Source organism: Xiphophorus maculatus, chromosome 9 (genome assembly GCF_002775205.1).
Source record: "Xiphophorus maculatus strain JP 163 A chromosome 9, X_maculatus-5.0-male, whole genome shotgun sequence".
Lineage (NCBI taxonomy): Eukaryota > Metazoa > Chordata > Actinopteri > Cyprinodontiformes > Poeciliidae > Xiphophorus > Xiphophorus maculatus.
Window position 1 is genome coordinate 7,927,443 of NC_036451.1, and position 144,179 is coordinate 8,071,621.

The following is a 144,179-nucleotide window of genomic DNA, read 5'->3' on the forward strand; positions in this document are numbered from 1 at the left end:
CTCAAAGACTTTCCATGGACTTGAGAAATTACTTGGGAAAATTTCTTATCACTCTACAGAAACATTGCTGACTGATCACTTTGGCTGAATACTCTCTTTCTTGAGAAGGCTAGCAGGACTTCATCAAACAGTCTTTTTTTCCCAGATAGATATACAGCTCTCACACCTAGATTTTAGCTCTTATATGCAAATACCTGTCAAACTCCTGAAATCACAAGGCATTCTATTGTACAACACTGCAAGCAACTCTCACTGCTAAAACTTTTCACTTCCCTTTCACACTATGTCAGAAAGATGTAAACCCATGTTAGACATTCCTAGTCTTACACCCAGCTCCCACATGGTATCTTGTACTGACAGTATACTATATCTATCTATCTACTCTCCAACTCATAAATGAACTCTTTCTGTTCACCAGTCAAACGTGTCAAAATTGGATGTTCTGGCTCTTATCCCCGGAAGTATATGGACACTTCCTTTCCTTCTCCAACAACATCTTTGTATTCAGTCCCCTGCCTTCCTTATACATATGGCTAAAGGTTTTTTGATAAGCTAGTCTGATTCTGGAATTTGTTTTGTGATTTTGGATATTTTTGCCCTCGTGCTTATCGTATTCCTACAGTTTTTGGTTGACATGGTCTAAACTGACTGGTACTATATTAAATATTTTATTTAAAAACTGCTTTTTGAGAGCTTAAAAAGATTCAGAATCAGTGTTTACTTCCTGATCCTGATCCAATCTTTTTAGAAGACTATTCCACACACTGGCAATATGTAATACGTATGCAAATATTTCTAGTTTATCTTGCTTTGTAAGACTGCAATGGGTTATTCTACCTGACACAAAAAGTAGTTAAGTGTTGCATCACTTGGCAGTGAAGACTTTAGTTCTTAGATTATTTATTAATTTCTATAAAAGCCAACTAGATGACAGTTGCAACTACTTGCTTCAACTTGTACCAGATGTGGCTTGGGAGCTCAGCAATCGTTCTAGAACTTTTGTCTAACTGACAAATTTCAACTTGCTGTGTTAAAAAGTAAATACCATGCAGTCTTAAAGTCAGATACAGCATATTGATGTTTTTCAGTTTTTACTGCATGTAGAATTACAAACAGTATGCAGCAGCATTGCTCTCCAGGTTATTCGAGCATAACAAATAATTCACAGCTATGTGCACTTTGATTTTTGCGCTCTAACAAGTAGGATGACAGCTAATACATTTCAAAAGAAATGTAATTTTGATTGGATGCAGCGGACACACAGATATTAATTTCTCAGAGGGCAGGGTCTGCTGTGGGGCATCAGATAAAAAGTAATTATGCCCACATTTAATCTGAGATCTTCTGTTCTGCAAATATAGGCATATATTGGGTTCATGTAACCGGGCTGTATTAATATCTTGTTATAATTGCAAAAAATATGTTGTCACCACAATAGTTCACAAATTTAACTGTAAATACTCTTAAAAAGTCACTGTGTCTATTTAAAACATGTGTCTTTAGAAATTAAAAGCTCATTTTAAGTTTGTCGTCTGTCTTACTGTTTTGTTACATATAAAGTATATACTGTATATATATATATAAATATATATATTTGATCTCCTAGCCTCCTCTTTTGAATTATTCTCCTGAGGGAGAGGTCAACCCAGTTAATTCATTTTTTTTTAAAACAGATTTTCTCTTCATCATCTATGTGATCCATGGATTAAATGGATGACATGCCTTTCCAAAAGATGTCAATAGTTGGACAGCTAAGTATTAATATAGTATCTATACTGAAATTGGCAAACTCCACAACAGACAAATAAATATTTTTAACCCTCTTTTCTTTTTGTAAATTCACCTTCAAATTATTTGTTATTAAACTTTTGTTACTTGTATTAAAGAGTTTCATGAAATATTTAAACCAGTGCAAAAGTAATATTGTAGAGCTGATTTCTTGATTATTTTAAATGATCAATACTTGCCACTTGTCATTTTAACAATTCTCATGGATGTATGATTCTTTGGAAACATATAATACATCCATGCAAGCAGTTGGAGAGAACATCTGCAGTAAAGACAAAATAACTTATTTTGCTGTGAATATATTAAAACAGGATTTTTCAAGTTATATCAGTTTGGAAACTCTGACTCTTAAGTGTTCATATTTTATCTCCACCTTTTCTAACCCAGACCTGTAAAAGTCCTAGGTGCAGGGAAGGTCATCAGCTCTGATGATCCTCTCTGCTAACTTAATTGTTTGATATATTTTGGACCTTTTTTTGTAGATGAGCCAAATGGCAGCAGGTAGGCCGGTGATGACTAGACAACCAGACAATATGTTGGTGGACTAAGCAGAAAAGAGTTACAGACTTGGCAGTTCGTGAAAGCAGCAGCATCAAGAAGAAGGAACATGGGAAGTTTGAAAAACGCCAAGGTGTCAAAGAGAAAATAGAGAAATTTTGGAAAGTCATGACCTCAGAGGAGCTGGTAGTTAGTGTTGCTCTTGGAGTGCTAACCCTCATAAAAACATATTGGCTAATAGATTCCAGGAGTAACCTTTTAGATTTCTGTCTTGGAGAGTTCAGACCTAGGATCAGCCAAGATACTGAAAAGAACATTCAAGAATCTGACATGACATTTTTGATAAGTCAACCCATTCTCACTCCCAACTCGTCATATATTGACGCATGGGACGGTCCGTCCTCGTCACATGTTGACGGCAGGGTACCCTTTCGCGTCAATATGTGACGCGAGGGGTTTTACACTATGCCTTACCGTAATTTTTGCCCTAAACCTAACCAAATCGTTGGGTTTTGAAGGTTCGGCAGCAGTTACGAGAACCCTTCGCGTCAAAAGTCCATGTAAAACATGTGACATTCCCAAATCGTCAACATGTGACGCTGAAGGACCCTGCCCAAGTCGTCAACTTTTGACGTGAAGGGGGTACCCTTCGTGTCAATATGTGACGCATGGTCAGAAATCGTCCCAACTCGTCAATATATGACGAGTCGGGAGTGAGAATGTGTTGGATAAGTAGTGGAATTTACTCTGAACAGTCCATATGCCTTCACATATAATTTGTTTTATGTGAAGGAAAGAAAGCATAGCAGCCATCTGTCAGCCTGAATAGTCTTGGGGAAAAAAAAACAACTTTTTTTGACAGCATCATATAAATCTGAAGAAAACAATATGTTATCACAAGGGTGTTTTCAGTGCTGTGTTAAAACAGAATAGTAATTGCAAAAGAAGACCTTTACTGTCGAGACATGCCTGTTTGAAAGGTTAAAGACCATGTCAGTGACTTGGCTGATCCAAGTTGGGCTGTACGGTTGAGCAATGGTTAACCATGAACTCTTTCTGCCTGGTATTTGCACATTTTCCCGGTGAATATGTGGGTTCTCGCTAGGTACTTTGGCTTCTTCCCACAGTCCAAAACATGACTTTTAGGTTAATCTCTTGCCCTGAAGTGTGAATTTGCTTGCATATCCTTATGTGTCGTGTATTTCTCTGAGGTAACCTTGTGATGGACTGTCTTCTTGTCCAGGATGTGTCAGCCTGTTGGCTATTGACGGCTGGTGATAAGACACCAGGAAGAATTAAAACCAGCTATGCTTCAGATGTTTTCAAATTAACCCCCAAAGAAATGTTTAATGTCATATTCTAAACATACTTCATGGACTCAATTGCTTTATAAATTTAACTTAATCAAATATATATATGTCCAATTTTTATTAAAGTGTTCATCTGGTAACCAATATTATCAAAGTTATCAAACTACATCTACTGATAGATGTAGTGGAGTCTTGGTTTGAAATGTTTAAATAAAATGAAAGTTTGAGGCACAGATACTAATCAGGAAGTACAACCATGATTCCACACTGTTAATTAGATATACTTTGTCTCATATGAGTCAAAATGTGTGTCTTTAAGATATAAAAATATATTCTACCTGAGATTTAGACTTAAGTTGTTACTGAAGCTCTGCATTTGGCCATATCCAAGAGTGCAACATCTGATCTGTGACTCTACTTCAGTCTTCAAACTTCACAGGCCAAGAATCAATTTTCATGTCTCAGACATGCTCATATAATCCATTTCTTCCCCTAAAACTGCAGAGTGTTAACTCAAACCTGGTATTCTGTATTACATTATGCTGACAAGGTCAACTGCTGCTGGGCTACTTACCATTTTTGAATTTCTTAGAAACAAAATATTCTGGGTTTGAGTTCAGTTCTGGGTGGATTTTTGTTTTAAACAATTAGAATTGCTTGTGAAACAGAAAAATGTGGCCAAGCATTGAAGACAAGATTATCTTATATTACGTAGTTAACTGTCAAAGTATTAAACATCAGAGTCACAGATGAAACCCAATACATCTCTCAAATAGAACTTTGTTCAGCTGCACTGATCATTAAAATGATAAATCTATTAATGTGTTATTTTATAAATATTTTATTTGTAAAGGAAATAACATAAAATGAATAAACTATTATCAGATGACAGATACATTTTATAGAATTTTGATTAAAAAAAAACTTTTATTTATCTACATTTTATTTACATTTATGAAATACCAGTAACCTAATTTGTACCTTAAATGCATTGGTGAAATTTGTTTTCCTTATCACCTTTAAATGGAAAATTCTTCCAAATGGACTCTCTGATCCTTCAGGGTTATCCTCCTCCTACTTTCTTCCACCAGTGTAGAGAGTAATGACATAAATCATAACCAATGCCCTCCGCGTGCCACATATCAACGAGTGTCAAAGAGCTCATCTCTGCACTCCCTGAAAATCATATGCTCAGTAAAAAATGTTTCCCTTCTGACAGAACAGGGAAATCGCTGCTTAATTACATACTGTAATATACTGTACCTAACTATTTTTTAAATATTTTTTTTAACATACATTGCACTTGCAAATTCAAAGACATTTTGCAAAGCGGGCAGATGCATTAATCTAAATGAGACAGCCAACCACCCCCATTTCCTCTCTGCACACAAAACAATCTACAATCTGTTTTCCCCCCGGTGACTCCTCCTGACTTATGCAGAAATGAAATCTTGCAAGAATAATTTATTACTTTCATTCGCACTGGTGAATCTACATTTTGCCTCATATGCTCACGCGTCATTACACTTACAGAGATAGTGTAACCTGGCTGACATGTCTTAAGTGTTCGCTCTCAGCATAGAGAGTAATCTGTGCAGTTATAAACTGATTCAAGAAGAATGCCACCAACAGTGAGAATATCAGGGCTCTGACCCCTGAAAGGGTCACTGAATTCCTATGGCCAGTCATGTAGAGTCCAGTTCACAGTATGTGTTCGGTTCATCTGGAGGACTGCAATGTCATGCCTTACAAGGACACAGTGAATCATGATTTGGTGTGTGAGTCATATAGCTACTGGTTATTTATTTGTGTTAGGGTGAAAGATACATAGCACATGAATAGGATATGTACTGTACTAGCCAAATGATTTGCTGAATGCATTAGAGGACTTTCAATCTCTCATTTTAACAGCTCAAAAACTATTTGTATTATCTGCTCGTCTATATGGAGAGTGCAAACTGCCGAATTACAATAGGTAAATAAATTATGAAATAATTATTGAAATGTGTCATTCATTTATTAAAACTGGAAACAAATAGTTATTTGATATAGAGTTAGTTTTATATGCCTCAATAGAATTTACCTATTTCATTTTAAAACTAGATATAATTATTTCATGATTTAATAAATAATTTAATGTTCCTGTGCTGAAGCACATCATGAATTAATTTAAACTGTCAACTTCACCCATCAACTCAGTGGGCAAGATTAGGACTGTTTCTATTCTTATTTTCACTGGAAGTCTGACAACAGCTTCAATAAATTGTTGCAAGTTATGAGTCAGCAACCCCAGCCCCTACTTTGGTCTAAAATATCTCCACTAAGTGTGAAGGACACTTGCATAGACTTCAGGATAATTAACCCTGACTACTGACTAACACCAGGTAACTTCTTGTGAACTCATTAGAGATATTTCAGATCAAATATTGAGGCTGTTCACCCAGAGTTTGTGGAAAACAAATTGTAATGATTTCATTATGTGATCAAAGTTATTTCTGCACTTTCCAGAGAAGATATTGACCTCAGTCATATCAAATTTGGAAGAAGTTTCCTTGACTTGCTATTTGAAGCAGCCAATCAGATTTCAGGGTGTCTGTAGAAGCTATCGTATTTACGCCCACTGAGTTTTATTTAGAATCATGAATCATGAACATAATGAATTGAATCTGAATTAATTAGATCATGAAAAAAAAAGTGTAACTTTAAAAAAAAAAGAAAAAAGGAACATCTTATTGAGGCACACATTATTATTTACATTTATAATACGTTCTGCATTTATTTCCCTTGTAAATAAATTAATGACACATTTCAATGATTATTTCATAAGTTATTTATTTATTGTAATTTGTCACTCTTCCCTCTCAATAAGTCTACACCCATTTGAAAAAAAAACATTTGTTCTGATGTGGATATTTGACCGAATGTGACAGGGCTTAGTTGATTGGTTGGTTTTACTATCTACCTTTTCCAGATTTGTCTGCAGGAAAAAGAAAAAAACATTGTTAAAATGTATTATTATTTTTTTACATTCTGGACACTTCCCTCTTGGTGACAACAGGGAACCAGTACTGACTAAGTCAACATCAGACAACTCATACATGTCTTGTCATAACAAGCCATCTACTTTAGTATATCTAATCCTTCCAGACTGAATTAGTTCAGTGATCATGAACCAGTGCAAGAAGGTGACCACTTTCCTGTGAAGTCTGTTGCCTTCCTGGGGTTCATGTCCCTTCACACATCAGAAGCTGTTAATTTCTAATGGCCATAACTATAATTCTCATGCCTTATTCAAATTGTGACTAGAATGTGAGCAGATGGAGAGTGAACTTACAATTTGCCAATTGTTACCAACTGTGGCAAATACTTCATGTCCTCAAACAATAGGAAAATGCATTTTTAAAATCTCAAACTTTGGTCTTGTAAAATATTGTAAAATAAATTACTTTACAAAAGGACTCATACTTCTTGAACTTGTTTAATTTTGTCATGATGCAACAGCAAACTAATTTATTGCATCTGCATTTCATGTGATAGTCTGACACTCATAGCATCATGCTGCGAGGGACATTTTTTTCAGCAGGGAGACTAGTCGAAGTTGATTCAAAGGTGGAGCAAAATATAGGCTAAAACTGGAATAAAACCTCTATAAATAGACTAGGTTAGAGGTTTAGCTTTCAGTAAGAACTAGAGTGACATGACCAATCCCCAGGTAACATCATAGCTCCACAATAAATACACAACCATGAACCACTAGTTAAGTATAACTTTGCCTAAAAAATTAAAGAGGTATGAATATTTTGTGAGACACAAAATAAACATTTCTCATGAAAATGAAAACATAGAAGATTTATTTTTAGCAAGTCATAATATTACATGTAAAATATGTCTCAAGCCTCAAGAAATACGTCATACTGCATTTTATAAACAGAAACCAAAGCTTTCACGATATTGCTTATTTTTCTAATTTGCAATGAGTTCAGTTTATTGCAAGAACTATGAATGAAAACACTACATTTTAAAATAAATGTTAATTTCATACTTAGCTATTTTATAGTGCCAAAAATAAAAACTCTTGTTTCCCCTCAACCTCATTACAAAAAGAATTCAGACTGAAATGCAATATATATATATATATATATATATATATATATATATATATATATATATATATATATATATATATATATATATATATATATATATATATATATATATATATATATATATATATATATATATGTATTTTTTTTTTTTTTCATGAATTTAAGTTGGTACTGTCAACACAGTGTTGTCTTTTACAGAAATATTGTTCTGCCAAATGGTTACTCTGGGTTTTCTGTTGGATCAGTGGAATGAGATTTGTTGCTGCAAGCAAGTGTCACAACACACATGGAGTTGTGGACTGAAAGGTCACTCTGTCCCACACCAATACTACAAGTCATTGCCTTGAGACAACTGAGACCTGTATGTACTGTATGTCTGAAAGGTATTCTGGTAGAGTCAGGGTCAGCAATATGAGACAACAGTCTATTTTTTGCTGTGATTATAGCTATTACATTTTTGAAACGGGCGTAATAAACTGCTGGAAATCCACAATGTGAACCAGTGTAGCAATTACACTTAAAGAGAAAAAACAATGTGAATTATTGTTGGTTATATCAGGCAATGGAGATAATGAGGAGCAATGATAACAATATCTGTGGTGAAAGAAGGGGGAGAAATGCCTTCTATGCATTCTTTAAAATTAAGTTTATTCATGGTATGTTTCTTCTTGTACTATAAGCAATTTTTGTCCAATCAATAAAAGCGACAGCTAAAGTGCTTATTTCCCTTGCAGGTAAATCATTTCAAAATTGGCTTGATATTAAGGCGAATCCCTAAGAGGATCTACGCTCTTCTGATAGTGGGTGATTACAAAGCAAGCTGTTGCAACCCTCCTTGACTTCATAAGACCAATGTTCCCTTTCTAATTAGGTCGTTATCCCCCCAGGACACAAGATAATGACTAGGTGTGAATTTAATTTGGAAAAGGATTTTACTTTTTGTCCTGGGAATGTGTTGCATGCTTTGTGCTCTAGGTGACCTAAACCAGTTCATAAAGCTTCAGAGTCAAATAGGAATTAGCAACATTATTAAAGTGTAATCTTGTCCATATCCCAGTCCTACTGGTGCCCCAGGGCTGAAAGATATAGGTATACTACAATTGAGTAGAGATTGTGAGTCAATATAGTAAACAAATGTGGCATTCAGAAGAGAAAAAGCAACATAAAGTAGTAGCCTATATGACACAGAAATTAATACATCTGTGCTGTTGCTGACTGCTTGGTATGTATTCATATACTGTATATATATATACACTGCTCAAAAAAATAAAGGGAACACTTAAACAGGTGTTTAACACTTAAAGTGTTCCCTTTATTTTTTTGAGCAGTATATATATATATATATATATATATATATATATATATATATATATATATATATATATATATATATATATATATATATATATATATATATATATATATATATATATACTGTATATATACAGTATATATGAATAGCTGAATTCCTTTTGATCTTTGATTTTTTTACAAGACAAAATGACAAAGATAGAGAACACAGTGACTTGGAAAAGTAACTCTAATTTGATTACTGGTTTGGAAACAGTAATACCTTTGATTACTTGCTACTGAAAAAAGTGGTCATACTGGAGTAACATGTTACTGGCATTACACGACAGGCTACTTTGCCCACCAGAACATTTTTAGAATTACCTACATTAGAAACACTGTCTCACAGTCTGTTGCAGAATCATAGAATTTGGTCTTGTTTTCTGTTACACTTAATGTTTTCAAGGCAAACCTCCAAAGTTTTGCCCCTTTTCTCATTTTTTTGGATTGAAGCTCCTAGATCCTAACCCAAGGCGAGAGTTTTGCCATGGAAGATCTCTTCTTGTCCTTGGCCCTCCCTTCAGAGGTTTGAGTGGAGAAGAAAGAGAAAGTCAATAGAAGCCAGAAGTGAATGTAAAAGTCATTTCTAATTGCCTCTGAGCATTTCTTTCAACCCAATGTCAATTAAATATGATATGTTAGACAGTCACATCATTCTGCTACACCCTATTTGCTTTATTTTGGCAATCCTGGCAGGTGAGCATTAGAAGCATATTTGACAGCCTATCTCTTTATTTAAATGTATTTTACGACACAAGGATTAACACGTCATTTGGCCTTTTGACATCACAGATGCCTAAAATGGAAAAGAGGGCCAGTGGCTACTGGTGGTACCAATTATTGCCCCAGATAATAAAAGATCACCTTGCCCTACCTTTGACACTAATGCAAGAGATAAACAAGTGCATCCTCACAAGCTCTTCATGCAAGCCTATTCCCTCTCCTCTCTGGTCCTTTCTCCTTCAGGCATTTTAGAAAGCAACACATTCTTCAGCATATTTTGCTGAGGTGGGTCACACAAATGAGGATAGAGGATAGTGGGTACACAATAAAGAAGCCAACTAAGCTTCTGATGCTCTGTAAATCATAGCTGTTGCTTTATGACTGGATTCTGTTGCAAAATGGGCAGTTATGCCCAAAATTTCAGTTTGCTTCTGTCACAAATCTTTGTACACGGTACAAAGATTTGTACCGAATATTGTTTCTGACTTGACCTACTTCTTTGCGATAATATGTGGTTGAAGAATTTCGGTTAGATCAATAACCATTGAAGGTTTTCACTGGAAGGTCTGTTAAGGTTTTGTCTGCTTTACAATTTAAGATTGATCCTTTTGGCTTCCAACTTCAAAAAAAGTACAGGAACCCACAGAGATGTTCTAAATACGAAAGAATGTGTGCTGGAATATTTGCCCTTGAGATGTCTGTTGTGGAATAAGAACAAAGATAAAAAAAAAAGTATGAGAGAAAATAACAGGTCATGTACTGCCTTTTGAAACAGACATCTGGCGCAACTTGGGTGGAATGAGTTTTTATAAAGATATATTTGACAATCCCAAAAAGTTGCTGACAAACTTGTAGCAGACAAAAAGATCCAGTATTTTATTTTCCCTTCACATGTGCCTTCAACTATGTTTTTCATCATAAGCGGTTATTCTTGCTGAGGAAGGGGTTTCGATAAACTTTGATTTTCTTATTTAGGCATATGGAGTTACCATAGTCAGACACAGCTTACAGTTTAAAGAATACATACTTTCTCCTGTCAGAAAATTACCACTTGATTTTCAGCAAGAGAACAATTGCGAGGAAGGAGCTCTATGAAGGTGTGGGTTTTAACTCAAACTGTGCATTTTTCTTAAATGTTCATTAATAACACATGCACAGGTGCTTTGTGATTTGTCAGTAAAAATCTGTTCTTTTTAATTTGCTGTCATTCCAAAGTCTAGTAAAGTATCAGTCCTCCTCAATGACCCATAACTCTAGACTAAATAAACCAAGCGTGGAGAAAGCTACAGGCACATGGATGGACTATCACAGGAGCTGCATTTACTCTCTCTCAGGACATACAGACAGCAAGTTTATACCAACACAATACATTAATTTTGGGATATTAATTTTGAAGAACACACATGCATTCATACATATGAAAAACTCCAATATCTGTTCTGGTCCTTCAGTGCTCTGATTTATAAAGCGGCGACTATGCCAGGATTATTGCTTCTCTGCTCTGTACTGCAGGGACCTCTAAAAATAAATGAGCAAACAGACTGTAGGAAGTATCATCGGGTTGTTATTTAATCAGGGTTCATCTGCTATGAAATTATAGATTTCAGACTGCTATCTGTTATTGTTATATATTTGCAATTGACTTTTTAATGTAATTTAAGGAAATAATACACTATGTAACAACTGCCATTTATTACATCTAATTGTTGGCACAGGGATCAAAAGATGGAAAATGAAGTATTGTATTTGCTTGCCAGTGGATAAAAAGGATGTGGCACTGCTGTTCAGTGTATATGGCAGAAAAAAGTCTATAAAAAACACGCAGACTCATCACAAATAATTACAAATTCTTGGGGAAAAGAGTTGATATAATAAAATAAATACGGAGAACAAACTTAAAAGGAAGAAGTTGGCAAAACCGGTGGCAAAAAAGACAATAAGGCAAATATAAACAAGAAATGAGAAAAAGTCAATTGGAGATAAACATTGAAAAAATAAAAGGGACGAAAACAAGCAGGCTAATTTTGAAAAAAAAGAACAAAGGAAATCTGGTGAAAGTAAAGAAAATGTGAAGGTAAAATATCTACAGAATTATTCAAACTGAAAAAAAATATATATTTCAAGAGACAAAGAAGAAAATGTAGAGTCAAGGAAATAGACTGAGGTATTAAAAGTTATGTAGATGCTGCTAGAAAAGTAGCAGTAAGATGACTACTTGGTAGTAGCCAAGTAAAAAAAAGAAAATATGCATCCAGGTAAAGATATCAAACACCTATGGTAACGGTCAAAACGGTCCAAACTCCTGTTAAAATTTTAAATTATGTTGGATCTAAAATATCACACCAATATGTTCCTAATGTAACATGTTTTCTGCACAATTCAGTTGGAAATCTAGCAGATTCATGAGAAGGAGAAACATAAAAGCTAAAAAGAAATGTCCTGGATGCCTAAGAGTGCACACCCTCAAAGTATAACTTTGTTGAAGCAACTTTTAATGAAATTTTGTTTTCCCACATCTTGACTTAGTAACAGGGTTACAAAAAGTTGAACATTTCCAATAATTCTAAACTCTGGTTAAACTGTTTCAAAACTTTTCACATGTTGTTCCATGGAATAATATTTTTTGTTGATTTAGTTGTATGATGGTTCAAAATTAAATTCTGCTTCCTCTTTAACATTCTAGCAAACACCTGAAGTTTTTGGTTAAAAACAGACTGTTCATTATTTCAGACACTTTGACAAAATTCAGGATTTCTCTGAGAAAAGTATCCCCATATGTTAACACTGCCAGCACCATGTTTTACTGTGGGCAGGCTGTTGTTTTTGTAAAAAAAAAAAAAAGAAAATAGTAACTGTTAGTAACTGTGGCCCAAAAGCTTCACTTTTCTTTTATTTTTATTATTATTAACCTTTATTTCACCAGGAAAATCTATTTTCTTTTATAATGTACTCAGGTCTTACAACCAAAGACCTTACAACCTTACCTTATTTTTATCTGCATGGAGATATAGATTCTTGGTAATCCAACTGCCATGCATGTGGCTTAGAAGGAGGGAATGTTTATCTCATTTTGTCAATACTAGACAGACAGTGTTATTACATATGCTGCTTCTATTGCTGCCAGCACCTTACCAATACAGCCAAAAACTCCTAGTTTCCATGGAGGTAATCTGCAGTGGCAGAGGAAAGTAACATTATGAAGAGAAGACTTTGAGCTAGCTACAGGCATCCCCCCAAGCTTTTGTCTGTCACACTGTTGCAGTGAGGCACAGGGTACCTCTTTTAGGGATGAAAAGCTCTATCTGTCCGTAACTGAACTTGCAGAGAGGATGAAGTGGATTTTGCTGGGAAAAGGCTGGGTGGGGTTGATGAAACATTAAAACATTGCTGGCAAACTTGAGTCCGAAAGCAAAATATATGGAGCATGATTACTTGACTTGTTGCAAGTGTCCAAAGCAATACTGTAAGTTTCAAAATGCCAAGCAATAGCTTTTATAAACAGTTATAATTCAGACATATACCATCAAAAATGTTTTTACTGATACAAAAACATTATGTACTTCTGTTGTCTGAGAGCCTATTTTCAGTGTCAAGGTTACGTGACCCAGTTTATGGTTCCAGCAGACACTGCATGGCATACAATGCTTTATTCATATTCAGTATTAAATAAATGTTCACTTCAAAATCTTACTAGTCAGTTTAATTTAATTTCCATGTATTTCTACAAGATCAAGAAACTCAGTTCAGTCAACTGGAAGCTGAAAGGAGTTTGTGTGTGTGTGTGCATTTCCACCAAGGCACAAAAGCATAGCATGTATAAATGCAGCTGAAAGACACTTGTATTATATTAGAAGAGCCAAAAGTTTACAAAGTAATGACTGCAGCAAAAGATATAATGTCTTGATTTAATTTCACATGAAGAGAGATGACAGAAAAAAGAAAGCACTTGAGGTAGCAAAATGTGTTTTTGATGGCAAAGAACAATGCAATAAAAATGAAGGGAAGGATACCCTGCTCCATCTGCAACAGTATCTAATTTAATTCAATGTTCTGTAAAGAAATTACAGTTTTATCAAGCTGAACTTTATGAGGAGGATATAATAGAAAAGACTATCTATATTTCATAAAACAAAGACATAGTGTTGGCACTTGAAGACAATGTTTACCAAGACAGAGGACAAAGTTTGCCGACCTATCTATTTCTGCAGTTTTATGTAGGTCTTATGTGGAAGATGTCATATCTCAAGAGGATATGAGTCAGAGGCCGTGTGTGCTGCAGGATTTTAGGGTGGAAGCATACAAGGTCAGCAAAAACATTTGTCATGGCCCCTTTGTTTGTCCACAAAGAATTTACTTGTTCTAGATTCATCTGACTTGCAACTAATGTGTAGATAAATGTCTTCAGGACATTAGCAGACCAACGGTAGGTGTCCTGTACAAAAGATATTGAGACACAGGATCGAACAGCAGGTTAGGTGTGCCATGGAGTCTAATATGAAAACAGTGTAAACACAACCAAAGTGAACAAAATTTTTGTTTTGAATTCATGCAATTGAAAGAGGAAATTTTAGACACAGAGCTTTTGAAAATATCCAGTAATCGCTCTTATTTTTTGGAAATCACAAGCTATTTTTGTACTTGTAAGATTTCTTTCCTATTGTAATATACATCTTAATGTTTGCTTTCATCAGATCCCCTTTTGGTAGCACGTGTACTGTATGAAATAGTTTTTAATTGAATTGCATAAAACCTGTGATTGATCTATGTCTTAGACGCAATTCCTGTGAATACATTATACATACATTCTACTGCTTGCTCAATTTCTGACAGCCCGTTGAAAACGTCTAGGATTTTTCTAAAAACAAATCAAAGCTAATCAGTAACGTTTATGATAAAATCAAGTAATTCAATAAACTCTTAAGAGTTTTTGAATAGTCAAGGTATATGCAATATACTTTAACACCATATTTACTATTTGAGAAGTCTTACACACCCACTTTGAACTTAAGGACTTGTCAGCAATCTGAGATGTTATGTTTATGTAGTTGTTTATTTCCCTCAGCTTTTCCCTTAAATCTCCACAGGGTGAGACACAGAAAACAGGCAGCAGGAACAGCGGAGGGCTGATTTCTGCAGGTGTGCTTGCGTGTACATAGGTATGTTGAAGACAATGTAATAAAGCTGAAATACTCTGTTTTTCCTAGAGTTCCCTTTGCATTTATCTTTTCACTAATTCCTCCCTAAATGTTATCCTCAGTTTTGGATCTCCCTCAGTTAGACCAAACCTACAACAAACGTCTGGCTCACTTCTCACTACTTCTAAGGCTCCTCTTCTTAAGCTTCTTTATCTGACTTACTACCTGTCCAGCCTCATCCACTCCTGCAGCTCCAACAATCTCAGCTCCCACAGCAGATGTACTGCCCTTCTGTCATCCAAGTCACCACCATTTTTTCTAACTCCTTGTCTCCCTGTTACATCACAGACCAACACCTCTGGATTCCTCTCACTCCTCCGTGTCGTTCATCCTTTCTGCCTTCACTAAGAGTTCATTCTCTCACCTCTGGTAGAATATGTTCTCATTTCCAATGCTCTCAGTACCCCGACAATAACATAGTCCTTCATTGCTGTCCCAAGTATATAGTGCAGCATACTTAATGTGCTATGCCAGGCTGCAAGGGACTTTTGGTATTTTCAGTGACATTAGTATTGATATTCAGAGATATTGCAGGTATTGCACATGTGGAATACCTGCAAACTCCAATAAAATTTACATAGATACTAAGCAAATACTGTAGGAATGACCGAGTAATAACACTACTTGATATTTTATATTCACACTATGCAGGTGTTCTGTCTGTATGATTGAAGATTTTCTCTCCTTATGGACCGCTTGCAGTGTGACATCACACGCAGAAGATCGCGCCTTCATCTCCCTGCTGGAGGGCAAAAAGCTGCTCCCCAACAATCACTACCATTATTTTTAGCTGTTAAGTTGTCAATATAACATATTAGATCTTAAATGCACGTCTGATATATATATAAGAAAAAGGGGTCCAGTGCTTTGCTACACTATGACAACTAGATAACAAGGTCAGTAAAAACTTTGAATTAAGACAAACAAAAGGGAGAGAAAGAGAAGTTCATGTATTCTTGCTTGACTTTGACAACCTTAACATGTAGATGTGATGTGGAATCTGGTGTGTTTCGGTTCAGTTACAAAATAAGAAAGCAGCCCGCACACCAGCTCTGATAGATCATGAGTAGAGCAGGTGTTTAAATTAGCTAATCAGCCACCGCAGTGTTAGATTAGCTAACAGCAGCAGCAGCTAATCTACCACAGTGATCTTATTAATAATAGTTACTCATTAATAATTGCAAAATAAACATCAAGCCTATAACATAATACTGCAACAGACTGAATGTTCTGTTCTTTGTGTGGAAAATGTTTGAGTGTTTTCTGGTGTTGAATCCTGAAACAACATGGTGGCACTGTTGTCTGTTGCTATGGCAACAAGTTTGCGTGTAACATAGCCGACACAGAGAGCAAAGAAAAATTGGTTAAACGCATACATATCCATATCAAATGTTTGAAATGGTTGCAAATCTATATTCTATATTTTCCAATGGATTATTTTAAGTTTATTTCACTATTTGAAGGCACTCTGGCAGTGTATTGAAAACTGAACTTTTGCCCCACATGGTGTGCTAGTTTCAGTTAAAATCAATAGTTTACATACACAGGATTAAAAGACATGTACACCTTTTTTTGGCTTTCTGAAGTTAAAGTAGCTAAATCTGGTACTTCGTGCTGTCTGAAGTGATTATATGATTTGTCTCTTCTCAAACAATATAAACTACAATAGATATTGCCATATTGAGTTTATTGCATGTAATTTTGCCTGATTTCAGGGCATAACGTTTTAGACTGGATATATGTAATTTATTAACTCATTTTAATGGAAACGATATGAAGATGCTTGTGTGTGAAGTCACTTTTCACTACAACATCAAACTTTAAAAATATTAACAAAGGTAGCCAGTGGTGACAGGAAGGAAATCAGTATTTCATGAATAAATCATGAAGTACATCTTCCTGTTGTAAACACGCAAGCATGAACGGCTCTACCAGTGTTGTGATGCAAAAGTGAACGGTGCTGGAGTTATCACAACAGGCAGATGTAATTTTATGTGACATGCTGCGGCAACAACTCTAACATTATGCATGGCTTTAACTTCGCCTATCATTATGAGAGTCACACAGTTTTCTATCTTTGTTTGCTCTCTTTCATCAAACCTTTGATGCCAACCTATGTATTACCACGATTCTTAACCAGGTGGGGAGGCACCATTTGATGGGACTGATGGAGCCTTCTGATGGTCTTGGTTGTTGGCCTGTTGTGCTCTGCTGGATGGTCATTTTCTCACCAATTTAAGATGCATGGCATTTTATCTGACAAAGACATCCAGCTCGGGCAGAGAAGATTATTCATCAAATGTCAAGTGGGAATACTGGCTCCACTCCTTTCTTAAAGGAGCCTGAAAACTCTAAGACAATAAATTATGCTGACTTGGACTTTGTAAAACCCACGTAAGCCACTATATAGTGAATAAGAAATGTCTTGATGCATCAGAGCTGGATTAAAAAGAAAATGGGGCAGATGAGGTGATAGGATAGATTTGACGAAAACATAAATTTTTAAATTGTACAAAGAGGTGTATAACACAATCCAATCAAAGAAAAAGCATTTTCAATTATTCATGTTCCATCTATTTTGCTTTTCATTTGTTTCTGGATGTGATTAAATCAAACAACTTTAATTAAGGAAAGCTATCATTTGCTCCTTCTATCTTGGAATGAATAAATACCACTTCTGGATTCCAAATTGATTTCTAGCGATCTCCAAAATACATTTTTTAACGAGGTTGGAAGAGCATGTGCTTTCGCATTGAAGGTTTTTGCCACAGGTCTTTTGAGTTTATATGTACTGTTTTAAACAGTATTGAAGTGTTATTTTATGAAGAACATTTCTGTGTAAACCTCTGCAGTCTGCTGTGCACCTTTTCTCACATTGGCACCAAAAAGAACAGAGAAAATCCATAGCCTTTACCACCCTGTCTCCAAATCTTCTGTTTGGGAATACTTTACACTTCAATTGTAGTGGCAATTGAGAAAGAAAAGAGAACTGAAATAAAATCTTTGTCTCAGCAATTTTAAAACAGCAATAAGGCAAGTAGTTAGCGCCACATCAAATTTCATTTCTCACTTGAAACGCCAATACTGTTATATAAATATAACCTGTGCAAAGAAAATAAAAAAGCTTTAGTACCAATCCAACAGCCAGTACCCTTTAAACAGCCCCATGTTAGCATTTCAGCCCAGGCCAAAGCCATAACAAATGCCACATAAGTCTTAAAACAGCAGATGTGACTACACTTGTTTTTAAAGGCATGCTGAATGATGAAACCCCGTTGTGAAATTCAGCCTGCGAACTATCCCTGGTTTACAAGAGCAACTCCATGCTACAGCTGTCTAGAACTCATCCAAAACTTTTGGGATCAGTGTTACGAACTTAGCCACATTGTCAATATTATTAGCAAGTATTTAGATGAAGCAAACTAGAAACAAACCTAATGTCTTCTGGTGTAGAAATCTTGTAGACGCCATCCATCCATCCATTTTCTGTACACTCTTTCTCAATGAGAAAAGGAAGCATCCAAAAGACACAAACTCCCCAAGCAGCAGTCCTGGTTGACAAAATATTTTCACTTTACAGATTTTTTTTTTTTGCCTGGTAAGCAAATTGGGCAACCATGTCATTTAACGGCTAGTAGGAAAGCCAATATCTCAGTCACTTACCAGAGAGTAGGCAGCACTGCAACTTTCCTCTCTACTAATGGATGACTGAGAGAAAGAAGAACATTATGGATCATCAAAATTCCACGTTCAAAATGTAGACTTTCTATATAATATAATATGGGCTAAAACGATTCCTCGAATGATTCAAGTACCTCGATTATTAAAATTCCTTGAGGAAAATTTATCTGCCTGGAAGATTTTATTATGTAGCGCACTGTATTTGTGGAGGGCAGCGCTCTTACTTCCGCCTATAAGTTATTGTGAAGTGCTAGCAGCATGGTGCTGAATTGTATGCCATTTTGCCAGGGTTTGGGGGACAAATAAGGATTGTTGAACTTTGCGATGGTTGGATGGACTGCGACAGTTTTTCTGGTGTTGGAAAGGTATCATCACTATTTTGGAGCGAACCGTAGGAATGGTAGAGAGAGAGAGAGAAATATATATATATATATATATATATACATATATATATATATATATATATATATATATATATATATATATATATATGTATATATATATATATATATATATATATATATATATATATATATATATATATATATATATATATATATATATATATATATATATATATATATATAAAAATTCCCTTCTCACCCACCGTGGGTGGTTCTTATCCTCTGAGCTCGGGTCCTCTACCAGAGGCCTGGGAGCTTGAGGGTTCTGCGCAGTATCTTGGCTGTGCCAAGGACTGCACATTTTTGGACTGAGATGTCTGATGTTGTTCCTGGGATCTGTTGTAGCCATTGGTCCAGTTTGGGGGTGACTGCCCCGAGGGCCCCGATGACCACAGGCACCACTGTGGTCTTCACCTTCCAGGCTGTTCCAGGAGCTAAAGAGGAGCAGGTTTGAGTTGAATGGTCTGCTCTGCTGAAACCTGGAACTAAGTAATGAGACACTGCAAGCCTAATGTATATCAGCCTGTAACTGTTCAGTGTAAGTTTCAACTTTTATTGGCTATATGACAGCTGTTGGAGGCTGGCTGTGAACCAGGCAGAATGGGGTTGGGTTTTTTAACAGGAAACTGGCAGGTGGTATATTTTATTCTTCCTGGGCTGCAACTTACCGTTCAAAATTATTGTTCCAACTACAGTGAGGCAACCTTTCTTTAGGTCCAGTTCAAGCTAGCTGTCCTTTAATGTCCTCTCTGCTGCCACTCCCAAGGAAATACAATAATAAAAGAAAACACCTGTCATCTCACACTATCCCTTTCTGGTTTCTCACTGTCACATGTTCTGTCCTCTGCCACCATCTCTCAAGCGATCTTTCTGTCATTCCCTTGGGCTTTTCTTTCATATGGGGATGCTATTTTACTGTCTTTCCCGTTCTGAACCTGCTTTCCCATTCTTTTCTAGTGCTCTTCACCTGTTTCCCATTTTGTAATTATAGCCTGGAGATTTATATTTACCTGCACTTCTAACCCCCTCAACATTTAATACTTCTACTTTTGGTATGAAGGATCTCATGGTCTGCATGGAGGTACAGTATTTCATATCAACCCTGCATCATTTCCTACCTTCTGCAAGGATGTGCTTTCCCACTTTGACAAAGTGTTTTGTAAAGAAATATCTTCATGTGACCCAAATCAACCCCATCCACCAGCATAAGGTTGTATAAAGTTATATTAAGCAGAAGGTAGAATCACTTGTATCTGATGCTTGAAAGTGAAAAACTAATACATTATGGTTCATTACATTTTACATAATTGTTCGCTTATGAGGTTGGGATGAAATGGCAACATTTGGATCTGAACGGGCAGAGGAGTTAGATAACAGAGCAGTCTTATCTTATCTGAGCATACCAGGTACACTGATGGGAAAACCTACTATTAAAGGAAAACTCAGCTGAACTTTTCATTAAATACTTAAATACTTGATAAATGAAAAAAAAAGTTTAAATAAAAGATAACTTTTGACTGTATAAATACACCAAATCAATGCATAAGTAAAGTACCCTTTTCCCCAAATGCGGAATATTTAATTTATACTTGGGTTTTTTCTTCAATTCATGCCTCAAACAACATGGTCTTAAGTTTGATGGACCCATGATAGTGCTCCTAAAATAAGCAGAACACACTAAAGAGTTTTTTTTTACTTTCATAAAATTCCTATTACCATCCATGATAAGAAAATCAATCGGGTAAAGTTTTTTTAAATACTTTGATTGATTTGCTGTTTTTGAAAAACCCTTTTGAATTCCTGTGTAAAAAGACAAAACAAAGGATGATACTAGGTGAGGTGGTATAATTTCCTGTACTGTAACATAATGTGGTATGAAAATCTGTCCATTGCTGAAAAATCTAGATTGGTATAAAATTGTGGTCAACAATTGTAGGACATCCTCCGATATGGTGAGTTGAACTAGCAACATTGCCTCTAATCCTGACTATGCTCTGAATCATAAATATAGATTGCCACCATCTGGTTGACGACACAGGGCTCCAAAGGTTAAACTGAAAAATGTTTTTGTACACAAGTTGATCCTGATAGGGAACATGGAAGATTGACCAGTTTGGAATGTCATCATCTGCTTGCGTAGTTTAGATTTTATTTTTCTGTGCATTGTATATGTATGCATTTGTACCAAAAATAAGAAAAACATCTCATAAAAAAGCAATTTTGTATCATGCAAGGTAAAATCTGTACTGTACAATAGGTGATTTTCAAATATGTGTAATTTTTTTGTTTTATTTTCTCCTCACAGATTGCCATCACCAAATCTAGTTTACAAAATAACACCGTTTTTAATTGTCATTGTGCACGGTTTTGTGAGCTTGGGGTTTGATAATTGCTATCAACATGTTCAGCCTGGTAATTTGGTTTTAGGCATAAAATCCCTAATTTTCTTATTTTCGGCAGTATCACCTGCTCCTGTCTATAACATTCCTGAGGTTCCTGAGAGAAAACATTTCTGTAAGGTACCGTAGAGACTGTTCCCTTTTCATCCACTGGGAAACTTTCTGTCACAGGACCTGGCAAGTAAGACCTAAGCCGTCTTACTGATATCTCAGCCCCACTGGGATCCAAATACCATCCCAATGTTAAAGTTTGCTGGACAGAAACCTGGTGTCTCCAGACCAAGACTCCCCTGACAGAGAGGCCAGGAGACAGGACTGTTATCCTGTCTGCTAGCTGATGGCCTGAGCTCTAGAGAGCTGGAGAATTGTTGAGTTTTCCAATCAGACATAAGGTAGTAAAATTTTGTGCTGCTCTACTGATCTGGAACTTGATAAGAATGGATATGGAAGAGAGAACTTCAAACCCTATTTTCTGTCAAATCAAGCAGCATCAGATTAAGCAGAGGTCTTTCATACAAGGCTTCTATTTTATTTTTTTACAAAGTTTGGATAGTGACACAGTCTAATCAATTGAATATAATATTGCTTCGTTTATTACCTACGACACTGTTTTATTCCTGTCAAGTAGGTTGCTTGTTGTGTTTTTTGTGCTTATCTTTATCTTTGCTGTTAATTTATTATATTACTTTTGATTAGTAAAAAGCAGAAATAATAAAGTCACAAAAGGTAAAAATAAAGCATGTAGGTGCCTTTCACAGGCAAAGTTATCACAAAACTATTTAAATCCCACCCCAAAAAATGATAAAATAGGTAAACTCATGAAAACACATAAAGAAAATACACATTTAACAGAAAGTAGGTTTAAACAACATTATTAGTGCTTTTTCAAACAGCACAGAAAACTCTTGTAATGCTTTTGTTGACTTTCACAGCCTTGGTGCTGCAGACTGAAAGGTTGTGTCCCCCTTGGTATTAAATCTGGTGTCTGGAACAACTTGAAAATTTTGAGCCACTGAAGAAAGAGAGCGAACAGCAGTAAATTTCTTGAGAAGATACATATGTAATTTGGGGCCTGGATGTTTAATCCTCTGCATCTTAGTGTGACAATTTTGAAACATAGCCTAAAATTTATATGTAGCCAAGTTAAAGAATATAAAATTGAGATAATGTGGGCTCTCTTGCTGGAACATGTAAGTAGTGCAGCCACAGCAAAAAGGTGAACTATTGGTTACTTTGGGAAGACCTGAAAAGCAGGACTCCCACTGGGCTGCTAAACTTCAAGCTGGGGACCTTTTGACTTTTTATGTTTGCCAAGGCAACTTTGGAAAACATCCAGAGAAATAGAACCGTTACATGCACTCAGCTTTTGGGCCTTTATAAATGATCTTCTATTGGCAAAAGTCACAGAGCAGCCATTCAGGACAGAAAGCAATGACATTTCAGAGACCTTCTCAAAAAAGTCCCACAGATTGAGCCTGAATGTAAAACAGATTTTCTTTTTTCCTCCAAAGATTGTAACCATGCAGTGCATATAATACAGTCAGGCTAAGGATGTTTGATCACAAAGATAATTAGTTGTAAATACTGTGAAATTCTGAAGGAAGTCACAATATAAAAGCCATTGAAAGAGGCAAATAATGAATTGAATCTGTGTATGATGGACTTTTCAAATGGCTACATTCATATTAAAAATAAAACAAAAACTTTTGGAGTACTTCAGCAAATTTGTTAAACACCCAAGCAAACGCCCACTGACTCAAGAACAACTCATTGTGCAAACAAAGTGTGTCTACTGAGTAACTTTTCATTAACATTAGGATCATGTTGATCTGGTCATAATCTATCTGATTCTTAGTCTGATAGATATTGATTTGATAAACCACAAGCTACTGTACAAATTCAAATTTATTTATCACTTGAGATCTGAACAATCTCTGATTCAAATGACTACATTGTTTGATAAGTAGGATCATTATTAATGTATGCATAATTGGATAGAATTAACTTTTGTTGTAAATTGGTGCCATATAAATTAACTGAACTGAATTGAAACGCATTCCTAATTTTTTACAACAGCACTAAAATTTTATATGGTGCTAAATTCTGAACTGCAAATCAGATTTCAAACAATATTGGGGATCATTTTGCATTGGACTGTTGTGTGTGTATGTGTGTAAGAAAGTGAAGATGTTTGTGTCGAATCCAAAAGATTTCTGTCTCCTGGCAAGCCATCTAGCAGGCTAACTTTGCAGTCTTCTCACACTCGCACAGCCCTTTCCTTTGGACAAACACAGCAGTCTCCTTTGTGATGGATGTGGAGTCTAAGTGCCACCACTGTTTTTAGCCTTCTAAATATTTCTGCACTCGCACAAATGCTTCCATGTGCTTGACACTGGCTTCTCTGTTTTGCCTCTTCATGGGCAATATTTGCACCTGCTCCATCCATCTCGCTTCCTAACATGGCTCTGTTGTTTTTTTTTTTTCTTTTTCCTGTTTTTGGGTTGAGGGAGTTTTGCTTGCTTTTTTTTCCTGCACATCTATCTCAGAAAAATCCACCAGAAATTTAAACTAGGAGTTATGCAAATTTTTCTGACGATAGGATGTGAAAAGAAAAAAATTCTCCTCCTTACAGAAATAAATTGTGTTACCTCTATACATATGCCATTTTGTGTTTTTACATGCACATGTTGTAAATATGTTCAGTTTCTTGCTATTTTATTTGCAAATTAGTTCAGTTTGCTGCACCAGAAAAATTTACATTTACAAATGATATAGCATTATTAGAGGTGACTGAAACTTGCAGTGGATGGGAAGGAGTCTGAGCAGTTCAGTTATTTTCTCTAAAGTTTCCTGAAAAGTAATTGGATTACAATCATAGTAATGCATTTGCTTTCTGCTGGTCATAAAAAACAAGTGACCAGCAGGCGAACTTTACAGTCTGCTCACACTCACACAGCCCTCTCCTGAATATCTTTAAGAGATAACAAAAAGTATAAAAAATATTCAAAACAAAGCAAAAATTAATTGTGGTTCAGATTTCTCTCATTATGCAGTTTCTGTTGTTTATTTGTACGGGGACAAACATAAGCTGCAAACTTCTCTAAAATCTACAGCCTTAGCTGAATTGTAGTGTATAATAGCTCATGTTGGGATATCAGGCCCCTTATAGGAAAAACAATCTGTGTTTATAAGCTGTAAAAGCTGCACAAGCCACTAGAATGACTCAAAGGTATAGCTTGTGGCAATGAAAGGTTTTGCAGTGTTGTGGTGAATCACTAAGCAATAACTCAGCATACAACTTTTGCTTACACAATTTCGATCCAATCCAAAACAAATGCACCAAAATGGACAGATCCTTGTAGCAAGCCCTCAGTTAAAACAGAAGTTTAGTGCAACAGCTGCAACCCCACATTGAAGGGAAGACATGAGTGCTGAGCTGTCACTTGCCACTTAGGAGGTGGGAGAGAGCAATGCCAAGAGATTGGCTAAGAGTCAGGGATGCACTGAAGGGTGTCAATAGAGTACAAAATTGAATTAAAGTGTAATTAGGGAAATCATTACCTGACACTTCTGCAGTTGAGGGATTTGGTTAATTTACTGAACAATCCTTCGGTGAATGGACTGTGTCTTTTAGAAGATTTTGATGTCAAGGGTGACTGAGTGCCGGTAAGTGGTGTAGTAGCATGAATTCATAATGCTCTCCTCCATCATTAACCGGAGTTTCAATGACACCTGCTTTAAAAGTAAATATGTATGCTGCCTAAAAAATTTCAAGGTTAACTGTGTTTGCATCAAATCATGGACAATTACTTTTAGATGTGTAAACAACTTCTGGATGTGTACTCTACATATACAATATTTCCAAGAACGTTTGAAACATTAATTTAAAAGCAAAATACATTTTTGGTGCAACGAATGTCTCATCTTTTTATTTCTCAAACCCAAGTGTTGATGAAAACACATCTTTTAATGAGATGTGTTTAAAGAGAGGCTTACAGTATAATGACAAATTGGCTTTTTGAGCCTTATGTCATGTTATAATGTTCCTGGAAAAATACATAACACCACCTCTTTAAGATATAACCAAACATAAAAAATATTCAAAGCAAAAGTGAGTAAAATGGGAAAACACAGCATGAAAAGCTATAGTTGAGTATTGACTTTTTTTTTTATTTAATCTCCTATAATAGGCATAACAACTTCAAAAGCAGATTTAAAAAATAAACATATTGACTGAAAGTCAGATAAATATGTTTTGTCAATATTAAATTTGGTTTCCTTACATTTATTCACACTTGCACATTTCTGTTGCCTGAAGCATAAACTTATCTTAAATGCTATGGTCAAGTAAAAGTAGACCTAGATAAAAAGTTGTTAGAAAACCCACTCTTTTACATGCATAACCGAGAAGAAAAATTGAGATGACAGTTTTATTAAAAGGTGTAAAAGAAGCAAAGATAATTTACCAGGGACACAGAGAGTGTTAAAAAGATGCAGTGGTTGCACAAGCTACAAGCTTCAATTACATTGGACTTAGCATACTTTCCTCTCAAAACACACAGCTTGGCTCACCTACAAATATATTTGAGGAGTTCACATGACAGCTTCCTTGTGTGCTTGATTATTTGTGTTTCATTTTTGGAAAATATATGGGCTAGACAAGGGGTCTTCAAATCAAGGCTTCAAGGACTTTTAGATGTGTCCCTGGTCCAACACACCTAAATCAAATGGCTGAATTACCTCCACTGAATGCAGTGAAATTCTCCAGAGCCCTGACAATGACCTTATTATTTGAATCAGGTGTGTTGAACCAAAAACACATCTAAAAGTTGCAGGACACTGGCCCTCGAGGTCTGGATTTGAAGACCCCTGGGCCAGACACTTTTGTATCCAACAGTGCATCAGTTTATCTTCGGAACATAGTGAGAGAAGTTACTTTGCTTTTAAAAGGGATAATTCTTCACTTGCCATGAACAAAAACTTTACTTAAGAGTCCCAAATTGAAAGAATGCCTAGTGCAAAGATTTTAAAATCTGAACAAAAAAATTATATAACTTATGTACACAAGCAATCAATCCACACAGCAATAACATAGTAGAAAGAAAGACAAAAATCTTACTCTAAAAGCATATAAATGAAAAGGTCAATAAAACTTGCTCAATGTATTTTGATATTTTGTTTTCAGTTAGAAGTAAGTAAACAGAATTTCACATTAACATTTAAGAAAAGCAAACAGTACAATTGAGGAATATTTTTCTATATAAAAGGCATTAGCCCTTAGACCAAACTTGCACATTTTACAGTCTTTGCATAAACATCTACTTTTGGACATAAATCAAGCAGCACCGTCTCTGACATTGTTGCAAGTTATGTACTAATCTTTTTCAGGCTAAACAACACAGCTATACACAAGTTTCATGACCGCAATTAGAAACAGTGAGTCCCTTGGGGGTGAGAGATTTATGAGCAGGCACGAGTGTGTTGGTGTGTATGTGATCCTGAAAGTATTGCACTGGGGTAAAGTAGTACAGTGTGCGTAACTGCATTATTTTCACAGAAAGCTTAGTTTATTGGTCCTTCTCAAGTGATTAATTTATTCATGACGGTTAAAAATAAAACCAGGGGAGGACCCTTGTGAAAATATGAAGGCAGCAGAAGGAGCTGGATGGGTGTCAAAACATCTGTTGATCCTACTGCAGAGAAGCATCCAGTAGTGATCCAAAAGAACTAAAATGTACTCGCTCCTTGTGGCAGAAAGAATGCAAGTACATCTTGTTTTGCTTGTGGTTTTTATCACTTTATTTGGCAGAACACACTTTTCCTTGTGAAAAATAGATGAGAGCTGAATTCTTTATCGCCAGGAGTCCTTTTTCTAGATTCTTTCATTGTGGATGAAAAGCAGGAGTCTTGAATAATACAACAGAAAAGACATTTCTAAGTATAATTATATGATAGCCTGCAAATAAGATTAAACAGAAAGTATTTTTTAAAAGCTGAACAGAGTTGTTGTTTTTTTGTTTTTTTTCTGTCAATATAATTATTGTCCTGATTAAATAAATATTATCACCATGCTTTTGGATTTGAGTTCGGGTTTTGTTTTGGATTTGTAATATTTTTGCCTTTAATTTTTGATAGGTGTGTTTTTCTGTTATAGTCATTATGTATTTTTGTTTGAATGTGTTTACATTTACTTCTTATGTTAGTTGTCTGTGAATTTGAAGTTTTTGTTTTGTTTTGTTTTCATCCCCAGTGTGGTTCCCAGTTCTTCCTTTATCTTGATGATCTGTTTACTTCCTACTCATCCTGTTTTTCAGGTTCTTTGTCACCTTTTGGTTTGGTACTTTCTATTTGTCATTTTCTCCTCTTGTTTGTGTCTTCTTTCAGGGAAGCTTCCTGTTCTCCTCAGCTGTTCTCAGCCTGATAATTAACTCGAGCTGCTTTCCAGCCCAGCCCTAAGTTTAGTCAGCCCTTTGTCACATCCAGGAGTTTCATCTTTGCCATCTATCACTTTTTGTGGATGTGAGTCTTTTCTGGTGCAATTCTTTTTTGGATTATTTTTGCTGTTCTTAAGAAAAGTTGTTTACAAAACTATTCATGAATGGGAAAAGGTTTTTGCTTGCAGAAGAACCGCTGTCAATAAGTTTAATCAACCTTGAGTGTCTGGATATTGAGCTAGGCTTCTTCACAGGTACAATTAAAACCATGAGCAACAGAGAACAGATAAATTGATTCACCATAGCAACCACTAAAAAAACACGAAAAAAGTTATGATAGCTCTTCTGCTAAAAGGCCTCCTTGTAGTTTGAGTTTACTTGGAATGAAAGACTAGCCCAACTGAATGTGAAACTTCAAATACTCTCCTGTATTCATGTAGCATTGATCCATATTTATGTTTAGAGCATAGGACTTGGATTAAAGAGTGGTGGACTGAATAAAATGTTTTGTGTATTGTGTAATACATCAGACAAAAAACAAATGAAATAGCAGTATAAAATAAAATTCAAAAGGTTGAAAATTACTTTCTGAGTTAGGAGGGTGCTCTGTGCTCCATCAGGGTCCAGTGAACTCCTGCAAAGGATACATTGGAGTTTTTTGAACAGGAAAAACATTGAATAATTGTGCAAATATGTAGGTCCTCATCACATTCTCATGAGTTACGCTTGTGGTCTGCTTTCCATACAGTCCTGAAATTGCATGCAAACGTCCTGTGAATTGAAGCTTCTTCTGATGTGAATTTAATGTTGTTAACAAGTGAACAGGGATGTTGTAATCACATTCCTATTCACATAGTCTCCTTTATATTCTACAGAAGCAGCTCTATATTCTTTTTATGCACCCTATGACATATGAAAGCTCTGCAGTATAAATTAAATATTGTCTAATCCCTGTCTGAGACTTCAGTGGGATGTTATTTAATGAAATATAAAAATCTAACTTTGAATTTTGATTTACCATCCACTAACTTGATGGTGAATCCTGTGGAATTTATGTATGGTATTATAGGTTTCTATGTAAATGTTGCACTTAGGATACTTTTCTCATAGTTTATCAAACCGTTGTCTTCAAAAGTTTTTGGTATCAATATAAATATCAAGAGTTCATTTGCATATAAAGGCCAGCATGACTCATACAATATGCTTTGATGTGAGGTGATGTTAGTGCTGTGGGGTTTTGTGTGATCAGTGAATATGATTTATTTAATGTTTGAAATTTGAAAAAGGAATACTCTTGCAAAAATAAAGAGTATTTTGGGGGATAGAGAATCTCTTACAACTCCTGTCATACATCTGCTTCAGTCAGGCATGGACAAGGGGAAACCTGAGGTTTCTCAAAGAAAACCTGCTGGTTTGTTTATCTTCAAAAAGTCTATTACTTCAGTGAGATATAAAAGACGTGTTCATTCTACTCACATAAATAGGATATGCTTGTTTCTAATGTTAAACATCCCTGACACCATGCTTTCAAAGTGCTTACGTTTGTGTAGCTTTAGGTTATATACACACTACAGGAGAAATTAGCTTAAAATTTCAGAGGAGAGTTTCAGGAAAATCTCAACTTTCTCAGAATATGAACTTTCTCAGAAAAGTCAATAAAACAAGGAACCCCAAGAGAAAGAGGTACTCTGTGTAACAGCCCACAACTCCAATGTAAAAACAAGTAGACTGCTACATAGAGCGCAAACCTGGTAAAATCCATCCCCTTATTCTATCCTATTTGCTTCATACACAGGGTCTGAGCTCTAGGCCATTGACAAGTTATTGCTTCTAGGAGGTGTGGACTCTGTTGAACTTATAAATGTTACCCAATCACTTAACATTTGCCAGTGATAAATGTAAGGCACCAGCTCAATGCTAATAAGCTTACACGAAAATTTCGGCACTGTAAACAACCACTCGAAGAGAGAAGAGCTGAACCAGGTGGCTGTTAATGTTACTTTACTATTTGGAAGCGTGTCCAACGCGGACTGAACGGCTTCCTTCACTTCTTCCGCTGGTATTGCTAAGACACAGGCAGACTACATTTCTAACAGCGCAGAAAAATGACATCATCGTTCACAACTTCTCCTTCTGTTCGCTGATTGGCCCTGTAGAAAATTTACTGGAGTGAATCCAAGTGAAGAGGAAAAAGTCCAGAGTGGAATTGCACAGGAAGGTAATGGCCAGGTTAGTAGAGCATAAGAAGCATAGCAAAATAGGTAATCGGCACTCTGTATTCATTTTTCTTATTGTAGGCCAGGCGGACAAATTTCAGCTAAATTTTCTTGATATTTTCAAGGGCTGGAAAGGTATCTCATCCTTAAATAAGGAGTGACAGAGACAGACTCTTGTTGGAAAGGGAAGCATTCTGGATTCAAATTTTACAAACATTAAACTCCAAAGATTTAAATGAGGAATTAGTCCTCATCTGTTTTCTGTGAATTGATTGCTTTCTCCAATTCTGACTTTTCTATAGATGCTGGGGTTTTTTTATGTTGCTGATTGGATTTTGGAAGGCACTGCTCCACACAGATATTTATTTTTTTCTGTTGAAAATGTATTCTGTGAGGCTATTAAATACATGACGGCATGTGGATAGGAGACTTTAGCTATTTCTATTATCACCTTCATCATGTTTGTTCTTTGGCTGATGGTATATGTGCTATCCTGCAGCACACTGCTACATTTTAACAGACAAAAATACATTTCCATATACTGATATACTGTATATACTTAATATACTACATTATTCTGTTAAAAATCTGGGTTTTCGTGACACCAACCAGAATACTAAGAAATACTCAAAGTGTCAAATCTGTTTTCAATAAAATCTTTATTCCTCCACCTGAAAATACATTTTAAAATGTTAAAAAATTTTAAAGCTGATGTCCCAATGAATTTTGGATTTGTCATTGAGTGGGTTATATTGGAGAAAGGGTTGTTATTGCCAGAATGGCAGCAAGGGTTCCTGGAACAGATTGTTTTCTGAAACCAGACGTTGACCTTGCCTGCAACAAGGACATCCACATATCCACGCAAGACTGAAAAAAAGAAAAAGTTTATTCAAGAAGACACTTGTTTATATTAGAATTTGTAATGGAAAATAATTTCATTGCTATCCAAATGACATTGATAAATTGTATAAATAGTGATTTCACTTAATATTTAAATATCTCTGGGAGGAAGTCTTTTCAGAGTTATTTTAATATTATAAAATTTGAAAAGAATATTTGGTAATTGTTAAATCTAATACATTTTACATTTTTTTATTAAAACACCATAAAGTGAAACTCACACCCAAATGAAAGATTTTTGTTGATACACTGTCTAAACAAGTTATTCTCGGAAGATTCTATCTTCACGTTTCTGTGCAAATTTTGACATTTTAGTTGACATTATTTTGCCTTAAACACATCTCACTGCTGGCCTCTTTGGTAAAACGGCTCTTAAGCAGTTGGATTTTCCTTTGGTCACAGCGGTACAACTTTGTCACTTTGGGTATAAAAGCACAGCACAGCATTCCTACCTCTTTTTGCCCCTGCTTGCCCAAAAGTGAATATAGAATAGAGTCGGTGTAGCAAGTGTTGCCGTACATGGTGACCAGAGAGCAGTGATCCCAGTTTTACAAATGTGTGATTTATTTGCAGTGTGGACACAGAGTGGGATGGGTCTTCTCTCCTCTGACAATTAGAAAAGGTATGGTGTTGTGTGGATTATTATGTGAGACTGATGGCAGTGCTGAGAAGGTGGGAGAAGGTAATGGCAGCTAATGGCCGCTCTCGCTGCTCTCAGAACAGACAGGCTGCCTGCAGTCACGCTGTAGTATAGCATTGTTACCGTAAAAGTCGCCAACAACACAGAAAAAGAGTCGTTAGATTTACCACTAGTTTTTTTGGAAAAAAATCACTAGAAGAGTCTGAAAATTTGATAAATATAGCAACAAAGTGGATATGTTGACAAAAGTACTTCTTTGGTCCTGATTGCAGCCCCACCACCCTCTCTTCTCACCCCGCACTCGGCCGTATCTCTTGGCTCCGACCACTTTGCTGGAATTTTTCAAAATTTGCTAGCTGCAGGGTCATGTTGTCAGAGGAGCTTTAGTTACACTTTAAGTGGAATGAAATACTTACACTCGTCCATCAGCAGTGTTAAAAGGAGTCTCCCAGGAAGATTATATTGAACACTTTATTTACTCTGAATGTTTAGTACTGTGTGAAGAGAAGAACTGTCCTGTCAAGTAAAGAACCCAATTAATAGATATTTAATTCAGATTACATTTATTTTTGAATATAAATATCTACTCTAAATCCTGCTCATATTATAAATTAGATTTGCTGATAGTATTGAGACTTTTTTATTATTATTGAATTGATTTGTCTGAGTTGTGACTTTTGTCAATCACTTAACAACCAAAATAACAGAATGGGCTTTTTTTCTATAAAATTTGGAAAGGAATATCGACAGCTGTTGCTTGATCTCAGGACTGTGAGTTTGATGAACTTCCTGAAGTTTTGTTGCAGTCATCTTATCTAGCAAGCTGATATATGCTGTACCACTGTAGCCAATCTGAGTGTAGGATGGCACATCTTTAATTGCAATGTTTGTGTCAAAAGACATCATTTGTCCTGCACCCAGACATCTGAATATCATTTCTGAGCTAATGCTGCATTGCCCTGTAAAAAAAACTGAATTTACTCTATGGATTCAACAACTACATTAATTAAGCCACAAATATTAAAAAGTCACAAAGTAAATAAGTCATTCTCGACAAAAGGAAAGGAAATGTTAGAAGTACAAATCTGTTTTTGCAAAACTAGCATTTTTTCATGCTTATGATACTAGACAATATTTTGGGTTTAGAATAATGTGACAAGAAAAAGTCAGTCCAAGTTTGACCAGTTCATATATTGTGGCTTTTTTATATTTGTCTAATTCTAAGTTAGACGTAATGCTGAAGCAAAATAAAAAATGTTCTTTTGTAATTTGGCAAAATTGTGAAATAGACTTCAGTGCCAATATGAAGCAAACAGACTTTTGTATTTTTACCAGCTAGATTTAGCAAGTTAAGGTGTTGTACACTCCCCCCCCTACACACACACACACTTGTAATTTGCTGTTTTATTTTCTCTACCTCTCTCTGGTCCTAGTTGTGACAGTTTAGGTCTCTGCAGTCTCCCCTGCGTCAGTTATTCTCCAGCTACACCTTCAGATCACAACATTCCATTTCTTTGGTAAGTGTTTGTGATCTCTTGTAATTTGTTTTTTTTTTCTTCACTGTCCCATTGTTGATGGCAGCTGATGAGGTCTTACAGCGCCAAGGCTTTTATTCCCTTGAGATCAGGTCCCAAAACAGCATCTGGCCATGCCTCAAAGCTAGACTCACACAAAGTCTGCCATACAAGCAGTAACACACACAAAGCGAACTACGCTTCCCCAGTTCAGTCCATCTTACAGCTGAATTAGTTCTAACCACTTGTCCATCTGCCATCCCTTGTCCCTTTACCCTACTGCCATTCATTGCCTGGTGTTGAAAAGTCCTGGTGTTGTGTAATGTTTTTATATTTTATAGTCTATACTTGGAGAGGGGAGAACATGTGCCAATAGTGTGACAGAAATTGAATTTAAAGATGAGAAACACTGGAGCAACACACATGATATGATGATCATTTTAATTGCAGTTTCAAAGTTTAGTTCTGCTTGTGTGTTGTTCGAACTTTCTATTCCATTCCTTATTTAAGCCATCACATCTTAAACATAGCTTGCAGCAATAAAGAAAGAAAGGCCTGCACCGTATGGAACATAGAGCAAGCTTCTAAGTAACTAGAGAAGAGAAGAGAAGAGAAGAGAAGAGAAGAGAAGAGAAGAGAAGAGAAGAGAAGAGAAGAGAAGAGAAGAGAAGAGAAGAGAAGAAAAGAGAAGAGAAGAGAAGAGAAGAGAAGAGAAGACTCAAAGCCCTCGACTCAGGTGGAGTTTGCATGTCATTATAGCATAATGAGTTAGCCAATGCAGCTTCTGGCCCAAAACAATGGTGACCTTAACAAGGTTATTCATAATGTGGGCAAACAATGACCATAAAATTACTGCAAACATCTTGTGCAGCACAGTCCAACAACTGAAAATTCCAATATTTATCTCATTATAGCTAAGATTTTTTTTTCCACTGCACTTCTTCTGAGGCTCTCGCACCACTTCTCAATGGCTCCCAGGTTTTCTTGCTATTTCAAAATGTCAAGAATAAAGGTCTAAAGCTTAAAGCCATTGTGAGAGAGAGGACCATAATGGTCTATACATTCATAGCAAATCATCAACATATAGGCGTTACTTATTGGTACATGCAATCAGAAGGATGCTATAATTAAAGGTGATCACTGCTCTCTTTCAGAAAACGTACAGATATGTAGCTCTGTTTTAAGAATGGCAACAAGAAAAATATATTTCTATATAAAGCAATGTAACCAAACTAATGCAAGAATGGTTAAATTGTTTATACTATAATAACAAGACTTAAGACAAACATGCTTCATTTTAACCAGTGGCACACAATGGGGAGATATGAATATGGCAAACCTAGTATTCACATAATAGTTCACTTATTGCATGAAATTTTCTGCACATTTTCTATAAACTATGTCTTAATTAATAAAAAAAGACAGAATAACAAAAACAATTAATAGGCCATCATGCACCACTTTTCTGAAAAAATGTCAAACATTTTTGAAATTATGTCACACTTGGTTATTTTGTTTTTATATGGGAAGATATTCATGACTTTCTTTTCAATTGGTAAAGGAAGAAATATTTGAAAGAGGTACTATTTCCATAAAATTTATTTTTGTCAGTTTTGGATTCTCTTCTATTCCTTCCTTTTCGATCCCTGCTCAGTCCTTCAAATGTTATCAATTTTGTAAGAATTTCAAATAGACTTAGGTTGGATTCATACATGAATAGTAAATACTATTCATTTTATTTATTTTCCTAATTACTGCACCATTTTGCCCAAACAGATATCGTTTCATATATTCCCTGGAACAATATATTTCATATACAATGTCACTTACAAGAGTGGCATGCTTGCTAATACTTTTGGTGTCTCCTTATGAATGAACACATGGGATAAGTTCTAACTAAAATGCTTCATGCACTTTTCATTTCAGAGTCAATACTTTGTTAGTAACTAAATAATACAAAATATTGTTGTGTTTATTTGCTGAAATTTGTTGCTTTTATGGAGACACCAGTCAGGGTGGAAACATATTTTAAGCATTCTTTACCTTTCAACAGCATTATGCAAAATCTCTGGGGATAAATTCAATAAAACCTGATTTAGAGATGGCACATGAGTGTTTGAAATATGTATTATATTTAACAGCAGCTTAGTTTTTTAATTGAACAAAAAAGCCTCTAGCCTTGGCTAAGATTGTGTTCCCAGCTTGCCCCTCTGGTTATGACATACAATTGAAAGTTACAGTAAATGTGTTTGTGCGCTTGGTTATTGGTTAAAATATGCATGTAAAAGAAAATCACTTAAGAGTTCCCACTGCCAAAGCATAGTTATATACTAAACCGTGGAGCATTTTTATATGCTTCCATGACAGTTACATACATTGCATGAGCAATTTCATACAATATGCACATAGCATGTGGATGATCATTGCAGAGCTGTTGTGTATTGCTGCTGGACACTAACTACAGCCAGAGGACTCTTGGCTGGGGTCATTGATCAGTAGCCAGCCACTAAAAGCAGGAGCTGGGTATTTTATTCCTCTGAGTAATGTTCTCTATAAACCATGACAATGTTGTTATAGTACTGTTTTTTATTCTACAAAAGTCTCCCAATGGGAAATTGTTTTCCTTTCAGTCTCTGGAGGGAAAGAATTGTCCTTGGTCCACTCAGCAAACTCAGCATACCATCAAAAAGTAAAAGCGTGAAGAAAAACAAAGGAGATGAAAAAACAAGAAAATCTAGCAATAAGAAATTTAGGTACTACTAGCCAGGCAGTGCTATTAATATGACTTTTTTTTTCAATGTTGTTATTCTTAACCCTATTAATGTCTTCTGTGCATAATTTAAACTTATACTTAAGCTTAAACTAAGATATAGCACTCAGCATAAGCGAAGCTTTTGTTACTGATGTGTTAATACCGGCAGGTCAGTTGACAATTTTATCAATTTAAGCCCTTATTTTGTATTCCGTTTGCTGTCATTCTGTTCTCTTTACTGACATTTTGTAACCATTAAATAGGTTACAAATATATGCAATTTAAAATTTATATTTTATTTATATTTTAAATTGCACATTTCTCAAAAGCTACTTCCTTAAATGTTTTATATTTTATCTATTTAGACTGTGGAAAATGTATAAGAAGAAAATCAAACATGTAAAAATAAGTGATTGGTAAAAAATAAAATGGTTTGAAATCTCTGCACTTAAATTCTACTTAAATTCTAAAAATAAACAAATAAATGCAAATATTGATTTAAAAAAATGGCACACACACACATATATATATATATATATATATATATATATATATATATATATATATATATATATATATATATATATATATATATATATATATATATATATATATATATATATATATATATATATATATATATAAAATAAAATTCCCTTCTCACCCACCGCGGGTGGTTCTTATCCTCTGAGCTCGGGTCCTCTACCAGAGGCCTGGGAGCTTGAGGGTTCTGCGCAGTATCTTGGCTGTGCCAAGGACTGCACATTTCTGGACTGAGATGTCTGATGTTGTTCCTGGGATCTGTTGTAGCCATTGGTCCAGTTTGGGGGTGACTGCCCCGAGGGCCCCGATGACCACAGGCACCACTGTGGTCTTCACCTTCCAGGCCCTCTCCAGTTCCTCCCTGAGGCCCTGGTATTTCTCTAGTTTCTCGTGCTCCTTTTTCCTGATGTTGCAGTCGCTTGGTATTGCTACATCTATCACAACGGCTTTCCTCTGTTGTTTATCCACTACGACAATGTCTGGTTGGTTCGCCATTACCATTTTGTCTGTCTGGATCTGGAAGTCCCACAGGATCTTAGCTCTGGCGTTCTCCGCCACCTTTGGGGGTGTTTCCCACTTTGATCCCGGGGTTTCCAGTCCATATTCTGCACAGATGTTTCTGTACACTATGCCTGCAACTTGGTTATGTCGTTCCATGTACGCTTTCCCTGCCAGTATCTTGCACCCTGCTGTTATGTGCTGGACTGTCTCAGGGGCCTCCTTGCACAACCTACACCTTGGGTCTTGTCTGGTGTGGTATATCTGGGCCTCTATTGCTCTGGTGTTTAGGGCCTGTTCCTGGGCGGCCAGGATGAGGGCCTCTGTGCTGTCCTTGAGTCCAGCTTTTTCCAGCCATTGGTAGGATTTACTGATATCAGCCACTTGGGTTATTTGCTGGTGGTACATCCCATGTAGGGGCTTGTCCTGCCATGATGGTATCTCTGGCACCTCAACCTCCGTTCCCTGTTGTCTGAGACATTCACTGAGCACATTGTCTGTTGAGGCTTTGTCCCTGATGTATTTATGGATCTTAGTTGTTTCGTCCTGGACTGTGGTTCTCACACTCACTAGTCCTCTGCCTCCTTCCTTGCGGCTCGTGTATATATATATATATATATATATATATATATATATATATATATATATATATATATATATATATATATATATCAGGAGGTCAGGAGGGGTGCTAGTGCCTATCTCCAGCTAACATTCCAGGCGAGAAGCGGGGTCATCCTGGACTGGTCGCAGGGCAACACAGAGACAGACGGGACAAACAATCATGCACACACACACTCATGCCTACGGACAATTTAGAGAAACCAATTAACCTGACAGTCATGTTTTTGGACTGTGGGAGGAAGCCGGAGTGCCCAGAGAGAACCCATGTATGCACAGGGAGAACATGCAAAGTCCATGCAGAAAGAACCCAGGACCTTCTTGCTGTAAGGCAACAAACCATATAAAAACTCAAAAGTCAAGAAGGGGTTAAGGTCAATTCACTGACAGTAATTGTGGTTCTTATGAAGTCTTTAATCAGTGGAGAAAAATGTTAAATTCTTCCAGTGGAGCTCAGTCATACTGGTGAGGAGATTCAGACTCTGAGAGTGCAGAGAACATGGTTAGCTTTGAGCTTAATGAAAAACAAACCTTGGCTTGAAACATAGAATATAATAGATACTTTATTATTCCAATAGGGAAATTCTACTCAGTGAGTGACTACATGACACAGGCTATTTACATCAACTTATAAACAAACAAAAAATAATCAAATAAGACTTGCAATCTCCATCAGACACATTTAACCATCGTCAATGTGAAAACAGAATCAAAAACAACAACATCCTCTGCAGCTTTGCTTCATACTTCTTAATTATGCATCAAGATATCCAATCTCGGGAAAAATCCTTAAAGTTAATATCAAGTAAAACCAGCTTTTTCAGAAAGTAAAGCTTTGTTGTCCCATAACTAGCATTGTCTGTCTGCCAATGATCTGGTGGTATCTGGAAGCAAAAAGTATTTATGGAACAGGGGAACAAGATGTAGCCAACAACAGATGCACACACACCAGGGACTACTTCTGCAGCTCAAACCCTACAGGAAGGAGGGAGAGGAAGAGAAGAAGACCATCTCAGGCGTGACAGTTTACAATGGCTATCTAAAGATAGAGTTTGGTATCTTCCTGTAAATTGAAAGAAATGCATTGTATCATAATAAAACAATGTAGTATTCACAGAGCCAATGATTTTAAATTCAATTAACTAAATTCAATTAAATTCAAAGTAGCTAAAAAAACAACATCCCACAGTGGATGGTTGTATGGGTCATTAAGGGGAACTGTTCACTAACCTCTGCTGGAGTCCACTACAAAAAAAAATTAAGAAATGCATCTGAGATAGTCCTGATTTCTGTGAAGTAACATAAATCATCAAGACAAAATAGCATCATGGAAATGTATGTAAAATGTATACACTTGCTGGCTGGACTGCTGGCTGATGCTGGTATTTTTCTGTGTTTATTTATTCATATGCTTTCATTTTTTATGTCCAGTGGCAACTCAGAATCATAAATCTTGCTGTTCTAAGTTCCTTTCATTTGTTTTCTCTACAATACTACTGAAAGATCTGACACGATTTCAACAATTTTCCTAAGAATGTGAATATGTAGTGTATCCAATCTATACACAGTGATATGTGTTTAAACTGCAGCATATTAGATGTTACATGTGCTGGAGTTTGCCATCTGCTAGAGGGGAATGTATTTTCCCACTCAATAAAAACCCAATAATGTTTGCTGTTTACTATGCAACACAGTATATTTTTCAATCTGTGAAGCTAATGGTTTCTCAACTGAAGTGGCCACACTTGCAAATAACAATTTTGCTTGTGCAAATGAAGTCAACTCCCTGATGAGGTGAAAAGTCTACCAGCTCTGACAGTGGTGAATGATTTTACAGAGACTATCATAGGATCTTTGCACATCTATGAGCAGACGTAAAGAGACCCACTCTCGCTGCAGTCATGGCTAAAAATATGAATGTCAAAACCATTCAAATGTAGAAGCAACAAGAGGGAGACACCAGACATTTAGGAGTTTATAGTGAAATTCTATGTAAATCAAGTAATATGTGTAGAAACTAGAAAGAAAAAAATACATTACAGTGCGTTGCTAGAATATACAGTGCAAAAAGATTACAAGGCTATTAATACCCAATGAAGTTGCTTTCATTTTGTTACTTGACAATCAAAAGTTTCAGTCGAGTTTATTCACATTTTTGTGATTTACTGAAGCAGAATGCAGCCTCATGATGAAACTATAAGAAAAAGACAATTTTCGAAATTTCTTACACATCAAAAATCTAAAATGTGTGGTGCATATTTTTATTCAGGGTTCTTTCTACAGATTCCTCTAAATAAAATACATGCAACCAACTGCCTTCAGTAGTCCACTTGTGTACTTCAATCTTAGTAAAAGCAGAGCTGTTCTGTGAAGACTTCAGAGGTTTATCATGGCATGTCATCAATCGCGGAGAAGTAAAGCAGCTGTGGTTGCAACAGAACAGAATTTTAAGGCATCTTCAACATATGTTTTTACATACTGTTTTTTCAGGAATTCCAGGAAGTGCAATGAAAAGGTATTTGACAACTCACAGATTTCCTCCATTTGCTTTTTCTGGATCACTTAAATAGTTCTGATCATCAAATTTATATTTTTATATGACAAATATAACCCAAGTAACTACAAAATGCAGTTTTTAGATCTTTTATGAAAAAAAACTCCAAACATTTAAAATAATTTTGGCCTGTGTGAAATAGTTATCCCCTAACTCAAATAACTGGTTGTACAACTTTTGGGAGTAATAGTGGTACATGATTTTAAAAAAAAAAAAGAAAATAAAAGCATTTTAAAAATCTGATGTAGCTGCTGTGCTTTTGAGCACTCTCTCTGAAACACAAAAGTGGGCTTGAGCTTACGGCCAAGAAGTGATGTCTGAACATTTACCTGTAGAAATTTATGTTTTAGGGCAGAGCACAGTTTCATCATTTAAGCTTTTCAGGTCTTTCAAGTCCTAAATAGCAAAGCAGCTCCAAGCCAACATGCTACTGCCCCATGCTTGACTGTAGGCATTTTGTTCTTCAGCTAATTTGAACAATGACATCATAGAGAAAAGAAACTGAAGTAGCAAGTTAAGTGGGTTCACAGACACCAGTCCAATATTCAGTGAGGTTACTTTGTCTGCAATCCAAAGCTCAGTGGTGAATAATGAACATTTCGGGTCAGCAGCAATGAGAACAGGCCGTAACCAGATCCAGGTGTTTTAGGCGTTTCCCTGCTTCAGCCCAGCTAATTTCAATTGATGGCTGAATAACAGGTGTTTGCTGATTTGATTCGGTGTGCTGTTTGGTGTGTTGAACCAGGAAAAGAAGATACTTTAATGTCACTAGTTTAAAACATTTTGTGCCACAAGGATGGAATTTGGAATAAGTTAGATATATTTTCACTGGAGTGTTAATAAGTGGAAATGCCTTTCTGAACTATTATGCAAAAATTAAAGTTTAAAAAGACTAATTAAAATTACATATTTGAATGAGAAGAATATTATATATGGTTTAAATATTGTCAACTTACTGAAATAATGGCCTACATAATCTTTTGCTAAAAGTAATTTTGGCAGAAGAAAATTCACTACCTCTTTATTGCCAAAAGATGACTTACTCAAACAATTACATAGACCATTATGTTATAAAGGTGGCATTTATTTAATAAAAGAAAAATGTCTACTAAAAAATAGCTTATTAATTTGCACCTTTTGCACATCAGTGTATACAATGTGTAAAACACATCACAGAATCAAAAACACCTGCAGCAGTTAATTAGTCTCTGTGTGTGTAATGCAAGTAAAAATACAATAAGTTTAAAAAAATAAGGAGGACGTTAATAAGGCAGTCTATGCAATTAAAATAAAGCAAGCTTGAAGATGCTCCAGAAAGAGAACGAGATAGGAGAAGACTGGTTTCTTTAATTGATTAATGGAAAATTTAAAATTAACAACAACTAATCACCATTCTGATTAAAATGTAGTCAGGCCTACAGTTTCTGCCGTAGCTATACTTCTGTCCCCAAAAAAGGTTTTCTTTGCAGATGTCTGCAAACATTTCATACTTCACAAAAAATAGTATTGCAATAGCACACTGACAGAATAAAATAAAGTTTTTAGCACACTATTTTCATTTAGATCCATTTGAGTGAAGTATGCAGACATTGGAAAACGCTAAAGCAGTTTAATCCATTGTGTTTTGCCCACACTAAAAAGAAAAAAAACAAAAAACAGGTGAAGCCCACAGTGCTGTGACAAAGCATTGTCAAAGCCTGACAGGTTCTCTAGCTAATTAAAACCTCTGACTCATTCTGTTCCCTGATCACTCCTCACAAAGACTCTTGAGTGGCTTCAATAGGCACGCGCAGGCTTAAGTGAATGTTTACCTCCCCTAATGACTATCTGTCTCAGCGCTGAGCAAATGGAAGTGCTTTGGTCCTTCACATAACTCGCAGGAGCTAGAGAGCCACACAGATGAGTCCCCAGCAGCAGGTTTTGGGGTCATCTATCTAACAACAAAAGGCCATTTGCAAGTGGTCATTATTTTTGCCGAGTGTAATAACTGCTGAACACCACTGTAATTTGCTAATTCACCAGCATAAGGAACAGTGGAAGTCAGTGTTCTGATCTCTTCTTTGCTGGGAGATAATAGTCTCCCAGCAAAGGGGCATATTTCAGTAGATTGTAAGATTATGTAAAGCAATACACATGACATCATAGAGAAAAGATGGCTGTTGGGTTAATTTGTGTCTTTAATTTGTCTTTACTGTATTTAGTGTTTTGGATGTATGTATGCATTGGTGTTTGCCCTGTGTATTTCTGTGTTGCCCTGCGATGGACTGGCGGCCTGCCCAGGGTGGATCCCACCTCTCGCACAATTACCGCTGAAGATAGCCACCAGGCTTCCTGCAATCATGCAGATATAAGCGTTTATATCTAATGGATTGATTGAAATATATATTTATTTGAGTTGCTAACAACTGGATATACCATTTTTGCTGTATTTCTTCCAATAGATTAGATTTATCTAAAGTAATTCCAAAAAGTCATTTATTTCGTGTGTACGGTTAGGCAGGGAGGTGGACATTAGGGGTCTGGTTTCTATTTCCAGTTAACAAAAGCATTAAGATTACTTAAAACCTAAATCTACCTGGAATGAATAATATTTAGGCTTAGCTATATGTTTTTACGTGGTAGTTAGTTAAACTGCAATATACTACTACTATTAAAAGGCTAGAAAGACCAGAATTTAGCAAAATGAGTTGGAAAGTGTTTCTGGGAAAATAATTTTTTGGGTTTCACCCAACGACCTGTCAGCCCTGTAACTCAGTCTTGGACAAATGGAAGACAATTGATGGATGGGTGAAAGAAACTATGGTGTTTCTTTCTGAAACGCAGAGACATGCAGACACAGATAGAAATATTTCTATTTAAAATAGGTATCTTCTCATTTGTCACAAATCCTAATCATGAAAACGTACGGACTTTGAGATTGTGAAGCTTTTTCATATTAACATTTTATAATGTGATGCCTCTTGTTCTCTGATAAGTAAGTTCTTTTGCATCATGATCACACATGTTTTTGTGCATTTTATTATCAGTATTTCTGCCAAGGTACACATCTTTTTAGGAGATAGAGAGAAATCCAATTATGTACCGCTATTACAAACTTAGAAGTAAAATTCTTTTCCAGTTTACAAAATTCAAAGCCCAGCTGGAGAATGCATGTCAGAATACAGTTGCCAAGATTCCACTTTTGAGATATTTGGTTGCCAGGACTTCAAAAGAGCAAAGTATCACTCTGTGTTACAGTTCACTGCTCAGCCACAGTGACCTGCACATTTTGCACACCTTCCTGGAGCCTTAATGAGCACTTTTCTGTGACATTGTCTTTGATCTCTCTCCCTCTTTGCACTTGGTTTACATCCACGTGGAGCAGGCGGACAACCTTATGTTGCATCAATTGGCAATCAATTCTCCTGCCTCGACAGCCTCTCCTGAAAAAGAAAGAAACAAGCACACTTGCCTCTATGCACACTCCAGTATTCTACATATCGGAAAAACATATTCTACTCTTGTGCACCGACACTCTCAAACCGATGAATGATTTATTTGAAATTGTAAATATGAAGTACGGGGACTTTGCTTCCATTCTGCTTATATGAGTTTTGGGACTCTAAAAGCTGCGGTGTTCCAAGAACTGCCTAAAATGCTGTGTGAAGCCATCCAGGTAATGAGCCATGACACTATCCACTATGTTTTATTCAAAACTTAAGAACAAGCAGTGTGTTTGGAGATAAACAAGACCTGGTCAACCACCAAAGCAGTGTAAAAGTAACTGGAATCAAATTCCCTTTATTCAGAAACAGCACTACAGACTAGAGATTTCCTTTTCCTATTAGATAGTTGTCCTTCACAAGTCCTCATTGCTGCAAGGCAGGGTCAGAGGAAAAAGGCACCCAATCCCAGGACGTGATGATGAAACCGTGACAAATCAACTCATTCTTTCACTTCAGATTTTGCAAGTAGCTGCGCCACGGGATTTCAGCCTCTCTTTGAGTTTAGAAGCTGGCGAATCTGGAGACTCAATGCTGTTCATTTCTCTAATCCAATCCCTGTATAAAACCTCCCTTTGAACGTCTGCGGAGAAGCTGAAAGGCAGCACATATCCTTCCCTCGGTTCGCCTGCTCTCTGCCTCTCTGATCCACGTTCGGTGTCCGACGCACATGGGCGCTCGAATAGAGCAGATCTAATTAAGTTTGCTGATGGTGAAAGTGATGATTATTCTGGAGCATATAGAGAGGAGGGACGACCAGGGCATGGGAGATAACGAGGACAACTCCGGAGTGTGTGTGGGGGTGCGCGTGCGGGGATGGGGTTAATGTACTACGGTCATTCTCCCTTATAATCGTCCTCGTGAAGATGAAGAGTGCCAGCTTTCTTAACGGCTTTATCCAACTAACTTAAATTTAGCTATTTTTATATGAAATAACATCAATTTTAACAACCACTACTTAATATACACTTCTTTGTATGGTTTCTAAAACAATGCCACTATAAATTCTTTATTTGTAATGACCTATTTCTCAAGAAAGGCAGCTTTAATCCAGAACTTAATTTATAGCAATAACGTCTTTTAATTTGCTCTAATCATTTTATTTGCATTCCACACAGGTAAGACATTTATCCCCATATTTCCTTCCTGCATTTAGTTTTTGTTAATGCAGACTGCAGGTGCCCTCCATCGGTTTTCTAAAACTAAGCACCCAGTTTACCATTAACTGACCATCCCCGCATCCTGCCTGCCACCCTCACTTCTGAGCGCCTCCTACTCTCACTTCCTCCAGTTACGTCCCAGCCAACCGGGAGTATTCTCGTTGCTGGAATAAATTAAATTGCAGCGGTGTGGGTACAGGAGGGAGGGAGAGCGCGCCCTGAATGCCATTCACACATCCCGCGCGCAGGGGAGCTCGGTCACCGTCGGAATCATCGGCGGATCTCCGTGCGCTCTGCGTGCGCCCCGAGCGCAACTGTCTCCAATCAAAAACTGCATGAGTTAGAGGACGGCTGCTTACCGCGCTTCGGTGGACTTTGCTCATTTGTTCATTAGGAAGATGCGTTAAAATAATTAGCACACCTGGAAGAGCCGAGTCTCTTAAGACACCACATCAGCGACTCACTTGGAGAGGACTCACAGAAGCCTTCCTTCTGAGCGTTTTGGGAGGTTTTCAGCTGGAAACATAGCGTATTTTTAAGGGAGGAGGAGATCAGGTTTCACCTTCTGTTTAGTTCAACTTGCGCAGTCTTTTTTTTTTTATTATTATTTTTTTATTTTTATATTTGCGCGCAACCTTTCTCCAATGCCCCCCGGTGTTTGCGCCCAGCAGAACCGAACTTCACGATCCTATGAGGGGATTTTGCGGAGATTTATTCCGAGCAGTCACGGATCAAAAGACTTACCGAATAAGGTAAGGACACAACAACTGAAGTACGAAAAGTGATTACAGACGAGAATATTTTTAGTCTTAAGCGAAACAATAATCTATCTTAACAGTATGGATTGTATAATCGCATTCAAAAGTGGTTATTCATTTATTTTTGTCACTTATATATTCAAAGCGAAATTTAAAAAGTACTGTTTTTTTTGTTTTGTTTTGTTTTTTTTTTGTTTTTTTTTTTTCCTCGGTGGTGATCTCGCTCTTCCTTTCTGTCTGTCTTCCAACAGGACTCATTAGGAGCGCAAGGAGAATGAAGAGTCACCGGGGCCGGGGCAAACACCATGAGTGGCCCGTGGACCTCCACTAGACTGGCGGCCCTCATGTTTCTATGGAAGTGGTTGACATTAAGCCTGCTCCTAAGCTGGTTGTCAGTAGGGGCCAGTGCCGCGGACTCTACCGGCGCTGGCTTCAGTGGCTCAAATGGACCCCTGGGCTGGCTCCTGTCAGAGAAGGGTCCTTTTCACAATTCGCAGGAGTTTGTTGATTTCACAGAGCGCTACCAGCAGGGATTCACCACCAAGTACAAAATATACAGGTAAGAGTTTGGAGACCTAAACTCCTTAAAAATATTTTGTGAAATCTTGTCCTGCATCCAAAAAGGAACAAGCATTAAAGAGGTTCTGTAGTTACTTTGGCTTCTTTTGTAGCCTTCCCTTGAGGGAAAAGGAGGCTGTTCAACAAAGCATAGACAGGAGATGACACTATGCTTTTCTTTTCACCACAAAAGATGCAGATTTAGTAGGTGGCAAACAGAGGGATGAGGGACTGAGAAGATTACTCAGTGGAGTTTTGCATACAAATGAAAGCTCTGCGTGCCTTCTGCATAGATCTAAGCTCGTCTCCGTGCGGCTGCTTGCCTCCTTTTTAGTAGGCAGCAGAGGCATATGGTTGGAGTATGATACAAACTCTAAATGGTGCATATCAGTGGGAACTTAAACTAGAGATACCACAGGAGGGTTAGAACAAAGCAGTGGGATGTTACAGATATCTGACTGAGCCTGTTGATGTGTGACAGTGGGTAGACCAAGTGGCTTTAGAAATGTGTGTGGTGATTGTGTGCGAAGACCCAGTGGGTTATTGTTTGAATGCTGTATTCAATGTATTGTGGCATTTTCTGTTTAGACCAGAGCACGGTTTAGGATGCAACAAGGCTTATTCACGTGTAAACTCATCAAATGTAAATTATGGTGAGTTAACTATTTATTTTGTGTAAATGATACAAAACAATAAAAAAAAATAATAAAGGATTATAAATTGCAGATTGTTTAAGTTAACTTCAAGAATTCATATTTTACCATCTCAAACCTTGTCCAAAGTAAAAAGGAAATGTTCAGGACAGCAGAATATAAAACAAGCTGCATAAACTGCATAAACTATAAAATGGAAATACTCCAATCAGTGGGCCTAATATCAGAACAGGCATTTTATTTTCTTGATTGACAGATCAGGTAGCTGAGATCGAATTTTATTTCCGTATTTACTAACAAAAGAACAACTAAGAACATTGACATTTTTGGTGTATAAACACATAAATTAAAAGCATAATCCTCTGTAAATAAAAGTTTCAAAAAAACAGGTCACGGTTAGGGACGAGGATGGTATCTCCCCTGTACTGTTGTAATTAAAAGCATTTGCTTGTAAATAGGGAAAAGAAACACTACACTTTTGTCTCTTCTATGTGTTTTAGTTCTTAGGAAAAATTAAAATCTGAACATCAGATTTAAAAGAAAACCTGAAAATTGGTTTTGACCAGTAAAATGTCTGATCTGTGCATCTCTACTGTAAATTTACTTTTGAGCGTTCAAATATAATAAGACAGTTAACACACTTGATGTGTTTGTCCCCATAGCTTTTTTTTCTTCTTAGGAGAGAAAGACATCTGAGGCGTTCAAACATCATCTCTGAAACCCAGACTGATTAAATCCTTTTAGGCTGGTGGTTCAGCAAACATCTGTGTCAGTCAGTGTGACCTACACACACTGCATACTGTATGTGAAAGGGTAGAATCGTGTTTGTTACTGTGTCTGTTGCTCTGAAGGATGCATGTTTGTATATAAAGACATTTAGTTAAAAAATCACTACGTAAAGATTGAGAAAAGAAAAAAAGCTTGTCATTTTGAATTAGCTCAAACCAAATGAAGGTTTTCTTAATATGCTAAAGTTCTAGTGTGCTGTTTACCCACCGACAATTTTCATCAGCGGATGCTGTGCAAGTTGATTGAGCATGACTGGCTCGGCATACTTGAGTGTCTGGACTCGTGGCTGTATGTGCAAGGTAAGTGTTTTGATGATCCACGATGAGGGTGTCGCCACTGTTCAGTAGGAGGACTGTTGCCAGCTGAACAGAGACTTGACTGACACTGGCATTTAGCAGCTGACAGGGGCAACAATGCCAGGCAAAGAAAGAGAATGTAGCTCTGTTTGCTTCTCTGCATCCATCATTTCCTCCCCTCTTCCATCTCTGCTGGGGTCCCCTTTCTGTTTTGTAGAATGGCTTCATACCTTGTTGCCCCTCCTTACTTTTGCATTTTGCACCTCAGCCAGGACATGAAAAGCTGACAGATATTAGCATACATTAGTTAAATGGATGCACAAGATTATCTGATTTACATAACAGAAAACCAGATGTATTTTCTCATTACTTTTATGTGAAAAGCCAAGATGAAAGCTTTCCTAAGGAGAAAAATAAATGGAAATGTAAGCCTCATAAGTCTGCAGTTGTCTTGTCCCTTAGGTTTATTCTGGCCTTTGGAGTCTTTTGTTAAAGATTAGAGAAAACTCTGACTAATTACAGCAAACTGCATTTCAAGTTAAAGTGAAAAGGTTAAATATTATATTGTTGAAGTAAAAAGATAGTGTTCCCACATAGTCATTTGCTTCCCACTGCTTTGAAAAGGCAAACCTTTTACGGCTTTAAATATCTTGCACTTTTAACACCAGGCTCCATCAGAAGGCATTCAAAGACGTTGACAAATTAAAAGAGTTTTTTTAGTATTGCATGAGGGGGAAGAATAGACTTGCAGTTTCGGAAAGAAAATTTATGCCATCAAAGTATTTTAATGTTTTTTTTTTCTTTTTCTTTTTCTTGGGCTTTCATAGTGAAGCAGTTGCTAACACTGCTGTCTTGCAGCAAGAAGGCCCAGAGTTCTGAATCCCTACTGGGAGCAATGTAAAGTGTGGGTTTTCTCTTCCCACAGTCCAAAAACTTGCATGTTAGGCTAATTAGTTATGCTAAATTACCCTGGGTTGTGCATGTGTGTGTATTTGGTTGTTTGTGCTCTGTGCCTCTATGTAGTATTGAGATGGACTGACGACTTGTCTTGAATGTACCCTGTTCCTCGCCCAATGTGACCGATGCGGAATGGCACCAAGCAGTGTAAAGTGTGCAAGCACTTAACTGGGTGCAAAAGGGCAGTAGATGTTTGGTTTTTTAGCAGTGTTGCACTGGTTGTATATATGATAAGCGTAGTTAATGCATTTTATACCATCACCACTATACATTTGAAATTCTGAAAATAAACCTGATTTCATATTCAGCTTTTGAGAAGAGCAATCTCAACCATTTCTACACATTTGACCTGTAAGAAGAGAAACCAAATTACGCATGCAGAGTAAGAAGTAGACCCTAATAAACCCAGATCAGCAGGAAGTTAATTCTAGAAAATATATTAGAACCTAATCTATCTTCTGCATTATTTGTATGTCTTTCTCACATTTTCTATCTTTTCTCCCCCTTTGGCAAATGATTTCAGACCAATTCCTTTTCCCTGCTCATAAATATTCTCCAGAGCTCAGTTGGCCTTTTCCATCAGAGGGCAGGTGAGAGGTAGTTGAGGATTAAGGAGAGATCCGGAGGAGTTAGAGTACAAATAGGGGGGCTTTATCCCCACCTGCTGGTCAGTCCCTTCAACGGAATAACCCAGGGAATTATCTTTCTGCTATTTTTTTTAACAAGTTCTGAATCTTTTTCGAGTTGTAATCAGAAGAGAAATGGTGACATCTTTTTCCACTAGCAAATTGTCATTTGCTGCAAGGTATTAAGGGGAGATTTAATAGCTTAGAAATGTACAGCTCTGGGTTGCAGCGTAGCAATGTAAAGCACCTGAAAAGATGTGATTCTATAGCAAATCCTCTGAGTGAAAGAAGTTTTATAAAAAATTATTATTCTTTTTAAGCTCTTAAGTGCAATAATGGCACACATAGATGGATTCATTGAGTTCAAAAGCAGTGAAAAACAAGCATAGACGCACTTAACAGTATTGCTTCTGCTGTGATTGCAGTAAAATCCACCTGTATGTCAGACATAATGGGGTTTAAAAAAAGCTATTCATTCATTCTTTTTTTCTGAACTGTGGGTTACAAACCTTCAAACTGCTTTGTCCCTTTTATTTCCCATTGAATGCCGCCAACCAGTTCCTTGTGTCCTTGTCAAGCAGACGTACATGGCTACATTGAAAAACACACGGCTGAACAGTTAATACAAATTTAGATTGTCCATATTATTCATACCAAGAGAAGAGACGACTTCTCGTCTCGAGGCTGAATTAGAGATATTTTCTTGAACCCAGTGCCAACAAAACAGAGAACTGGGTGTAAAATGAAGAAAAGCTTTTTTCATTTAATGATTTAGGAGCTGGTGGTGTTGTGAAACCATCTCCGCTTGTGAGAAGTTCTTACCCCATAATTTCTTGGGTGCAGTAGAGCCATATGAGGACAAAGTAGCATATTAGTCAAAATGTCAGCACATCCCTTCTTCTTCTTCATGGACCATAATTTTTAAATCACGCCTCATCTCCTTTGTTTTCTCCTCTCTTTTCCCTTGTCAGCCCACTGGCGATTACATTGACTTCATTTGATGCAAGGAGATGTCTCTTGTAATTATGGTCTGATTAGTGTTTCAATTATATACGGGCATGTTTGTGGAGAGGTTGGGCTGCTGAGGCATGATTTCACAACACCTGTCATTTTGTGTTGCCTGTTGTACTTTATCAATCTCCTGTTTATTACTTTCCCATGGAATTGTGAATGCTTTAGATGAAAAAGCACATTTAAAACAGATTATGAAATGGGATGGAATAAATGGGCATAGAGCTGCAATGAAAAAGCAATGAAGAGAACAGAGAGGGAAGAAGAATACTAGAGAAAAGCGATTAAGGAACGCAATACCATAATGCACAGGAATGCAGCTCGATAAACCATTTAGAGTATAGCTCCACACAAATTCATATTTAAGACTGGAGAATAAAATCTTACTTTTAAATTATGTGTAATTAACATAAATATGTAATGGATCACAATGAGATTAGGTGCATTTACATGTTTAATTTTGTTGTGATCTATGAGACATGCTGAGAGTTTCTATACCATTCCTAAATTAACTTTATGAATGCTTGGGAGTCAATGCATCACAAGACATTCTGCTGTTGGGGCGGCTATACATCAGAGATTTGTTTTGACTGCTACCACGGAGACTAGCAGTAATAAAAAGAAAAAAAAAATACTACAACAACCAAGATAAAAAGTTTTGCTCCACCACCTATGGCAGTTTACATTAAATTCAAATGCATCCAAAGGCATAAAAATATGTGGCTCTCTAAAAAACAAACTGAGGTTATTTTGTGTGGATAATGAATATTTATTTATAGAATTTATTAAATGTAATCAAATAAATGCATAACAAAGTTTTTTATCAATTAATTATTATGTCTTATTGCAGTCAAAGGCATTTTGATATTTTTAAAAATTAATTCTAGACTTTTTGACTCACATTTTGCCATGTTACAGCCACAAATTTCAACATATTTTATTGACATTTTATGCTTGTAAGACAAAGTAGCATATAACTGTGATGTGGAAAGAGAACAACTCAGTAAAAATAGAACCCTTCAGATTCTTTTTTTTACTAAGAACCTGAATGGTGTGGCATGCATTTGTTTTCAACCTGTCTGAATCAGTGTTTTTTTGGAACCACTTGTCACTACAAATATGACTGCCATAGTGTTTTGGGACATGGTTTTCCCAGATAGAAGAGTTTATCCATTATTTTTGTAAAATAGCTGAAGCTCAATCTGATCAGATGGCAATCATCTGCAAACAATATTTTTTACCTTCTCAGCTGAATTTAAGTTTGGACTTTGACACAGTCAATCTAAGTTTGGCCTTAGACAACTAAGATTAAAAGTTTTGCTCCACCACCTATGGTGGTTCAATTCCAGTTGATTCCAGTTGAATTCCTATAGGATTCAACTGGGAAGAAATTCTCACTTACAGCACAGTCTGGGCTTTCTCCCCTTGTCTTGGATTGTCTCTAGTAGATTTTCTTCCAGGCCAATTAGCGGACAGAATGGGAGGTTGTGAACAATGATGTTGATTTCTATGCTGTTTTAGAATTGGAGTCTACCTGCAGTTTTAGCACTGAGCGATGAATATGGAGGAAATGAATGAAGCTATTCAGTCCTTGTTGGCCACGCTTCAAACCATTGAATTCACATTAACAACCGCATTCGGTTCATTCAGCTCAGTTCATTTCTCATCCCAGTGGAAGATGGTTATTTCCAGTGCAGGCAATTCCCAGTAAGCACAGGCAAACATTAGCGCTTGGCTAAAATTGAAAACCTAAACACAATCCACACCTCCAGGAGGCAGTCATTTCTCAATAGCCAAGATACCAGACACTGTACGAAGAAAATAGCATATGGCAAGGGGTTGGTTTTTACCAGGTTAATGTAACTCAGTTTTCCTTCTAAATAATTAAACTGTGACTCTGATTGATTATTTAGAGTCAATGTCCTGGAAGCAGGAGAGTTCTAATCTCTCTCTGGTCTCTTTCAGCCATTTACAGACTTTCACAATCATCCAGCTTCTCTGTACTTACTAAGAAAAGGCATTCCCCTAGCATGGTACTGCCACCAGTATTTCTCTAAGTGCATATAGGGTGTTCTGAGTGATGTACATTGTCAGTGTTTTGCCACAGGTAGGGTTTTGTATTTAGGAGAAAAATATTTTTTGACCGACTAGACCGCCTTTCATATGTCTTTTTTCTTTCATCCTTTTACATGGCTTGTGATGGACTAGGAGCTCACATAAATTATCTTCTGGCCACATTTCTGCAAAGGACAGATTTGTGTATTGTGAGTTCTCAAATCTTTCTCATGAGATGTTAAGCTTTACAGCTTTACCAGAGATAACATGAGCCTCTTCACAGTCACAGTTACAGTTGAACCATACTCTTACTTTTGGATGATGGATTTAAGCTGCGACATGAGTGGTTTAAAACTTGTTTTTAAACCTGAGTATTTATTTAAGCATTTACTTCAGTATTTCTTTAACTCATCTGACTGACTCTTTGGAACTTGTTCTTCCTCCACAGTTAAAAGTCAAGAAACTTTCTACAGTCATATTGAATTGGTTAACATTTGATTAAAAACCTTTTTTTTTTTGTTTTAATAATGCTGCACAAACTTTAATTTTCTTAACTGTTTCACAATATGTAGGTATAGCTTAATTTGGAACAGAAAACTGTGTCAAAATGCGATTGGCTATGAGCCTTTTAAACGTCTCCCAGATTCAATGGAGAGGCTCTCTAGTGTTACTATAACTAAAGCGGATGAAACGTTTCTTGTGCTTTCAGTCTGTTGCAACAGATTTGGTGGAGTTCTAGGTGACAAGAGGTTCAATAAAACACTTTGAACTGACTGGTTGTTATGAGGCAATTATTTATTACCTAAGTCTGAAATTGGCAGCAGCAAAAATGCCACAGTCTGTAGATAGATCAGCTTCCTACCATAGACTGAAAATATGTATTTTAAGGTAATTACAGATTCCGTACTGACAGTAAGAAGTGTGCATGTCTGATCGTCTTGTCTGGTAGATAGCAATCCATGTATGATTAACTTCATTGCAGTATTTTTTCAGTAAAATGTAAGTTGGTTAGAAAAAGGAACATGTAAATAAATGAGCAGATGCTAATTGATCTGCCACTTCAGCCCTTCTGTTATGAATTTCAACTTTCACAGTATTTTTGAAATTCTTCCAAGTGACTCATTAATAGTTGTTCAGTTTGACCTTCGTTGTTTAACTATTTTGTTGACTGAATTACACGCTTTTTTCTCACAAGATAAAATATCCCAAGGCATATGAGGGATTAAAAACAAACCAAATCTGATGGAAAGAAATTAATTTGAATGTGTCTTTCTTTGGATTTGTGTAAAGGTATTGACCGTATAGTGAAGTATTTATTGTTGGAAAAGCTATGAAAAACCTTGCAAATGTAAGCTTAAATATGTTATTTGTGCTTTTTTAAATTCAGAACACAGCTTTACACCACTTATTTTTCACGCTTCAGACATGGGTTTGCAGAACGAATGATTGACCTTCAGTACAACAATCTTGCATGCTGTTTCCAAAGACAGAATAGATGTTATTTTATATTCTTTCAGATATACATTATTCCAAGAGCAGCTTGTTTACCGAGAGAAGAGATCCAGTGGACAGTGACTTTCCATAGTTTCATGTTTGGAGGTTTAGGACAAAGCCAGAGAAGATTGTTCCAGCAGCAATGACAGTGACAGGGAATTCATTCTGTGCAGGGCTCATGGTTTCTGACAAGTGGGTGATGAGGGAGTTATCAGGACCAGAGGTCCATGAAAGTAGTCCTTATGAAAGAGAGATTCGTAGTAAATTAATTTATAAACAGAGACTGCAGGATACCATGAAGAGATACCTATGTTACCTACGTCATTCAATTCTATAATTTTTTTTTACTTCTTCCCATTCACTATGCTTTCTCTTATTTACATTCTGTTAGAATTAGAGAGGATAATTGAGGTTCATGCTCTTCACATTTAGAAGTCACCTCTACCCTGCAGTGCTGCCAGATTGAAAAAAAAGAATCTGATAACAGCTGTGCTACAGGATAAGGAACACAAGCTAACAGATAAACACATGGTAAATACTTAAACAAAAAATAATCTAAGACAAAAAAAGAAAACTATTAAGTTGGTAAAGATGATGAGTGAAGTGTTACCAAACATGGAAAACATTTGCAATGCGATGACCAGCAGATTGGAATTTATTCAACCAATGTTCTGTTTCATATGTGAAGAATTAGCACCGATGATTTGAAATTACAGAGTAATGTGGGGAAGAATGCCAAATAAAGTTAGCATATCAAAACATTATCATCCATCTGAGTACAAATATTATGAGCATATTAGTGTTTTTTGTTTATTTGTTTTGTTGTTTAGGTAATTTCAGTTTTAGATTTAGGATGTTAAGTATCAGAAACGTTCTTTACTTTATTTCGATCTTTAATGTAAGGATGAGCTGAAGACAACCTGAATATGTTGAACCTGCTTCATAGCTTATGGCCCCTGTTGAGACCATCAGTCTCTTTTCAACATATTTTGACAAACTGCAGAAAAGAAGAGGTTTTAATATTTTGCATGAAATAATTTTGTAAATTTGTTTCTGTTTTCTGAACTTAATCTATCCATCCATTCATTCATCCATCCATGTAATATTTAGACAACAGTAACCATGTGTTTGCATTCATTTCAGTTTCTTTCCAGTCAAAATGATAGTAGTACGTCTTGTGTTTTTTCTAATTTTTCCTTTACTATTTTTATCATTCTTGGCTGCTGTATTAAAATAATGCATGAAAAATAAATCCATTGCACCATGTAACATGGGATAGATATAATATAAACACATTGAACCAAAGTTTGTCATGAATGTTTTAACTTTAATTGCCAAGATGTTAAATGTGCCTTTCGAGAAGTAATTGGCTGAATAAGACACATTTATTTAGTTCTCATGTCATTATTAACTTAAATTCAGTGTTGACAGCAAGTGCAGTGGGAAAGAACCACAGAATCTCTAACTGTAGCACATTACTTGTCTTTGCTCTGTCTTCTGATTATATTTCCGTTGAGACCTTATACAGGAAAGGTTGCAAATACCAGTTTTACTGCACCTGCTTAGCTACAAAAACAAAAAGGAATGCAAAAAAAAGAACATTAACAGTTTGCAAAATGCTTGGAATAAGAGTACATTTTATTTCAAGCACAAATTGTTGCTATGCAGATATAAGCATAGTGTTGCATTACTCCAAATATCAATTTAAAACAGAAGGGCTTGTTTGTTGACTTGTCAATTTGCCTCTCTCATGAATTACTCCTGCAGAATTTGGCAGTAAAAGTGTTTTAAACATCTATTATTCAAGAACACAGAAGCTTCTTACAGAGAATATGTTTTTTTTTTTTTTGTCATGTGCTTAAAATAAACTGGTCAGAGCTTGAGGGTGTAATTATAATTTTTGAAGACTTAAAATGTCTTGCCTGTTGTTGACAGATACAAACATGAAGTCTTGAAAAGAGGGATTTACTGTTACTGTTGACTCATGTGCGAATTGCTATCTTTGTGTTTGCATGTGTGTGTTTGTGATGTTAACTGTGTGTATTGATAGTGTACATCTCCCATTATGAAAACAATTACATTCTAGGCATCCTATGTTTTGTGCACAGTGATCAATCTCTTGTCAACAGTATCATGATCAATTCCAGAACAAAAGGGGGTAGGCTTAGCAGCTTTCCTCTCTGTAAACAGAGATTATCTTGCAGCTTTGAACCACCAATTGTTCTACGGTAGTGATGATACTTGCGTTACCGACAAATCAATACCACATTTTTAAATAAAACTCCTACTTATGTGACATTTAACTTTTTTTCCCCACTTTGTACCATAACAGAATGTCACAACAATGATCTTTGCTTGAACTTCCTCAACAATCTTGTCAGAAGCTCAAATAAAAAAGAAAATCCTATGTAGAAATTCATCTGTGTGCTTTTGTACAACCTTATAAAAAAGCTTGGTTAAGGTGAACTGGAAAAAATACCAAGTAACACTTTATTTGATGGGGTGTTTATAAGACTGACATGACACTGTCATAAATATGACATTACCAAATACGAAATATTAAAAAATTGTTTCAAATGCTAAAATGGCATTTGAGAGGGAAACAAAGAATGAACAGACATTTTTATTATCTTGACAAGGATTTACTCTCACTGCATTCTTTGCTTTGAAGATCTTCGCTAGAAAGAAAATACACATGAATTCACACAGAATTAACAAGATTAAACTGTTAAAACTTGAGGGAATGGAGGAAGTAGCAGCAGTTCCACATTAGGTGTAACATATGAGTAACCACTTTGAAGTGTATAGATATGAAGGTCTCAATGGGCAGCTGGACCATGAAATTTAGATGCAAAAATGTAAATTGATTTCTTTGAATGTCTCCACATATTTTGCGTCTGTAAATCCACACTTTTCAACACATATAAGTATCTTTAACTCAGTTGCGTTACAGCAATCCATTTTTCACTACAGCCTCACAGGGCTAGTATTATGCTGTTGTCAATGATTTGCTACAAAGAGAAAGAAATGTAAATAACCAGACAAAAAGTGACATGTCAATAGGATATTAGGGTAGATTTTGGTGTTCCTGGGAGGTAAATCATGTCATATGACAAAGAAGGACAAAGAAGAAACAAACCTCACAGTTTTTTCTGCTACCCAAAGCCTGACCTTGAGTTTTCCATTTTCTGCAGTGAGCTTGCAACTACGATTTAAATGTCTGTTTTCTTTTATTGCTGTCAGGGTACACACATTGCGGTCGTTACGGTCACAAAAATCATAGCTGCACATGAAAGTCTGCATAAACTCCTGGTAGACCCTATTGTGCAGTTGCAGATGGTGAAATTTACATTACATAAGCTTTGTGACAGGACACCTAGTCGAACAGACTGAGATATACTATTGAGTTAGAATTATAAGTGAACATCCTCTGCAAATTCTAATTCTGTCTAACCTACAAAGATGCTTTCTTCCTCCTGAACAAAAAAGATTTTGGGAAATAAAATGAAAAATGGAAGGGATTTAGGGTACAGCACTAAATGGCACTGACAGAGAACCAAACATGCAGTATGATTTTTTTCTTAGGGTCCATCATTGGACTGATAATCCAGGTTCATATGTAGCACTCATCACTTATTCTTGACAAAATATTTCATCTAAAATAACCATATGAAAACATTTGCATATTACCTTGAATCTTGATTTAGTTCTCTTGACAACTTACAGCAAATATAAAGCAGTGTCAGATATTTTTTGTTAAAACCCTGCAGTTCAGCTGCTGCTGTGATAGAAGCCTGAGTGTCATACAAATTGAGTTCTTCCACAGCTGCCTCCTTTCCTTCGTTCCATCCTCCTCTCAATTGTCACTGTCAAGATTTGATCATATCATGCTTACACAGTGTGTTGTGTTCAAATCCCAGTATGATTTTTAAAATCACACTGTGAATGATGTTCATGAATGAAGGTTATGTGGAGCAAGAGATGAATAGACGGATTGAGATCTCGACTACAGTAATTCAGGTGCTGCTCCATTTTTTTGAGGGAAAAAAAGAGCTGATCCAAAAACTAAGCAGATTATTTACATTCTATCATTCACCTATGGTTATGCAATGTAGATCAGCTGACCCTAATTCTTGTCTTTTGAAAAACTTGTTAACCATTTCAGCAATTATGCTATTGAGAGCTGTGGCTTACAGGGCACAGTGGTAAACTACATTGTGGTTGTCCTTCAACTCAAATGCCAGCAATATTATCCACAAGTTAAAGAGCCTTTGGGAAAAGCACTGAACCCAAACATTGTCGCTGACATTCTAATCAGTGCATAATTGCAGGATAGAAGTTTTGACTATATAGAGTTTAATGCATATTGTTACAGAAGTGGGGAGTGGGAAGTGTGTGTGTGAGACCTTTTTTTCTGATACAGTGTAAGGACCATTTTCCTAACACATATTACATTGTAAGGACCGACTGCTCCTAATGGGCTCCATAAGGAGAAATAGAAGATGTGCTGTTTGGGCTAGAGGTTAGGTTTAGGACTAAGGTATGAATTGAGTTTAGGTTAGGCATGTAATGGTGATGGTCAGGTTTAGAGAATGGATCAGGGTTAGGCTGTAGAAATGAATGAAAAATGAATGGCAGTCTATGCAATGTCATTGTGGAGATAGACAGACATTCTATGTATGTAAAATAGTGGATGAGCAACTTTTTTAGAAGTTCTTTACAAAAGTGCATGTTTGTTTGCATATTTTTTTCCCAGATGAATAAAAAATTTCATTAAAATAGTTTTTGTTTAGTTTTGTTTATTTCCACACATGCCTAATGTTAAAATTTGTTTGATTAATTGAAAAAAACAAAGCACAAACAGAAGAAATCTCTGAGGGGAGAAATACATTTTCAGAGCAATTATGCAACTCCCACTATCAAAAATTTTAATATCCAATTATTTTTCACTGACTTTACATGATTGCTGGATTAAAGTCATACATTTGAGTGATATTGTAAAACATTCTGTAAAATAAATGTTGATATTGAACATGACATTTATGCATATGTACATTTATATATTTTGGTAGTCTATTAGGATAGCAACATGGGGTTAGCAGACGTTAGCCATGTTGCTAAACTTTGCAAATTTCTGCCTGGAAAACCATTGTTGGAATTTCTGTTCTGGCCTTTCAGTATGGAGCTTGCATGTCTTTTTTTTCTCTATGCATGCAAGGGTTTACTCTGGGAAATCAAATTTACTTACATAGTCCACAAACATGTCTACTAGGTTAATTGGAGAATCTAAATTGCTCTGGGTGCAGGCGTGTGTGTGTGTGTGTCTCAATGATTGTTTGTCTCTTCATTGAAGGCTGGTTAGCTTTTCAGGGTGTATGCCGCCTCTTGTCCAGTGGCAACTTGAGATAATCACCAACTCCCTAATGTCCATCTACCTACCTAATACTATCAGGTAGGTAGATGAACCTACCTGGTCCATCTACCTACCTGATGGACCAGGAATTGAATGACTTTATGGAGATATTTATGTTAAGAAATGAAATCTAAAAGAATTAGAAATACAACAAAAATAAAATGGCATGTTCAAACTCTAAAAAGCTTACACAATCTGTTCTTACTCTATTACTGTGACACTATTATTATTATTATTATTATTATTATTATTATTATTATTATTATTATTATTATTATTATTATTATTATTATTATTGTTGTTGTTGTTGTTATTATTATAATTATTATTATTATTGTTTTTATTATTGTTGTTGTTATTATTAATAATAAATTATTATGGTGTAGTTTTTCATAATAGTATTGATGTGAAAATAGTATTCAATAAAATCTATGCAGTTTATGATGTAGGTGTTTTGAATTACTAAAAAAAAATTCTCCAATATCCATTTCTGGATTGTATTTAAAGATATCTGGAATGGTTTAGAGTGTGCTTCTTTAAAAAAAAAAAAAACAGATTTAGGGTGTTTGACATGGGTTCTGTAAAAATATCAAAGGCATGAAAACTTCAAAAATGAGTGAGAACGACTCAGTTGCCTTGTCGACAGAACCCTCAGTAGGTTTTATATGATGATCACAAATTAATGATCTGATGTTTGTTTGAAGTTGTTTTGATAAACTCCTGGTGGCAATTCTGTAAAGCATTCCCAACCAATGACTCTTCCCTGGATCATTACACACTTTGTTTTCCTCAGTGATGATCTTGCATCCTTTCCTACTGCAGTTTGTCTCTGTAGTGGGCTGATGACTAAAAGATTCAGACAGAGATTCCATCTTCTTTTCCACCCTCTCAACTATTTTCTCATTTCTCTCCTAAACTCTGTTTAGTTGAGAGAGAATCATCAGCATTATTAGTTTAAAATCTTGATAGATGCTATATTGAAGGCACCTTTCAAGAAATGCTTTCTAGACTGTTTGTTAAGATTTTATCTTAATCTGAGTAAGAAAAGCTCTTTGCGTTTTTTTTTTTCTAAATATGCTGGTTTCAAATATGCATATTGGTTGAATGAAAGATGACTACTGTAAAACAATAAAAATGTCAAAAGAAGCTTAATGCTGGAAATAGATCATCTTTATAAGTAGGTGCGAACTGCTTGCTTGAAATGTCCTCCAAATCCCAATTTATTTTTCCTATTAAGTGAAGCATGATTGACTTGTCTTCATATGCCCTGATCTGTTTGGAGAGCTCTGTGAAATACTTTTTTGTCCACTTCAGTCAACTGTTTTCCAAAGTTGGTTATTGTGATATGTACTATTTTGAGCTACTACTGTACAACAAAGTACATGCATTCATTTAGAGTATTTATTTTTTATTTAAAGAACATTATACATACATAGTTTCCAGTTTTTTAAGGATTATTTCATTTATTTTCTGGAATAGTTTATGAGATATGGATCGTGGCTGAAAGAATGAGATTCTCAATAGAAGCAGCTGGAATAATTTTTTTCCTTTGGACGGAAGGGCTCATGTTTGGAGATAGGATGGGGAGTTAGTTCATCTGGTGGAATCCCAGAGTGGAGCAGCTACTCCTTCACATCAGAAGCAGCCAGATGAGGTTGTTTGTGCATCTGATCGGGATCCCTCATGGAGGACAGCCCATGTAATACCCAGGCTGCGCTGGAGGGAAAATATATTATTCCTGGTTTGGGGAAACCTTATAAAACCAAGAAATACCACTGGTCAGTCTGGAGGATCCTAACTGCGACCCTTTCTTGCATAGGAAGAGAAAGATAGATGAATGTATGAATGGATATTTAGTACTCCTGAATTAGCTGGAAAATGTTTAGCATAGTAACTTTTTTTTTGGTTTGTTTTTGCATGATGCTTGTATAACTTCCCACAATTTTCTCTCTGTTATCCCCTTCTATCTGAATTACACTTTAAATCCCAGTTTTTCTTATCAAGAGCAATGATCCAGACCTAATCGTGGCAAATTTATTACACACCATATGTGTGAAACAGTGAAGAAATGAGCACTGGAACAAAACACTCTGATGATAATCAGCTCTCTGTTGGAGACAGTGCATGATTTGAATAGTCAGAACACCTGTGAAGACAAGTCAAGCTCTTTTAGCTTTGCTTTTCGCTTTTACTCTCAGTGGCAGTCAAATATTCTTGAGGAAAGAATAAGTGAAAATGTAGCTTGCCATTTTTAGCACAGAAAGGACAGAAAAAGAACAGTGAGACAATGCAATGTCAGCCTAATTATCGAGGAGAATTCTAAGAATAAAAAGATATCTTCACTTATAAAGATGCATTGTTGAAAACAAGGCTATCTGGGAGCTGAGCACCAGCACATAAGGCAGCGCTGCATCATCAGACACTTCAAAACTAAATTAATACAAGAACAGATTATGATTACAGAAGATGATGATTAAAGCTAATTTCTAGTACATTTTCTGCAGTACAATAGGAGAAACCAAGAATCATTAAAGATTGGATTTGTTTGAATGACATTCTCCCCTTATTGAGTATTTTTCTCAAAAAGAGAGAAAAATACTCTCTTTCCCATTTGTTGAAAGAAATAGAAGTTAGTTGATCATATCATCAAAGATAGCTTTTAAAAAATCTGGAATATGTCTATTCAGCTCAGTATCTAATATTAGTCCTCTATATTCTAAAACATCAGAACACAAATAGTTTTTGAAGTGATCTGCTCAGTATTTAAGATCACACAATAGAGCTGGTACAACATGATTCAGATTATACAAAAGCTGTGAAATAGCCCTTTACTCAACCTAATTAAAGTATCCTAAGTGTAGTTGGTCACTTCCAATTATACAGTCTCAAAAAACATGGTACAAAGTGCGCTATAGACTTCTGGGAAATCAATCTGTCTGCCCGACTGTCCATTCGTCCAATAAATGTTAGTAATCATAAATCAATGTTAGTGTAAATGGTTGAATAAAGTAAATTATTTTCATATATGAATGTAAGTATAAGAGTGACTGGAATGTAATTGTATGTGTAATTTAAACAACTTTTTCTGACACTGAAAATGTTATAAAAAAATCTTTAAATATTTCAGACAATGGATGCTTTTTGATGCATAAATATCAATTCCTAGAGTGATATTTATGTGATTTTTTGTTTCATGAAAGTGAGAATAACTTTAAGAAATATGATTTAGAGCAATAACTTTTAAGTACATGGAAAACCTCTTTCAGAAGTTAGTAGTTTCACTTTTCAGATACTCAACTCAACCATGGGGTTTGTTTTCAATCGCTTTTCCTTTTCTTAGTCATTTGAACACATCAGGGGAAGATTACATAAAAAAGAACAAAGCACTGTCTTTGCTTCCCCTACTTAGATACTAAACTGAGCATAGCCTTCACAGTAGTGCTCTGATGCAAGTTTCAACTGCATCAGCGGGCTATTCAGTGTGTTGATTCCCTGATTTGCTATGTTGGGCACTGAGAAGAGCCCTCAGGCAGCTTGTGCTCAGTGATGGATCTGAGACAGCTGTGCTATGACGAACAGAACGAAAGGTACAACTCCTATGCTCTGATCATAGCCCCTGTAGCTTTGGCATCCCCTCTATAACTCTTCTTTTACCTGGCACTGCACTGGCTTTCTCAGAGGGGGGCTTGACAGTAAGAGATGCGTGTGGAGGTTGGGGTCTTCTTCACAGATATGCGTGAAACAAATAAATCTGCCTATGTTTCAGTCACTCGGTATCTCACTGAAAATAGTGAATGATGATATAAACTTTCCACGAAATGCAGGACCTTCTATGCATTTGCGTATGTGTCCAATGCAGTCCGTGAGGTTGTAGTAGAATGTATAAAAATCTATGTATGTGTGAATCGAAGTTGGGACACCATTCATAAATGTCCATCACAGTGACACGGTGTGCTGATCACAGCTAAACTCTCCCTTTTTATCCATACGCTGCTCCTCTCTTTAGCTGGCCCCAGCGGATGGACACAAACACTAATGGCTGCTCGTTAAAGAGAAACACCGACATGAAAAGGCCTTAATGAGCTGTTTTCTATTTGTAGTTTTCTTTGGGGGGAGGCATTGTTATTGGTGAGGAATTGATTGGCAGCAGTCCCACACCCATGGGGGGTGTCATATTCTGGGAAATAGCAAAGTTTTTCTGCTGCTTTGTTTGGATGTTTGCTGTTGGACGATGTGGGGGTGTGCATGTTTTTCATGAGTGACATTGAGTGTTTTTCTGTGGAGTTTAGAGAGGAAAGAGTCAAAACAGATTTGTTTCTTTAGTGAAAACATTTCCAACAATCTGCAATTTTCACAGTAAAACTGCTATTTTTTTAAGTTTCAGGAAATGCACTCATAAGCTATAAAAGCTGTATTCCTTACAGGCTGTTTTTCAAGTTTTTGTTTCTAAAGAACAATGTTGCAGTAAAGCTCTCTACCTTTCTTGTGTTTGACTACCAGAATGGCATACTTAAAATGTAAAGAGCAAAGGAAAGAAAACAAAATGCCCACATATTGATATGTACAGTTGAGTGGTTAGAGTATAACATAGAGGTTAAATAGTTTTTTGCACTATACCCAGGACACTTTTATAAAGTTATACAAGGCCATTTTTTGTGGCGATGATGTTTGATTTGGTCTTGAAGTTGACATTTCAAGGTGTCTTCATCTTGTGTGATTAGTTTTAGTAAATGTAAACAGCAGCCTCAGTGTGTAGTCCTTATATTAATACTTTTCTCATATCTGAGACCTTGAGAAGACTGCCAGCATTTCCTAATTCTGCATGTTCTGTAACAGACAGAAATAAAAAGATCACACGGATAAAAAAGATACACTTTGCCGTAATATATTCTTCAATAAAGAAAAAATGTTTAAAAGGAGAAGCTTAAATGAACAGCCGACATGCCTCTGAAAATAAAGGTATACTTTTAATTACTCTAGTATAACACATTGATACCAAAAATAGTTAATTTTAGTTTTTAGCCCTCAGTAGCAACTTTTTTGACTTTGTGTAACTCTTAAAATCACCTTCCTGAGGCTTTTATTCATCACTTTTCTCAAACCAACTCTCTTTACCAACTCTTTAAATGTAGGATAATCCGCTATCCACGTAGCGGTGTCAAAATTAGTACCACTAAGAGGAAATGTTTTTATCCGCCCCGAAACAATATAAAATGCTGTACACACAGCATTTTTGTCCACTTACCTTTTGAATGCTGCAATGTCAACGAGAGTTGAGCATGTACAACTGACTGGAACCATGACTAATCAAATAAAATAAAGAAATCATTGCTGTGCAGGTTTATATGTAGCTATAACAAATACAAATATGATTTTACTGGTATGACTCATAAAAACTTGACCTGAGAGAGAATTACTATATAGCTAAAAAATACTAGGCTGCAAACTACAGAAGTAGGTTTGACTGATGCTGGTTCCAAAATGATGAAGAAGAAGTGAAGGGAAGATGAGATATGGCACTAGAAAGAGAACATGAGTTTCAGTTATGAGATAAATGAAACTCGTGTTCTTAGATCATTAACCTCTGAGAAAGTTCCTTAGTCCAATGCAAAACAGTCCCTAAATACAAAAAGCAGAGAAAAGAATCAAGATTTTAGAGTAACATTCTAAGTGTGAGGAATATAGAACCCCAAATGCAGCACACGCACAGCAGTGAGCTGTCTGTTGTGTGAGCTTTTTGGACATGAGAAGTGTGCCTCTGAATAGGTTGTGTGGGTATGGTTATGCATTTGTTAAAATATTGTGTCTGTGAATATATAAATATGTTTAACAAGTCATAACATTTCAAATGTATTTGTCATAACTGGTGTTTCTTATAGTATGACATCACCTTTTTTATTTGGCTCAATTTTTTTTAACAAAGTAAAATAAACAAGGTTGAAAAATGAATATTAAAATATTTTGTCAGATTATTTATGAACATTATAAATTGTATATTAGTATTCTTGACTTTATCTATCTTAGATTGCAATGATTAGGCATAAATTAGGTGGTCATTGCTCAGTTTTTGTATTATCTTTGTTTTTTGCTAGTCCTTATCTGACTAATGATGTAGAACAGCTTATTTACATGAATTGTTTTTCCTTATGAATGCGTGGCTGTATCCAGCTCATGGAATACTGTAGGTTTTAGTGTTAGATTTTGTTAAACATTTACTACTCTGTTCAGTCTAGTGCCCTTGAATGTCCACTTTAATGGTGTCAAGAAGCTAATGAAGCCCAAGAGCCAAATGTTCCATAAGAATTTATGAAAAGACAAGATTTCACAGGAGAATAAATGCTAGATTTGAAGTTATTTGGCAGAAAAAGGTGAAATCTAATGCGAAGAATTGTAAAGCATTCAAAAGCAAGACATGTAGTAAAGCATCAGCATTTTGGATCTACAAAGTAGCTGCATAAAATTTTTTCTTAAGTATTCTTTAAAGGTTTGTTTACAAAAGCATCTAATGGTTGTATTTTGGCTTGTTGGGGGCATCCATCTATTTTCTACAATTAGGATTGTCCATAGTTGTACTGAATTAGAGAAGAAGTTTCTTTCAGATATTTTATCCAATGCATGAGATGGACAATTATGAAATACAACAAACAATAAAGCTCCCCTCTGAAGGCCATCAAAGAGCATATATTGATGATCATGGTCAGCACTTTTGAAGGCTGGCCTTGTTTCAACACTAGCCATAAAAAACATTCTTGCAGCTGTTAAATAAAGTAACGTATTGATTAACGTAATGTATTGTTTGCAAGATGCAATAAGAGATAGGTGCTAGTCAGTAATTCTTTTTACTCTGAGACTGAGACTACAGAGGTTTGCTTATTGAAAAAGAAATTGCTTATTGTTAAAAAAAAATAGATTAAATCAAGACAGAATCTCAGAACATTGCTAACAGGATGTCTTTATATTGAGATATGATGTTCCTGATGTGATGACCTGGCCATGAATTGTTTACATCCTAGACATTTGCCTCGTATGCAGTCATTGTGATGATCTTTGCTCAATGACATTCAATTTTCCACATGAAATTACATTTTGAAGTCAAATACAAGCTGTGTTCTGTTTGTATTCATGTATAAAGTCCAAACAGATTTATACCAACAAGTTTCTTGTACTTGATGGAAATATTAATATTTTGGAGTTGTCTAGACAAAATCCTGACTTGATTCTGATAGAGAGGGAGCAAAAATATTACCGCAATGGTAATATTAATTATTAAAAAGGGTATTGAGAAGGGTATCAAATTTTTACATGCCATTTTTTATAGTGTAAAATATCCACAACTACTCATATTTGACCGATGCTCCTTTTATGCTGTTAAATAATTTTTAGATATCAAAAATTAAACTTAATGGTTCAACAAAAATCATTTCTAAACTAAATGTGACAGGGTTATGAACAATTCTGAGCTCAATTTGTGTGTGGCTCTACAACAAGGTTTCTATTTATATTCTATTTCTATTTAAATTCCACCTATTGAAAATTTGCAAAGAGAGAACACTTGGAAAGATGTAATATGTTATTTTTACATCTTTGATCAAAAGCTAGGTCATCTTGCCAGAACCAATTCAAAGGTCGTGGATCTTTCTTCTGCTAGGCTGAAAGAACCATGTTTGTTACCGGCTGTATTTGAATAGTGCTAATCTACGCATCAAGAAGCAGCATTCAGTCTGCACTTGGATGATAAATGCAGTTGGCATACACCAGGGCCAGGCTGAATTTCAATAAACCACATATGAAGCCAGCTCAGTCCAACAGAGGCCCCCAAAAGCAGCAAGACTCCATCAATGATTGTAGCCTTTTCTGACCATAGTGCCTCAAATGCTGATGCAAGATGAGAAAGATGGAGCTATTATTTAAAATTGCTTCAAAACACTTTTTTTTTCCACCATGGTGCAATCCAGTTCCCTGAGTGGCACCTTGAAACTACATTGGATTGTTCATATAAAGTCATTGCACATGAGATTCACTTAGAAGTCATCACCTTGCTAGACAGGCTCTTGACTGCAGGATTCAATGTGATCAGCTTTCACCTGCTTATTTCAAAAGTAAAACAATATACCCGACTCCTTCCCAGATAAGCACAAAATACTCTTTACTGTGTTTTTTTTTTTTTTTTTTTATGAAAAAAAGCCTGTAACCGTTATAGCTTTGTGATTTTAATAAAGAAAAGTGTTTTGTGCAAGCCTCCATGTGACATTTGCCTATTTCTTGTAACCTGCTCTCAAATCAGCCTCCATGCTGCATTCATAAAATTTGTGTTATGTATCCTTCACTCACACAGAGCATGCGTTTGTGTGATATTGCAGGGAATTTGGCCGTTGGAAGGTGAACAGCTTGGCCCTGGAGAGACAAGAAAACAATGGCTTTTCGTTGCCGCTGGACCCAGAGTTCCTGCAGACCATTAGGCAGCTGGGCAGGAGGCCCAGTCTCAGGGCCATCACTGACAACCTCATCAGGAAGTACGGAACCCACTTCCTGCTTTCCGCAATGCTGGGAGGTAAATAAAACAAGACGGGTAGTGTTTTTCTTTGCTGTTACTGACCTGCCTTAACTAACAGGGACAAACAGAAAGGAGATGGGGATTTTATATGACTGAGACGTGGAAGAACACCTCCTTTTTATACAGTTTTTAAAGAAATACACTTTGATGATTTTATACATTTCACCATTGCTTGAACTTGAGAAACTGACATAAACATGAAAACAAATAAAGCACAATACACATTAGATGGAAATTGCCAATTGAATTGGATAAAAAAGGTGAATAAATTACATTCATAGCAATTAATAGCATTGTCAGTTCCATTTCCTCTTCAACTTTAAGATAAATGATTTTACATATAAAAAAAATCCTTTTAAAATTATTTTAATTTCACAATGCTACAATGGATAAACTGGAACAGCTTTCATTGTGCTCGTAAAAAGAATAGATAGCTCCTCCAGCGTGAAATTGTTTGGACTCATATTTTGTTATTAAACATGCAAAACAAATGTCTTTGATGTAAGTATTGAAATAAACTGCCACTGGATCCTTTCCAGAACAATAGATCTAAGTTAGCCAGAATACTGCAATGTTCAGCACAGCGTCTGAGGCTATCGTGTGCATTGTCTCCTCCCTTTCGCTCCTCTGCTGACTCCTTTCATCCTTTTGTATTTGTGTGGAAGCTCTCAAATGATGAATACCAGCAGTATTAAAAAGTAAATTGCAATGTTGCCCATTATTTGCTGGGAAATAAGGGAGATAAACAAATTCTGCAGCGTGACAAACAGCTCACAGCATTACCTCTGTCCTGTTTTACGGATCCCCTGTAGAAGTTTAATATTTCAAAGTGACTTGTCAAAAAACATGGTGCGTATTCTTGTAACTAAAAAGATGTTAACTCTATTTTCATTAAATATGTACAATACTAAACCTAATTCATAATACACAAGTCACATTCCTTTGTTATTGCCAGTTATGTACCTATGTGCTGCAGGGTTTCTAGTCCAATGTGAATTCAGCTTCCTATTCTTTAAAGATAAATTATTGGGGCTGGGACTTTTAATGCTTGAAATTTTGATTAATTGTTGAAAAAAATGTGACTAAAAAACTTCATGGTTTAATAGCATTTTGGTATGTAAACCCATATACCATGTGTACTGGTGTTTAATTAAATATATCTGATTGCAAGTAATTGCACTTATCCTCCTTCATCTCTTTAGCTGGTGGTGGGGAGAGAGTAGAGGCCAGTGCTCTACAATCACCATGTCACATGATTAAAGTGGACTGATTAACAGGACTGTATGTAAAGTTGAAATGTGCTTGTGAGAGTAATTTTCACAGATGATTTTACTCCAGAGTCCACCAAATATGTGGTGAAATGACACATCCTGACAAGGTGAAAAAAAACAGAAAAAAAACACTGGAACATACAGTATGTCCGTGTTGATAACTAGGATCAACTTAGACTACTTTACTGAAATTAACTGAATTAAAATGAATAAATTGGAACTGAACTGGATTATAAGAAATCAGCAACTAAATACAAACAAATGAAATGAAAAATTAGAATTACAAACATTTAAGTGCAACAGATATGCAGAAGAAATCTACAAAGGGACAAATGTGTTTTTTTTGTTGATTTTTTTATGGTACCCCATAAGATGACTACAATTTTTTTTATTCTAATACAAAATTTTTCTATGTGATCTTTCAATTTGTCTTTCAGATATTATGATGTGTTTACAACAAATGGAAATTATGTTTTATTTACTTTGCTCTTAAATGGCACTTTGGGAGGACATACCTTTAGAAACTGTGTCTCCACAATCCGTCAGAGCCTGTACATAATGATTATGTACATTATGTACAGCCTGTACATAATAATTATGTACAGGCTCTGGACACCAAATTGCTTCCTAATTTTCAGGATCCAGTCCCAAAGGAAAGGATTTTGTCTTTTCTCAATATAAATTGTGGAAACTTTTACGTTTAACATTATTTGATATTTGTGAACACTCCTTTGTGTCACTATGGCACAGCAGCTAGTTTGTCACATCATCCCAGCATTGTCTGACACCCAGAGAATAAAGTAGTTCAGTAGATCAAGTGTTTCAAATCCTGCATATCCATCCAAAACTGCAAGCTCTCAGCTTGCTTTGCTGCTTGTGTTGCTTCATTTTCTGGCAAAGAACCACCACTGGTAGATCAGTGGAACAACATGAAGCTGCTGGCTTCAGTGTACAGTTGTGTTTTTGCTTCATAAAGAGGATAATCTAGTTCCTACAAAACAAAAATAAATAAATAAATCAGCACTACAAAACTTCAAGTTCTCTTTGAAGAGCAAAGAAAAGTTTCATAATGAGCAATAAACAAAATTTTTCATAAGAACTTTATAATACATATTTCAAGATACAAAAAAGTTATCTTTAAATACACATGAGCACCAAAATTACAACTGATAATTTCATAAAATAAATAAGTCAGTCAAATTTTGAAATAGGAAGTTTTTCCTATGATTGAATATAGGCAAATCAGACAAACACACAAAAAAAAATCCTTTTTCCAATTCCTCTAAAAACAGTAAAAATAAGAAGTCCCACAATTTGGGCTTTTGAACTGCATCAACCAAGATGCATTTAATGTTCTTTCTTGTTCATTAAAAATAAAGTAAATAGCCGCCATTTCTCCTACTCTGCATAAAAAGGGAAATATATTGTGATTTCTTCATTTTAAATTTAATCCACAATTTCTACCTCTGTCAAAGAACCTGCAGAACATAACAATATTTATAAAATCAGAAATGGTCACAGTTAGCATCTTCAGGTCAAACCCTATGGAAAGCTGAAACTGCTATCGGCCATGCAAATTCTACACTACACATTTGCAAGAGATTGTTCTACAATGAAATGTGTGAAATAAGGAGAAATACAAAAACCACACTGCAAACTCATGAGTAAAATCATATTTCATTGAATGCATACATGTTATTATACATACATATATTATTTTAAGTGAGAGTAACTGTTTTGCTGCAGACATGTTAACAATCAACTATCACCAATAATCTGGTGTCTCTGCAAACAAAAACCACTTTTCCCATAAAACCTAATCCCATTAGAACAGATTTTTTTCTATCGATCTTCCACTCCTTACACAATCTATCAATGCACTGTCCTCTGAGAGCTTTTGCTCATTTTTATTGAAATATGTGTTCCACGAAGTGTCTTGGTTTATGCATTTTAGCAGCACTTATTAAATTGACATTTTAAAATAAAATTAACACGTTTGGATTTTAAGGTGTTCTCACACCTTTATGTTTCTATTTCTGTATGATGGCCTGCTAGATGTGCTCAGGTTAGTTCATCTACATTAAAAATATTATGTGTTCAGAGGGTTATGACTCATAAAGAATGAAGCTAGTGTATGTGTCACTGTCTGTGTCTGCGCCTGTAGGGGAAGAGTCCTTAATGATTTTTGTGGACAAGAGAAAGTTGAGTCGGACGTCTGAAGCGAGTGAATCCAACGGCACAGCTGTGACGCTGGAAGCTCTGCACCAGCTGGCTGCCTCCTACTTCATTGACAGAGAGAGCACCTTGCACAAGCTGCACCACATCCAGATTGCTTCCACTGCCATCAAGGTAAAAGCCTTCTTCCCACTGGGTTTCTGCTGAAGACAGTAACACAATTAGTTTATACCAGCTTTAAATTACACCCATTGTTGGATCTTTTTTTTTTTTTTACTTGTGATTAGTCTTTGAATGAAACCAGCTTCACAAGTAGCCTTTGTATTATTTGTACATACTTGTGTGTTTCTTTATACATTCCAGCTGGTCAGAATCAGCTGCTTAATAAGAAGCACTGAAAATCATGACCAGTGTGAGGGCATGAGGTACTTTGTCACTAACCCTACGATCAGCACATGTAGCTTTTTTTTATTTCATAAATGTACTTTTTTTTCTAGACATTTGAGAGCAATACTATTACTGTCTTTTTGTATTTAGCCAAAACACGTCTTGTGTAGACTCGACTCATTGAACAGTTATATTTTAAACGATATTACCCACTAACTTTAGTAGACTGACATTACTCTTATCATCCAATTTATCAAAAATACAACAGATTCTCCATGTCACATTTCGAGTTATGCGTGTCACTAGACTGGTCTATAGTCATGCTTCTAATTGTGTTCCATCTCTTGAGGAAGAATCAAAACCAATTAAGTAAACCATAAACACCTTATGACATACAAATAGCAAATGATAGGCAAACTTTGACCTGCTCCAAACATTTTAGTATGATTGTAAAAAAACGTACCTAATCAGAATTTGTGAGACACATTGAAATTCTACGTCGTACACACACACAGACTAATAAACTAGAGTTACTTTTGTTGTGCTTTTGATTAATTAACCATTAAAAGTGTGCACACTTTAAGATCTCATCTAATGTTCTTTGAAATTGTAGACCACACCTTTAATGAGGCAATCAATTCATTACTGAATAGATTTGCCAAGAAAATTGTGTACATCTGCAGTTGTCATTTTTTTTGTTTTTGTCCTTGATACAAAATATACATTGTCAAATATTGAATTACAATCTGAGGACAACTTTCATTAAAGGGAAAAAAAACTGATGAAACACTCCATAACAGGAATGGGCTCATCAGGGGTTTCCAACTGTTCCAGGCAATGGCCTCCCAAAATGGCAATAGGTTGTGACTGGTGACCCCTTTTGCAAACCTACAGACAATTCTACAAAATTTTGCAAAGAAACATAGTTTTACATTTTTTTCTCAATTTTATTTTCAATTCAATAATTGTTACATTTATTTAGCATAATGCTGTCTCATACCTTCTGATTTTCCTTGGCAATGAGTTCTGTGGTGGGAAATTTTATCAGGTAATTTATTATGACTTTAATAAAATGATTATTAATATATAACCAGATTAAAATTTCCACTACAACATATTGTCTTGTCTTTTGATAAGAAAATATGTAATATTTTTTCTATTAATCCCATCAAATTTGATTTAGTTTCCATAGTTCCTGCTTTTTGCAACATTGTCCTCCAAAGCAAGGCTGCTGGACAGCTCCTTCTGCCTTTTTCTTGTCTTTTTCCAATCCATGCTTGGTATGCTAGCGTGAGGAGCAAAGCGAATTGATAAATGTGATAGCAAATAACATTTTTCTGAATTTCCCCTCTGTGGGACAATAAAGGCTATTTCTATCTTTAATCTCCAATCTTCAATAATTTTTTTTTCTTCCTTCCAACTTTCTGAGGTCTCTCTAGCGCCCCCTGGTAGCCCCAACTTTGAAAATCACTGGGATCAAGACAATTCATCTGTCACCTGGCAGTCAGACCACTTTATGCTGCAAAAGCAACAACCCATTTTAATTAATCTGTGATTTGGACAATGTAACACTGGTCTTAAACAGCAACATGTCATAGTGCTCGGACAAGAGAAAGCATTACTTTTTTACTAATGCACTAGTTTCACTGGTGAAGTCATAAGAGCTTGAACACCATTTCTGTCACAGTACAACAGCACAGCACCTGTGCCAACATCACTCGCATACATTTTGCTCCTCAAATGGATGGTCCACTCTGGGGGCTGTCATAACAGGAAATAGAACCTTAATGCTTTCAAAAACCTGTTGACAGGAAGTTGACCAAACATATTTAATCATTGTTTCTAAAAGGCTGAACAGGAGAGGTACCAAGAGTTTGTACAGAAACTAAAGTAGTATCCCACCAGACTTGTTGCAAAGTTGTCACTGGTAGCAAATGCTATCAGTGACAACACATCCTAGCCAAAAAATAGGTTCCCTGGGTAAGTGACAGTTGTCTTAGCTCACTCACTTGGCCAACTTACACTTGGTCAAGTTAATCAAGTGTGTATCTCTAGATGTTTACAGTTTATTGTGTAACTTTCCTGTATTCTTTCAATAAATGAGATTTACTCACAATTTAAGCCGACCCTTCCTGGTGAACACAGTCTTAGATGCCACATAGAGAAGAAGAGATCATATGTGGTAATCTCTACTATGTATCTTATTTCACTTTCCACTACTTTCTGTTTTGCTGCAGAAGCTGTGCTTTTTGTTACAATAGCTTTGCTACTCTCCTTACAAACATCACATTACCTAACCTTTGTCATATTTTAATGTGAGACTTTAGGATATAAGCATCCTCAGTGAGCAAGCTTCTTTTTCATGTGTGCTTTCATAAGCTCACATATGGCACAGCCTGCTTTGCATATAAAGATATGTTGATGATATAAATATCACTATATCTTTTACTACTTAATAACTTTGAGATGAGTACATTCATCACTGTGTCAGTTGTTATCCAACCACATAAACAGAATAAGCTCAGTTTGTCTTTCTCACCAGCATTTTTAAGGATTCTGAGGAAATGTTTCTCGCACAGGGCTTTATTGCGCTTACACTTGCTTACGGTAAACAACAGATTAACGTCACAAAATGAAGATAATAAGAATAACTCTCTGCCACACCAATCTGAAGCACTGCTGGCTTCCTCTGCCTATTTCCTTTCCCTGACTGTATCTGCTGAAGCAGTGACAGTTTGAGACTGGATGCTCAACAGAAATATTCTCTGACCTCACTGAATAATCTATATTTATACTCTAAGACTTTCTCCATAAATATTCACTTATTTACTGGATTTAATTGGTAGTGAATGCAATAGTTGTGCGTGTTGTTAGATTTTTATGTCTGTGAAGCACTAAGAATGAATGAAAAAAAAATGTTATTGTGAAAATACCATCAGTAAAGATTTTATGAGATGTTGGTGAAGAGGAGACACTCTCTAGTAAACAGAGCTGTTAAATAAAGAGCTCAGATCAGTTTTACCTTCAGAATGGCATTCAGACAGAAATAAAAAATATAAAAAACAGTATTTGTTATATGTAGAACATTCTGGTTCTTTAATCATGGGAGTTTCAGTTGCTGTGACATACAGCCCAGCACTTAGTCATTTTGAACTGTATACAGAGTTTCAGCATATTTAGTCAGTAATGTCACATTGTACCTGTAACCTGTCTTTTTCCGGTTTATTTACCGATGTTCAATTCTGTTTGGTCATGTAACTTGCATTTAATTTTGGCCAAATTGTCAATAAAACTCTGCTTCACAGACACCTGTCTTTAGAAAGCACTGTCTGAAATATTGACAGAAAAGTTGCAAATTAAAACTACATTTTTATATGACAACACCTTTTTAGTGTACAATGAGATCGGTATCCTTTTTAAAAAAAACAATTATGTTTAAATAGAATTTGTGAAGTTTCTGGTTGTGACATTTTCCCACCCAGGTATGGGGCTGTTTAATTGTGCCAAGGAGAGCGGCTCTTTGCTTTTGTATGTCACTTTAAAAATTATTTTCTCCTAAAAAAAAAAGGGAGAACTTAATATTTCTCCCATTAACATTTGCTCATAAATATGCTCATTTAAACATATCTGTGCTCAACTCTTAGATTATCTTCCTGATGTTGGTAACCATGATCATAATCTAAGCTTTTGGTCAGCTTCACATTAGCATTGTGGCATTTACATTATTGAACTTTAATATGTGAATGTCATTATTCATGCTTATAGCATTTTAGGTTCAGTGCTGTTGCAGTGCAACTACTAACTACTGTTAGTCTGTATTTTTATTGCATTAATTTGTCTATTTCCTTCAATACTAGCAGCTTTATGTTGCAAAACAAACACAATTTATGTTTGATATTTAAAAATAGTTGCTAAGAAAATGCCATCAGCAAAAAACTAAAAAACTTTCTAATCTTCCAGCTGAAAGACCAGATTCTGGATCGGAGTCTACATTAATGTAATAAAGACAGCATAAATGGCACTACCAACCCAAAGCCATTTTGGGTGAAACCTACATGCTGGAACGTAAACGCTTTTAACATTATGGTAGCACTTCTGATTCTGCAACGCCCACATGCTATTTGAAAGCACACAGTGGGATGGCAATATGGTACCTCAGTGTGAGGAATAAGTAAAAGGGCACTTTCTTCTTACAACAAAGTTGAATTCCAAAAATCAGAGGGTTACGTCCTCTGAATTGGTGTGAAGCCTAAGTTACCATGGTGATCTGCTCAGGCTGAAAGACCTGCATTTGAGACACTGAAAACTCAAGCTTTGGGCTTAACATACTGTGCTAACCCATCTATCTTACTCTGTAGTTGCCCCTTTGTTTCATTCTACTTAATACTCTCACATTTCACTTATAACCTGAAAGGTAGGCGAGCTGGTCAGATCTTAATGCGTTTGATGCCAGAGTTCACATATATGATTTTAAAGCCTGTTTTTGAATCGTGTATCCACGGAATCAACATTTGTATAGGTCCTACATGGCTTGCAGATTAAATAAATATGTTAATAAACATAACAATAAATAACAACAAACAATGAATAAAATATGAAAAATAAACATGATCAGTCTAACAAAGGAGTGCATATTCTTCTAAATGCTACTTCATAGTGTCACCAGTAAGATTTTAAAAAAAAAAATTCCTTATGATCGATTGATTAGTCTCTCAATAAAATATATAATGATAAATAAATGTTCATCCATTTTAGACTTAGAACAAACTAAAATGGAAAGAAAGTTTATGTTCAGTTCTAACATAACACTGAAATATGTAGCATATGCACCTCTTAACGTTATTCAGTATTCTATCATCGTTCTATCATCCATAATTTTCTATTACACATAACAGTACATTGTTGGAACATGATGTTGTGAGTGGGTGGAAACATACATTAGGATCTCTTAGCTTTCTGTTTGAAAAGTAGACACATAATTCTATTCTCCTCTTTCAGACCCAGCTACAAGGGGCTTGAAAAACTAGATTGTCTCCCCATTTTTTTTTTTAAACTGCAACCCATTTTTCATTGATGTATCCTTTGTGACGCTCCACTATAGAGTCCATCAGAGATAAAATTGTACTTTCTCTAAAGTGACTTGGGAGGGGAGGGTGAGCTGATTTGGCTGCCACCCCTGAACCAGAGTGCTGCTAAAACCCCCCCGATTAAGATAAATAGAGAAAAAAGCCTTTAGCGGTGCATTTGTTTTACGCATCTTCAGGTGACTGATGTGAGATATTCACAGCATCAGCTGCCACTGTTATTCCAAATAAGGCTCCCTTCCTTTACCCCAATAAAGTCAGATGCCAAAACAAAGCAGCCTTTAAGGAGAATGTGGGTTCTCTGGTTGTATGAGATAACATATTTAAATAGCATGAATGCCTGACCTCAAACCCTTCAGGACTCAACACAGCAGTGGAAGAAAATAATCAAAAAAATGAAAAAAAAAAAAAGAGATAGGAGGGCTAAAAAATGGGACTGCTTTTACACAGTGTGATGAATCAGTCCTTCCATTTCAGTAATTTCCTTTGAGAGCCACCGTCATTTGTCAAACATTGTGTGGTATGAGTTAGGGTGTTATATGCAACTGAACAGAAGAGATGAGACAAGGACATGAAAAGACTTTATCCACAGGGCTTTTTTTGTTGAGGTTTTACAGAACCTGTATTTTCACAGGAAAATTTTTGCTCACCTTTATAATAGATCGTTAAGAGTCTAGGCTCTTGTGCACTGAAGATAAAATTTGAAGACAAAATTATTGGCAACGAAGAGGTGTGAAAGGGAATGTCTATTCTAATTTGCAGTGCCATTCTTGAGTGTTCAGTCAGTCATGTGGTGTCACACCTCATTTGCCAGTCAAAGTAAAACTCAAGCAGAAGAAATTAGAGGCCTGCTGAAGCACACTTTCAGGGACAAACATGTATGCCAAAAAAGGGAACATCTTAAACATGCCTGTTATCTAAAAGATAAAGTATTTAAAAATATTTACAGATGTATTTTGTTTTCCATTTTACAGGATGGTAGACAAATGTTTTTTGTCCCTGAATCTTCTGCCTGTTTACATTTCAGCAAGATTTACAATTTAGAAAATGTTTTAGATGCGGCTCCGCACCCCAACAATTACATGGTTGAAATAGCTGCTTGAAATCTTGTAGCATTAATCCAAATTTTGACATTCAATGTCACAAATTAAATGCCTCCTGCTATTTACCTCTGAAGAAGTGAAGCACAAAAAGCAACAACAAAAATATACACTGTTATATTTACTCCCATTGCACCTTTTCAAGTCACTGGTACTTCCTGAAAAATTGAGGATTTCTTCTCCTTTGCGATTATAAGACCACATACAAAATTAAATTCCAATATGTGCTGGCATTTTTTTCTTTTCTTTATCTATTTATAAGGCAACCAGCAACTCCTATTTTCTTTCTCTTGCTTTTTTCTTCCTTCTCCTTTTCTCCTTCGTGTCGAGCATAAGCCATGGCAACAAAATAGATTTACAACTTGAAAAATTCTAAAAGAAGGAATAAACTGACAAAACATATCACCAATGGAAATGTGGATTTACCCATCTCCCAATTCTGCTGTGATTAAGCGAACGACAATTCTTGAAGGTGCAGCAAATGAGGCACTTTTGAGATGAGGGATGATTACCATGGAATATTAATGCTGTCTTGTTCTTTCTTTTCCTCCAGTAGGCATAAAAAGCAGCAATTTGAAATCCATTGTTGCTTAAACATCCAACAACAACAGGCGCTCCCTGTAACATTTTATGTCGTACTGTGGAATTATTTATATGAGGAATTTGGAGTGGTGCTGAATCTTCATCAGTAAAATCTTCTCGTCTAATGGGTCCTATAATAATATTGAGGTCCTTCCATTGTTAAATAATAAATGTCCCTGTGAACCATCGATATCAGTCAAATGTGTTAACGGCCAAGTGATGTGTTACTTTGGCAAGGGACACCACTAAGCTATCATTTGTTCATTTTGACTGGTGAGAAAAGAACTTTGCTGTGTTTTAAGATTTTTGCATTTGTTATTTATAACCAATTGGCTGCATCATTTTGTTGTATTGAGTTTATTTTATTTGACTTGTTAGCCTCTCACTTTACATTTCAGCTCAAGCTCAGTGAATCTAATGATTTCATTAACTTACTAAATTCTAACATTTGAAATCAAAGCTACATTTTACTCTAAATATTAAACAACCAGCAGATAAAGTAAACATGCCTGAACTCAGGGGAGAAATGTAGGCGTTCATTTCAGTGTGTCTGTAACCTTTCTGATGGGAGAACTGTGCCCAAATGCAGTTCTATTTGCATCAGCAGGAGAAATGAAGTAGAAAAAAAACAGCTGTGTAATGTTCATTTTTTAAATTTGTGCGGGGGGGAAAATCAAGTACAACACATCAAGGACTGTAGTATGTTGGTGCCTAACTGGGAAATACAAAAAAAACTGAGGAAAGTGTCACACTCCAGCTCCGTATGCATTCCACTTAATTTAATCAATGTTTCAGCCCTCAGGCCTTCTTCATCTTGATTCAGAGCTTGATCAGTGTGATTAAACACAACTAGCAGAGGGAGGCCTGAGGGCTACATCAGAAGAAAAGTGCAGGTTAATACACTTTACTGTATCGAGCTTTGCAGGCATTTTCTGTTTCCAAGGCAATGGCCCTTTCAAAGGTTCCAAAATATATGCTTTTAAAAGTCATCCCTGTGTTTTAAAAAAAAAAGTTAAAAAAGTTAAGTTTGTTTATGGCTATACATCAGTTTAAGACAAGTGATTTTTAAAATGAGTTGCATTCAAGTCATACTTGAACGCCGAAGTTGAGAGAAATATAAATATAATCAGTGGATCTCAACACTTTTTTTTTCTGTTAAATTTTCATAAAAACAAAAGCAACTGGGAACTCCATCACTAAATTAGCACAGGGCAAAGATTAAAATTGTTGCTTTTATTGGTGAAATACTCCTCGTCACAGAAGTGTTTTTAATTTCATAGTCATTATCTGTGTGTGTTGCAGAGATAAATCTAACTTGTAAAAATTACTAAATTAATGTTCACAGATCCTGGTTGCAACTGTAATTATTGGATTATTGGAAAGCAGAAGTTCAGCATGGGAGACATTACCTGAAAAGGCATATTCCTAGTTTAATAGCACATTGACATGGGCATTATTGCTGACAGGGGTGGAGTAAAGTTGAAAAAAAAAAAAAAACATAAATTGCTTTGTAAAAAGCAATTTATGGTATTGACCTTTCACATCTTGTCCCAACAACATCCATATTTGTTGTTGATGTCTTGGCACATAATTGTAAAGCAGAAGGAAATATATCAATGGTTTTTACTAGTTTTTCAAGATAAAAGATAAAAACTGTGACATCATTCTTGGTCAGTACTTTAAAGAACCATCTTTCACTTCAGTACATCTGCAAGTTTATGTTCCTACCAGATTTTTGCAACTCGAAAATGAAATTGTTGCAGTGTTTGTTTTCAGAAATTCAGTTTTTTTCTAGATCACCTTCTCCCATGTCTACTTCATATATTTGCTGTTATACCAAAATCTCCCCATTTTTTTTTTATGAAATACTAATTACAAATTAAATTATCTCTGACACTGTTGGATATAAATGCAAATCACTGTTCAGGTATGTATTGATCAGCATGTTATAACTCTGTATAAGCTTTCCTTCACTTTATAAATATGCACTACTTTGTCTTGGTCTCTCGAGTAACATTCATATAAAGTACATCAATGCTTGTGACAAAATGTGCAAAATCTTAAGGGTATGGATTGTTTAGTAGACAGCAATACAGAGATGTTTTGTTATTGCTCAACAAAAAAAAGCACCAGAAAAACAACAAAAAACACCTGCTCTCTATTCCTCTTGCAAAAGCTATGCAGGTAAATATTTGTTAATTCTGGTTTAGGTTCACTGAGGGAATCTTAATCTTCATAACATTAGTGCTAAGACAGAGGAACACATGCATTTAGTAAAACAGGCTGGAATGTTTAAAGTAATAATTTCTGACAGCATATTTAAACAGTAAACATACAGTACATCGCACGGCAAACCCCGAGGACAAACTGAAATTCATTGACATACTAATCAAGTCACTTTCATTTTATGGGCATCACAACTGCTTATTCTAGGAAAGCCTTTAAGTGCAATTAAATGTTCCATTAAATGCAGCTGTTGGTTATTCCATCTCAGTCAGCACAATTATTTTGTACTCAGTTATGGCACATTAATAATTCCCCCACCATCCGATCAATGTCATTTGTTTATCATGTTGTCAAGATAACTTCAGCATTTGTCTCTTAAAAAAAACAGCTGCTCAACGAGGAATTAAAAAGTTCTTGATGATACAAGGAGGATTACATTTTTTATTCTTAATTCTAGGGTCGCTTTCAAATTGAGAAGGCTGACTGCACACGTGCTCTGCTCCACTGGGTTCTTTTTGCAGATGGTCTCATTGCTATGCATAGAGGAGACATCTTTAGATTTGCATTTGGTCAATCTTCTCCTTTAAGTTGGACATCTGTCTGGAGTAGAATTTAATCTGCCAGTGCCCATGGAGGCTGTTTGAATTTTAATTAATTGTGTTAACGCACTAATACTAAAAAAGAAAAATGGAAGTCAATTTCTCTCCCTGCAGGACTCTTTCTCTAGCCTGTTCTGTTAAAATGAAAAAGGAGAAGTACAATTAAAGATGCAGAGAAAAAAAAACTTTCTGTGTACAGTAGCTGTACAACAAAAACATATATACAAAGCTGCCAGCTTGCATTATTTCTCATGCCTTTGTGCTGTCTGTATTTTCAGCATTGACCTTGTAGCTCTCAAAAGCAGATGACAAGTAAAAGGTAACTTTTCTGCATGCAGTGGCAAAAGTCTTCTTTTTCCTTCTGGCTGGTTGTGACTCGATGCTTGTTGCCATTAAACGAGCAAGGTGTTGTTACTTCTTATTGACCTTTGAGAAAATATTAAAAACAGACTCTGTTATGGTTGGCAATAATTTGCTGGAGACAGCGAGGATGATGGATTTACCTGGAGGGTGGCAGTTTATCTTAGCCATGCAGCTTGGGTGTATGGATCCTCTACATCAAATTTTTCTGTCAAGAATGATTGAGCTTAGTTTGTGAAAAATCTAAATGTGAGTTCAGGGCAAAGGAAATATATGAGTGTTTAAATAAATGTGTGCTTGTGTTCGTGTCAACAAATCTCTTTTGCCTTATTTCGTCCTTGGATTTGCTGTTGCATCTTTTAAGACTTGAAAAAGATATTAAGTGATCTGCTTTGTGCCAGTGTAAAAAGAAAACGATTTTTACTTAAGCTATCTTACTTCAAGGTTTTGTTTTTTACTAGTACAAATAACAGATTTAGTTTTGTAGTCTTGTCAGTTTTTAAGCTTCTTTAGAAAGTAAATTTTTGGCATATATCCTATGACACTGTTCGTGGGGTCATATTCTTCTCTTCAAGATTTTCAGGGATGCTTAGCTCCCATACCTTTGTTCTCTTTAATGCATATCTATATATGTTTAATGTTATGAATTCTATGGAGATATTAACTAAAGACAGCTTGATCTGAGCAGCTATGAATGCTGTCTTTTCCAACAAGAAAATATACACTAAAAATTATCCGTAAATATTGTGTAGACTAGTGTTGCATATAACATGATCTAAACAAGCACTAAAAACTAACTCAATAAAGCATGTATGCTGGATCTGTTGCTTATCCAGTGTGTCCAATGTTTTATGCATGTCCACTAATTCGACTTATTCATGTGGCAGCAGCTGACCTTACTTCCCATTGGATCCAGGTTAATGGTGACCTCTGACTTATGATTACTAATTTAGTACAAACGTTCAAATTATTATTATGGGTAATTTAGAAACTGACCAGCTCTTGTTCAAATTTTTAACTTGCATGCACTGAATATACAAGAATAAGTAAATTCTTGTACACAATGTTGACAGAATAAAGTTTTCTCCTAGACAAATCCTGTATGAACTTTCTGGCTACAAATTAGGTAGATTTTGTTCATATCTGATGGAACATTGGATATTCTATTTATGTCAATGTATGAAGACAGAATCAAACTGTTTTAAAAAGAAGGCACAGGAATTGACAAAAATAACAAAGATAAATAAAACACTGAACTGCATTTAACTTGAGTTAGATAATCGACCCTTACATCTTTGAAGTCTGTGTCTATAAGCAGAATAAATAACTACAACCCAAAGACATTATTGCAGTATTATACTATGTATCTGCTCAACTCAGTTACATTTACACGCAAGATATTTGGTGCATAATCACTCAAATTTACAAAAAACCTCATAGGTTTTTGACTGTGCTATAAAATAGGACTATGTGCCTACATAATACATAATAGTGCCTCTTTAAAGCCAAAATTTTGTCCAGTTTTAATTTTTTTCCTAAATTTCAGAATATGTCACAACATGCAAAATTGTGACTGCAGAGATTTTATTTGAAGTTATTTGAAAATAAGCAGTTTCTCATAAATTAACTTGCTCATTCCTAGAAATAAACAGTTTCAGCTTGAGTGGAACTGACCATCAGTTATCTACCACAACAGTGTCATAATGTTAATTTTACCTATCATTTTCTCTCAGTAAAGTTGGAGATAATTACAAAACATTTAAGTAAAATACAATATAAAGAGTGTATGCAAGTTCAGAGGAGCAACAGTTGCTAGACTAAAAACAATATCAAATCTTGTCATTTTGTCACTTATTTCATGTTTTAAAAATGTTACATTTTCATTAGACACACTTCAAAAATTCCACATCTGTTACCAAAACTGCCATGATTCCTTCGTCTTGTACATCAGTGCTCCTTGTGTTTAACGTTTCTTATCACTTTGGGTCCTGAAACAGATGAGCTACAAAGCTTTGACTACAAATCACAGGTGGTGGGAATTTCCGGAGCACTTATTTTATTGGTTCTTCAGCTCAAAGAGATGATTACACAGAGTGCTTCTCAGAAGAACGCTTGTCAGATTGATCTCCACAATGTTAGAACAAACTTCTTATAAGTGTTGTGTAGCGCCACAAATTTCTACCACAGTTCATAAATACAAACTAGAAAACAGGGCAAAATCATAGTGCGATGTATACGTTTTCCCTCCTCTCATACTCCTACACATTCAAGTCTTTTCTGAGTCAATTAACATGACTCCAAACAAAATGGCCTTACCACTTCCAGATGGAGCTTCCAACACTCCTACTCATGAGAGAACACTCTTGTTAAACATGTCTTGTGAAATGAGTTAAATATCAATAATTGAATGAGATAAGGATTTGCTCCATGTACAAACAGTTGTTTGACAACGTGTCGGTAATGAAGAAAAACAACAGTGATGGTCATAAAGTGGCCGTGACACTAAATTAGAGCCAAAAGAACATTCTATGACACCAAGTTTGACATCTTACGTTGTAGCAGTGCATATTATACAAGTACTATCTCTGAGTGAGTGGAACTTGCACTAAATGTGTTCATTTCCTTTTAATCTAAAATTTAACTCAACAGCAAACAGATGGAGGAACTTTTCTTCACTCACATAGTCACATTTCTTTTCTTCTTCTGTTTCCCTTTTTTGTGGGAAATGTTTGTGGCAAAAATGTACCTCTCTTCTCTCGCAGCAATCAGATCATAACAAATAATCTTTAATTGTTCTGTTTACAAGTGTTCCACAGACAAACCAGACATTACAGGAAGTTACTATTTATCCACTTACCAACACTCGCTTATGCACTAACATCTAAAATTTAAAATGGTTCAGATGAAAAAATGGCACTGTGACAGATCAGATTATCAATGTACATACTTCTTATCTTGAAATCACTATTTAATTCTTTTTAATGTTTCTCCACGCTTTTAAAGATACTTTTATGAATCGTTTGTTGCTGTCATAAATTTAAAACTGACTTTTAAAACAGTGCAGGATTTTGTTTTAGGAGTTATCTGTAGTATTTATTTGTCTTTTTCTGTTGCAAGCTGAGTTTTAAAAAAATCATGGCCTGTTTTTCTGTGTGCGACTTGCAAAACCTTTTTTTTTTTGGTCTTTCACTAACAGTCTTCTTCAATCTTATGGACATTCAGAGTAAAAAAGCAATTAAAAGTATGAGCGCATTAGTGAGTGACTGCAGATCCCCCTGTCTACATTTTAGGGCTTCCAACAAACAACACACAACTACAGTATGTGTGGGAAAGACTTTGAGATAGCAGAGAGCACAGAAATATGTTGTAGTCATCCAAAATGTCTAGTTGGTGAAGCAGGAGAACATTTTCTTTTTGGAAAATGTTGTTGACACATCGTTAACTGGAGTCATAAGCTAAATAATGGAAGAAAGCAGTACATCATTTTTGTCCCCTGTCCCATAAAGGTATTTTAGGCATACCATGTGGAGAAACTGGTTGCCAACATGTGACAGGGCAGATTTGTTGTACAAAAAGGATATATTAAGACGGTATCTTAAATGCTTAATTGACTTTAATAACATTGATCTAGCTTCTTGATGCAGTTACTCAGTGTGATGCTCACCATTGCTCATGCAAGACTCAATTGGTCACCTTCTCAGCACAATCAGCGCAGCCTCAGCAAATGCAGCCGGCCCAGATGTGGTTACCAGTGAAATCATGAAGGTTTCCAGGACAGGTTGTGCACAGGACAGTGGAGTAGACTAAATTCCTTCTCCCTGTCCATCCAAGCCAGATTCATTTAAAATGATCAGATCCTGCATGGCGTAGCGCAGCTCTTCTCCATTTTTTGAACTCACTTCAGGCAGTACAAGCTGCGCCAAGCCGTATACTGCGTGCAAGCGATTTGATAGCAGACTGCATTTGTTGATTGGCTCATGATTTAGATCACTGCAAATTCTAAACTACATTTCAACCACCTCAGTAGACAGGCCAAGATGCTGTCTGCTATCAGGCTGCTGCTCGTGTGAAGGAGTGTAATTATGAGTTTAATCTTGAGGAGCACGAGGATCATAGGCGTCAACTTTTAGAGCAGAATGACGGTGATTTAGCAGCCCTGCCAGCAGCACAGCTTTCTGAAGAACGACCATGCAATGAAGAAGCTAGAAACTGTGCAGCTCTGGTCAGCTATAATTTGGTGTTTGGTGCTGGCAGATGAGAAACTCCAAAACTACATAATATTAGTTTGGCATGAGATGCATTTTTTTGTTGTTGTTTAGAATTTTCTTTCAAAGAAAGTCATTTCTTGGATATTGGTTCTTTTGACTGCATTACCTAAATCCAAAAGGTTGCACATGTTTAAAAAAATAAAAATAAAGTGCTAAATTATAGATACATGTATTGTCAAATAAAAATAAAGTCTAAGTTCAGCTAATCTGAAGTGATTTCATTATGTTTGGGTCAGTAATGAATTGCTATAAGACAAAATTAAATATCTTGCTTTAGTTGAGTAATTTAAAACCAGATCCTCCAGTTTCTCCTGATTCAACTATAGCTCCTGGTAAACCATAGCCTGCCCACATTCCTACCTACAGTATATTCACACCCACAATAGTAAGGAACACCCTCCAACATTGGGGTGAACTGAACCAGATATTAACCAGTTAGAATGAGACTTAGTAATGGAGAAGCAGCTTAAATGTGCTGTTGTTTCTTTGTGGTTCTCAGAAAAAGTGCATTTTACATTAAGGCCACCTTGAATTCAAGGTGTCTTGTTAGTGGATTTCTACACCTTTTTGCCAGTAAAAAAATGTTGATCCCAGTAAATACTTAAAGCACAGCAGGACTAATATGACTAAGAATAAAATCAGTTTAAATTTAGAAAATTCAAATACTGGTTGTCAGACCAGATAATATCCTTTGTATTAATTCATCTTTGCAATTGTAATGTTTAAAGAAAATTACTAAAGTGATTGTGGCTCTTAACAGCTGGTTATTAAATACAGGTTGGTAGACATAAATGTGCCCTCAGACTTCACCATTTACCACAATTTTATTTGGATACAGTAGATTTTTCCCAGCATATCTTTGGCAAACAATAATTTTTCCATTTTCTAGATAACAAAGTGTTATTTAGCAAAAACGCAGCATTGACCATAGTATATTTAAAGGTGTTTGCCGTTATTTTAAATGAACACTTGGCCGTGCCCTAAACAGTCTCTTGGCTCCACCCATTTTTCTACATTTGTTAGGGGAGGGGTCTGCTTAAGTATCTTACCCTGTCCTAACACATGAACTACATGAAAGTAGGGAACATTAGAAGCCACACCCATGCTTCATAGATGCAAAAAGACTTGCAGACTGGAGCGGGTGCACATCTAATACAAGAGAGAGGGAGAGAATTTCAATTAACCTGAGTACAACCATAACGTCAGCCACTTGCCGCTGGGCAGGACCAGATGCTCTGTCCTTCATGCTTGTTTTCCAGCTCCTTCTTCAAGCATGCCAGTGGACGCTCACAGACTTGTCCAATTTTTGAAAATCTTGCACCCGATTCTGTGCTATGTACTTTGCCTTGTTGCTATTCAATTTACCTTGGCCATACCATTGTTATGGCTATGACATTAAACTTAGAATAATTTGTTGGTGTTCCTTTCTTTCCTTCTTTCTTTTGTTCTACCTTTCTTGCTTTATTTGCCTTCCACATTGACCTAATTTTTATTTAATCCATGCAAAAAAAGGAAGTAAATTTAATCTAAGTATAACTATTATTATCTGAATTAATTGAACACATTTCAGATTGGTTTGTCTAATTATTGTGTTGTCAGTCCTTGTATCAACTTTCCACCCAAATAGTCCAGTAACAATATTGCAAATATGCTTGCCACTTGCATGCAGTGGATTTTAGCACATTCAAAGTGACAGTGTGTATTGTAGTGTTATATATACTGTATATATATATATATATATATATGAGAGAGAGACAAATTTTAGAGATGACTCAAATTATCTCATCATGATACACACCAGAAATATTTGCCTCAACATAATTTCAAGCTTAGTAAATCATAAAGTCACTATTCAAAAACAACTTCCTCCAGCGAAAGTTTAAATAACTTGTAATATAGTTTCATTTTCTGAAGAGACAATTGTGTTGTTTGTATTGAAATCAGATTCTCCATTCCCTTTCATAATTGTTTTCATGTTTATTTCTCTTTGTTTGCCATTAGTGAATTTCTTTCTCAGTATGAATTATCATCTGGCTCTGCTTTGCTTCTTTTAGGTGACCGAAACAAGGACGGGCCCACTTGGATGCAGTAACTATGACAACCTCGACTCTGTCAGCTCTGTTTTGGTTCAGAGCCCTGAAAACAAGATTCATTTGCAAGGTTGGCTATCCATAATTGAACTCCCCCCAATTTCTGAAGGAATTGTCACAGTGTCTGTTCCCTGGCAAGTTTATAACTACAGCGTGAGAGTGTCAGAACAAATTTAGCTTCAATCACTCTTTCTTTTTTCTCCCAGTGCATGCTTGCATAGTTTTGAGGTAAATCCCAACCAGCAAAAATCTGGAACCGAAGTAGAATCACTGTGGAGTAAAAAGAAAATTGAGTGAATCTTCACATAAATGTTTTTGTTGCCAAGCATGTGCATTGTAAATAAGAAATTCACAATCAGTCTTAAATCAATTATTCTACAGATGTTGCATATGGAAGTGATCTATACTTATTCTGCAGTGCTTAAAGGACATTTGTGCAGTTCTCATTTTAGTCATCTATATGTTTGTCCTGTTTCTTTTATTGCCTCAGGCCTCCAGGCCATACTGCCAGAATATCTGAGAGCCAGGTTTGTGCAGGCTGCTCTAAGTTATATTGGCTGTAATGAAGAGGGCCAGTTTGTGTGCCGGGACAACGACTGCTGGTGCCAGTGTGCTGTCGACTATCCGCAATGTAATTGCCCTGAGGTTGATCTGAGGGCTATGGAAGGCAGTTTACTGCAAATCAGAGATTCATGGAACATGGCCAACCAAGACTTTGAGGCATCAGGTCAGTGTTATTCTCCTGTCTCTCCCTGATTGATGGTGTTACTTTCTCTGGGTAAAAGAATGCACTCCATTGTCAAAAGAGGTGAAAAGAATACAAATGATTTGTTGATAGGAGAAATTAGTAGTGATGTATTTACTTTGGCTCTTCTCTTGATGAAAATATAAATTAGAGATATATCTGGTGTTGTGCAGCAACATGTTGGTTTGGCTACAAATTATTATTGATGAGGACCTAAGACAATTATTAATGTTTGTCATTTTTATCAAAATTACTAAATTAAGGCACTGCCTAATTATACTGAAGTAATAGTCAAACAACTCTGTTGCTGTCATTTACTGTTTAAGGTTATCTGCCTTGTGAGATGCAGAATAACAAAATTTCTCCAAAATAAAATATTTTAATAACAAAATACTTCAAGATTCAGTTAAAACACTTTTGTCAAGAAACTCTAACTATGCTAGTAAGATTCAGTTTAACTACTGAGTACAAACTACTGAGTGAAAAAAAAGAAAAACTATTAAACTACTATAGGGGAAAATTGAGGCTGCTGCCAACTCATCTAAGTCCCACATTTAAGTACCACTAATACATATATTAATGTGTGTGAGTGTAGGTGGTGTGCTCTGACCGACCGCGGCACGAACACAGTGAGTTGTGTAGTAACCACAGCAGGACTAATGGTGGATAACTTCTTAGGCAAGAGACGTTTATCTGGATAGCAAATTTCAAGTAAACAAGTAAACTGGAGGTGATTTAAATTATGAAAACATAAAACAACAAGAAAGGAACAGACATTCAATTTTCTCATTTTTCATCAAAATCATCACCACAAAATATTTCCATAAAGACTAAATTAATTGATGTTCTAGTCATCAGTAATCAACTCTTAGCAGATTATTTTAACTTTCATTTAAAATGAACTAATCATTTCCGCATTTTTCTGGAAGTTTATTTCAGATTAGCGGAACATAACACTTATTGCTGATTCTCCCTGTTTGATTCTGATTTTGGGGATGCAGAGCAGACTTGAACCAGAAGAATATAGTGGTCTGGAAGGTTGACACAATGACACCTGGTCTATAATGTATTTTGGTGCTAAGCTTTTCAGTGATTTTTAAATCAACTAAAGTATTTTAAAATATATTCTTTGAGCTATAGGGAACCAGTCTAAGCAATTTAGAATGGAGATGATATGCTCTATTTTCCCAATTTCAGTAAGGATGTGAGCATTAGCAGCTGGGATAACGGAGACAGAATTGCCTGTATCTATGATCAGATTCTTTCTGCATGAGCTGAGACAGCCAGTTTCAGACTCCTAGTCTTATTTTCAGTTGGGTTACAGTCATTGATTATAGAGACAGCAGGCCATATTTTACTTTGGATCTAAGAATTTTTTTTTTTAAGATATTGTCTTGTTCTCAGTCAGAAAGATCAAGACTTTTCACACACCTGTTCTCCATGACGCAGTCTGTGGAGAGCTTAAGGCAAAGTCTGCACTGCTCATGCTGTTATACCTCTATGACATCACAGAGATTACAGCTGTGGGGAACTCCTCCTTCCAGCAAACTGTCATGAAAACGGGTTAATACTATGCTTGCTCAAATTCAGAGTTTTTACCAGTCTTTTAGTTCATGTTTCCATGTGGCTTGTGTGTATCTCAAACTGGTTTTACAGTCAGCCTTACTTCACCTGCAAATCTTTTTTTTCCCCATCGTATCATTAGGTGCTGTTAAATCATAGCTCTTGTGCAGAACCATAACCTTAGCTGTGAAACAGCACCAAAATTGACTTTCAGACATTTATTTATTCAGGAATTATATTAGACTATAACATGTCAAGGATGGATTTCATGTGCACGTTCCCATACTATGTTCTGCCATAAGCATGCATTTGTATGTGTGGTTTTGGATTGGCTGAAAAACTCCATAAACATGAAACTTGGTATAAGGACACATTTTACATTAGATATTAGAACTAATATAAAGCTGAAAGATCATGTTTTAAATTCAGAGCATCCTAAAACATACAACCCAGGGTTACCAAAACAATTTGTATTTACTAATTGCCAGAATAATGAATGAGATAAAAGTATTTATTTATTTAAAGGTTGGCCAGAAAACTGTAATCGGTGCAACACTATCCAAAACATAAGGCAGTCATCTTTCTACTTCCCAGTTGGGACGGCAATCTCAAGTGTGTCTTTTTCATTCAAATGTAACAGCCTTCATTACAGCCCAACACTACAATTTTAGTTTCATCAGGCCAGAACACATATCTTCAAAAGTTTAGGCTTAATCCCAGAGTGCAAACCGTAATTAGTGTTTTCATGTAGCTTTTTTACTAATAGCTTCTTTCTCACCAGTTTCCCTGTGGATAATGACTTTCTTAAACTAGCTTCAGCCTCCTCATGATGACTTTGCTGCTGTTAATTTGCAAATTTCACACCAATATACATTTTATCTCTGAGGCACACAGCCACTCTGCTTGCAATGGTATGATGGCTAGACATGGTCATTGTGTTTATTCTTTGTATGAACCAGAAATGTGGTAGCTTCAGACATCATACCTAATTAGCTATTACATACTGTATTTACCTATATGGTAAATATGATCAATTTTCAAAATAATGTAAATCAACTTTTAGCACATTTTTTAATGATAAATTAAATGTTAAATGATCATTAGATAACTGCTGATAAATATCTAAAGACTGAAATACAATTATCCAACATTTTTATGGTAATTAAGCACTAAAGTCAAACATTACAAGTGTGGAATCCTAACTTGCAGGATGCAGGGTAGAAGGTGCACTAAACCTTTTGTATTAATTTGGAAAATGTTTTTAGTTAAAGACTTGAAACTTGATCCTGAATTGGGATAAACGACTTGACTTTGACTTGGTATTAGGACACATTTTACATTAGACCCTAACCCTAAGGGTCTAATGTAGGGTTGCCCCTTGAAGACTTGAAACTCTGAAAAAGATGATTTGTAAATATCTCTCTTGTAGGTAGATAGGTCCGTTTTAATAAAAATAAAAATGTTCTGTGATAATTCCGCAGACATAAATTGTTGCAAAACCACTGAGGTAATTTTATTATTGTTAAATGTCTTCAAAAGACCTTTGTTTCTTTTCTACGTGAGACAATGTTCTCCGTGTATGTCAAAGGAATTTCTCCTCATTAGTTTGTACTTAAGCAAAGCAATGATGAAATAATAAAAAACTGATAGCGGCTTAAAGCAGTGCTGTTTAACAATTGTGCAAGATTTCTATGTGACCTAACAGAATCTGAGACATCCAAGGGTGAGCTGACTCTGTCTAAGCATCATTGAGCATTCAAAGCACATCAACCTAATTCTTGACATTTATACACGTATCTGATGGTGGCATTTTTGCCTCTGTGTTTGTAGTTAGATTGTTTGGTCCAGAAAACAAAAGTGCATGTGAATTGATGTGACTGGATCAACAGTGAATCAGTCAAATGAAGACCCTCCAGTAGCCTGAGGAGAATTTGTCATGCCCCAGAAAGGAACCACAGTTGCTATAATCCGTTATAGCACATGATGTAACCTCTAATATGATACTTCACGGCTCAGTTATTGCCATTTTGTCTGTTAGCCTTATTTAATGTTTCTTGATAAACATGACAAAAAAGAGTACATCAACAGATTTTAGATGATCATTTTTAATTCAATTCCCATTTATGATCTGACAAACTGTCTCGTGTAAACGATTTGGAGGTTACGTCAAACTTTGCCTCCATTCTGTGCATTCTTTATTTTTGTACCTCTCTCAACTTGTCTGCTTCTCTGTGTAATTTTTCAAAACTTAGCTGCATTCACAAGCACTTCGCTGTTTGAGACATTTCCAGCTTTGCCTTCAGCCATTTTCAGTACACCTTGCTGGTTGAGACCATTACCACTGGCTACATGTTTCTTTACTGAGAGCGACTCGATTAGCACATTCTTGGCAATAATTTAAGCAGCAAGGTGCACCGATAGCACAGTTTCAGTGTGGTATTTATTAAAGAAAAATAAGTTCCTATGAACCCCCTGTGGACCTACTTGCACATTTGATCATATGGAGAACATCTTACTGCCTTACCAGAAAGATTAATAATCATAACTCTGATTGTTAAATTAGGTTTCTGTTGTCAGCTGATGGTAGATATGATTTGCTTTGATCTCACGCTGAGAGTAACATGGTTTATTGAAGAGATTCTATATTTTTCAGCTAGATCAGTTTCTCAATTCATAATGGACAGCAGGATTTTTGTTTTCTGGTGCTCATACACAGAACACTATTGTGTAGGAGAACAAAACTAAAACACAACAACCCAGACACACAGCAACCTCTATACTAGAATGTACCTATACATCCTAACCAAGTCACACTTTAGGTGAGAATGTTGGCTCTAAAAAATGAACCCAATTCTCTGTACACAATCCATCAATCATAAACTGTTTGAGACGATTAGAACATCTAGCATTTTTTAGTTAAGCTGGCTCATAATTTTGTCATGAAAATTAGACTAAAATCTGATAAGGTTATTTTTATTATGCCTAATTATTATGGTAAATTGACAGAATTTATATAGCACCTTACCAGTCATAATGACCACTCAAATCACTTTGCACTACAGATACATTCACTCTCACAAACACAAATACATCTGTGTTTGTGTGTTTAAGTGCCTTGCATGGAAGTACAGCAACCTTCCGATTGCAAGACGACTACCAGAGTGGCCTCTATTATAAAAGTGCCATTACATTTTTCAATCAGTGGCTGATAAGATAATAATGGTGTATAGATAGCAAATTTCCAGCGATGAGGTTTTATTTCAATGAGAGTTTATGTCTTCTAGCCTCTTTTCGCAATTCTGCAGTTTCCTGAACATACAAGATTTTAATCATCCTAAAGCTCGCAAAAGTTCACTTCAATGTTTTAAGTCAATATGTTAGCATGTAACATTATGCATTGTTTTTTATCCTTTCAGCCTTTGCTTGCAGTTATTTGTTCCTCATTTCTTTTAATAGCTTCTGTTAGATCTATTTGCCTCGCCTCGGCACACTTGCAAATATCCACTGAGCTTTTTTTATTGCATGTCATGACAAATGGTGTTCCAATAACTCAAACAATGAAAGATGATGAAGGGTGGATGTTGTTTGGCATCCAAAAGCATGATATATTTCATCCCTCTATTGCTCACAGTATCATTGTTGTTGAAAAATTAAATAGACCACAGAACCCTGCTGCTAATGTTGATATGTTCAGTGCACAAGTGTAGAGAATTTGAAGAGAAAGACAAAGCCATTTTTTCTTGTAGTGTAAGACCCCAGGTTTTACATATCACTAGACAAATACAACTAAATCTGCCTAAAATACGGAATCTATATGGCATTATTGAATGATTCAGCGAGTTTGAAATATGCATATCCACTGCACCTTAGAACATGTTGCATTTAAATTCCATACTTCCATATGTTAAAAAAAAGGATTTTATGTGATAGAACAACAGAAACCGGTGCAAAACTGAGACAAGGAAGGAAAATGATTACCAATTTTCTTTTACAAATAAAGATCTGGAAAGACTAATGCATTTGTAATTGCCCTTTTTTCTGTTATCCCTAAATAAACGTTATCCCTACATAAGCTCTACTGCAACAAGTCATTCAAATTCACCTAAGGATTAAAGTCGTGAAGAACTTTAAAGCAGGGTTGGCTTGAACATTGCAAGCTTCTTTTTGCACAAAATCAGACCCACAAGTGCAAGGACCTTCCACTTATAGAGACAGACTGAGAAAGACTGAATCAAATGTAACTTAAGTGGCCATGGGAACAATTAAAGGGGTGCAGAGATCCACAGCTCAGGTTAAAAAAAATCAAGTAACTTAATTATTATGATTCTAAAGAATTCATAAAGCTAGAGATTGATTTGAGTTGATTATATCAGAACATATTTATGTTTTACTGAAAGTCCAAACTTACAGCCAACTGTGAATCTGTGCTTTTAACAAAAACATTTCTGTTCAGAGTCTCTTTCAACAAAATTACAGAGTTTAAATTATTTAGCAAAAAAAATGAGAAGGTGATTGAAATCCACCGCAAAATACCTACAACTACAATGATTGCAGTGACAGGCAATTCTGCATTATTCACTCAGGTTACAATTTCCAGATATTTATAAAAGCTCTGTGAAATCTATTTCTTTTTTGCTTCCACTCCACTACTTTGTGTCAATTTGTCAAAAATAAATTCCAATAAAATTATAATTTAACTTTGAACCTGCACATATCCAAAAGTATTAATACTTCTTGGACTTTCACACTTTGTCATTGTTCATGTGTACCCAAATGCTCATTTACACAGAAATATTTCCTTACAATCTTGTTTAATCAATACATGAGTTTCACAGGACAACAATACACACCTTGCACAATCACTTGGGAAACTATTGACACCTAATTGGTTTTATAATCAGCTGCCTCATCAACACGATAACGTTAAGTAATTACAAACAGTAGCGCGGTCATTTTCTAATCAGCCTTGCACATGTTTGATTTTCAATACATCCAATCATGATGATGACGACGGTGATGTTGTTATTGAATGCCTCGAAATCTAATCTGCTTTCTATTCAGAATGCATCCAGTAAACAGTTGCTCTGAATTGCTGACAGATATTATCCTCTGAGCTCCATGTCCACCCTGTTTTTCTCCCTGACTGATTTGCATCCAGAGCATTGAAAGACCTGTAGGCTGTTCATTAATGAAAGGGGGAAGAAATCCTACCCCAATCTGTATTTAGCCCTGCCTTTTCCCATTAGCATACACGTCAACCAATATTCTTTTCATTTAGCCCTGCAGCACTTGAAATCCCACGACCCTTAAAAAGAAATGTTCTCATTTGCCATGTCTAAACTAGCCAAATATAATTAGAGCAACTGAAAAAGAAGTTAACTCTGCCTGAATGTGACAGGAAGAGATTGAGACTTTCATTTTCCACATCTTTCTGCTTTCCAGAAGAGTTTCAAAACTTTGTTCGAAGGCTTCCCACATTCTACGCCCTGAACGCGTCTGCCCTCCAGTATTTCTGGAAGACGGAGCCGTCCATTCACCAACGCTACAAACAGCTAGAGCTCAGCACACAGCAGCTTGCAAGCAAAGCACGGCGCATCATCAACAAGATCTTCACCCTCAGCAAGAGATGTCAAACTCAGCCAAAAATTATTATGCTACGGGAAAGGTGAGAAACTGAGAAGTTTTTCGGATGACCTTTTTTTTTACGTGGAAGTGGATGTATGTGTTTGTGGAACACTCATTTAATCTTTCCATTCACCTATTTGTGTAGTGCTTTTTTATCAGATGAACGAGGCATCACATAGTACGGACACACAAAATAAATGAATTCTTTGACATTAAGCTGAGCTCCTGCTGAACTAAGCTGCAGTCACACCTGATCTCTTGGCTGCATTCCCATCCATATCTTCTTTACTTTCACAAAATCAGAACTATCCTTCTGTGAAATTAAAGTTTGCTGTATTTTAAAGAATGTTACAGAGTGTAAGGGATTTGACTATACAGCAATGAGAGCATAGGATTGTTTTGTTCATCTTTAGATCATCCAACATTCGTTTTCTGTTAACATCATTTTATTTTGAAATATAAAGTTAGCAAAAAAAGTTTGTTTACATGCATGGAATTGTTGAATTAGTGATTATTTTTATTATATTTAGGAGAAAATCTTGACTTTCACTTTATTTTGGTAAATTAACAACATTAGACAAAGGAGAAAAATACTACTTCACAAATCTATAATTGATCAAAAAAGGAATAATTAATTAAATGAAGGATTATTAGAAGAAAACCTAAATACATCTATTTTGAAATTAGATTTATTTTATTCTTCTTTATGCAAGAAAAACATTGCTTTTGTAAAAACAACTCAAGACTGCAGATTTTTCATCTTAATTGTTAGAAGAATGTATGTTTTCTTTGACGCTGGTGGAGTTTTTAATGTTTTGCTTAGACAGAGATCTTCAATCCATATTTATGTGGTAAAGTTGCAGCTTCAGGCATAATAGCCAGTGAAATATAGAGCTGATGCACACTTTGCAGTTTTATGAGAATAAATTGTTCTTTTCTTTTTCTAAATTAGTTTTTTTCCCCTCTTACATTCAAGAGTTTTGCTTCATTAACTCTTTGCACCCCAAGCAGTGTTTTGGTATTTGCTCTGTCACACATTTTGTTCCTCGACACAAACAATGTTTTGTTGTTGCTGGATAGAAGAGAGATGATTCATGTTTTCAGATGAACTTGTTAGTGGAAATGGAAAATATGACTACTATGTAAGCCATTTCTGATGTCAAACATAAAAGGTAAAAATTTCTGAAATGATAAAAATTTCTCATTTATTTTCTATTTGTTAAGAATGTCAACTTTTACATCATGTTACTATAAGAAATCACCTGGCCTCTAATAAAAAGTTTGTGTAATTATTACAATTTTTAAAGGAAGCATTATTTGAAAAAAATAAATAAATAAATTGTCTTAAACCTTGTTGAAGTCCTACCTTAATAGACATTACAGAAGAACTAGAAATTCTGAATTCTTAGTTGTAGTTGGCTGAGGTGAAATATAAATTTATAGCGCTCATTATTGCTTTACTAGATGGAGTAAAAAGTAAGTTGGAGTTGTAGTAAGCAGGATGTAACAGTGCAGTTTTTTTTCTTAAGTTTAAGCAGGTCTCCCTTTAGGACAATAGTCTGGGTGTTGGGAGGTTTGAACTACAATCCTCAGTAATTGTCTCATCTCAAGATCTTTAAAGATAACATAGCATTTATTTCCCATTGGCTACTCATCTTCAGAATGTCCCCTGTTAGGTTATCTTTGTAACTCAGAACATTTTTGTTCATACAATTTCCTTAGTAAACTGTCTTTAAACATAAGTAAAACTAAACTTGTGCTATTTGGAAACTACAATTAAAAACAAGGATGTAAAAGTTCAAATAGATAGGATTTTAATTGAAAAAGTTAACAAAATTAAAGTTTTTTGGGTGGTAATAGACAATCAGTTGAACTTGAAAAATAATATTAAGCATTTAAAATCTAAACTGTCAAGAAATATTTCAATCCTCAATAAAGCAAAACATTTTCTGGATCATAATACACTCCATACTGTTTACTCTGCATTAAACTTACAAAACTCAACTTACTGTTTAGATGGTTAATGTAACAACTACATTACTTCACTGCTGCTGTTGATCATACTATATATAAGAAAAGAGTGCTACGCATTATTCACAAGGTTAGATATCCGCATCACACCAACTCACTTTTCTTGCAGGCCACATTACTTAGGTTTACAAGTTTGTTTAAATTTCACACAGTACAAGACATGTTTTGTGCAGGACACAACACATGACCAGATAATATATGGAAAATATTTAAGGTTTGAGAAGGTGTATATAACTTTATGAGTAACTTAAATTTTAAAACACTACAGCACATACCATACAGAGAACCTTTTGTGTATTCATATATGAATTTCAGCTGTGGGATAGTTTAAATGTGAAGCTATAGCAGTGCGAAAACTTAAAATAACTTAAAGCAAAGTATAAAGAAATGGTCTTTGATCAATGTACACTGGGAATGAAGACAGGCATTGATTATTAACAGGTTTATATAAAATGTATGGATGGCCATAAATTGATTTTTCTTTGTTTGGATTTAAGAGTTTTACTGAATTTGCAATATAATTCAGTGGTTATTTACTGTTATTTTTACTGTCTGGGATTTTGTTTGAGTAAAGAAGAGATATGAATCGAAACTGACTGACCAAAAAAAACTTAAAAGGAAAAGGGAGTGGAATTATATAAGCGTTTACTCGACCCACTCCTTTTTGGACACAGAACTGATGAATACAGGCAGAGGGGCCAAAATATTTATTTATGCTTATTTGTTTTCTCTAGCTATATTTATTTTGTTGATTCCTCTTTGTTGTCTTGCTTTCTGATTGTTTTGTTTCTTGAAATTGGTCTGAAACTAAATAAACAAATGGAAAAATTGATCTCAAAATATTATCAGTAGACTAACATTAACAGTTCACAATAGCACATTTTTATATCTTTAAAACCCCTACTGAAACTGGAAGCGTGAACTGAGTGGACTTTAATATTATCACAGCTTGTTTGTAATGTTAGCTTTGCTTCCTAGCTTGTACTGGCAAAGATGTGCAACATGTCTAACATTCAACTTCTCTTAAGCAATCGTGGAGAAATAGCGATTTTCACTTTACACTTTGAGGTCAAGTTATCGCTGTTGTATGATTAGAACAAATAAAAAATGTGCTTAAAACATTGTTTTATCTTATTATAAAACACATTATTGGGAGACCTAAGCAGGGATACTGACTCGACACCATCTGTGATTTCTTGTAGGTCCAAAGTATGTGACTTGTAAAACAGGGCAGAATATTATTGTTGCTCTGTTATAATGTTGGGAGCATTACACACTGATCAAACTTTTTAGGACAGCAATCTCTGGTAATGTGTAGCAAATGACTGTTTCACAATACATTTTCTTAAATTGATGGATTCTCTTCCAGGAAGAAAAATAAGAACTTTAGTTTAATTCCCTTTGGAATGTGTCCTGGTGTTCAGATGCAAATTGACAGCACACTGTGGTAGGGATCAGAGTGATAATGGTACTCAAAGTACTGACCTCCATGTGGCTGTAAAATAGCCTGTGCTGTCTTTGGCATTTCAGGGTATTAAAACTGCATGAGGACAGTGATAGAAATTTTAAGTGGTTTGACGTTTTTTTAGTTTACAGTTAAACTGGAATCAGGCTGATGGTTATGTTGAACTAAAGCCTCTGATTACATTGAAGATTATGTGATGAGATGAAGAAAGAGAGTAATTCTTATGCAATTTCTATGAAATCCGCTTTGATATTTTTAAATAATCACTTTAATTGGGGTTTCTAATGCATTTCATCCAATCCCTTATCTATGTAAGGGTAATTCTCTTGATTCTACCCAACCCTACCAGTTTTTATTAAAATAGTAAGGTTAATACTTGAATTTTTAAAACCATCCTATTTAAATCCTGTATATATTCTTAAAAAACACATTCATGGCTCTGTGCTATTATTTTAGTACTGAGGCATCAGGGTCCTTTTCATACGAGGACAAAGCAGGAAAAAAGTATCGTAGGCACAAAAGCTATATGCACTGCTTTCTGCTGCGCTGTTTGTGTGGAGGTGTCAGAACAGTCATAATGAAGCTCTGCAGAAGAAGAAGTGTGCGCTTTTTTGTCAAATGAATGTTGCTTTTAATGGAACAAGCTATATTGCATCTTCAGTGGAAAATCTTTTTTTCCCCCACAGGTGTAAAATGAATCGCAGGCAGAAAAAAGTTGATGTGTGACATTGATCCAAGTGAAATAAACTAATAGGCATAGAGCAGATTGCAGAATGAAAACACAGATTCTCTTTGGCCCATATTGCATGCCCATATTCCATGACTTTGCTTGTCCTGCTGATCCAACGCAGTAGTAAGACAGCTTCCTCTCTCTTGCTGTACACAGTTTACACTCTGAAGCCCGGATATGTGCAACATGAGTTTCTGAAAGCGTGGTATTTTTACATTCAGTTCTTACTGACCTATTAAAAACTCTTTCGTAAAAAAAACAAAACACACATGTGTGCTTAATACAAAGCATATTTAATACCTGTTTAAACATTTTTTAAAGGTAATTTAAATCTGACAAACAAGACTTAAACAGATGTTGATTTTAATTTACTGAATATGATTGTTGTTTATGCAACTTTTACTAACTCTTACTTCTAATTACTCGTAGTATTCTTACTAAAGAACACAAAATTACAATTTAATCCTCTATCTAACATCAAATTAAAAAAAATATTTGGACTAAGCCAGTAAGATATAACCTACACAGAAACTGCAAGGGATCAAAAGAGATTTCTTGAACATTAGTCTTACTTTGCTGGTATAACACACATTACAAATAGAGGCAGAACTGAAGAAATATGTAGATCCTCAGCCATAAAAGTCGCCTCCCCCTCTATGACATTGTTAGATCAAGGAATGATGTTAGAACTTGCATGGGTTTTGATCTCAAGATTGAAGCATGCAGCCCTGACTTATGTCATCACTTTGCTGGCTTCAGTGATGATCCATATTTTATATTACGATGGGCACCATAAATCAGACTTAATTAGATGGATTTATGCATACACTCAGAAGTGAAGGATATGTCCTTAAAAATAGGTTTATGTTTTACAGGATGGAAGATCTCTTTATAAGGGCAACATGGTTCCTTATAAGATGGGATATACTATATATCTCATCATTGTGATTTCTGGGAGTGTAAAACTGGCCCCACGTAGTTTGTATTCTAAAATATTTGATTCGACTTAATATGCGCTGTCCACTATAGGCAAAACACAAGTATGTATCCAAAACAAGAAAGTGGGTTATGTTTGTGCTTGAACTTGGTTTCTGCTCAAAAATAATAAGCTCTGTTACCCATGTATTCACCTACTGCTCTGGTTCTGTTGCAGGCCATTTGGGTATTGGCTCAGCTACATCCTGTCCATCATGTACTGCAGTGAAAACAACCACCTGGGTTCCTACATGGAGGAGACCCGGAGCTGCTCCTGCCCGTACGAGCATCCCCCCTGCCAGAGTGTGATCCCATGCACAGTAGGGGAGGGCTCCTCGTGCGCATCCTGCTCTTATGAAAATCGCTCCCGCTGTGCCACATGTAATCAGGGCTACATGCTGAGCCAGGGCGTGTGCCGCAACGAAGTGCCAGACTCCACTGACCATTACATCGGCTTTGAGACTGACCTGCAGGACATGGAGTTGCGCTACCTGCTGCAGAAAAAAGACAACAGAATCAGCATTCACGGGATCTTCGTCAGCAATGATGTCAGGCTGAATAACTGGTTTGACCCATCATGGAGAAAGAGGATGTTGCTGACTCTAAAAAGTAATAAATACAAATCAAACCATGTCCACATGCTCCTGGGCATGTCTCTGCAGATTTGCCTTACCAAGAACAGCACACTTGACCCCATGCTCTCTGTCTACATCAATCCTTTTGGGGGGAGTCACTCAGAGAGTTGGATCATGCCCATTGACCAGAACAACTACCCAGACTGGGAAAGGACTAAATTAGATCTTCCCTATGACTGTTACAACTGGACTTTGACTTTAGGCAATAAATGGAAAACATTTTTTGAGACTGTTCACTTCTACCTACGGAGCCGCATCAGAGGGCCTTCAGGCAATGGAAATGGAAGTATATATTTTGAACCACTGGAATACCTGGAACCGGGCCAAAATCTGGGCTACATGAAGATCAACAGCATCCAGGTCTATGGCTACAGCATGCACTTTGACCCAGAAGCAATCCAGGACTTAATTTTACAGCTGGACTACCCGTATACTCAGGGATCGCAGGACTCGGCCCTGCTGCAGCTGCTGGAGATCCGGGATCGGGTCAACAGGCTTTCCCCACCTGGAGCTCAGCCTCTGGATCTATTTTCTTGTCTGTTGCGGCACCGGCTCAAATTGTCCACAACAGATGTTACCAGAATCCAGGCAGCATTGCAGACTTTCAGTGCCAAGCAGCCAAACTCCATTGAATATGAAACAACCAAATTATGTAGCTAGTAAGTTGGCCGGTGGCCAGATGCACAGATGGAGCAGTTATCACACAGGCCTATCAATAGCGAGGAGCAATTCTAAAGTAGTGCAATGGACATTTTGGTGGACTTTGTAATTGACATGACTCTCAACTCCACATCTGAGATTCTCATATCAACTTTTCCTATAAATTTGTATAACATCTTAGAAGTGAATAGGTTTTCACCATACATGCCTCATTACTCTTTATGAAAAGGTTTTGCCATTCATGTTATGAATTCAAAGCTTCGTTGTCATATTTTACCAATGTGCTAAAATTTGTAGATTGTAGAAACCTGATTCACTTGCACACATAAAACAGAAACATTATGCTGTCAAAGAATAATCCGACCAGTCTTATTATTTTACAAAAATAATCTCAATACCAGCGTGGTTTAATTTGGCATTGATTTGTTATTTATTTTGGTGTTTCTCTGATCACAAAAATAGTAGTTTTCATTTTATTATGCGTCAATGGGGCATGTCTTTTTACTCGTTTTTTTTTTTTTTTTACTTTCCAAACAAGCATCGTCACTTTTTTTCTAGTCTACAACACATTTTTGTAAGAAAATGCTAAATAGATGCTGTATCATGCAGATTTCTTGAAAGATACAATATAACAGGTTCACAATGTGTTACATGTGCTTTTATTTTTATAATGCTGTTGTTTGTGAAGCAAATGATATGACAACATTGTCTATAAAATGTACAGTAAAATTTGTTAATACACTAAATAAAATACATTTTTATGTGTGGTCTATATCAATTTTGCGTGTTTTAAAAACTGGCTTTTGCTCTTTTTATTGTTAAAAAGAGTGGAGATAAGAAGCATGTACATAAAATCAGGCCAAGTTTTTGCAAAAACAATAAATTTGACTTTGACTTCACTTTACCATGTACAGACATTTCAAATATGCAACTCACACAGTACTGAATGTCCTAACTTGAGGTTTTTAAATAGTGTTTTTAGAGGTCGGAAAGATTATAGAACAATTGACTTTTAGTCTTAAAACCAAAAAGTAAATTGTTTGTTGTAAAATCATCCCAACCTTTGCTGAGGAGCTGGAGGCGGTGGCTGGGGAGAGGGAAATGTACATGTCTGCTGAAACTGTTGCCCCTGTGACCTGGTTCCAGATAAGCAGATGACAAGTAAGAGTACAACTGATTTTTAATATGCAGAATAGAGTGCTAAAGTTTGAACTCATTAAATTCCTAAAACCCACACAGAAGAAAAATATATTTTCACTCAAATATAAACATATTTGCGAGAAATATGTTTCACTCAAATACGAGTGAAGCATATTCACTCGTAACACTTGAGTGAATGGTAACACTTGTATTGTAGCCCTGAACAAGATCATGTCATATTTCTGGATGTATTTGACCACTTTTTTTGGCAGAATTACTAAAGCTGATTTAGATTTTCTATAACAATAAACTTATTTACCCAATTCTTGTTTTTTTTTAAATAAACAAAGCTTTAAATCTAAACCTTTAAAAACCTAAAACATAATGTGATTTCATGAGTGTATGTAAGATTTTTATCAGCAATATAAAGTCCCACACAAAGTATATTTTTAAGAGATGATTCATAAGTTCACTCTGTACATTTATCAAAAACTTTCAATGCCTCTCTCTTTATATCAACTCTTCAAGTACATCACACAAAAATAAAAATGAGTAAATGTGAAACAGAAAAATAAAATATTAAGAAAGAGTTAATAAAAACTAACAGAAAAGGGGAAATGGCAGAAGGAATTGCATTTAGAGACTGTACAACTCCTTATAATTGTTAAGTGAAATGTCTAATGAATGTATTTCAGATAGCTTATGTTTTTTGTGAAGGCGAAAAATATAATAACAAATTAGATAATAGCAAACTGCAGCTAATACGTAGTACCAGACATTGAAGCAGTAAATTTGGTGCTCTGTTGTAACAAAACATTGCTGGGTTTTAGATGTCTAAGCTTCAAATTTTTGTTGATGGCTGCTTGGGGGCAGTGGGGAAGACACAAGAATCAAAGCCTTTTATCTCAGGTGTGTCTCACAGTGGTTTGTACTCTGTTGTAATTTGTAGAGGTTTATGTCTTATTCCAAGCCATGAAATAAAAGCATTACTTTTTGTCTCCAGGTGCTTTGTGCTACAAGTATTATGCTCTTCACAAAACCATTTGCAGGGACCTCTCTGATGTTTAAACATTTCATAGTAGAAAAGCAGTCAATGTGGAAAAGCTGGTTCAGAAACTGAGTTTGCCCAGAGAATTACAGATTATAGGCTCCGAAGGCAGTGAAGCTTCACTCTAAAAGTTTTCTGAAAAATATTAATGGCTTCTTTATGTTAAAATGGTGGAGGGATAATAATAAAATTGCAAAAGGACTGTCATAACTAACATTACTGCAACCTCAAAAGCCATTTGAGATCGACTATTGTGTTATGACCAATCTACGAAATGCAGTTGCAGTGAAGCATTGTAAGAATTAGTCCTCTAATGGAATCTTCAATCTTTTCAGGAAAACAAACTAATTTGGCAGTGAAATCAGATTGTTTCTTTTCCGTCCTCATATCCGAGTTAATCCCCTGTAACACAGTGACACTGCAATTACACTGTAGCACCAGGGGGTTTCCCCCTTCCAACATCTAATGGAATACAACATATGCTCCACCATGCCTTACAATGTCTAGTATTGTGCTGTTGTTTATTTATTTTTCTATGCTGACTTAGTGACAATTAGTCAAGCATTATAGCTATAAAAAGTAACATCTGGGTGAGTTGTTTTGCTCTATTTGAAAGACTAGGGAAAGTAGCTTCCTTTTTGTCGAAAGAAAGAAATGATCATTTTGATCTACACTGTGGACCAAAATGAAAACAGGGAAATAAGGATGAAGTGATTTTTTTTCTAGTTTAGCTCACTAACCTCCATACTATCTTAACCCAAAATTACACATAACCCTGGCAGATTCTGGTTTTAAATTGTGTCATTAGTCTAAGAATCTTACTTCTTTCAAAAGATAATAAAGCAATGTAGAAGCTGTATTAGTTTAAAAATATATTTTTCATTAAATGATATTTCAATAATTATTTACACACTTCAGAATATCTGAGGATAAATCTTGGAATTCGAGTAAACAAAATCCTTCTCATAGTTGAACACAAATGTTGTGTATGTTTCCACTGGAGTTTTTACCCTTCATTTTTGGTAATAGGTTCCAAATTTGTGGTTGGAAGGGCTCCCCGTCAACACCCTAACTTATATTTAATGTACGGTAATCAAAGCATATAGACATGGCAAAGTTGTCAAACTTCAAAGCAAGCAACAGAAGGGGGAAGAAAGTCAGTTTAAAAGACTAAAATGACATTTTTACCCTTAACTATTTCTATGGTGTACAGAGAATGGTCCTAAAAACAGTTATAAGCATCTAATGAGCACATAGGTACCTGATCATACCTCAGTATTGTTGCTGATCCTGTCCACCACATTTATGGCCACTGTATAATCATACTGTCATGACTAAGATACAGCAACTTGTCTCAAAGCTCAAATAATCTTAAGCATTTAACAATAATGATGTCCAATTTTAAAGCTCATAATTCTAATAAGCTGCATAAAAATATATATAAGTATTATCCAACTATATTGTGCTTAATTACAATCATTCCATTGGTTCGTGACTGTCTTAAAAATTTTTTGATTATTTTATACCTTCACAGGACAAATGTACCGTCATCAATCCCAACAAGTGGAGCAACTGACTGAACAGTCAGATCCTGAACTAAATAATTTTTCTACAATAATACAATACAAAATATGGTACACAGAATACATGCTTATTTTGAAATGCATTAGTAGTATTACAAGTATATCTCCACCAGTTAGGCTTGCCTTTCCTCCCCATTGTTCTGTTGTTTTACCCTAACGTAGCTTAAGATGGAGAACAAATAGTATGGCTCTTTTGAATATGTACTTCATAGGTCAGCACACAAGCTGCAATCAAATAAAATACTCAAAGTGACCTCTGAAGTTGCAGCTCTTACTTCAGCAGAAGGAAAGCATTTTTCATAATGCTGAAAATGTGGCACTAAAACATAATGTTAGAGGATAAAAGGGAAAGAGCACCGTCTGCGCGGAATATAGTGGGTGAAGGTGACAATATAATTATTATCTCAATGCCAGATTCGCAGAGAAAAGAATCCCCCTGAAAGTTGCAGTAGGCGGTGAGACATGATATCCCAGGCTGGCAGAGGCTGCTTGTGACTTTTAGAGAAACCCAAATGAAAAAGTGCAAGTTGTTCAGTTTACATTAACATTTTATATCAACTTTCAGAGGCAGCAAGGAGATTTTGAGGTCATTAACATTCATGTGACATACCTACACTGAATTTGAGATGAATGTTTTGAGAACAAATGTTTAGTGGTATAAATTATTTTTATGCACAGTATGCTTCCTTGCCAGAGGGTGTAAGTGAATCTAATTTAGCAGCAATAAAACTAAATTAATGGACTACAAGCATTGGAGCACATAAAGAACTAATTCCATCTGAAAGTAGCTTTAACAGAAAGAATATGTAATTGCAAAAGAGGTCTATAAAAATAGTGATTTGGTCGGCCAAATGCAAATGTGTTCTTACGTCTCTGCTCTGCTAACTTGTTCAGCCACGACACAAAAACATATAAGGAGAAGCACATTCTCTCAAATGGTCAAATTTTATACAGTAGTCAAGAGAATACCCAAGTAGAGAGATGAAAACTTCCAAAGATGTAACTTATAAATGAGTTTTAGCCTGTTTAATTAATGTAAAAAAAATCAGATGGATTTGGTAAATTTAGATCAATATTATGCGTAAGAATTTTAAACAATCTCTTGTATAGATCATAAAGGACCTTGTGAGATCTTTGACAAAAATAAGCTGGATGACTTCGAAGACCTATCTATGACCGAGTCAGGACTGCAGCATTATGTGTTTCACTGAGGATCCAATACCTGACTCCATTGTCTCTCTGCTGGTCTTTCTGACCATACAAGCAAAGATTTCAAGAGCAAAAGCAAAAGGGGTAGACCCCCCCCCAAAAAAGGGGAGTTCACTAGCAGTGCTTGTGAACAACAGAGGGTGTTTTGGCAACCTCTTACATACCACCATCAGCAGTCATCAACACCACATGTATTGTAATCATCTCAGTTTTTGCTAAGGCCTGTAATACTGACTACTACAGAAGATCCTTCCTACCACAGCCATTGGCATCTACAACCACTTTGAATAAACTTGTGTAATATGAGCTACAGAAACATTTAATTTTCCTTTAGGATTAATTAAGTAATTTTGAATTTAATTAAATTTAAATCAGCAATTAACCTAAGCTCAAGACATAGTGTTTACATACTTATCACAATAGGTTGTGGACTCCTTTCTGAGATAACAATGTGTTATGTGGAAGGAGAGTCAAGTCTTATTAACTTATATCATTCTTGCCTTTAAAGTATGCTTTCATTTTGACACCCATAACAGAAAGAAACAAAAACACTGCCTCTAACCACAGCCTTGTCTTGAGGAGCCTTGCCTATGCAGCTCTACAATTTTGTCATGTTTAAAGACAGTATTTCAACCTTTGTTATCAAAGGGTCATGGCCATGTCTATGTCTGACAGATGATGACTTTTTTAAGGCTAATGAGCTTAAACTGTTAAGTAGCTCATAAACATTTAACAGTTTAAGAACAGAGTTAAAATTTAATTTACTTTTTGCTTACTCTAAAATTTTTGTCTCTCTGTACTGTTTCCCATTTGGAAGTGGCAAAGAACTTCCTTTTCGTGTTTAACATTGTGGTGCACCACCAGGTTACAGAAGCACTCATGGCCTAAATCACAGGGGGTGGGGGGGTCAGAACCCCAGCTCAGAGTGTGGGAGTCAAGAACAGAAGAGAGAATAGAGAGAAATTGACAAAAGTTATGCCTTTGTTTCTTACCGTCTTCAATGTAGAGCCTTTAAACCCACAAAATCTAAATATTTTTCTATATAAACTCTCGTGCTTATTCCCCAGATATTCATTTCTATCTACTTATTTGTTCTCAGTTACCCAGGACATGTCAAAACTAAAAAAGGCTTAAAAACAAAGCAACTTAACTGTCATGAGGTAAGGTGGTAGGCGGTGAGGGAAACGCAGCAGACCCAAGGTTGAAGTGAAAATGATGAGTTTAATGGTGAGAATTATCCAAAAAATGACATGGTCCAAAGCGTAATCCTAAACAGTCCAACTACCCGGCAGCACAGCTGAGCGGAGGCAAGGGCTCAACACCGGTAACAACTGGTGAACGAATGGACAGAGAGACTCACTAGAAAGATGTGTGACAACACTGAATACACAGCTGAGACAAGGACCCGACGAGGAACAAAGAACACAGGTGAGGTTAAATACACAGAGGGTAATCACAGAAACAAGACACACCTGGGAACAATTAAGGGGAGACAGGACGACAGGGAGACTCAGAGACACAGAAACTCAATATAAACACACAGAAAACTCAAATCTTGACAGTAACAAGTTATAATTTAAATAGCAAATGACTTGTATTGGGAGCCATTTCAATAAATCAATGTTTATGAGGAATTTTATTAAGAGGAGTTACTCATTAAAGCTTTTGTATTTCAAACCTTAAATTTTTGTAAATGTGCAGCATAGATTAGATCAGTCAGATTGAACAAAACTCGTATCTAAGCAAAATTTGAATTTTAGTTTTACTTCTCTGCAGGCTGCTTACTGAGAATAAAACATGTTTGATATGCATTATTAGTCATTTTTGGTCCTGCAGCTTGAGTGTGGTTTAAAATGTTTTTAAACCACATTTTACATTACATTTCAATGGAACCTCGCCGACCCCCCCAAAATTGCTCTTAAGAAATTTTCCTGTTTATGGTCCCCCACAATAATGAGATGGAATTTATGCTTGTTAGAATAATTTTATTATCATTGTTACATTAGTAGTGTTACTAGGGTCATCTATTGCTTAAGTGTGAACATGTGTTCACATGAGGACAGAGATGACCTCCTTTTAACCCTTAAAACATGTTCTTTGAAGATGGTCTTCTGAGAGTTTTCCCTAGTCGTAAACCTGTGTTTGTTTATACTCTGTGCCCCCTACGTACCAATTCCTTAGTCGTAAAATCTACCTTTGTTATGTGTTAGTTCGTGAGTGACTGCTGATCTTATCAGCACCAGCCCCCTTTCTTTTGTCTTGTGTTAATAAAAGGCAAGTTCTACTGCAGAGTTTCAGAACACATGGTGAGCTGTTCAGAGGAGCAGTTCGCTGTGTCTTCTCCTTTTGCAAAAGCTTGGTTGAAAACTCAAACGTTGTCTGTGGTTCTTTCTTTGTATTTTAGGTACACAAAAATACCTATCAATGTCCTTGGAAGCACTGTTCATGGCAGCACAGGAGCAGGCCTTATGCACCAGAGCAAAAGAAGCCCAGAGCTACCAGGCAAGACCCCAGGTGCACGTTGTGCAAAGAGGTTCCAGGAACTGATTAGCTTGCATTCCCTAATAAGTGAATAGCATATTTGTTGTAAAGCTTCTCCAAGGTTTTTCTTTTTTTAAGCATCGCTTTGGTGTCTGAATGAAGTACAGACTTGTTTTGTAGAACTAGTGACCCTTATTGACAGTAATCAGAAAGGAAATGGGGAGAAAGAGAGTGAACACTAGAATGGCTAGAGTTAGTCCACTTTGACGTATACCTATATCGGCTTCGATAGTCCAACTGGCCTGAAGGATTTTATCTAGCAGGTGCTTTTGTTCAGTAAATAGGGCCATTACCTTATCAGTACCCTGGTAATGGCCTCAACGCATCTCACAGTTGCACAATAGACTTAGACTTCGACTTCGACTTAGACTGACTTTGTTGTCATTTTCAATGCACAGGGTGTATAAAGAACGAAATTTCGTTGCATACGGCTCAGGATAATGTTTGAAGTTCCAATGTTGTGAGTAAAATAAAAGTCTGATGGCAAGTAGGAAAAAGCTGTTTCGGAACCAGGTGGGCCTGCACCGGATGCTGCAGAACCTCTTTCCAGAGGGCAGCAGGGAGAACAGTCCATGGTGGGGGTGTGAGGGGTCACTGATGATGTTTCGGCCTCAGGACATGCATCCTGCATCGATGGTTGACCTGACACTTCGCCCTTTTGCCTGAGCTGGGTGTGGAAGGTTGTTGCCGAAGCAGTTTCTCCTTGTGTGCCTTCTTCTCACTCACATGAGAGTTACCGAACTCTTTTGCAAGCTCAACCAGGAAGTCCACCCGTCTCTCCTGCACCCCAATGCATGCCTGATAAAGCACATGTGCATTCAGTGCTGCCATGTCAATCATGTTTGCCAGGTTTGCTGACCAGCTGTCACATAGTGATGGAACCTTGGTCACCCCCCGCAAGATTATGACTGAAATAAATGCCATTAGTTCTTGTGAACTAAATAGGTGAAGCAGTCACCTATTTATCCTCCACAGCACAAAAGGCTGCATGCAAATTTGCATGTGCAAAGTCTCCCAGATTTCTTTTGCTTACACTTTTTGCATGATTTTTTTGAGGTGGATCAACACAATTAATTTGGTTAGTTTATTTCTAAACTGTCATGTTATACCCTCTTAGCTTTATTTCAAAGAGAAACATTACTAATTTCTTTTAGAAAAACCTTTGCATATTTTTTGAAACAGATTCTATGTTTTGCAAACTCTATGTACATTTGGCAAAATGACCTGGATAATGCAGCACAACATCATGGATCAGCTGCAAAAGGTCACATCTCTCCAAAAACACTTCATGTATGCTTCAAAACTAAACTGAAGAGCACTACCTACAGGAGACCTGATCTCCTGCAGGTATCATAGATACCCACCCCCAACATGGACTATTCACATTCCTACCTTCTGGCCTGACGGTCAACGACCACATTTACAATTGAAGAAGGGATGCTAATTTGAGCCATCAGAGTCGTCAGGGTGGACTCCGGCCTTTTGGCCCTGCTGAGCCGATATGGGAAGGACTCGAAAACTGTATCATCCTAGTGGTAAGGCATGCTGCAAAGCTCTTAAAGAATCAACACCAAAACAGCTGCATCGAGGACTTTACCCTGTGGATATGAGGTGGCAATTCGACTGCTACACCAAGCAACACACCCAGAGTCCATTTCTAATTTTGACAAGTATATATGCATATTTGAGTGAGTCTGTTCATATATATCAATGTTTCCACACTTTTATGGGCTCTAGCTGTGCATTAAAAACCTCGATAAGTATTATTGATTTTGAAAAGCAATTTCAAATCAATTGCATTCAAAATTGATTTAAATGCAATTTTGAATGCAATTGCTATTGAATGCAATTGCATTCAATTGCATTTGAATGCAAACTTTCCCAACTGTCATCGGGAATGTTACCCAATGAAACTTTCTCCCAATGAAAGTCGAATATTGTTCTGTCCTTTTTAAAGAGTGCCTCAATAGTTTACCTGTCAGCTTTCTATGGGTGAATTTCTTTTCATTCTATAAACTAGTGACTGCTGGCCTTTTAAGAAGAATGTCATGTTTAACTGAGAGGCAAGAACAACTGTGACATGATATGTTATAATGGATGTGTTTGCACTGATCCTTAGTGCAGTTTGCTTAGTGAATGCATAATAATAATAATAATAATAATAATAATAATAATAATAATAATAATAATAATAATACATGAAACTAAATGAAGCTTACACCACATATAGTACATATCAGTGAGTGACGAAACCAGCCTTATGTTGTGTGTACTATTACTGATCTCACTGTTAACTCAAACAGTAAACCATGAGATAATAAAAATGGTGTTTCCAGTGTTGTGTCAGCATGAGGCTAAGTTGTAGTATATGGAGCACTACAACTAAGCCTTTCTGCCTGCCTTCCAATATTGACTTCATAAATCGTTTTTACACAGACTTAACTATACTACATACAAATATTACAACAAATACATGGGTAACATGTTTAATCTTTGCTCAAAATGTGTTTCTTTTTTATGTTGTTCATGTAAGATGACCTTGAGAGTCTTGCTTGTAAATAAAATGTATTATTATTACTACTACTATTATTATTACTATTATTAATAAATGTAAGTTATCAATTGCATGCCTTTGATTGAATGTTGTATATTAAATAAAAGCATTAAAAGTCTGTGACCTATGCACATAATTGTACTTAAACGTTCGACAATACCTGTATGTAAGCCAAGGTATGTCTGTGAAAAACAATAAATTCCAATGAAGTCTTGAGCTAAAGACTAAAGATCTAGGGATATTATGAGACTTCAAAAAAATGAAAAATGGGTCATATAAGAAAGGTCATTTTGTTGATTGCTTAATTATAAAAAAATATCTCTTTTTTTGCCAGCTTCATTTGATTTCCTAATGTTTTCTCTTTTTTAATATTTTGAAGTAAATCTGAACACAGACATTGTGGGATTTATACGTTTCTTTAAGTTGCTTGCAAATCCTTTCTAATCCAAAGCTTGCAGCTTTCTTTTTCTGCCTTCTTATTCAATGCCAGCATTGTGGTGGTGAAATTCTAGGCCTTCAGAGACTCAGTGCCAACCCAAAACACACCCACTTTTGACTAAACCAAATCGCTTTACTGCTTATGAAAATACCGCTTGTGATGTGTTCACAGTTTCTGTCTTCGTATTCAGACACATTACACAACCAGTTGTTCCATGCTTCCTTAAAAATTGAGAAGAAAACAACAAATGCTGCTGTTCTGAAATTGCTATGTATTTAACAAAAATGATAACAGATATCATGAAAGGCATATTTCACATCAAACTTTAAAGAGATTTGGAATCTTCAATGTGAAAATTGAGTTATTTTTGTTGCGAGGTTAAAAAAATATGTCAGCTGCAGCAAAACACTCTTAAGCCGTATAGTCCTTAATTCTACTCAAAGTCTCTTTTTGATCCCTTACTTAAGAGAACAGCCTGTGAGGTTTGAAAGAACAAAATTACGGTCACAAAATGATGCTAACCTATATTTTTTAGACATCTTTCTGAACATCACAGTTTGCCCTTTTGCCCAGCCCAGTTAAGCATGCCAGGAAAAAAAGAAGAACTTTTTGTCCATTTTTATTCCAATTGCTTACGATAGCATGAGTGCAGTGGTTTCCTCTGGGGCCTAGAAATGCTCATTTGAAAAATCGCCCAGACGTGCATGGAGGTTGCCAACCTCAATTTTGATGCAGTAGCTCATTTCATGTGTCTTCCTCACGAGTCACAGCCTGGCCCCACCAGAGGCCTGGTTACAGCAGACTGCCAATTATAAGGGCCTCCTGCTACACCTGCCTGCTGCTGCCCTGTGGATGAGTCTGCAGCCCTACTCTGGGCCAAATGGCCATCTAAGGTGATGTTCTGTGGAAGCTCAACTTTGAGCTGATGGAAATGCTGAAAGGGATTTCAGGGTTTTTTAATTTTCTAGATAAAATATGGAATTTTTTTCTTTTTTTTTGAGAATCATCAAGTAATATTTCAAATAAAATTTAAATTTGAAATTGATTTAATACTGTGTGTATGCTTGGAAAGCACCATTTGGCTTTTGTAAATATAAAATAATATTATCTCCAATTAAAAATTTACATTTTTGGAATGTTATTTGGCACCATTGGCCAAATTTAAAGCTGAATGCATTGTCACCATATAAATAGCAAGAAAAAAGATTGCATATTATGGTTAAAGAATTGTTCAACTGAAGTGGTGGTTTTGGTTTATGTTTGATCATCTTCTTGTGGTTTATCTACGTTCTGTAGGTATTGCTTTATTTAGTTCTTTTCTGTTAACCGTTGTTACTAAGGTTTTGACATATTTGTTCATTCCTTTGTCTCTTAGTTTAATCTTGTGTTCTGTTTCTTGTATATTTGAATGTATTTTTCTTTGAATATTGTCAGGCTTTTTCTATTTGGTTCCCAGATCCTTTGAATCTTAATTCAGCTCATTCTGTTAATTAGTTTCCTCCCTCAGTTTCTCTGCCTTCTCCTTGCCACAGCTGTACTAAATTATCTCTCATTAGTTCATCTGGTTCTACTATGACTTTTTACCTGTGGGACTCTCCAGAACCTAGCTGATGGATCAAGCTGCAGAAGAGGGAATTTAGGAAAGGACCCTGTCATTTCCCCTGCTGTTGGACAAAATGTAGCTGGAGGCAGCTTTCAGTGGATTTGAGTTTGTGTTGGATGCTTTTTTAGTTGGCCCAAGGAGCTTCCAGTGGTTGCATTGAGGATTGTGCTTTCATTATCATCCCAAGCCCCAAGAAATGTACCATCATAGAGTTAAATGACTACAACTCTGTCATCCTGATATCTGTGGCCATACATTCGCATTATGTTTATGGATACTTCTGCTTGGACTTACAATTTTTTAACAGGACGACTGGTGCAGCTGGTGGTTACTGATACCTGTCTTTGCTCTCAAGTATCACAAAATCGGTCTTGCAAGCAGCTGGAATAAAAGTACACGTGTGTTTAACCAAAATGTGCTTTAAGTTACTTATACATGATGTCGATCATGTATAAGTATAATGATCATGATCCAGATTTACCCTCAGTGCTAGGGCAGAACAAAAAAAGAAAATCTCCCCCTTTTTCTGGCTTGTAGTGACTGTAGTTCACACTCTCTGAATTACGGCATGGATTATAATCTACAGTATTTTCTTTAAAAATGTCCTGTTTCTTTCAAAAATGTTTAATTACTCCAAAGAGTAAATCACTTAAGCTCTTTTGGATTCCCTAAATCTTAAGATTTTTTGGGAAAAAAATAGGTGTCTCTAAGTAAGGGCACTTGTTTGTCCTCTGAAAAAGAAGCAAAGCTAACTTTATGTAGATAATCCTTAATCAGTCCTTCACCACTGTAAAACATATTGTCTATTGTAATCAGATCATCAATAACATATGTTAGAGCTAGGTCCTTGGGAACCCAGCAAAACTGGAGAAGTTGTGTTTATTTTAAGCGTAGCTGATCTAAATTGTACAGTTCTAATAGTTTCAAAAGCTTAGAAATTGTTCAAACCTATGATTTTGCACCAAGATAAAAATTGCATAAAGAACCAATATATTCCCAAAACATATTAAAGAGTGTATCATTTCTTGAACCATAGGATGATGCTTGAAATATTTATGGATTAATATCCCTGTAAATCTACTGTATGGATTTTTCTGTCTATATTTTAATAATTTTTACATGCAGTAAATACCAGCAGCCTAAAGAATGCTGTTAAAAAATTCTTAGACTGCTCATGACTTCTACAGAGTCTGTCAACATCTCCAAACAATATGAATTCATGCTGTTTGTCATATAACCCTAGACCTTTCCTCGAGGGTGTTTTGCCATTTATGACAGGATTTCTTCTCTCCATCTAAAGCTCCATTTCTCTTGCACTTTCTATTTCTTTAATATATGTCCTGACTTGCGGGCACTTTCTCATTATTCCTATCTTGATATCTGCCACTGTTAATGAGTGGAGGGACTGGAAGTGCAGGTTTTGAGCATTTGGATTAATGTGGGTGCTGCACCAGGGAAGTTTGGGAATAATGCACGCTCTCACAGTTCATTACAGTGGATATATGACATTTTAAGGCTGTGAGACGCCAGGCTAATGATGTTCCCTGGTAAACACTGGAGACTGCCAGCCACTGCACCTGAGAACGTTCCTCTAATAGCAGCAATGTCAGTATGGTGACAGGTCCACTTCCTCTTCAATGACTGTACCTGTGAGATTTTTTTTCTTTTTGGTAAAGCATCTTGCATTAAAATTCACTTTGCCTCACAAGATTTGCAGTCAGTTGCTTTAAAATGTTACCATTTAGTTATCAGCATGATAGGGAGGTGAAAACATTGGACACTATGTTCCAAGTTAGAGGACAGATATTTACTTCATTTGTAAGTTGTCTTGACCAGTGTGCAAATGTTGAAGCCATTAGATCTATCAAGAATGATTATTTACATTGACTTTTATGAATTTGGTCATTTAAACCAATGATACAAATCATCTGACAATGCTATTTTAGTTTTTTCTAAATTAAAGAACGTAGTAAGTGAATTGAATGAGGTTTCTATGTTTTACTATGTAGTGGCAAAGTGTGCTCGGACTGTAAACAGTTGCACTATGTCATCTTGCAGTGTGACATTGTAAATATGTCACATATGTAAATCTATAGACATTTTTTAAACATTTTTTAAAAGAGCACTACTCAATGAGTGGCATGCCCAGTTCATCATGCAGATCAACCATTATTAAACAGGGCTGAACAAAATCAACTTTTGTATTACCAAAATCACAAAGGAATGTTTATCCTTTCAACAAGAAAAATAATTACATACGACATCTTTCACAGCGTCAACGTATTTAAAAGCTGTCACAGCATCCAAAAAGATTTATGTCACATTGCTTACCAATATACCATATGTCAGTATCTTATCCTTAATTTGACTCTTGATTTAAACGTAGAAACCTAAATAATTTAATGTACATACACTCACTCTTTTCTCTAACCGTTACGTCATCTCCAGTGTACCAGCAAGCAGTGAACCGGGATCTGGTTACACATCCATCCAGTGATGGGCATGTGGGTCTTTGAAGGAAATTGAATATTCACAATCAATTTAAAAAGGCAGCTTAAATTACACATTTTTTAAAATAGAACTTTTTTTCTCAAAACAAGCCATTTTATCCCTAACAGCTTTATATCAATCGTTTTTGTGGGTGAAGTTAAAGAAAGTTTAATGATCTGCATTAAGAAAAAACCCATATTATGTTCTTAGAAAGAAAATGCGTATATTTTGGAAAAAAAAAAAAAAAAAAAAAAATATATATATATATATATATATATATATATATAGATAAGATAAGATTTATTTGTCATTGTCATCAACAGATTACAACGAGATTGAGATTTGCTCGACTCGAGTTAACCCTCTATGGCATGACTTTTTATTTTTGTGGGGAAGAAATATTTTCCTGCATTCTTTGGGAGCTTGGTGGTCCCTAATTACATGTCAATCATAAAATCGGACTCTGACACCTCCTGGAACCAGATTTGGGTTTGTTGCCTCAGGGTAACATTGGTCTAGAACACCAAGATTGTCTACACTGATTATGAGAAATGAAATACAAATCAAACAAAAACTATATTCATAAAAGAACTATTTTTTGGACAAAAATATGTCAAAAATCATGCCCCCCAAAAAATAAAATAAAGGAGCAATGTGAGGTACAGCTATGTGGTTTGTTGCCTGAGGGCAACGCCATGCCATAGAGGGTTAAGATGGAGGTTATGTGTATATACATAATATACAAAGATAAAGATATATATATATATATATATATATATATATATATATATATATATATATATATATATATATACAGTTTTTATAAGTGTCATATGCATTAACAATATTTTAGTAATACTGGTAGCATAGAAACAAGATCAAAGAAAAATGTAACAACAAGTAGAGGAAAACTCTTGTTTGTTTGTTTGGATTGCTTTGGCAGAACCAAAAATCCTCTTCTGAACCATTAAATATAACAATTTCAGCAATGCACTAATGGCAAGCAACACACAACTATAAACATCAACCAAGGAGCAACAAGCAAGAAGTAACCAAGAAAAAGGGAGTGCAACGTGACCATCCTCATCCTCTCTCTCATCTGCTGCCATGAGATGCAAAGGAAACAGAGAGCTATGAGAATGCGCTCTGTGTGTTTGAACATCCACCTATTCCTTGTGTTTTATTTGCCGATTAAATAAATATAATTTTAAATTAAACTGAATAACATGCAGAGCACTGTCACCAAGAAAAGTTATAAAAACACATTGAAAGCACACCTCTCACAAACTGAAACTCAAGTCTAATCATTTATGGTAAAGAGCGTATCAAAAGAATCAGATCATTTGCGAACTTCACATCACTACTTCCATCACTATCCATTAAATTTGCTCAGAAAATATAAACAGTGGAACAACTGTTAATAAGTTTCTTCATCAAACAGTTATCCTATTTATATTTTATATTGTATGGGTATTTTATACTGTATTTTATTTTATTCTGGAGTAACCTCACAACATTGGAACCTCAAAACACTGTCCTGAGCCGTATGCAATGAAATTTCGTTCTGTATACACCCTGTGCATGCAAAATGACAATAAAATCAGTCTAAGTCTAAGTAATTTGGTGCTTAAAGTCCAGAATTGCATCAGAAAATGTCTTCAGTTAAGAAGCCAGCATTACTGTCTACTCTGAATTCATACTTTATACGGTTTCAATCAAGCTTTGACCACACTGTACTTCTCACAAGAGCCCCCTGTGGCTCAGTAACCTTGTAATTTTAGAGATCATCAGAAGGCTACATTTTATGCAATAACTGAATTTCTCAAGCTAAAACGTCATCATTTACAACAATATTTGAAATGGTGAAAGTCACAGCTCTAACAAGCTCGTTACCTTGTTGTTTCATAATAAAAGTTTAAAAAAAAACATTTTAAAAGGCCGACTTTGTCAAAACAGTCAAACATCTTCCTGTTCTCATTCAGAGTAAATGAAATATGAGTAAATATTCTCAATTATTATACCAAACTTCTTAGAAAACAACAATGACAGTTTTATTTGACAATGGAGGACATAAAGGTTGAGTTTTTGATGGACTCAAACTCATTGTCAACCCAAACACAATGAATCCACTTCTAATTAGCTCATTATTGTGGTATACATGCAAAGCTATCTGTCTTATAGCATTTTATTCTAATGTTTTTTTCACAACTAAAAAACATTTAGAAAATAACATTTTTAATCTAAACCATCTTCACAGCACAACTATGCTGCGGCATTAGAAGAGACATAGTAATATTAAAGCAGGAAGGATCTGCTCTCTCAAAAAATAAAAACACACAGACAGGATGGGAGCATGGCCAGAGAAACACACATGTGCAGTCTTCATGAGAGAGTCCTACCAGGGAGCCAGACACGTGCAGTCGTCATGAGGCAAAAGTCGACCAATCAGCAATGTGCTAATACTCATACAGAAAATCTGTCAAAAATATTGTTCTCGGAAAGCATGTGATAATAATATTTGGTTATCCTAATTAACCCAAATCAGCAAAGTAAGATTTATTGCAGACAATGAGGAAAAAAATATCTTTCTGTTTTCATACAGTGTATTGAAGTATCCTGTTTCAGTGTTAATCTTCAGATTAAAGCAATTGCAAAGACCAGACAATGCCTCTGCACTAAAAGTTTGATGCATGCACATTCTGCAGCATAACACATAATTTGTTTAATGAGCTAAAAGTGACTGATCTTGATAGTACTCTTTTTTTAATGTGGTACCATTTTGCTGTTTTCAGAATACAGTGTTTCCTTTTTCCTTTAAGGATTTGATGGGGAAGAAAGTTAGCAATTAAAACATATGACAATAAAACAACAATAAAAAAAACAAAACATAATTTATCATCAGATTTTAACACTTTGATAGAAATGCTTGAACTTTTCTAGAACTTGGCACTCATATCTTGGGTACTCATAATGGCTGTGACATGAGGACAGAGTAGTAGATACAGGTCCTCTGACACATCTCAATGAAACTTTCAGTGCTTCTGTAAATGTGCATCAGAGGATCTATCCCTAAGTGGGATGCTTACAGATTTCTATAAAAGCAAAAATGTGATGAACAGCAAAACAAGATAAATTAGCTACAAATACTACAATCTATGACCAGATGAAATATATGTGTTGTTGTGCTTTACAAACCTGGAATGAATCCTGTAACACACATTCCTTCAGCACAAAGTTAAGTGTAGATCTTTTGGTTTGTTACATCTTGTGTGTTTTGTTCACATTTGAAAGTTGTCCAGACTGTGGATAACAATTCTAATAAAAACGTCTAAAAGACAATTATACTTGAATCATATAGCCTCAGTTGGATAAACAAAAAAGGACACAACACAGCCCAACTGAGTCAGATTTGAGATTCAAATTTAGTTCCAGTTCTCCCAAGTTGATTTAAGGCAAGCAGCACTGAAAGTAGACAAAAGCAATATTTCTTACTTTGTGCTACAAAGCTAAGCAAAAAAAATATTCTTATTATTATCAGTGATACAGTTATTACAACTTGGGTTTATTAAAATTGTGACCAATGAAAGATAAAGATCAAAGATTGTTACTTTTTGTTTTAAAAATGAGCACACATTTATTAATCTTTGGTCAGGACACATTTTATATCAACAACAAAGGTCCTGTTTATCAGCAATAAAGGAAAAAGCTTTTTTTGAGGTCACTTATCATGGGTTTATACATCGCTGTTCAGTTGAAGAGGTGCTCTGCAGTCAAGGCAATTTGCAGCATTTTCTTTCAATTTGCTACCTTTTATTCATGAAACGGTACTTTCATTTTGTGCAATGAGCTATAAAGATAAGGCCCACAAAGGGGAGGTTTGAGAAAATGACCATGTGGCAAGAGTTATATAGTGTTCCAACAGAGGGGGAAAAGGCAAGTGTATGAAACAAAGAAGTGAATAGCTGTTGCTATAATATGAAGAGGATATATAATTTTTACCTGCATCTTTTTTAATATAAGCAGCACATCCTTTGTTGTTAAACTAACTTCAGTAAAAGTGCTCTTTAATATCTTTTAAAATTGTATTAATCTAAGCTATATGTACTGAAAACCAACACAACATTTAGTCTTTTAACCCCAGTGTTGTAAAAAGATCAAATGATCTGTATTCAAGTTATTTAGTGCACTGCAGACCAACTGATTCATGGGATTACTAGAGACAACAGAGGCTAACGCAGACTTAGTAATACTACTTAATCTGTGGGTGCCAGATCTTACACACAGCAACTGGGAACTGGGATAAACCAAAATCAAAAGTAAAACAATTTTATTAATGAATTATCTGAAAACAAGCAGACAATTGGGGACAACCTGACATTGAGGAAATGTAATAAAATTCACTTCAAACGTTTTTTCTCACTTTAAAATTTTTCTCTTATGGCTGACAAAAAGAAAAAAGTTTCAAATGTCCTTCAATCAGGATCATGAACACTTAACAACATTTAAATATACAGTACAGCCAACCAAACATACTTTTTTTTCAAAATTATTTATTACCAAAAATCACTAGCACATTAAAATGGGCACATTCATGAGTGACGATAACATTTCTGAGAACTTGAAGTGATTGCAGTTTTTCCTGGCATCATTAAACTGCTCTATTTGGAAGTGAACACTCCGTAGAGAGAAAGTCTTAGGGCAAAATTGAGCTGCTGCATGTAAAAGAGACCTGACATTTCTCCTCAAAGTTAAATCCTTGATGTGTTTGAGTTGTGCAGGTAAGATTTGGTCTCTTATGCGCAAGCCTTCATTGTGTATACAATGAGTGTCCAAGTTGGTTTCCAGGTTGACATAAAAATTAACTTGATGCTTGGTGATTAAATGCTATATTTTAAAAATGTTATTTTATAAATAAAAAGCAATTAATGAACTTGAGCTAGCACATGCTGGGACTGTGAATTTAGATTGATAAATTCAGGTGATGAACTATAAACATATACGTCAAATATAAGCATTATTTTTGCTTAGCAAAAATATTAATGCTACTTTGTAATCTTTCTAATCTAGCTTAACTGTGCCAACTCTATTGAATGTATCAATTAAATTACATCTGCCTTGCCAACAGAGACCAACTTGTTCTGACAGAATCTAAAATTGCTAAAATAATCATTTAAAAAATATCAATAGCGACTTTGTGTATGTTTGCTAAATGCATTAACATAGCTTAATTAAAATGGAGCAATCAGGTTGTTCGGATTTTCTCATATTTTTCTCATCCTATTTTTTGTAAAGGCACCTACATTCTTTCTTTTTCTTTTCTTGTTTTTATCTCATAGTATGTAAGATTGTTGACAGGGTTCTGTTCCAACTTCTCACCAGAACAATGAATTATGTCCTGCACCTTGAGTTGAACAACTGCAGAAAAGTCCAGGGAGAAAAATATTTAGACCGAGAATAAGAGAAAATAATAAGTAGCTTGTGTGGGGGGGTGAGTGCATGTGTGTTACTGCATGGAAAAGGCCAAGACATCCATGGCAAAGCCCATATTACAAGATTCCTTTTCCCAAAAATATATGCCCTGCTTGCTATATGTCCGTTCCAGTTGCTGCATACTAATTTTTAAAATCATAATGCAGTATCTTATGTACACCACTTCTGTGCAAAATTATGTTAATTTTGTATTGTAGTCAAAAGAACTGTTCTGGATTTTGATTAAGAAATCATCATTAATGATTCATTAAAGACATGGAAGGTCTTTAATGAATTCATCATAAAAGACATGGAAGGTCTTTAATGAATTCATCATAAAAGACATGGAAGGTCTTTTATTTTTTCCACTATGAAATGGAAATTGTTTTACTTTTCCATCTTCTCTTTGCTTTATCCATGTATATAAACCATTCTGTATGGAAACTTAAGTTGAAGAGCTATGTTCAAATACTAATTAAAGTACTTATCTTCCATCTCCTGTAGTACAGTCATGTGAACATCCCCTAAAAGCCGTTAAAAAAGTCTTTCTAGCTTTTGATACATGGCGAGGGGTGCCAAAGAATATCTTGTGTGTTTCTGCTTTGACAAAACAGCAACGTTTTGTCAAGACTGAGTGATAAGACCGAGTCTTAGATGTCCAACATGTTGAATGCGTCTTTGACACAAATTTCCTGCCAGTACTAAGTAATGCCAAAACCAAGATTTGAATGTCTGTTTTTCAGTTGAAATGCCTTGTTTGTCCTTAAGATTTTTGCATATATTAATTTAATGTTTTAATTTTAAAATCCCATTGATACGGCCTATGAATTTATAAACTGACAGTTTAGTCAGCCTTGTTGTTTAATAAATGCTTTACAGATATATGGGTTTCAGCATAATGCCATCTTTGGCACATAGTATGTTACTTCCCAAGCAGTTCACATGGCAGTAGATTGCTGACTGGTAAAAGATTTCTAGAATCTGCAATTTACTGAAAACATGAAACTATCTGAGTTTCCTCACAAATAGTATGCTCAAGCCCTTCTTGCACACAACATCTTTGTCAGGGCTTCAGTCCAGCCTGTTCTTAAGGTGAACTAACCACCTGCAACAATCAACCACCTCCACTTCCTGTCAAATTAATGTTGATGGGTGTGAGAAAGGATAGCAACATGGCACAGAAACATGAAAGAAGATCCACTACATCTGTGAAATTGGCTATTATTGTTTGTGTCTGTTGCTTTTCATTCATTCATTGTACTACATGGCAGAACTTGAAATGTTCAGACTACACGCTCATTACATGTGTAACACAAAAGGTCAACAGCACCACAGCAAAAATGAAAAGAAAGAAGCAGCATCTTACACATTACCAACAAAAATGTATTTGTGAAAGGCAACAAAACAAAAGAACAGCATTTATTCAGAGGAGGTGCAATTTGAAGCGTACTGTATGCCAAACAGCAAGGACTCAGGTGGCCAAACAGGCCAATCTACACTCACCACATGAGAACAGAGATTACTTCACACACAGATGAAGACGGACTGTGCTGTGTGGCACGAACATCATTACGGTGCTGTCTTTGCATAACTAAAAGTAATTTATTGCTGTTTTAAGTTGTTGTATAGTAGCAACAATTCTTGAATCCGGGTTTGAAAAATATGGAAATAGCTAAATATAAAGGGTCAGATGCATAATTAGTCCTCTCCACTCTGTGCTTGTTCCAGATCTAAAAATGCCTCAAAGTGACATTTCAACAGAATCTTCTATTTTTACAAAACATGTTTGTAAAACTGGCATTGTATGAGCTAGTCAATCTTTTTGCACTGTAGTGATTCCCTGGGCAAATTTATTTATCAAGCTGCTTTTTGGCTCGTTGACTATCTTAATGACTTGTTTATTAATTAATTAATTTGTTCTTAATTATGGAAGGTTTGGTCTTCCATACAACAACCGTGTTGAATTACACTGCAGCATGAAAGCCGTTCATGCTACAAACAGAAAAATACAATACCAAATTTACTCGCTATAGATACTCAATGCAAAGAAAGATCTGTCAATATTTTCTAGCCTTGGATAGTCATCACACCTCAGCTAATCTTTCCACAAAAGGTACACCCCACTTAACATGTTGTAATCTGCATAATCCATTTCAGGTGATATATGCATACGGTGACCCTTTCTAAAATGAGGCTCTCGCATAAAAATTTTTGCCATTTAAAGTTGTGTCTGTCTTTTTTCATCGCTTAAGATATAAATTTTTTATTTGCTTTATCACTGATTCAGGCAGTAAACACAAAATAGGCAATGAGGGATTTGGTAAGGTGCATTGATCACCTCAGAAACCCGACAACAACTTTTTTTATATATCAGGCAAAGTCTTTGTGCAAATGGAGGTCATATTTCAACTTTATCGAGTCCTCCGCCATCAGTGGAGCGATAACAGGGAGTCAGCATAAAAAAAAAAAAAAATTAAAAATGCCTTCAGGTTGAAAACCCAACCACTCCTTTGGGAATAAAATATGCCATCTGAACACAGAAAGTATTTATCAAGCCTTAAATTGATAATGTCAACAGCCGGCCTCAGCATAGCTTGCAGCACAATTTGACTACTCCACATTTGTAGATAAACCATGCTTTCTTTTTTCAGAGAGGAAAAAAAAAATCATTGCTTGAGCAAGAGACAAATTATCTTTTAGTTTGAAATGGACCATTTCTTTAAATACCTGTTTTCCTAATGAGTGCTCCCCCACCGCCCACCTCCTACCTCCCCGCTCTTGCTCTCACTTGTCTTGCTATTAGTGCCCAGGGAGTTCACTGCGAGCTGCCCGAATGCCGGGCTGCCTGAGTGATTAACTAAGGCTTGGGGCTGACAGGGAAAGCTACAACTGATAGAAGCAAAGAAGGTGGGGTGGCAGTGGTGGGGTGGGGACGGCATAATGTGGGACTCTGTTTGGCTAGGCAGCAAGCACAGAGGGAAATAGTGGAAGGGTTAGAAAGGCAGCAGGGAGGAGGGGAAACTAGGGAGGATAGAGCTGATAAATGGTGGGCAGTGAATGCATGTGGAGAATGTGAGAATGACTAGTGAAGAGAGTGAAAAGAGAATTATAGGTAAAAAAAATAGTAATGTAAATATAAGTGATAAAACTATAAGCTAAATGATTTTGTCATTTTGCTTTGTCTTTTCCTTTGGAAGTGGTATACAGTGTAATAGAAGCAAAGGGAATGATGCAAGAGTAAGGTAAAGGATGATAGAGCATCATCAGAATGAGAAATGTAAAAAGCAAAGGAAGCTTAGGGAGGGGAAAACAGTGCAGAGGATCGCAAGTGGGAGTCCCCTGTGAGATAGCGGTTAAGTCTATGTAGTGATAGAGGCTCAAGCAAAACTAATGATGTGGTCCAATTGAGAATGGGCCATTTGAGACCAGTTTGTATCTAATGGATGGCACAGTTGGCTGTGCAGGTGTTGCACACAGCCTTTGGAAAAGTTCTCCCTGAAGCCCCAGAATGTACAGAATGTCTGGGCGTATCGGGTCCCTCTGAATCATACAATGATAGGCAGTGCTTTGTTTTCTACTTCCCAGCCATAAATGCTGTGAATCAAAGTGACAGTTATGGGCCGAGGTCCATGAGGAGCTGGTGGGAGGGCGCAGTTCTGGAGATTATTCTCCTGCGGTTGTGTTGAGCTCAGCGTGGAAACTGGCTCATTAGCACAATGTAGCCATTTATGACAACAGACAAGAAACAGATCTGCTTTCTCTTCTTTCTGTTGGCCCTGATACACCAATTTTGTTTCAATGAGAATGTTTCAAAACAATGACTCCCTGTGGGGTGCCTAATTGACTATTTACAATAAAAAAACAGCAATTAAAAACTTCCCGCTTGAAAGTTTGGCAGAAAGAACATAAATTTTAAATCTGCTTTCACCATTTTGTCTGGATTTTAGAGGAAAGTCATAGATTTGAATTATTTTTTTTTCCCATTTACAATGCAAAAGCATTTACAGCATCTATGGTATGTATGAGCAGTCACGACTTCAGTTTGCTGTATAAGTGAGCGTTCTCGTTAAATCTCTTTATACAAATAAGCCACTGAAAAAGCCTTTGGTCAAGAAAAGGATTAATATTACTGTGCTAGCACATTTTTCTGAATCATTATGCATTAGCTGAGAATAGAAAGCATATAACAGATTTTTTTCTGTCTAAAAAGCCTGGAGAAATCCAGCAATTTTGGTGGCAATAACTATTGAAAAATTCTGAGGGGACAGATAAGATTCAGGATTAGAGAAGCAGTGCACATTAATTTTCTTTCCCATATAAAATTGTGGTGGCAGCTTTTTTCCCCCTCCTAGAAAATGCTTGGCTCTGTATTTTGTCGCCTTATTAGTGTCTTCCTGTTCTGCCTCTGCTGTCGATACTTTCCATATATGACAATGTGACAGGCAGTGGAAAATCACTGGGCACCTTCAGGTGAAAAAGTGTCATTGAGGAGTGATGGGGAACTAGCCTGCAATACAATAAATCTGCTTTTTGAGAAATGTACACGCCCTTTTCTTCATAACACTTCAATACCTGTAGTTATTGCAATTTGTATTATTAATGTGTGGGTGGATATTAGAAATGGTACGCCCTTGTCAATTTTCTAAGAAGAGGGGAAACAGCTGCTTAAATTCATATTTCAAGTTAATCCAATAAGAACAAAGAAAAGTCCCATCTTTGAAGACTAATGTGGACTCCTCAAAGCATTCATCTTGTTTTCTCAAAAGCCAGGAACTAGTCTGCATTAACTCTCACCCAGACGTCCATACATTTTCTGTTTTGCTTTTCAAAGACAAAAAAATTAACTATTCTCCTTTTTTTCTTTCCTAAAGTGAGAAATGCCATGAAGGTATATAACATCAGAGGAAGCAAGTGAGAAAACTGTGCAAAGGGTGATGCAAAGACTTCAATAAAAATCGGCTACTTTCCATCTTTGCTAGTTGGCTGGCATTGTCCTTTGATGTCCTGCAGTGATATTAAATTGCAATTATAAAACATTAGTAGTTCAGTAGAAAATATGTGGAAAACTAATCTCTCTGTATGGGGATATTCATTAAGGGCTATTTATTGCATATGCAGCAACATCCAAACAGTGCTAATGTTGAAAAATGCACAATTCATTGCTGTTATCACATCTATGGATACACCGAAGAAGACTGACATATATGCCTTTGCACGGTGCAGCCAATTATTTCCTTCTCCAAGCGAGTACTGCTGTGCTGACTTTCAAATACTGACATCTTTGGCAACAGCGTTTGAAGATTTTTTTCCCCCCTCCATCACCTTCACACTCTAAAAGGAGAAAAGCGGTTCTTCATCAAGTGCAAGTCTTTCGAATCAAGTCATTCTAATCACCCTTTACACATCCAGAGTTTTTACTACAAATAACTTAAAAACTGCACTTTTAGTTTCCTTTTGTCCATCACTCCTGTTGTCAAACTCTAAAAATCACACGGTCAACAAGAAAAATAAGCTGCAGAGTTAAAAGCCAGGAGATGAAAATGAAAAAAAAAGAATCATACTCAATACATCGAGTTCTCTTTGGTTCATTAGCCACATGAGTTCATTGGAAATATAATAAAGCATTACACTCACATGTACATAAAGAGTACCCATGTCAACCTTTAGCATGTTTACTTGAAAAAGAAGGGTAAAAACAAGCAGATGTTTGTCACCACAGGGATTTTTTCCTCCTTACTTGTGTTCAAAGATCTGCTAAACCTGTTTAATTAGAAACAAGAAAGATAGCAGATTCTTGAAAAGCTGTAATAGCATGCTGGTGCTTCCTGTGTGCTCTTTAATTCTTTTCATGCTTGACAAAGACAGATCTGAAACCTCGCAGCTCCATAATCCTTTGTCTTGTGAACTCATTTTCTAAGTTGCTAATATTAACATAGTCACATTACCTTAATGAGAGGAGCAACAACTTGTCTCCAAGATGTGTGTCTTCCTACTACTATTTTATATTTTAGATCCCACTGTTCCAAATTTTGAAAACATTATAAAATTCCCAATTTCACCATAAAACTATAAGATTATAAGAACTTCTTTAAAAAGTAAGTAATTTATTGTATCATTGAAAATGTACATTACTTCTTTGTAACGTAGTATTTCATAAAACAAGAAATTATTTTTCTACATACTGGTTGGTGGATTATAAATATAAAAGAGGACTCAAAGGACAGTATGATCACACTGTAAAAAAAAACGGCCTCATTTTACGGTAAAAAACTGGCAGCTGAGTTGCCAGAAGTTTACCGTCTTTATACGGTAAAAGTCTGGCAACCAAAACTGCCAGTTTTTTACCGTATTTCTAAAATACGGTAAAATTCTGGCAACCAAAGCTGCCAGTTTTTTACCGTATTTCTAAAATACGGTAAAATTCTGGCAACCACAGCTGCCAGTTTTTTACCGTATTTGCTAAATGCAGGATTTTACCGTATTTTTGAAATACGGTAAAATTCTGGCAACCACAGCTGCCAGTTTTTTACCGTATTTGCTAAATGCAGGATTTTACCGTATTTTTAAAATACGGTAAAATTCTGGCAACCACAGCTGCCAGTTTGTCACCGTATTTTGTACATGCAGGATTTTACCGTATTTTTAATATACGGTAAAATACCGTACTTCCTAAAATATTTTAAAAAAAATAAAATGTGGTTTTGCCGTAGTAAATACGGTCATGCTGACTGAGGCATAATATCTACATGAGTGAAAAACACATCCAGACTGTATGATATATTGACATTTTATTGTAAACCCTCCCCCCCAAAAAAAACTTATGGTAAATTACTGGTCTCTGTTCCTACCAGAATTTTACCATACAAATTATAGTACAACAACCAAGGAAGTGTAACTTGTCAAGCATTTCTATACAGAAAGTTATAAAGAAAATAATTTCTAATTAAACAAAAATACAGATTACGAGTAATCCACTTAAAGAAACAATTTCTATTTAAAAAGTCAAGTTAAAAAAAGAACTGATTCTATTTTATGTCCAGTTTCCTCACGGTATTACTGAGATCTGGAAAACAAAAACAAAACAAACAGTATGTGTCCACATAAGAGATAACATATTGTAGAAGACAAAATGGTGATAAAAGGATTCTTGTTCTGGGTTGAGAGTCACAAGTCGCTGAGATCAGACGTTGCTCAGGATGGTTGTAGTCTTCCCAGTCACAGGTTGAAATTGAGACTCGCATGTTGTCAATCGGGTGTTTCCTCTCTGCTGGAAAACAAAAAGAAAAAGTTAGAAAGATGCACTACATGAACATCTTATTCGCTTAAATGTTTGTTTCACCTTTGTTGACTTGCATATGGACACAGGTACTTCAACCAGGTGGTGTGATCATTTCTGACTGAAAATTCAGTAGTTAAACCTTTGTTTGTTGTCAACAGGTGTGATCCTCTGGTCTGCAACCAGACAAAATACACAAACAAAAAACAAATAAAAACAAATATAACTGTTTTAGGCAATTTATGAAATAGATACTCACCATTTATCTGAGTCTCATGAAGGCCAATAGGTTGTCTTCAACCATTTATGTAAGTTACATTTCCTGCAAGCTAGCAGAAACAAAGCTGTAAATGTGAACACTTTTCATACAGGCAAACAAATTGATACAGCTGAGACAATTTATGCTAGGTTAGTTTTTCTCAGTCACTTTTGGTGCATTTCTCGAGTCATTGTTGGCATTTACAAAACAGTAAGCGCATTTCTCAAAACAATTTGTAGAAACAGGAAAAATAGCATTTGTTTGCTTTCAAAATCCTTAGTTCAGCTCTTAAAATCCTGTCTGTTAACATATCAGTGACTCAAAATAATAAGTTATAGTCTCTCTATGTACAGATAAGACAGTCAAATCGATTAGTCATGAGAAGAGACTACAAAAGGATCATTTACGCCAGTGTTTCTCAACCCTGGTCCTCAACGCCCCCCTGCTCTGCATGTTTTAGATGTGCCTCTACTCCAGAACAGCTGATTCAAATGATTGGATGACAATCAAGTACTGCAGAAGCTTGTTAATCATCCAGAGATACAATTCAGGTGTGTGGCAGAAGGGAAATACCTAAACCTGCAGGACAGGGTGACGCTGAAGACCAGGATTGAGAAACACTGATTTACGCTTTTGCTATAATTTATTCATGGACCATGCCATGGTGATTCAGAAAGAAAAAGACAGAAATGCAGAGAACAAAAAAAGTAGAAAAGGAGCCACAGGACAATCTCCTCAAGGAAAACTGTACAGTGCTGTAGAAATTACATTACATTTTAATTTCCATAGTCACTTTGTTCCTTAACTCCACTGAGGAATCTTTTTTCCTCAGTGGGGTTAAGGAATGAACAGTAGGGTGGGAGGACCTCCATCAGCATCATGTTGTGGGTCTCAGCCATGTCCTGATGTTGGACTGATGGAAACTGGCAGATGTCCTCAGCCTCTTCTGACTCTTCTTCTGCTTTCCTCCCAACTATTTCCTCCTCAGCCTCACTCCTCTTCTTCTCTCTGGCTGTTCACTCTGCCCAGATACTTGTTCATCAGTTCTCAGACATGTAACATTGTGTTGTGTTCTGACTATATAGAGCATAATGTTGCCAACTGATGGTTCACAAGATGCACCTCCAATCTGTTTCAGAAAACTGGTTGATCGTTGGTTGAGCTAATGGTTCATACACTGACCTGTTAGAGAAACTCAGGACTCACTTGGGAGCAATTTACCAATTCAGGACAGATTTAGAAAATAATAGAATATAAATTAATTAATATATGATTCACATTATGACAACTTTAAGACTTATGCATGTTAAGACTTACACAATGAACTGATGCTATTTTGGAAGTTGAGAATTCAACACAGACACGTTGTTGTCCTGTTGTCCTCATTTTCTGTATACACCCTTTATCCTCCGGGTCAAAATGACCCGTCTTCAATAAACCCCCAATATAAGCAGCTTAATTGAATTTTAAACACCAAATTCTATCTTGTATATTGTCACTCACCACAAAATGTGTGAATACTTGACTTTTCCCTCTCCACTTGAATTTCTATAGCTTAAGAAAAAAAATGTGCAAAATGAGTTTCGAATGCATTTTTATTCATCACAGTGACTAATTTTCTTTTACTTTTCTCCAGTGAACAAGAGGATGTACAATACAAAAATATGAAAAATAACATAACCCATTCAACTAATTGGCACATGTAGGGCAGTATGCAAGTGCACAGCCTTTGCAGATATATTTCTTACACCTGCAGCACACAGTATGTGTTTTACAGTCTGAGGGCAGAACTGACATCTCTTCCTCTTACTTGGCTTAGCTGAGGAAGTGGCTGTGGTAGATGGATCCTCAGGTTGATCAGGAGCTGCTGCACTCTGAATAGCTTTCACAACTGCTGCTGAGGCTTCTGTGTGGGGGACATGCTTCCTTCTTTCAATGAGTGGAGTTACAAGTGCCTTTCCTAGCTGCTCCAGGAACACCCTCTTCTTGTTGTGCTTATGAGACATCCAGGTTGGGTTGATCTCTATCCAAATCACAAAGGCATTGTAGGAGGACACATCAATGATGTTGTGGAAGATGACCAGGGGCCAGCGGGCAGTCATTCTTCTGCAGCTATATGCTCCAATCACCTTATCTAGGTTGTCCACACCTCCTTTGTTTCGGTTTTATTCCAGGATGATGATTGGCTTCCTGTCCTCACGGTCACTAATGTCGCCGTCTTTGTGCAGTGTGCTCAGAAGAACTACATTCTTGTTTTTCTTTGGGAGGTAGGAAACTAGAGTGGTGGTGGGTGTGAAGGCAAACTTTGAGGAGAAGACCTCTCTCTCCTTTGACCCAAGCAGTGCAGGTGGGAGCTCAGGCTTGTTCTTTTGAACTGTACCAACCATGGTGATCTTCCTCTTCAGGAGCTGCTGTCCGAGTTCATAAGAGTTGAAGAAATTGTCACATGTCACATTGTGACCCCTCAGTCCCTCTGTCACATCAAGCACAACTCGCAACCCCTGGTTCTTCTCTGGGCATCCACTGGTTGACTTCCCAGTATAGACTTGCATTTTCCAAGCATAGCTTGATTCAGAAGCCACCCATGACTTGATCCCATATTTTGCTGGCTTGCTGGGCATATACTGCCGGAAAGGACAACAACCTTTGGACAAAAGACATTAGCATCAGTGATTAGTATCAGTGTCACAGAAAACAGTCAAAGAAATCAATAGTGAAAATCACTTTTATTACAAATATGAAAACAGATTACCTCTAAATGGAACCAGTTGCTCATCCACTGTTACATCAGGCTCTGGATTGTAGAGGTAGGGCAACCGCTCCACCCACTTGTCCCATACCTCTCTTATGGCTGCAAGTTTGTCTGTCATACGTCTTGCTGGTCTTGATTCACGGTCATCAAATCGCATCAGTCTTGAGTAGGTGTGAAAGAGTTTGACTGGCATTGTGGCTCGGAAAATTGGCCTTCCACTCTCTGCTCACTTCTGCTACTGATTGATCTGAGACACAACTAAAACTTTGTAACATTTTATGGTTTGTAAATAACTCTGTGACCTTGATTTCAACTCCATTTGCCTCACGGGTCATTTTGACCTGAAGACCATCTTTGTACCTTTTTTTGTACAGCTTACATGGAAATGAGAATAAAAGCAACACTGAACTTTTTCTATTGTCTGGGCCAATCTAGGAAAAGTCTTAAAATCTCAAGTTAAAAAAATTACATTTAGGGGATTGTTTGGGGGGGGGGGGGTTTAACACAGTGGCGGGTCATTTTGACCCGAGGACAACAGGAGGGTTAACATATTTTGATCAAGACGATAAAAGCAAATTACAATTATAAAAGCATAGAAGTGTACATAACCAGCTACATGATGTACAAAAGCAAAACTTGCAAAACTAATTCTTTTGATGTGCAGAAGTGACACAGTAATTTGAAGATTGAACAGGTAGTTTTAAGAATTTCAATTCTGTTCTGAGAGATGCACCCAAACTGAGAAAAGCTGTAAAATATTAATATTTAAATTCTCTTATCTTCAAATCCTTCAACTGTCATGGACCCAGTGACTTTAGTGCAAGTATTTTGGGTGTGAGAGTCAAGAGGTCAAAGGAAAATATTAAATAATATCTCTGATGCCAAGCTTTATACTTCTAAGTATTACCAAAGTATTGAAACAAAAGCTAACATGTTCTTCAGAGATTTAACTTGCATGCATGAACATTTCACACTCAAAGTAATTCAAATTAATTATTGAACCAAACTTGGAAAAAGTTGCTTCTGCCATTAACAATAACTTTAAGCACATGTAGTCTGAAGTAGACCAGAAATATAATCTATGCAGCCGTTCCTACAGAAACATTAATGGAAGTGTTGCATCTGTGAAGATTAAATGTTCCATATAGTAAAAATATCTAGCTGCAGTGCATGTACATAAACAGCATGGCTCAGAAACTACACATTTCTTTGTCAGTTGGTTAAAGTTAGCTAACTTCAGTTGAAACCGTGAAAGGGACTCACCTGTGATGTGTTGCCCTTCTCCTCCTGAACGTGCAAAAATAGCAGAAATTTGATTTCAAAGACAGTAGCAGCATCTTGACAAGGACCAGGCCTACTGGGCTCTCAGCACCCTAGTTAGCAACCTTAGTTAGCACAGTGACTTTACTGTGTTGAGTTCAGGACACCACTACAGGAACAGAGTTAAAAGAATCTTGCTGCTGATGCTGAAGGATCAAGCAGCAATGCAAACTAGATAATTATTTGTTTACATGACAAATAACAGTCTCCATTTACTGTAAACCCTACTATTTATCACAATTACAAAATGAAAAACTCTCTAGACCAGGGGTCCCCAAACTACGGCCTGCGTCATTTGGTCTGGCAATGCCGGATCTGGCCCGCCTCCTCATACCAGAGAGCATTCAGTGTATTTTTTCATATATTGTATTTTCTGGTTTGTGGATTTCTCTTCAACCACCAGGGGGCTCTTGAGCAGATGTTAAACTAAATTTCCCTCAAATATATACTAGTCAGTCCCAGTCACCGTTTCACTCACGGTTTTTTCCATTTCCATTCTGGGTAAAAATCTATCTAAAAGCGACCGCGAATGTGTCGTAGTCAGCAACCCCCCCCCCCCCCCCCCCCCCCCCCGCCGACAATAAGTTTCTAAGGTATCTTTCTCCAAAAACTAAGACCGGCCCCCGAGCAGAGAAAGGAACAGCTATGTGGCCCTCGCAGGAAAAAGTTTGGGGACCCCTGCTCTAGACTATTCTCTACTAATAGCACAATATTCAAAACCAAGTGTGGGATTTGTGAAACTTCAATGATGGGTGACTTTACAACTTGTATGATTTTGGATAACACTAGAATTGTTCTTTATTGAAGTTTCACAAATCAGATAAAGGTTTTACAAATCCCACACTTGGTTTTAAATATTCTGATATGAGTTGAGAATAATCTAGTCCAGATTTGAAGAGTCTAGGTGTTGTAGTTTTTTAGCTAGAGTAAATTAAAGATGCTGATTGCAGTGAAAAATTAGGTGGAATTGCCCTTTAGCCATTTCCCAAATTGGAAGCAGCAATTGGAAACCAACTTCAGCTTCATTCAAGCAAGAGGGGCTAACATACAGTTCTCTTAATGTTAATGATCAAATGCTCTCATAAATGATGGTGGCGTTGGCTGTAGGAGTTTGCTTTGCAATCGGTGGATCGCCAGATCGATGCCTGGTCTACTGCTGAGATTTCAGTTTGGTGTATTAAAGGCATTATTAAAAAAGAAACCAAAATATCACACCAGCATTCTGTTCTTTGTAAAAAATTATTTTGCAGTCTTGTTTACGCTTTTACATTGTAGATCTAAACATCAGCAAAATTTGTAATTTTGGCTGATTGCTACTGTTAAGTTTAGGGTAATTAACTGCTGGCAATATTACAATTTTTTAAGAACTTTACAATTACTTATATTTTTACACTATATTTCTGTATTTTCTACATTCGTGACTGTCACAATTATTTAGGATATATGTTTATTCAGTTATGATAATGCCATGTATTTTCTACGGCAGTATAATGCTGTGAATATTCTGGTCAGTAACTGCTGGCATTTTACAATTTTTTACCGTAAATTTACTGCCTTTCTTTGCAGTTTCGACTTACGGTAGTTCCATGTAATTTCTACGGTAATGCAATGTTTTTGGGTACGACGGTCAAAAACTGTTGGTCTTTTACCATTTCTTACCGTAAATTTACTGACTTTCTTTGCAGTTTCGACTTACGGTAGTTCCATGTAATTTCTACGGTAATGCAATGTTTTTGGATACGACGGTCAAAAACTGTTGGTTTTTTACAGTTTTGTACCGTAAATTTACTGACTTTTTTTACAGTGCATACATTAAGTAACTGTTTAATCTATGAGCTTCGTTCAGGGTTTGTGCGCATGCGTGTCAGTGAGAGACCATTCTAATATAGAATCATTCTTTTTGTTTGTTGGTATGTTTTTGAAAAGCCTGATACAAATTATTTAGGATTTCTCCTAAATGATTAGAAAGCTTTTAGTTCTTTATAGGACTAACAGTAAAACTGAGGCATATCCAAATCATTGCAAAAGTATTAATACTCCTTGAAATTTTGCATGTTTTGTGACATTGTATTTCAACATACGTTATTAGCATTTTATGTTACAAAGTGGTACACAACTGGGATGTGGAAGGGAAATTATAACTGGGTTATCTGATTAAAAATACTTTTAAAAATCTCCTCTAGAGTTAGAATGGTCCCTTGGCATGATTTCTACTATCTATCATTGCAGTTCAGTAGTGCTATATTCCTCATAAATAAGCACACCCATAAAATTCAAACCAGTCACACAATAGTTTTGCATGGAAAGGGGGAAAACGTTCACCAGAGTGGTTGTGACAAGACAACACATTCTCACTCCCAACTCGCTCCACAAGACAAGGCAGACAACATAAGCCTCAGAACAAAATTATGTGATTTTCGTCATGCAACTGCAACAATAAGAATTGATTTCAGGAGTTTGGATTGACCATGCAAAGCCCTTAAATTTAGTTGGGTGGCCATGTACGTTTTGAGTTGTGCCATATCCTTTCCACTTTCAAAAGATGGACTAAGCAGTGCTCCGAGAGATTTCCAAAGCTTACAATATTACTTCTAACCAAATCCTGACTTAAAAGGCTCCACATCTTCATCCTTAACCTCTTCGCTGTGTTCATTGTATGTTGTTTATTCACCAACATTCTCTAACAAAGTCCCAATGTTTTTCCAAAACATTTTAATTTATACAAAAATTAAATCACATGCTGGTGGACTCTATCTACTTATCAGGTGAATTCCAAAGCATTGGATTTTCTTTAATCTTCTTCTTAATTCAACTTAATTCAATTTACTGCACTATTTTCCATTTGTGAGCTCATATAGGTTTGTTTTAATTATCTTGTTCACAAAGTTGGACCTTCATTTCTTTGTGTACCGCTGTGACAATAAAGCTTGACAGTTCAATTGACCCTTAAGACTCATATTCATGCAACCTCTGTATTATGTGACCTTTAGTGATCCTTCAGCATTGGTGGTTTGAACTGGAAAGGTGAGCAAAATCAAAAAAGATGTCTGTACTGTCTAACACGGAAAAAGCCACAATCAGCTGAGATTAAATATTCAGGTATATCAGTATTGGTGGTGAGCGCCCCAATCCGGTAAACAGACACACACCAAGGACAAGGTTAATGGAGTTCAGGTGATTTTCATTTGGTGGTTATCAAAAATGTGAACTTGGAGCTCATCCTTGTGCCTCTGTAGTCAGTGACCCTCAGAAGCTGTTGTTGAAACGAGCTTCCTGAGATTCTAAAAGAATTCCTTAGATTTTAATTTAATTAACTGTTTTAGTCTGGTTATTGAGTATTTTCTCTTCTAACAGATAAGTTATACAAGGCAAAACAACATGTTTTACTTCAAGGTAATGAGTTTTTATGGGAAAATGTAAACTGAAAATCAACAATTGGAAATTTTAATGTAGATAAACCTTTCCTCTAAATAAATTATTTTCTTTTCTACCAGATTAAAATTTACTTTAATTTTGCTCCCCTAACAATTTCAATGCCCGCCCACCTTTTATTCTGCTGCTACAGCACATGTCCTGGCCCCCTTGCCTATTCATGCAAATTTCTAATATTGCACTGTTCTCTTGTTAGGCAATCGCTCTTACCTCTGCTGAAGTGACCCATTGTCCACCACTGGGAATGAACTGAGGATCAGCACTGATTATTTTATGAGACACTACTGTCCACCCACCTTTTTTACTTAATTACTTTGAAGTAATGGCCTCCAACAACTTTAAATATTTCACCAACTGTTGGCGTTAGTGCCCCCTGAGTTATAAAGAAAGTCAACTATGAAAAGGGAAGAGCCCGAGAGACAGAGGGAAAGACCAAGTACTAAAAAGATTTCGGACTTTGTCTGTATTTCGTTTTCAATATTTAAAAGGATGTGCTGCTGTTGCCAGGATGCCCGAAAAAACCCTAAATAGAAGGATTAATCAACATTTGCACTTCACCATATTGAAGTCATTAGATTATTTGTGATGTGTTCATCTTCATCAAAACAATCTATTTCAAGCTATTTCTCTTCCTCCACTTGTGTCTAATATAGTCATTCCACTGTGTGTTTATTTTTGTTTTTAACACACATGACTCTGCATGTCTTGTGTTGCAGAGTGAAAGGCAGATGGGGGTCAACCAGGGTTCAGAAATCTCAGGCAGAGCTTTCCAGTAATGAGCACAGGGACAAATCCATAAGAATACAGAGCTCAAAAACCGAAGAAAAAAGCTTGACAGTATTGTTCTTCAAAGAACTTGTGGAGATAGGTGTTCCTCTGTTTGAATTCCTCATTTAGGAATAATGTAATTGCAAGGTGAATAGAGTAACTATTTTTTATACTAGCATGTAATTATGTAATGGGAGTATTTTGTTATTAGTGAGATTTTTGAGAAGTATTATAGTGCCTTGAATTTCTGCAAGATGAAATTATATTTCTTACAGAATCAGAAGTACACAAACATGCTTCACTGTTGTTTTCTTTAACCTCACTTTGTCTTGAAATGCAGTAGTAATTCTATAGAAAAATGTGTGGCAAAAGCAGATATAGTATAGACTTTCCAGATTACTTCTGAAACATAGAAAAGTTGTTGTTGGTTAAGGATAATTTTACCCAATCTTTTGTCAGTTAACAGTGACAGTATGTTACACACATCACACATTGCTCTGTATTACTGTGGATTTGTCCTTGTGCTCATTATTGGAAACCTCTGCTTGAGATGTTTAAACTCTGCTCAACCCCAATTGATATTATGCTTTTGGTAACAACATTTCGCACTTTGTTTTATCCATTGTGTTTGTATAGCTTTTCTCAATTCCCAGTCTTTAAACTAGTATATGAACCTTAAACCCACCAAAACATGTTGAACTATGATGGTTATTCTAACAGTACTATGGAAGATATTTAATATTCATTTTTCTGCAGAACATAAACCAGTTCCAACGTTGGAGTACTAAAAACCAATTGATTAACTCTGACTTGACTTCCTCACGTACTGTGTGCCTCTCAGAGGTCTGGCTTTTACTAAAAGCCCTACAGGCAAACAAAATTTGGGTTGAAATGTGGAAAAAAGTGGGAGAATAATATTGCCAAATAAAGTTGATAATTTCACATCAATTTGCAGAGTTATATCTGTGGGTAGCTGAATGCCACAGAGCTTAAATTTTAAACTTGAATCACTCATAAAACTCCAGACCTTTTACAGATGAGATTGGACTCACTGCAGCACCAGAGAAATCATTGACATTCCAATCCATGTGCCTTTGGAGTTCTGTTATTGTACAGTTTACTGAATATTCAACTTTCATAAGTTTCCAAATACGTAATTGATTTTGGGGCTTGATTTTGATCTCAATTACACCTGAGATCTATGCTATTACTTTGCTTTTACGTAGCATGTTCATAATTATACGTATGAAGTTACCTAAAACTGTTTCTTTTCCACTATCTAAATAAAAGCTGTAAGGACACAATTGTGAGATAGAAACAAACACAAAGATGATAATACAGACTGGTAATCTGAAAATAACAACGGAGGAATCATTCCAGGTAAGAAAAGAACATGACAGATTCTAGTACATGTACCAGTATTTTTAAATTACTGACATCATCAGAGGGCTGGAGGGTATGAAAGACTTTTTTTTGGTCCACGGTTTGTACTTTTCCTTCTCCATTACACTCAGGACATATGGTATGAATAAAACATGGTGTCCATTTCTTAACTCATGCAGAGCCAAAGTCCACTGCCCTGGACGTACCGGTACCTCTTGCTCAGGAATACAAATATCCCGCTGTAGTGAATTTCCATTTAAGTTTTGTTTGGAAAATATTCTACTCAGATATTTAAACTCGTTGATTCTGGGTGTGTTCAAGTTTGTTTTGCAATAGAATAAGGTATGTTCATCTTTTGTGCTCTGAAGTGAAAAAGCACAACATTTTTAAACATTAGGCCATGAAAAGGTAATTTGACGCCAGTGCTCTTGTAAACTCTATTGAATGTTTTAGATTAATCTAATATGTGCTAGAATTAAAAAAAAAAACTTGTTGCATAGTGACAATGCTGGAGTGGGTATCACAGTTTTCTCTCACAAATACTCACATTTATTGTGGTTTCTCCCATATTGAAATAAAGTAAGTTAGCAAGTGAAGAAGCAAAGAACTGTTTGCATAAAATTGTATATTTATCAACTCTACTTAGGGATCAAGAACTACTTTATTATTTTCAAGTTCAATTTACTCTTATTTTAAGAGCCACAGCAACCCTACAGCAGAGACATTTGGTAAGTTGTTCTAAGAACAGAACATGTTACGCTACGTATGTGACATCTTTGCAAAATGTTCTCTAAGCTAAGTCAGTGACAAAAACAAACAAAAAAAAAAACAGAAAAGGTTCTGCGTAGCAAAATAGAGAATCCCCTATCAGTAACCAATAGATTAGTCTATTTGCAGGTATAAACACAGATTCTAATCATTTTCTTGAAAGTCTGCTATTTATAAAATCATCCTTGATGTCTATCATGTTTTTAACTAAACGTTGTGGGGTTAGGTATTTGTTTTTTAATTACAATGGGAAATTATATGGTTTTTTCCCCCTCATCAGGTTTTGGTTATGTATTCTATGATTTAACATGGAGCACTAATTGTAGCTTTAAAAAAGTCACATGAGAAGTGTGTTTTGTTTTGTCAGAGGTAATCAAACCAAATGTCTTTTAAATAACATTTTAAAACAAGAAAAAGTAGTGCATATGCATAAATTACACAGCCAGGGATATGTTTTAAGAAAAGGACACAGACTATACCACAAAATAAGTACTTTAAGTTGTTTAATGTATTTTTTTGTACATGTCAAGCAAATATAATCTGTCTTTTGTCTATACATTGTCAACCACTGTATGTGTGACCCCTGGTTCCCTTCATTTCACAATAACATCTGTAATCCATTTAATAATAAAACTATCATCACCATCATCTTCAGGAGCTGCAGTAAAGATACAGCCATCAACAGGGCACTACTCTGATCTATTCCAATAAACTGCTTAAGTTGGCAATGGGGATATGGAACTTCAGTTCATCTAATTTCTCTCGACTATATTAGATGAATGGTTTACTCTTTTATATGTGGACCATACTAGATATTAAACATTTTGTTTTACATCTGAGCGTTACATGTTGTTAGGAAAGTAGGTGGTTTTAATGAAATGTAAAGGTCGGATGACCACTCATTAAAATGTAATACAACAGTTAAACTCGCTGAGGCAGTGAGGAATAGCTTTAATGTTTTGAGAAATATTTACCTTAGAATTGAACTTAAGGAGAGAATATTTCAACTGTCGCTCTGTTTTTGGAACCATTGTCATTGTGGAAAACTTGCATTTTGTCCACATAGCAACCTGCAACCTGAGTGCAGTGCTGTTGCAAACTGCAGCTGTTGTTGGGACACACAATAATTATAAACAATACATGTGTTTGAGGTCTGTGTCTAGACATGGAGAGTGCAAGGCAAAGACAGAGAGAGAGAGAGAAAGAGAAGCCAGCTGTGGCCGGGTGCAGCCTGCATAAAGATTCTGGTGGGACCAGAATGCATCTGGGCAGGCCGTAAAGTGGGGAGGCCAGTGGCCCCCCTGATCCTCCTATTCCGGTGCCACTACCTGCAGTAACAAAAGACACTCTACTCATCGCACTGAGCAACAATAATTCAAGTGTATCCAAAAATGTGATTAATTGCTGCATCTTCTCCTGAGTTTGCTGCAGGGGATCAGACATGACAAGAAAATGAAAGCTTTGACATAAATGTCAGAACTTGTTTGCTGCTGTACTGCATGCGGAGATGAAAAAATATCCAGGAAAAAAAAATCTAAATTGTAAGTCATTTGTTTTGTTGCTGATGTTAATGAAGAAATACATTCCATCAAAGTCATTCAAATAATTGCTGGCAAAATCAATCTCAGAGCAAAAAAAAAAAAAAGAAGTCACTCAAATGCTGCACATTCAGAATATAAATAAGTCCCCAATTAAGATAAGATTTTAGTATTTAATCAAGACATATCTTTACTGGGAAATTGGACTCCTCTTAAAATTACTACACAAGCATTATAAAAAAAAATCTATTTCGGCAATAGCAAGCAACATGGCAGTTTTAAAAGACAAGTAAGTTAAAACTGCAGTGGTGTGTAGGTCTGGGTTAATACCACTTCTACATAAATACAGTCAACTATTTGATTTGCCAGGAGCTTTATGCCATGGTATAATGTTATTTCCTCATCAAAAACATACATGGAGTGTTGCTTTCATATTTCATTCAGGTTTGAGTCATTTTTGACTCTCCTGTGGCAGCCATTCAAGGTGTCTAAACGCTTGCTCCCACAAAACTCCTCTTTTGAGCTGAGATTTCTAGCTGAGCTTCTGCCTCACTGAGCCCCCCTCCATTGCGCAGCTCCACCAGACTAGCGGCAGCAGCAATTAGCAAACACCTGGCAGAACGTCATGTCTGCTAATCTTATCATATGAACTACTTCTAATTCCCACGCTCCTAAGAACGGTTATCATCCCCTCATCCACACAAAGAAATTCCTGCTTCACAAGACCTGCCATAGATTTTTCCCGAGTTTGAAAAAGTTTTGCCGCACTAAAAATGTTACAAGGGTGTAAGAAAATGGATGGATGGATGGATGGATGGATGGATGGATGGATGGATGGATGGATGGATGGATGGATGGATGGATGGATGGATGGATGGATGGATGGATGGATGGATGGATGGATGGATGGATGGATGGATGGATGGATGGATGGATGGATGGATGGATGGATGGACGGACAACTGCATTTGCATCCAATAGATATGCTGGAGTTACATACTTATTATTCCCAATTCACAAGTTATTTTTGTGCTATTGGTGAGCCATTTCTCTTGATTAAAAAAGGCACCGCTATATTAAAAACATTCATACAAGTAAAATACTTTAGACTTAGCACTGTAAGAATAAATATGATGTGTCCTTGGTAATTGCTGTAGTGCTTCATGTTGATTAGAAATGACATTTCAGAAATTGGGATGGCAAATTAATCATCAATGTTAAGAGTCTGGAAGTCAGAAAATGAGAATGTTCTGGATTTACTGAAATCCTTTCCAACCCCCCCACCACCCCATCATCATTGTGAAACAAACCAGGAGAAGAACTACTGGCGTTATGATCTAAGTTTAGAATCCAGACAGAAATTTTTGGAACATAGAACAAATGAAGTATGTCTTTTCGAGGAAGAGTCAATCTGACAGGGTTGTAACAATGCTAAAACTTTAAACTAAACACCAATATTAAGAAAAATAGTTGATACTTGTTATCATTTTTAATACTGCAGTTACTTGTATTGAAGGCACAACATTTTTTCTCTCTAAAAAGGAGCTACAAAATATGACAAGTTATAAAATGACAACATTTTCATAGCATTATGGTAAAATCAATAAGGTTTTAATTGCTTATTATTAACTGCTCATTGCTCATCTTTAATGTGTATCTGTGTTCTTCCACTTGCCTGCAACTGTGCTGCTTATTCAAATAAATTTTCCCAAAGGGGAACCAATAGGATTATAAGACCCTAATATTTTTAATTATACATTTTAAGCAAAATGATAGTCTACACAAGAATGGGGTCCATAAAAAACATTTTTTTGCAGTGTGAACTATTAATGGAGCTGTCTACTGAGTGACATTTTCCTACATTAATTCACATCCACATTAGAATGGTTGCTTAATGGTGACTTAGCAACTGGGAAACATCTCGACAGGAAACCACAGATTGACTAAACATCGCAAAGGGGCTGTCCATAAGTAGCTAGAAATTAACCATATGCTGCTGCAGGGAAAGGAGGGGATAAATTATTGCATCACTGCTGTCTGAACAATGGTGCAAACCTGGGGAAATTAAAATGGGTACACATACCACTATCTTGGTAAGATCCTT

General features: G+C 36.0%; 2 protein-coding genes and 1 long non-coding RNA gene across 3 annotated transcripts; 1 reads left to right on the top strand and 2 right to left on the bottom strand.

Annotated features, from left to right (window-relative positions):
* The first annotated feature begins 44,951 nt into the window (after positions 1–44,951).
* LOC102227515 (BMP/retinoic acid-inducible neural-specific protein 3-like) lies at positions 44,952–104,625 on the top strand. The gene is made up of 8 exons (XM_005800890.2): positions 44,952–45,520; positions 45,778–46,085; positions 67,739–67,929; positions 71,368–71,552; positions 88,039–88,144; positions 88,565–88,801; positions 95,825–96,047; positions 101,387–104,625. The coding sequence occupies exons 2-8, from the start codon at positions 45,832–45,834 to the stop codon at positions 102,501–102,503; spliced, it is 2,313 nt and encodes a 770-aa protein (XP_005800947.1). The 5' UTR covers positions 44,952–45,520; positions 45,778–45,831; the 3' UTR covers positions 102,504–104,625.
* Positions 104,626–129,663: 25,038 nt separating this feature from the next.
* On the bottom strand, positions 129,664–130,262 carry LOC111609762. The gene is made up of 3 exons (XR_002753311.1): positions 130,115–130,262; positions 129,919–130,031; positions 129,664–129,846 (listed from the first exon to the last, which is right to left on the bottom strand). It is a non-coding gene; the product is annotated as an uncharacterized LOC111609762 (long non-coding RNA).
* Positions 130,263–131,717: 1,455 nt separating this feature from the next.
* LOC111609761 (piggyBac transposable element-derived protein 3-like) lies at positions 131,718–133,201 on the bottom strand. The gene is made up of 2 exons (XM_023340086.1): positions 132,867–133,201; positions 131,718–132,758 (listed from the first exon to the last, which is right to left on the bottom strand). The coding sequence occupies exons 1-2, from the start codon at positions 133,057–133,059 to the stop codon at positions 132,280–132,282; spliced, it is 672 nt and encodes a 223-aa protein (XP_023195854.1). The 5' UTR covers positions 133,060–133,201; the 3' UTR covers positions 131,718–132,279.
* Between the last annotated feature and the right edge of the window lie 10,978 nt (positions 133,202–144,179).

What these genes read in the sequence shown, in the direction of transcription:
- LOC111609761 (XM_023340086.1), bottom strand. Translation starts at nt 133,059, where the DNA reads ATGCCAGTCAAACTCTTTCACACCTACTCAAGACTGATGCGATTTGAT. An exon ending in GCAACTGGTTCCATTTAGAG is followed by an intron (nt 132,759 to 132,866) that starts GTAATCTGTTTT and finishes TTTTGTCCAAAG; the next exon opens with GTTGTTGTCCTTTCCGGCAG.
- LOC102227515 (XM_005800890.2), top strand. Translation starts at nt 45,832, where the DNA reads ATGAGTGGCCCGTGGACCTCCACTAGACTGGCGGCCCTCATGTTTCTA. An exon ending in ACCAAGTACAAAATATACAG is followed by an intron (nt 46,086 to 67,738) that starts GTAAGAGTTTGG and finishes GTGATATTGCAG; the next exon opens with GGAATTTGGCCGTTGGAAGG. An exon ending in CCAAGACTTTGAGGCATCAG is followed by an intron (nt 88,802 to 95,824) that starts GTCAGTGTTATT and finishes TCTGCTTTCCAG; the next exon opens with AAGAGTTTCAAAACTTTGTT.